The sequence below is a fragment of the Parambassis ranga genome, chromosome 24, assembly GCF_900634625.1.
Source record: "Parambassis ranga chromosome 24, fParRan2.1, whole genome shotgun sequence".
NCBI classification, from domain to species: domain Eukaryota; kingdom Metazoa; phylum Chordata; class Actinopteri; family Ambassidae; genus Parambassis; species Parambassis ranga.
The window spans coordinates 10,546,663-10,662,142 of record NC_041043.1 but is presented as its reverse complement, the minus strand read 5'-3'; the positions used below and the strand labels follow the sequence as shown (position 1 = coordinate 10,662,142).

General features: G+C 40.7%; 5 protein-coding genes across 14 annotated transcripts; 3 read left to right on the top strand and 2 right to left on the bottom strand.

Moving 5' to 3' along the window:
- Nucleotides 1–43,161: 43,161 nt before the first annotated feature.
- Nucleotides 43,162–75,821, top strand: vsnl1a (visinin-like 1a). The gene is made up of 5 exons (XM_028397978.1): nt 43,162–43,205; nt 44,992–45,252; nt 54,847–55,012; nt 72,634–72,849; nt 73,752–75,821. Exons 3-5 carry the CDS (start codon nt 54,851–54,853, stop codon nt 73,947–73,949), a joined length of 576 nt encoding a protein of 191 aa, XP_028253779.1. The 5' UTR covers nt 43,162–43,205; nt 44,992–45,252; nt 54,847–54,850; the 3' UTR covers nt 73,950–75,821.
- A 1,049-nt stretch (nt 75,822–76,870) lies between these two features.
- Nucleotides 76,871–79,175, bottom strand: sf3b6 (splicing factor 3b, subunit 6). The gene is made up of 4 exons (XM_028397338.1): nt 79,025–79,175; nt 78,470–78,588; nt 77,853–77,991; nt 76,871–77,493 (listed from the first exon to the last, which is right to left on the bottom strand). Exons 1-4 carry the CDS (start codon nt 79,052–79,054, stop codon nt 77,404–77,406), a joined length of 378 nt encoding a protein of 125 aa, XP_028253139.1. The 5' UTR covers nt 79,055–79,175; the 3' UTR covers nt 76,871–77,403.
- A 3,061-nt stretch (nt 79,176–82,236) lies between these two features.
- Nucleotides 82,237–93,431, top strand: tdrd6a (tudor domain containing 6a). The gene is made up of 18 exons (XM_028397918.1): nt 82,237–88,126; nt 88,237–88,286; nt 88,578–88,658; nt 88,853–88,907; nt 89,016–89,095; nt 89,187–89,241; nt 89,488–89,549; nt 89,703–89,778; nt 89,870–89,964; nt 90,298–90,408; nt 90,541–90,559; nt 90,787–90,866; nt 90,945–90,999; nt 91,082–91,134; nt 91,219–91,282; nt 91,399–91,472; nt 93,199–93,253; nt 93,358–93,431. Exons 1-18 carry the CDS (start codon nt 82,237–82,239, stop codon nt 93,429–93,431), a joined length of 7,029 nt encoding a protein of 2,342 aa, XP_028253719.1.
- A 304-nt stretch (nt 93,432–93,735) lies between these two features.
- Nucleotides 93,736–99,971, bottom strand: pla2g7 (phospholipase A2, group VII (platelet-activating factor acetylhydrolase, plasma)). 10 transcript variants are annotated; one of them, XM_028397861.1, is made up of 11 exons: nt 99,953–99,971; nt 97,992–98,117; nt 97,518–97,668; nt 97,293–97,386; nt 97,123–97,191; nt 96,006–96,171; nt 95,737–95,850; nt 95,193–95,284; nt 94,937–95,107; nt 94,709–94,857; nt 93,736–94,613 (listed from the first exon to the last, which is right to left on the bottom strand). In XM_028397861.1, exons 2-11 carry the CDS (start codon nt 98,082–98,084, stop codon nt 94,513–94,515), a joined length of 1,200 nt encoding a protein of 399 aa, XP_028253662.1. In that variant the 5' UTR covers nt 98,085–98,117; nt 99,953–99,971; the 3' UTR covers nt 93,736–94,512. The 10 variants fall into 10 exon arrangements, with proteins under 10 accessions (XP_028253662.1, XP_028253668.1, XP_028253660.1 ...); XM_028397867.1 differs by lacking the exon at nt 99,953–99,971 and adding an exon at nt 99,734–99,825; XM_028397859.1 differs by lacking the exon at nt 99,953–99,971 and adding an exon at nt 98,443–98,842 and having other exon boundaries at nt 97,992–98,137.
- LOC114429023 (histidine triad nucleotide-binding protein 3-like) lies at nt 99,633–101,206 on the top strand. The gene is made up of 5 exons (XM_028397869.1): nt 99,633–99,813; nt 99,899–100,016; nt 100,316–100,385; nt 100,495–100,621; nt 100,748–101,206. The coding sequence occupies exons 1-5, from the start codon at nt 99,736–99,738 to the stop codon at nt 100,793–100,795; spliced, it is 441 nt and encodes a 146-aa protein (XP_028253670.1). The 5' UTR covers nt 99,633–99,735; the 3' UTR covers nt 100,796–101,206.
- Nucleotides 101,207–115,480: the final 14,274 nt, after the last annotated feature.

Here is a 115,480-nt window from a genome sequence, read left to right as displayed (position 1 = left end):
TATGTGGACGGTGGTGTCCATCACACATCAAGGGCATGTCAGGTTCCTGTGGATGATGAAAGGGCAGATGCTAATGTAGTTAGTTCACCTACAGATGAAGATGCCAGCTTCCAGCTGCAGTTAAGTTAGTGAATGCAGACTGAAGTGTACACGACATATGACGTAATTTAGAACCTGAACTTCATCTCAGTAATAATTATTCATGTATTTATCATGTGTTATGGTCAGACACTGAGGCTATTATGCAACAAAGACCAATTCAATACCATGTCCGAATGGAGGGCAACTAACTCTATTACATAGATGTAGAGGCAATTTTTAAGACTGAAGTTAGCATGCTGATGTTTCCCTTGTGTGTTACCTCTGTTTAACATACAGTGAGTCAAGCTATGGGCTTCAATTCTTCATCTCTCTGTGCTGTAGTTCTGTAGAGTAATGTATTGATGACAGTTCTTGATGAAATTAACAACCACCTAAGGCTTCGTCAACTGAACCAAGTCCGTGACCTTAATGAGAATTTAGTTTTCTTCCGTTGCGTGACTTATTGTGGGAAACAGTCGAAGTCTGGTAAATTTTAAGATCTTACAAAAACACATTTTGCATTTTTTTTGTACACAGGGAAGTGCATATGTTTGTATCCTGTTGTGTAAGTCTGTTTCACAGAGTTGTCAGTGTTGTTGCTTCAAAGACTGTGCAGTATCTTGCTTTGTGCTGAGTCTCTTTATGTTCAGAGACAAAAGCTTTGTTTGAATTTCACTGATTATTACAACATGTACATCAAGGACAAAATGTACAACAGATACCTCACAAAAGAAGGTATTATGAATTAAATATCTGAGGGTATTCTGCATGATTCGTTTGTGGTTTTCCAGCCTAATGGTCATTATTTACTTATTTTCCTCACCAGAAAAACAATACCGGTGGGCGTCCTGTGACTATGAATTCAGAGCTCTTTGTGAATGCCAACCCTAGATTATACCAGACACGCTTCAACACAGATGCATAGGCTACACAGTGCCAGCACGTTGTTTTCCACCCACATTTCCCTTCAGGTCAGAAATGTCAGCTGTAGGCCAGCACCCAGTGTGACATTTCTTAAAGAACCAAGAGGACCTTCACATTGATAGAACTGATCTGTCATTCAAAGACTTTGGTCATTTGTTGTGCATGCAAATGTCATGTAAATTTAGTGACTAGCATGGCTTAAAATGATACAGTACAATAATGCCTGTTACCTCCTTTGGTGGTAATAATAAATTCATGGTTCGTGTTAACCTTACTGTAAGTATCCTAAGCTAAAGCTACATAATCAGGTCAGGACCTGAGCCCTCCAGCAGAATGAACAATCCTTCCTTCAGCTTGTGTTTGGGCAAAGAGGACACACAAAGACACACTCACACCTACGTACGGCCCAATCAGAGTCCCCAGTTAGCATGCATGTCTTTGGTACTGAGTACCTGGAGGCACAGGGAGGACACACATAGCCAGATTAAAAACAGGCACCTTTCTTGCTGAGGCTATACAGCACAAGTGTAGTCCTTATACCTAATGGTCAAACTGGAGGTATGTGAAAATCCATGCAGAGCCCCTTAGTTGGTTTTTTAAGTAAAGGATGGAAATCTTTCTGAAGAATAAATCTTGGATGCGTGTAAATTTTGATGCAATCAGAAAGCATGACATCAAAGCAAAATGTCAAATCAACTTAGAATCTTTGGTCAGTGGTGTGTGAGAGTTTCAAAACATTAAGAAAAAAAAACATAATTTGTAAAGTGAACCACACTCTTTATTCAAGCCTGGCATCTCTGAGATCAGCAAGCAGAGCGACGCACGGAAACAGCTCTCCACCATCAGCCATGAATTGCTCAAGATACGGCTTTGAATATTTAATGGAGTCTCTTTTGAATGCCTATTTTTATCAGCTTGGCTCAATAATTCAAAGCTCCTGTTCTCATCTGCAACAGTGTGTGTGTTGTCAGTGTAGGTGTGTGTCGTACTGTACATGTAGCCTATGTTTCCCCTCATGTGGGCATCCATGTGTTTTTATTTCCTGAAGTGCCAGAGACCATCACAGAGAGGCAGTTATGAGGAGAAATGAGCAGCTGAAGGAAAACACTTAGTTTTTGTCTGCATCTGTCACTGGGTAATACGTCTGCCCCCACACTGGGCCATCAAAGACGCCCAGGCGAGGAAATCATTTCAAGGTTTGCGTGGTCCTGACCAGCTTGTCATGTTATCAAACTCTGAGGGAGAAAAAACACTTTTTTATTTGGAATCTTTAGAATATTTCCAACAACAACTGAGATAAGGCATTACACAAAAGTGCCAAATGTTTTTTAGAATTCCCATTTCTCATGCTATCACACACCACCCATCGAGTTCTCATCATGTGTTTGAATAATAAAACCTTAATCAGGCTCAGGCGCAGCCAAACGCCCAGGACTTGACCTCCAATCAAACAGCTTCTTTTATAGCAGCGATCCAATCAGGGAAGCTTTGGATCAGAATAGAGCCTAACTGATTTAATTAGCCGCGAATATGAGCACCCTGAGTCCAGTGAAGTGAAACAATACAAGGAGGTGAGCAGTCCTAACTAGGCATGTGGGCTCTGTCAATTGGCAGTGCAATCATTTTAGAGACTGGAAGTGATTCTCTCAGGCATCTGATTGTTAGAGTGTAGATTACAGGCAGGTCCAGTTGTAGCCAAATCATTAGCCTGAAAGAGTCACTGTAGTATGACCACAAGAGAGCTGTTCACATTAAGGCACTATAAAAATATGGTCAAGCTTCGAGTAAAATGCTGTCAGAAAAAAAATTTATATAAGTATAAGTATAAGTATATATATATAAATTTATATAAGGAATCCGTTTTTGCTGTCTATCATTGAAAGCTGAAATCCGAGCAGTCTTTTCCACCAAATGTTACCATACATGGCCGATTCTTTTGTGTTTTCATGCACACAAGTCTGCATCATTTGTAACTGTACATACATATTGGAGGTATATATATATATATATATATATATATATATATAATTATATGCTTCATGCATGAATTTACATGATTTCAGTAATTTTTTGAGCTAGAAATATGTGCTGGTTTGTCACATGGGAGTGTACTCTCCAACAGACAGATGGCTCAGGTGCCCTCCACACCCATGTTTGAGCTCTGCTCCTGCCGGCGTATTGCGTCGCTCACTGCGTGTGTGTTCTGTTGCTGGTGTGTTCCTCCCTGCGTGTGTGTGCCGTGACAGTGTGTTACTCTCCGCAGCCACCGGGATTGGTGCTGCGGCCCCTGATGGCATCAGAGAGAGGAGTGCCAGCAGACTCTGCATTCACATGGGAACACCCCAGACAAGACACACACACACACACACACACATACACTCACACACAGCAGAGGAGAAGAAACTTTTTGCTATTTAGCATTTTTATGCAAGCCTGAGAAGTGAAATGATTCATCGTCTGAGTCACTGCCTCCTAATCAAAAACGCTTTATCTTCCTGAAGGTGAATTACATTATACTCTGTGGGGGTGTGTATGCAATAAAAGCACATTCACTCCTAATTATGACCACAATATACATAAAAAGCACTGAATTCTATTATGTGCACTACATTTGTAAACATATATTTTCCGACATTCACTTCACTAGCATGTGCTCAACATCCTGAGTAATGAATTTATTTGTAATTATAAAAAAAATAAAAAATAAAGCCGGTATAAAGCTGCAAAATCTGCAGTTCCTCAAATGGCGACTTGACGATGGCTCAAAGCCCCTTAGACCTCCATCTTAAAAGTAGGGTAGGAGATTTTTGAAAACTCAGTGAGTCAGTCAGATTTTGAAAGTCAACACATGCCCTTTTCTCTCGAGTTCACCCCAAAGCCACGCCTCCCAACCAGTCTGTGACTTCGGCCATCATGCACGTACCTCTCTGGTGTGCGCAGAACAGGAAGTGAGTGACAACCAGCCAATACTCTGCACAGGTGCGCCTCATAGGATTGGCTGCTGTTTTTAGTGTTTCATAGCTTTTCGTTTTAACGCGAAACTGCCGGACTAATCGGTTGCTATCAGATTGTAAAGAGAGTTACATTTATTTATCAAAAAGTGCATCAGAATGAAATCTCCTACCCTACCTTTAACATGGCTTTAAAGAAGAATTCTACATGTTTGCTGCCTGGTATGTCTGCTTAATTTGTGTTTGTGTGTCCTGTGATGAAAACGTGCACTTATGAGGACAAAAGATTTATTATCTATCTTTTTTTAAGTAAAATAACTAATTTGTTAGTTGTCTCACTTCTTTAATGAGGTTTAAAACAGATGGACCCAAATGAAGTAGTAAATAAAGTGTTAGAACAATATAACCTGTTTATTTATTTGAACACACATAGCACTCATTCCCCCAGGCTTGTTAACACTTCTGTTTTAAATTGTTGTAGTATTTCTTTTTTTAATTTATGTACTGTTCTATCAAACTGGCATCGAGCTCTGCCATCATTTTCCACGTGGTGCCTGAAGGCTGATTGCACTGGGAGGAACATGTGCTCGCTGTCAGTGGGAGTCTTCTGTTTAATGGATCCCTGTTTAAATAATAATAAGTTCTGTATTCCAGGGAAGCTTCTGTTCAGGTTAGAGCCTCTGTGTGCACAAAGGGAAGTGGGACACACACACACACACACACACACACACACACACACACACACACACACACACACACACTCCAGCAGAGTAGCAAATAAAAAGCTGGTTACATAACAACAGACTGGAGGTTGGCAGAGTCAAGCACACGGGACATCTTATCAATGCATGATGTCAGTGAATTTTTCATGTTGGTAGACAATACAGTGTATGACTCAGTGAACAGGCGTGTGCTGAGAACAGTTTACTTGCGTTGTATCACTGTTAGCCTCCTGTAATGCACGTCTATATGTCAAAATTGATTTTTTTTTCTGACGTCATGCTCTCTGGATTGCTTTTCCATCAGGCTTCCTGCAAGCCCTACAAATGTCTGGCTGATGGTGTTCTGATCTTGATACACTTACACGTTGCATTAACATGTGCCTTAATACCAGATATCAGCATATAGATTGCATATTAATACCAGGTGTAAATGAGGATGAGAGGTTGTGATTCTTCATCATCTGTTGGAAGACTGCCGCATCTCCAGCTCTGGATGCACCCACACGCCTACAGTGAACTGTTACGTCTGCATGTTGCTGTGCTGTGCTCCCAGGTACTAACCTTCGCCCCCTGTGGAGCAGGTGATTGAGCATGGCTGTCTCCACTCAGGTCATCAGGGCCCCGAGTACAGAGCTGAGAGAAAGAGAGAGAGAAAGAGAGAGAGAGAAGAAGAAGCAGGCAGTGCCAGTGGGCAACTTGGCAGCATCTGATCTGTGTGTGCTTCTTTCTTTCTCTCTCTCTTCTATGGGAAAGGATGGTGTACTTGTTCGCCTTTGTGTGATCTGTTCTTTAGTGTTGTTTTGTCAATTGTCAGATGAAGCCCTCTCCTCTCTGTAAAAAACACCCACACAGGTGTTGTCTGTTATTCAGACTTCTCCTCGGGACTTTGCGGCTGCTCACAGACTGTGCCTGAGTGATGTCTCCCACACTTTTCTGTCAGGTCTGTTACCTGCATAGCTGCAAACTGAACAGATGTCTAATTAGCAAGAAAAAATATGAACACATTGGATAGGGGACACATCAACACAGGGAAATCACAGAACGGCTGCATTTATACTGTTCATAGCCCAATTTAAAAAACTATTGAATAATTATTTGTTTAAATTTGCATTAAACATGATGTAGATTTGCTAAAATGGCTTCAGAAATCATTTCAAAAATCACTTTGACCATGACAGGACAGTTTGTACATAATAACACACAGATTTAGTGGCTCCCATTAAGTAGTTAATCTTAATCATAAATTTAACCACCTCAAGGCTGCTGCTGTAATAAAATGAAGTTTAAAATATTAAACAGCATTTCATATTAATGCTTGTAATTTATTCTCTTAATTTCTGCTGATTCCAGGTAACTTATGTTACAGTTTAACTGTCTAGAGAAGACAAGCGGGTGGTAAATATCCCTGAAATAATATTTCAATGAACATGAATACAGAGAGAAGAATGTGCTGAAATAATCATATAAATCTAAATGCTAATGTACGAAGAAGCCGGGGAAATGGAAAGGTGGAAAGACTTCAATAAAAATGGGAAACATTTCACCGTGTCAGCCTCAACAGCTCCCCCAGGCTCCATCACATACAGCTCACTGCCACAGTTTACCCTTTGTTAGTGACACAGCAGTACAGATAGATGTTAATCGTTACTGTATTTACATGGGTGGGCCTTTTAGTGAGCAATGAGTGCACACACACACACACTCATGTGTAGTTCAATTGCCGGTTAGGATGGATGGAGATGTGATTGTTCAATGAGCAATTCCACCTCCATCTCCATCCTCCCTCTTCTGCCACCCATCCATCCTTCCAGCCAGCCATCAATCCATTCATCATTCATCACACTTTCATCCCTCCCTCAGCATTTATGTAAGAGATACAGCAGAGTCCAAGCACTAAGAGCCAAATGGAGTGAAGTGGATCTACATCACAGGCCTCTTTTATGAGAGGACTTTAAATGGCAACACCGCTCACTTGGAATTGCATCATGTTCCATCATTTTTATCTTTATGTTGTTGTTTTTCTGCTATAAAACTAAAGCTGGATTTACCTTTCATGATGCTGCAACAGATGTTGTTATAGTAGGAGTCTAGGAGAATAACATAACCCTGTGTACGTTTCAACCTGGCTGGCTGGTGCTAACCTCAGCACAGTGGATATGAGGTATTAACATAAAGAGAGTGCAGAAATATCCGTCTGTCAGTCCAAACAGAAGCATTAATGCTAATTAGCAGATGGTAGCATGCCAGCAAAGGCTAAGTTAGATATAGGAAATAGAATTTATTTCTATAACACAGCACTTAATAACATGAAGTTGACAATATGATCATATGTTCCATTGGTATAAACATAACCATGTTTCATATCCAGCGAATGTAACATGAGGAGGTTGTCCAGTGTGACTACACACACATAAAATGCACAGTAAAATGTGTACTACAATAAGACATGTGATGATGCAATCACATATTTTTATATGATACCTGGCTGTCAAATTGTTATATATGCAAAATATTAGCATATTAGATTTGGTGTTCTTGTTAGCATTATTAGCAATGCTATCAAACAAACAGCAGTAGATTGTGTTCACTCAGGTCAGAAAATCAGCAAGAGCACGTAAGTTTCATCGATACAAATACACACTTAAAATACATGTTAAAAAATAATATTTGCATGCCCAGCTTTAGTTATCATGCACTTACATCATATATTTAATGAATCCAGCTGTGATAAACATGTGCTGTAATTATGAGAACCAACAGCAGGTTGAAGCTGTAATTAAATCTGAGTGATAAGTGTCATTAACATGGAGTACTCACTACTGCTTCCCAAAGGCTTTACTTCATTAAAGTATGATTTGACCAGATGCAGATGTGAGCGCAGACCGCACACGTTCACTGGGGCATCATTTGTAGTAGATATCCCCAGATTCACTGACTAATAACGGGGGAGGGGGGCATCTCATCATTAATATTACCAGATAACCCAAATCACTTCTGAGCCACAGGCAGCTTAAACATGTATACCTTTAAAGGTATAGGGTAGGAGATTTTGAAAACTCAGTAAGAGTCAGCCAGATTTCGAAAGTAAACACACGCCCCTTTCTCTCGGAGCTCACCCCGAAGCCACGCCTCCCAAACACATGGACGCGCATTACCTGAAGACGAGCTGCGGTCTGTGACTTCGGCCATCATGCACGTACCTCTCTGGTGCGCGCAGAGCAGGAAGAGAGTGACAACCAGCCAATACGCCACGCAGGGTCCACCCGGAGGATTGGCTGATGTTTTTAGCTTTTTATTGCTTCCACAGATGTTTAATATTCTTCATATTAATGTGAAACTGCCGAACTAATCGGTTGCGATCGGATTGTAATGAGACGTTACACTAATGAAATCTAAGGAAATCTCCTACCCGACCTTTAATCTTAACAAATTTGGTTTAAAAGTTGAACTATAGGAGTTACAACAATAAAAGATTTGCCACAGTAAAGGAGACAATATCCAACATATTTGTGAGGTGATAGAACTTCATCAATGACACATGATTGAATGGATAACTGCAACCAATCAGACTGCTTTAAGCCTCCGGTACTTCCTTGCTGAGTGCTGATTGGTCTGGTTGTTTGGACACATATGCATAGCTTAAAGGCTGACAAGATGAATCATTATGTGATCTCAGGATACCAGAGATCTGGTGTGTAACTTTCCAGCACTGAATCATCTTAAAGCTAAATGATCACTGTTAGAATCTAAAAAGGTTTCAAGGCAGAATATTGTGCTTTAAACATCAGTAAAAACATATGTATTGTGGATATAACAGGGAAGCGAAGAATGTTAATAAACTGTCTTCATCACAGCAGAATCCTTTTTTTCATCACAGTGCCTGATAATCACATCTGGTGCTCTGGAAGGGAGCTCATGCTTTATCTTAGATAGATGTTTCTTGCTGCAAAGCTAATTGCCTTCTCTGGGATGCTGTAGCCATTTTTCCTTTTGGACAACTACGGGAGACTTGGAGGGTAATTTGCAATTATCTCTTTTGTTTTATATTCCCTTAACCAATAAATCAAAATTTCATTATGCAAATAATATTAAGTGCAGTGTGTTATTGTGCTCATATTTCAAAGCAGACGGGATGCAGCAGAAGTGAAGGCTCTGAGTTGAGTACAGCTTCTTTTTTGTGCATGATAGTTTCATATAAAGTGACTTTTTGAAAAACACTGCTACAAATCAGGCTCTTTAATTATATAACAATGCACGTGCAACCTTAACACTCACTCCAGGTATGGATGTCTGATATATAGTTTCTGATTCATCAAACCTTTTAAGTTAATTTGCCTACGCAAGAAAAGCAGCTCAATCACTACAACTCAAGCAGCTACAGTCAACCATTTGCAGCCATAACTCAAGTGTGTGCACTCTGGGCAAGTGTATGTAAATGTATAAATGAGAAGGCACCATCACACAGAAAAGATGCCAACACAGTCATACAGAGCTTGGTAATCCTGTTCTGGTGGATTTGTAGCTCTGTTTATTTCAGTGCAGCTGGCTGTGGGCCCGACTTCCAGGGCCACCGAAGCCTGCACATGGACCACATGAACCCCAGGGATGCACGACACCAACAGGGATACAGAAAGACGAAAGAGCAGGCCTGTGTGTGCCAGTGCCAGACTTAAATTAAAAACATTAGAGGAGATATTCACATTACAGTACATGAAAAGCAAGCATCAGAGAAATGACAAAAAATTGCCTGCCAAGGTTACCAAGGTGACCAGTTCCCCTGTTATACAACAGGCTCCTTATCACCTACACAATGCATGATAACAAGAGCCCTCTACCTGCCTGTATGTATGGTGTGTGATGATTATTGAATGAATAGCAATATTGGGGTACTTAGCTAGTTAGCCTAACTTGATAGTTTCCACTTTTCTAATACAAGAAAAAGTTAAAGGACCAGTGTGAAGGTGGATCCATGTGTGACTTTAGCTGGTTGCAGTTTGACACTTTACCACTAGATGCTGCTGAATCCTACACACTGGTCCTTTAACAGCACACTGAGTCCTCTCAAATGTTTCCACTTAATAAACATAAACAGGAAAAAATAGGAGCAAAAGCTACACCATCTGCTACAAATAAACAGCCTTGAGCTGTTTCTCTTGGTAACAACAATGGTCTTGGAAAAGTTTGGAAGTTTCTTTCTATCCCTCTGACACCACAACACATATCATCTAGTCACAGCGCACACCACACGTTAGAAAAAAAGCCAATCAATCAGCCTCTGTGTCCACTAAAATGTACCATTGTTGTTGGTTTTTTACTTGTCATCAACACCAAAAGGATTTTATTTGCCTGATATTGATTTTTTTCAGTGTAAATTTGGATCTCTAACATCACCACAGATGGCTTTAAACTGGATGTTCAGCTGCTGCCGCTGCAGGTTTACAGAGAGAGTTGTGTCAGTACGAGACAAGCAGTATTGATTTCACTGTTGGATCTTATTACACGTGTCCTGTTTATCCTGGCTAATATGTTTGTTTGCTTAGCAATATTTTGGTCGTACTGCTGATGACCAGACAAACAGATATCAAGTGTGATAGATGGTGAGGTTTAACAAGACTATGTGTGAGTGAGTGAGTGTGTGTGTGTGTGTGTGTGTGTGTGTGTGTGTGTGTGTGTGTGTGTGTGAGTGTGTGTGTGGGTGGGAGAGAAGGTTTTTCTTTTTAAGAAACTTCTCAGCTTTTTGATTTCTGACATGAAAATACTGATTTGCAGTGTGAGGGAATCTATTGCTCCAGCTTCGTCTCATTAGTGTTACATTACTGCTGTTAAATGCTCTGGACTCGGAGACATGAAGTGAAGCAGAGTCATGTCTTAATTAGCTTTTTTAAGGGTTTTTGTGAAGAAAACATTTCATCAGTTAATAGCAGTGGTAAGAAAAGTTTATCTTGCCCTATCGGAATCAATAATAACACAGAAGAAGAGTCTTTCATCTCAACTTGTTAGAGCAGACGGAGCCTTGAAGCGGAGCTCAGTAACTGGGAGCAGCTACATTCATGTATTATGGATCAATTGGGGTGGCAGAGGAAGAACACAGAGGAGCCAATAACAACGAGCGAGTGAGTGAGTGAGTGAGTGAGTGAGTGAGTGAGTGAGTGAGTGAGTGAGTGAGTGATGGCAAACGTCATGCAGGTGTGAATTCCTGTAAAGAATCAGCCTGCTGCATGTCCTTTCCTGCCAGGTTCCCAGAGGACCCATCCAGCTGTGTCATCCAGCTGTCAACACACCCTGCTTTTGTTGTAGCATCTCTTCTCTTTATGTTTGAGAGGAATCATCTGTCTCTGTCCTTAACATATGATCGTATTACCCAACATAGGACATTATGTTATGTTACACCTACTTGAAGGTACAGTAGGAGATTTCATTCTGATGCACTTTTTCTTAAATTAGTGTAACTTCTCTTTACAATCTGATAGCAACCGATTAGTTCGGCAGTTTCGCTTTAAAACGAAGAATATTAATCATCTGTGGAAGCTATAAAACGCTAAAAACATCAGCTAATCCTGCACAGAGAGTTGGCTGGTTGTCGCTCTCATCCTGCTCTGCCGTACCAGAGAGGTACGTGCATGATGGCCGAAGTCACAGACCGCAGCTCGTCTTCAGGTAATGCGCGTCCATGTGATTGGGAGGCGTGGCTTCGGGGTGAGCTCCGAGAGAAAGGGGCGTGTGTTTACTTTCAAAATCTGGCTGACTCTCACTGAGTTTTCAAAATCTCCTACCCTACCTTTAACATATGTCCACCAACATGTGTCTGATGTCACAGATCATGGGATCATGGAGTTGGGGATGTTAGTGGGGTACATGCAACATGGAGGACCTTCTGTTAGGAGTCTGAAGTGTGAGTCCCCCTGACCCCACGAACTGTTTTGTTTTCACTGAGTGACAAGCCAGCAGTTGAACTTTGTTTTTAATTACAGCTGAATTTAGCATAAAAACAAAGTTTTAGGCATTAAAAACAGGGTAAGGGATTAAGGTAAAGATCACAAACACAATTCATAACATTAAATACATCGTCATCAAGGAAAATGAAGGAAAACTTAATCACATGGTCACTATTTTAGGCATGTGTTTTTCAAAGACTGAAATATCTATCATGCTATGTTTTGTGCTGGGATAGTAAATAGTTCAAGTAGATAGAAAGGATATAGAGGATGAGACTATAAATTAAAGAGTTCAGTAAAATCACAGGAAGAGATACACACTTTTGATTTTTTTAGAGTAGAAGTGACTCCAGTTGAGAGACTGTAGCAGAGAAAAATCATACAGCACTAACGCAGCTGCAGCATTAGTGCAGAGTTATATAAGACCATGTTATAGAACCTTCTACTTTTCCATTCAGGCCAAAGCCTTGAGAAAACAGCCTTCATACGTCTGCTGCCACTCTGAAATGAGTATGAAGGAAACTGTCTGATCCACTCCATTGCTTAGGAATCATTTGGATGTTGCTCCACTTGTAAAACCTGCAGGATTTTCAGACCCTGTCTTGTACAGCACCCAAAAGGATAAACATATTCTGCATATTCACTTTTTTTCTGCTCCAGGGATTCTTCTGACTTGTAAATGAGCTACCTGCATTCAACAGTGAAGCTGGGACTTTCAGCGATGGTTGTTTTGCAAGCAACCAGAGCACAGGAGGTCTGCTGTGCCCTTGGCCATCCCACACACAGTTAAATGCTACCGCATTATCATAATGAAAGAAAAAAACATACAGCAGCTGCAAAATGATTATGACACATACTGTAGAGCTGTTTCTGCACACCAGAAAGAGCTGTAAACATGGTTAGCATGGAGTAAAGTAGTTAAAGTGTTGGCGTACACAGCTAAACTGCAGTCATAGGGTAAAGGCAATGATCTAGATGAGTGAACACTGCTGCCCTATAGTCTATTTGGATTCCTCTGTCAAAATGAAAGCTTTAACTTGGTCATCAAAACAGCCCCCAATGTAAGGCGTATGCATAGGAGCAGCAAAGAGAAAGGCATAGTTACTTGAGTAAAACATACATACTGCTTTCCTGTAGGGTCGTGCTTGTGTGTGATGTGTGATGTAATGTACCAACTTGTCATGGATGGTATGGAGGTCAAGCAATCCAAACAGAATGCTGGTGGGGAATCTCTGCTGTGCTACACTTTCTTTTGTTGCACAGCGTCCACACATGCATGGAGTAATGGATGTATGTGCTTACACACACACACACACAACCTGATGTGAATATAAAATGCTGCACCGGCTCGCAGCCTGAGGGTCTGACATGTTATTGGAGTGACGGGATGAGAAGGTAGGGAGGCTGGGTGGGCTGTAATCCAGCATTATGATGTAGATCTACTGGATCCATCAAAGAATGTAGAACTATGTTTGACTTTCTTTGAGGAGATTCTGTAATGTTTGCATTTTCTAATGATGCCCACAAGGAGGACTTAAAAGAAGATTATCAACAAGTCTGACAATGGAAACATTGTGTTCTAATAGAGCCCAATATATCTGAAAATAAGGTAGGCAACAACAGGCAGAGTTCAACATGTGAGATGAGGAAGCTACCAACTTGGATGTGCTTATTAGACCTTATCTTTCTTAACTTGCTAGTAACATCAGTGGTTAGAGAGGCTATGATCTTAGAAGTTATGGACTGATTAAATAAATTACGACATTTCACCTATATGCAAACGTATATACTTATATACTAGCTGAAAATGGCGACCTTGTGATGGGAACGGTTTTCTTTGTAAAATATATCATAATACTAATTGTTGTACCACATTGTTTCGGAATAACACAATGTGTCCATTTTAAAGAGTTTTAATGAGTTTTAAGGGGTTTTAAGACCCCTTCATGCCTAACCTTAACAGTTTTTATAAAAAACAGTGGGTGAAAACAATACAGCTCACAGTGTCAGGGGGACTTCTCTCTTCAGGCTTCAGGGGGAAATCTCAGACCCCTGGGTAAAAGTTTGCCATGTTGAATGTTCTCCTACCATTCAGACTTCCAGTGTTATATGTCCATATGATCCGTTGGCATAAATGTAACCTTGTGTTGTATCTGGCAAAGACATTTTTAACCAAATTTGACTCATTTTTTATAGAATGTGTTGGTTTATCTACTTTAATGAGAGCTGCTCCACCAAATAATGAACAGCAGAGTTTATATTTTGAAAGAGATATTTTACAGCAGGTCAGGAGAACGATGAGTGCTGAAGGTTTCTTAGCATGTTGCTATAGCACAGAGACAGTTATAAAGCTAAGTTCTGATGGTCCCACTGTGTGTTCATGGTGGAGTAAATTATGCTACTAAAGTTTTATGCATCGTCCCAGTGAGGTTTGTTTCGATGTGAAACACAGATCACTTATAATAATAAAACTTGTCTTCACTCTGAGCTAGATGAGGAGAAATTGCTATCAGGAAACAGAATGATGGATAAATTCCATCTAAATAAAGAGCCGCCTTGTGGCCTTCCCCTCATGAAGTCTACATATCACTCCCCAGCTCCTCTGCTGCTCTTGTTTCTCTTTGTCTGACTATAATTACAGACCTCCACAGCTGCGGTTCCCCTGGCAGACCGACTCTCATGAGAGCCCTCGCTCACATTTCCTCGTCAAATTAGACTGGTGTGTGATTAGATCTGGCAATGTGGCGGTGTGGCACTCCACACACTGGCTGTCAGGATCAATCAGAGTGATGTCTGGCCTTCTCAACATGCACCGCTGTGCTTTCCCATCACAAAGTGTGTGTTTCACATATGTTTGGTAGGTGTTAAACACAAGGATGGGAATGTAGAAGAATGAATCTTTTGTTAAGTGGCAGGTTATAGTTCTTCAGCTAACAGAAGAACTGTGTATAGGTTGTATAGGTAAGAACTTGAAAGGTAGTAGTAAGGCAGCCATTTATCGTAACTGACAGTACAGTTATGGTGGTGTGGAAAAGTATTCATTTCCCACAATTTGGTCTTACAAAAATCCTTTTAAAGGTCTGACGGTACAGTTCTGATTCTGTGCCTCTGCTGTCTCACTGTACTGACAAGCTAATAGCCTTGTTTAGTTACACGGCTAAAGGGCATGCAGATGGTCGGCCAGGCTGTGATTTTCAACAGCCATTTACTAGAACACAAAGCACGTCCTCATTGGTGACTTTTAGATTGAACATTTGAAATTCAAAAAGATAATTGACATACTGCTCCATCCATATTCAGCTTCCCATTAAGAACTGCTTTTATGAAGTATGAAGTTTCTCTGTGGGTTTGATACTCATTAAAACATTTTCTAAAGAAGACATGCTTCAGTTACAATAGGTAATGTTTTCTTGTCTCACTGCCTATATGACACCTTACATTACATATGTTTCATCTGATTCAAGTGAGAAAATAACTGTCCATTCTGCAGCTATCTGAAAGGACAGCACAGAGGTGTTTAATTCCCAAACCAAAAACATCTACAGTACAAAAATAACAATGAAATATTCATAAGTTATTGCAGTTTAAACATTTTACTTGATTTAGAAACAAACAGAGAACCACAGGGAATTATCCTAGACCCTGTCCAATTCAGCTAGCTCTCTAAGATCCCGTTCACACTGGGGAAATGAATCCGGCTAGAGCGGGTTTCGGACAGTATCCGGATAGTTTTCTAACCGATTGGCTAAAATCTGGCCAAAACGCTGGCATGCGGCTAGCAAAGTGAAGTACATACTACTGGGTTCACTGGGACAGTGTCTGGGTCACGTACAAAAGCTGTGTGTAAAAGTTGTAGAACCACAACTTTGCCCGGATTTTTTTTTTCGACATTGCTACAAAGGAATAAACTATGTTTTTAACCGAAAAAAAAAAGCATCCCGCACCGCCCACACTACCACGGCCTGAACAGACTACGAATTTTACCACTGCCACCTAGCAGTTTGAGGGACAACAACGGACATGTGAGTGCGGGCATGTTGTGTGATTTGAAAATAGGTCTGAACGTATATCCAGCATGAAAACTATCTGGATTCAATCCCACTCCAGCTGGATTGACTTTCTCCAGTGTGAACGGGGCCTAAGAAAGTAACTAAGTGGTGCACATTAAAACGATTCCTCATGAAGTGTCTTTGTAGTTTGGCTTTGTAGTGACACTGATTGACAGATAAAGGGACAGCATAACATAAATCCAGTGAATCCTGTTTAGCCACTTTATTCACACAGTAATGTGTCCCTTAGCTTTGCTGGCACAGGAATGATATCAGACCTCACCGTGAAGGCCAGACAAGTTCAAATAACATCCATTGATTTGACCCCTTTAATGATACACTGTTTATGAAAAGTCGCAGACATGCCAGAAGCTGGCCCCCCTGATAAAAGAGCTCTCCAGTGGGTGGCACTTTTATAGCTGATTAATGTTATTTAAATAGATGAGTCAGTGGTGAGCACATTGTTACAGGAGGATTGGGCTTTGTTTTTAGACCCATAGCTCCAGCTCTTAAGGAGAAATAGTGGAAGTGACATTTAACAGAAAAATCCATAATGTGACTCAGTGCTGTTTGTTTGAACAAATGATCCTGTGTGATGCATACTTCTGCTTAGCTGATGTAGCATTAGCTCACCAGAATCAGCTGTAATTAGTTTTGCTGCTTTAAATATTTGTCTTGTTGGTTTTTGGCAACCAAACTGGAGCCCACTGCTTTAAAGTTCTAATAAACCCCCATTAAAAAGCACATTAGTGGAGCTCCAATTGTAACAAGACTTGAAAGTAAAACCTGTGACGCTGTTCGTTATTGTGATTATAAGCACGGCTGTGAACTTGTCAGCAGCTCAGACTAAAAAGAATCATAATCTCTGTGTCCTCATACATTTCAGTCATGTTTCATAACGCTGTGCAAACAGCCAGAAGCAGCTGTGTACCGCTGCCATCACCACCACCCCCCCAACTTCCAGTTTCCCTCCTTGTGTGTCTTCATCATCGTCGCTTCATTTACCCGAGTACGTTCTTAAAATGTCACAGTATCATTCTGAGAAAGCCTGATGGTCCACAGAGGGAAAGTGGTTGGAAACACTGACATTTCCATCTTCTGTCTTCTTATATTTTTTTAGCATGTAATACATCAGAACATCACAACATCTTAAAAAGTAGTTTTTTATAAAATAGATTTTTCGCTCTCAGTAGCTGAACAATGTTACAAAATCATGAATCATCCCACAGTATCTGGAGTTCATTAAAACAGCTGCTATTCCGAGCACAAACTTTTATAATCCTCCACAACACAAGCGGTGAGTATCTTCACGTGGCAGCAGCTGCATTTTGTTCAGATTAACATGAGAAGTGAGAGGTTTTCTCAAACTTTAAACTGCAGGAGAAAAATATCGGCTCACATTATGTGATAACAGCATACTGTGGTTCTAAAACATGACTGAACAAGCCTGTTGAAGGTAATGCTGCTGTGCTATTGCTGGAGAAACTATCCAAAACTATCCCCAGAAGGGAGGACGCTGTGTGCTAGCATGCTGTCGTCTAGTGTCTGAGTGTCCTCGCTAAAATGGGCAAAACAAGAACATTGTATTTGAACAGTATTAAAACTCCAGCATGGATCTATTCCACATGTACTTCATGTGAAATTATGATTGTGATTTTTTTTCTGTAACCACTCCACAGAGTGTTTTGTAGTTCTGTGATGTATTTTTGCTCGATGAATATTAATGCTCTCCTGTAGATCTCAGTGCAGTGTTGCTGTTATGAAAGGTAATTTCCATTCCCTCGCTCACATCAGCAGCTCTCTCATCCACCTCTCTCCGCTGCTGACCGTCTTCACTCCCCCTCACGGCCTTACAAGTAATGAAAACAGAACAGCAGCCCTGTAAATTACATACAAGGGCATCTTGGAGAAAACAAAAGGAGCGACGCATAAACATTGTTTTGTGGTGAGAATGCATTGTACCTCCTAATAGATGCATTTTATTGTCAACCTCTCACACATCACCTCTATTTGTTTTATTGCGGCTGTGATATAAAACCCTGGATTTTAAAGTGTTTTAATCTACAAAAGAATTTGCCTGTTTTATTCGGTCTTAAACGTTCTTCGGCTAAAGGTCCATTAGAAGGTGCTGCAGGGGAATTTCAGTAATCTGAAGGAGTGTGTGTGTATAGGGACTAAGTTCATGCTTCTGACAGCTGTAATGCATCATAATACTGTATAAAGAAAATAGGGCCACACAGGCTACTTCAATGCTACCGAGCTCCTCTGCAAATCCTTCAGCTTTTACTCAGACTTTATTGATATTGTTCAAGCTAAACCTCCACGAAGGAGACCCCCGTGGTGGCTGCAGGAAGAAGTGTTGTCCATTTGTCTGTCTCGATCTCATTAACATAAGATTTTGTCACGAATTACAAGAACTGATAAGAATTTAGTGCCCAAAGATCCTCAAAAAATGTTTTAATATTGACGTTCCAGTGTATTCTCAACTCACAGTGTGTTACACAAAGCAGCTTTGCATCATGATGCTCCATGTCCCACTATCCCTCAGGCTGTCTACTAGCTTTAATGTGTGCTACAATGAGGTCATCAGGCGGTGATGAAAACAAGGTGACTCCACATCTATCAGAGGAGGACATAACATCAACAGGCTCTTTGCTGCTAGGAGTGGCGCTAATGTTAGCTTTCTCCCTCCAGCCATCAAAGTTCTGTTGTGTCATCGTCTGACCGTGCTCCCTGTTTGGCCTTTTGGAGCTCGGCCCTCATTATCATAGAGTTAATGTAACTCTACTCAGACTAGCTGTTGGCAGAGAAGCAGTTACTATAGGGCCATTAAGAATTACTCAACAGCTTGTGCACCAAAGAGTAAACTGTGAAAGTCCTGGTGCTGATGAGATTCAGCCCACTTTGAGCTCTGCTTCTGCTCCCTTCAGTTCTTTCTGCAGTAACTCAAGCAGCTCTATTGGTAGCCTGAGTGATTCCTCACTTCAAAGTCTCGTCTGCTTAGTTCAGCAGTCTAGCACCTGCATGGCTTGGCTGCCTCAAAGAGACTTTACCCCCCTCTGTGAGTATGAGACTTACCATATCACAAAATACCACAGGTTGTCTCTTCTGAGAGGCCTTCGTTCACTGCAGCATAAGGACACAGTCCAGTAACTCTAAACTGCTCCAGACATCCACCATAGCTGGTCGTATATGTTATTCATGTGCTGTAGTGTGAGGAGTAATCACATCGTTGAAGAACCCCTTTTATTTCAATTATGAGTGCTTTTGGCCACAAATTGCACTTCACTTGAGATTCATTGTTTTCATCCCCCATCCATTTAATGCTACTTATGTACTTATCTCACTGGTGTGTGTGTTGGCTGTTAAGGGAGCCAAATCTAAAAATTTGCCTTTCAGTGTAAAAATGAGCAACAAATCTTTTTCATACCAAATTGTTATTGGACTCTAACATGATTTCCCTCAAGAAGGAGAGGCCCCAGCTGACTTTTATGCAGTAATATTCAGCGGAGCAGCTCAGAATATAAATGACTGCTGAATCCATGTAAAGGTATTATGCTAAGCCTGGTCAATACCCCTTTTAGAATAAGACATGAGAAAAGGCTAAAATAATGAAATCAACATTATCACCTAGTGTAACATCGGGTAGCCACGCAGAGGCCTCAACCAGAGCGTCAACCAGAGCGCATCGGACTGAGACACATTTTTAACCCTTCACACATAATCCTGATGCAACAAATTGTATCAAATTAGAACATTTTCATGTTTCTGAGACCAGCACCTTGGTCAAATGCATGCAGCTAGAGCATGATGCCATTCAAATCAAATGCAACATTCTATAAGGCTTATTAGTATTGTATATAAGAAACCAGGATGGAAATTAATGTAATAAGTAAGCAATCAATGTAGACAATTATGTTCCATTTGTCATGGGAATTATGAGACATATTATTATTTTTAAAAGAAATGTTTAATATTGACTCTCAAACTGTTGTATGTAAAGATACAGAAGATATTTGTAATTAGGCTAAATATATCTTAGCATCATCCTTTGGAATCTATACTGTTTGATCTCTTGCAGGAGTTTAGATTAAACTGTGATGTTGGTTTTTCCAACAAGGTGTGTGTGTGGATGTTTGACATCCGCTAGCAGCATAGCCGCTATTACCAACAGCATCATTATTGATCATTAAAAGCTCATTAGAACAAGGATGTGTGCATGTAACAGAAAGTAAATGTACGAGCACGGCAGAGGAGTCTGTTCTTAATGAAGTTTGTCGTAAAGTATGCATGCATTAGCCATTGATGGAAATGGCCTGGGGGGTGGGGGTGTGGTGGGGGGTTGGGGATGGCTCGCTGAATGATTAATTGATTTTTCACACAAATTCCTCCTCTGCTATTGATTACCATCAGAGCACTTTTAGTTTAGTGGTCCCAAAGGCCTTAATTTACATGAGTAATAACAGGGTCAGAGCAGTTTAAAATCCGTGCTTACATTTTAACCAGATTAGTGATATTTCCAGGAACATCACATCTAATTTGCCTACAGTGCTTGTATAAGGAGAGACGACTTAAGCCTAGCATTAAGGCTGAGAGCATATCTCTTAAGTCGGAATACACAATTGTGTCTTTGTTGGAAATGCAAGATGTGCAGCTAGGAAGAGTCTTACTGTACCAATTTAAATTCTGTCAACCTCCATCCTGCATGTTTGGCACTCTAACTGACAGAGGATGCTAAGACTAGAAGCCTAGCAAACTGCCACCCACAGCACCCGACGACTTTCTGCACGATCTGATGAAATGCTGGCCAGGGCAAACGCACCTGCTGCCAGAAACTGTTGAACAAGGACCGGAGGGAGTTGATGCTTTGAAAAGAAAACAGCAGGCAGCAGAGACATTTACCTCCTCTACTCTCATAAATCTTCACTGTGCAGTGTGAACACCAGCTGACTCATAATCTGCTCTGGGGCCATCCTGTCTCTGCAGCCAAATCTATACATTCAAACCATATGGGTGTCAGTAAGTGTGTGTGTCTGTGTGAGTGAGAAATACACTTCAGTGGAAGCTACTTCTCTCATTGTCTGTCTGTTTGTCTGTCTGTCTGTCTGTCTGTCTGTCTGTCGGTCGGGGCACGCAAATGTGGTTTGCTCCACTGAACGTTGCAAAGCTTATATGGGATTATTGAATTATGTTGCTGTTCCCAAAACAATGAGGCACAGTGTCCCTGAATATTTGACTGGGAGGCATGTTCATTCTATGCTGTAAACAAATCCAAAGTTAGAGGGAAATTTCAACTTGGATTTTCTTTTGGCACGAAACACTGTATTCACAGAAGTACCGGTAAGTGTTGAAATCTGGCAGCACCTTTACAACTCACAGACAGAGTGTAAACAAACCAACAGTTTAACAGGATTATTTAAACTCTTTTAAATGGAAAATTGGGAATGAGCTCAGGAGAATTACATAAGTGATGACTCAATTTTCACTTTTACTTAGTATATGTATGTCTCACATTGTTTATGTTCACAATGTTGCTGCATACTCAGTGGTATTCATTTAAGCAGGAGTGATGTTCAGCAGCTCACTATAACATCAGTTGAAAAAAGTTCCCAATAATCACTCTACTGTCGCAAAATCACAAAAGGGTGCACAGCTACCTGAGCAGTGGTCGCTACAATTTGTTAACAAACTATTTCTTGTGACAGTTGGCACTTATAACATGAAAGCATCAAGTACCCCCAAGGACTGAGGCGGCCCTCTGAATAAGTCTGTTGAAACTTTTGAGTAAATTTGCCTCAAAGATAGACGCAAAAAACACGACGCAATTACACTAATTTCAAAGCATTTCTGACAATTAAGAAACAATATATATACCCCCCTCGCCTGTAGCTAACAAAACAGCAGACTCAGTGCTGCTGTGAGTGAGAGAGTGTCGTCCCCCAAGTGATGCTGTGAGGTGAGAACTTAATGAATGCTGCATCACTTATAACTGAATCAACTAATGTTTAGAGGAGTGGAAGTTAGTAATTAGTTTTACACACATGCAAAAGTAATGTGACTGGAGGGGATGAAACAATGAAACATGGACTCATGGGGCTTTGTTGACTGATTGCAGGTCAGGAGGTGTAGTGGCTAGTGCTGTCTCACTCTTTATTTTCTTCCTCTGGAGAAAAAAAAAGATGCCTGAGAAAGAAGGAACATTGTACCTGAAGGTAAGAAGATGTGTCAGTATTTACACAGCTAAATCGCTGCCTCTCTCCGCCCACTTAGGTGTTGTCCAGTTCACTGTGAGTCATCACAACATCAACTGACGCAGGCAGGAGAGGAAAGAAAATGTGTGGCAGACAAAAAAAATGCCACTTTGCCGGCGCAAAGCCATGCCATTTAATTGTGCGTCATCGAAAGACAAAAAAAGCAACAGCAAAGATGTGATGCTGGAGATAAGGTTACAAATATAACTTACTAACTTCACAGGTTAGAATCAAAACAGCATTTGTTGGAAAGACAAATGTGACGCACACAGCAAGGAGGATGGAGCTGTACCTTGACCCTTTACAGGTTGTTGTGATTCAACATTTTCTTTTCAGAGAATAAATATTTCTCCAATCTAGTTCTTGCTGATACAAACCAACACACAACTCAAAAAGTTTTTACTTTTACAAGTGTTTGACCAGCAGGACCAATTTTTCATGAAGCATCTCAGTAAGCTAAGAGTGTGTACAATGTGAGGCTGAGATCAATCCATGACTAGCACCCATCCATCTTTACTATCACTCTCAAGCATACACCGAGTCAAAAAATACAACACAGATAACAACCCCCAAGAACAAAAGCCTACACGATCACAAACACAGCCACACTGCACATTTGTAAATTGTTTGTGCTTCTACTAGGCTTCTCTAACAGCCGTAGGAATAAATTAACTGTCAGCCATCCAAGATGAATGGCTGCTTTTCCCTGATGGGGTGTGGGATCCATGGCAACAGCTCCACCACCTTTTAAAATGTTGTTTTGTTTTTGTGTGTGTATGATTTACTCATCTGGGCTCTGTCTTCCTGTACTTATGCTCTAATTAGACTTTAAAAAAAGCATCAGAATGCTTCCTGTCCAGCCACACTGCTGCCAACCTCAGATTAAAACGGTGTTTTGAGAAGACTGCCTTTGATTTGTAGATGTTTTGTTGGTCTGATGGGAGCAAGTGTAGTTTTTGTTGTATTTTCTTTGTTGAAATATTTTTTCTAAGGGTGGTGCAAGTCTTAAGAGTAGCCGTGAGTGTTCATAAAGTTGAGAGAAAGAAGATAAAGCTGAGAGGAGGGCAGGATGTAGGTGCAATATGAAGGCACACTACCAATCTGTCCTTTACTTCAGCACCACGGACAGCGTCATAGATTTACAGTTAGGTGCTTCAGAGCCAGGGTAATTGCTTGTCTCTCTGTAGACTGGTAACTGGTCCAGGGTGTACCCCGGCTCTGTTTCATTGACAGATTAGGTAGGCCCCAGGTCTCCTCCTATGTCCCTGTACAGGATAAAGTGGCTTAAGAAAATGGATGGATGGATGGCTGGGTGGACCATCCATCCATCTGTGGCCTAATCATGGCTTTAGAGCCATGATTAGGCCACAGATTTTTCTTTGCACAAACCTTTTCTAGGTAAAGGAAAAGTGAGCCAGGCAGACATTTTCAACTAAAAGAATCCTTCTCTCTTTCCCCTACAGACTGGAAACCCGGAGTGGCACAGGAACAAGAGGGATGCATTTTGGCAATTTCACGCACAAAGTAGAAGGCACCATATCCTTACCCCCCTCACTTTGCTTCTTGTACAACAAATAAAAGACTGAAATCATGAACAAGAAGCACTTTATTATATGCTGTAGACACAGATGCATTGTAGGAAGTGCTTACATAGAAAGTTAAGCTCTGAAGATCTGAAGAGCAGATGGGCTGTTAGATTAAAATATAAATATGATGTATGTGTAAATTCTGATGGTACTGATTATTATACATGAAGAACATGAAGAAACAGTTAATTTAGCTTAGATTAAAAACAGTTGACCTTTGACCCTGTCACAATTGCAGCAATAAATGCTTTGTCCTATGACAAAAATGGTTAGAGGGGTAGCAGCTGCTGGTGACTCTGCGAAGCCATCCAAGTGTCACAGGTGGACTGGACCCAATTCCAGCTGGCATGGACAAGAAGCGAGGTACACCCTGGACAGGTCGCCAGTGTATCAGAGGGCAAACATAAAGTCTTTAGTATGTGGGAAGAAGCTGCGGAACCATGCTGCCCTACCCATTTTGGTCCTCCAACCACTTTTCCAATGCAAAAATAGAAATGATAAGTGGGTTATAGGGGGAATTACTTACAGGAACATTAAACACAGTGTGGGGTCACATTGACATTATTTTTAGATGATGAGTCAAGCTGGTGTGAGGAAAAGAAAATCAATGTTAATTTTCCTATTTCTCAAATAGCTGAATCAAACTAGGAGAGACAGGATTACATTCACACATGCAGAGAACGATTTTCTGTCAATATCAGCACCTTTCCTGCCAAATACTTACCTCTGTTAGGTAGGAGAAGCTCCTTTGCCGAGACTTTAGGCTGAAGATTCAAAAGGATTGTGCTACTTTAGCGCACGGTGTGAGTGGACTGACAATTTTTGTAAGCCCAGAGGAATTGATGGAAGCGAGAGGAAGGATGGGAGGGGACAGATCGATGGTTAGTCGACCCTAACAAACAGATCAAGAGGTGACCTCTGAGTACACTGCCTCCGCAGACAGAAATGAGCAACGGACAGAACCGGTGGAGGCAAAGAAAAGCTAAGACAAAAGTGGAGGAGTAATGGAGAGGAGAAAAAAGCTGACAAAGACCTTTAGGAACTACAATCAGTCTTCACATCCTTTCAAGCACAGGTTAAGGTACAGGTGAAAAGCTTTGGACAAGATTTTCCATCTCAGCTATAAGAAGGATGTTCACAGAGTTCCCCTGAATGTCCCCTGAATGTTTATCATGAAGTCATGGCGAGTGTCTTTCACCTGTTACATAACACTGCCAACAAATGATTGTTCAATAACACACATTTGCAAGCTCAGTTCAGCAGCATTGTCTTTGAGCTCCATAACGTGATCCACATTATCATCACATTAACGTTTACTGAGTCGTCCCTGCAACTCAGGTTCAGATTGTCTGCGACTTCTCTTTGTAGGAGGAGGCAGAGATGCTGCAGGTTATGATGGGTTCCTGTATAATGTTTACAATTTGACACTGCATAAATTAAACTTTAATTAAATGTATATGACTCATGAAATAAACAGTTGTATCGGCTGCTACACAAGCTGCTGCTCAGAAGGAAGGAAGCCCTGAAGGTCAGGATGAAATGATCAGCTTAAAATGTTGGATATCTCCTGAAATGTCACTCTTTTTTCTGCGACACTGTCTCTCCAGGCCTCTTCTTTTCCTTCTTCTCTGTTTGCCCATCTGACACTCTGTTACATGTTTGGCTCACTGCTCCAGGAGCTTTACAGAAGACAGAGAGGTTGACAGAGTGCTGACCTTCCTCTTCCTAACTCACTTAATTATTTACAGTATGCAACAACTGACAAGCTCATCGGTTAAGGCCAGGTAGGGGGTTGAATCTGACATGACACAACTTCTCATCTATGGCACAAATCTGTGGACCAAACATGGACTACATGGGAAACACTTTTAAACTGTGTATCTGGGGTTTACTTCTTTGCTGCTGCTCCCTGTTAGCTGAGTGACAGCTGAAATGTGCACCTCGGGGTATGCTCCAGCCAATCCCTATCTCAAAGGCTCCCGAGACTGTGCATTACCATGCTGCTGCAGCATAACTTCATTAAAGTTTCATTGTGTCTTGGAGCAAGCTTGACGGGAGCTCTAAGGCTGCAAGCCTGTGCACCACCACTGACTGAAAGTACAAACGGTCCACTCTCTCTTTTCTTCCTCAGACACTTGTGATCCGTCCTTCCTCCCTTCATCACAAGTCAAGGCAAGCACTTGTTAAATAACATGGAGGCCCCCTGAGATTTTCCTATAAGCCAGTTGTTGAGCAGATGGACTCTGTTACTCACTTATAGCTGCCTCTTCTGGTATTTGAGCTGCCATTACAACTCAGGAGAGAAATGGTAGGAATACTTGAACCTGTCAGGTATCTTAATACTGACCAAAAAACTGTTCTGTTTTTGTCTTTAGACACATTTCATACTTGAGGATTTGATCCTCAGGTGCAGCTTTTGCATTTTATATTACCCTCTCTGCAGCTTTTCTCTCTGGAGCTCACCCTGGGTGAGCTCCGGAGAGGGAGGGTGTGTGCATGCTCGTCAGCCTGTCAATAGGCTTAAAAAGAATCCTTCGGTAACTGCAATCTGGAATCAATTGGGCTTGCTTGCGGCTGAATTTGTAGACCAGGATTTATGAGGCTGCATTTGCTCCAAATGGGGTCTTTGTTTCAGCCAATGAATATCATCTGAGTCAACAGCCGGCAGATTTTCAGCCAAAGCAGAAGGGCAAACTAGTCAAGCCATATTTCAGCAAACATTTTTGTGAGTTCACATAATTGTTTGGTGTGATTCTAAAGCAGGTGTCAACCTTTTGTTCCGTGTTGATTCTTTTTTTTATTATTTGGCACTGAGAGTACTTTATTTGTTTATTAGTTAACTGATGTGTTGCTGCTGTTTAACCTTGAATGAGATGTTACACTACATTACCACTGATGAAGTACAAGGCCTCTCTCTAAATCAAATTACAGTGTAGGTCCTACAGAGATTAAAGGGAGCCTTCATTTTTTCTTTTTGCTCAGCAGCTCACATGACCATGGCACGATGGTAACACAATCATTTTTGGCATTTCTCAGGATGCCTGCGATAACAGTAAATTACCTTCACTGACACAAGTGCTGAAAACTTTACTTCCTCCAAAGCGGAACACATCATTTCTCCTATAGGGACAAGTTCACAGATTTTATGCATTAGCCAATTCTCCAGGTCATTACACACCAGGCTGTGTAAACATCTCTGGATAGAAAATATTCAGGCTTATTTTTCCCTCTTAATCTGTAAAACACTGGAGGTTTAAGGTTTAAACAATACAATTAAATTACAAGAATATAAATAATCCAATTAAATTACCATAGAAAGGTACCTTAGAAGGTAATTAGTCTAGTTTAAAAGAAATGCTGCTACCTGTCAATAAAAACATACATATTTTTCTTATATATATATATATATATATATATATATATATATATATATATATATATATATATATATTTATAGAACATGTTTCTTATAATTTCATCTATTTCACTTTGATGCGTGTGGTAAGCGCCCAAACTGTATGAAAGTGTTTCTGAAATGCTGGAATGCGCCTTTAAGCTGCCTACTATGTCCATCTTTCATCTTTTCCATGTATATAATAAGCTTTGTACTTGCACACTGTTTCTGAACTGAATTGCATATAAACAAATGTAGAACCTCATGCTCATTAACGTCTACCACAAATGTCAGCAGGCTGCTGGTTATAAACAGATTTTACGTTTCCTAAAGAAGCCCCTGAGCGGAACGCCTCACAGCTTTCAAAGGTCCTATAGCTTAAAAGTCAGTACATGAAACTGTGTGAATACTGATCACACAACAAGGTTGTATTTCATGCCTTGTTTACACAGGTCATCAGGGATAAAATATGAAAATAATCATAATTACCAGCAACTACCCTGAGCCCACATTAACCACACATCATCTCATACAGTTGAAATTACAAACCATGTTAGCAGCTTCAGAGACAAACAGGCCAAATAATCAACAAACCACACAATGATTATTCAACTGTTCTGTGGGGAAATAAGGATCCAGCACAGGGCTGCAGTTCATCCCGACCTCTTTTTCTTCTCTGTGTCAACACCTTGTTTGTTTTTACTGACAGAGGGTGAGGAAGAGCATGGCTTCCTTGCAAATAACAATGAGAGACAGACAGAAAGTGAGACAAATAGAGAGACAAAGGCACTGTTAATTAGAGGGTGTGTTGAGGCTCCTGGATGTGGTGGTGGTGGTGGTGGGTGGATTGAGCGAGTCTGTCACCTTGTGAATGTTCAGCTTCTAATGATGCTAATTCTCAGACAGCAGCACCCTGACACAGAGAAGAAACCAGTGTCATCTTTTTTAGATGAGTGATGGCTGTGGGAGGCGAGGGAAGAAAAGAAGGAGAAGGTGGAAACAGGAGGTGGTGTGGTGCATGGCCTGTTACCATGGTGACGGGGCCCATGTCAACCTGAAGAACATAAATTAATTCCAGTTTTTTTTTTCTTAGGGTTTGACAGGAAAATCCTCTCTCTTTCTAGCTCCCTTCAATTGCTGAACTTTGTCATCTCCCACCTCTCGACCGCCCTACGAGGTGGATTTCTGCTGCCAAACAATAACAACAGCATGTTGAGATCTGCTGTTTACTGTATGCTGACAGTGAGATAACGCTTAGTCATAGCGCTCATTTATATTCATGCTGCTCTAACGTATGCTCACAGACACAAAGAAGGATCCTGTACTGTTGTTTTGATGCCGTTAAAAAGACGCTTTCCACCGGATAACGCGCCTTGATATGTCTGACACATCGGTAGCTGTGATTTATGGCAGTGAAAAATTGATGCTGATGTTTAGGAGATGAAAGACCTCTGCAGGTGGCGGGGAACAGAGGAAAGAGAGAAGATGAGGGGGCAGTGAGGCAGACCATAAAACAAATCTGAAAAGAAAGACAGTCTGAAATCCGTCAGATTTCTTTTTTGGTAAGACTGCTTTAAAGCAAACAAATCAACAGCCGACTTATTGTACATAAGAGTGAGCAACACACAGGACAATTCTAGATTCTTGTTTGCACATCTTTCATTAAAAATAATATACTTCTACACATGAAATGACATCCAAGCCAAGAGCCACACAAATTGTGGAGTGGCTTAAAGACTTGAGAATTTCACCTGGTAACGTGTTTATTGTTGTAAAACATGAACAGAAAGAAACTATGGACGAACCTTCTGTGACATCACTAAAGCTCTGTTTTAAGTCTCTGTGGGAAGCTCAGACTGTCGCCATGTTGGCAGAATCATAGACTGTCTAAACTAAAAAAACAGACAAAGAAGGTGAGGCGTGAGTGGAGCTGAGGAAGGCGGGCAGTGGCGTACACAGGCATTAAAACGAGTGATAAAAAAACCTCACCCCATGTCACTAAAAGGGAATTAAAATTGTTTGGACTAGGCTGTAAACATGTTTAGTTCTGCTGTGATGTTGACCCAGGGGATTGACTCGCTTTTGGAGCAGGCCCCTAGTGGCTGCAGTGTGAACTGCAATTTTTAACACGTCCATATTGGCTTCAGTTTGTCAGCCCAGGAGGGGGAAACAAAGGACTTTCAACAAAAGGCTGGAGGTTTTTTTTTTTTTTTTTTAATTATTTCATTTTAAGTCACTACTTTTCTGGCTAAGTTTTGTTTTGCAGTTTATTTTGATTTCATCTGATTCTTGGTTACTGCAGTAATAAGTCTAAGCTTAAATTCTGGGGCCTTTTTTATATCATACGTCACCATTAATTGGCCTTAACAGTGGTTTAGGTGGTATTGATGAAGCAATATGTAGAGATTTTTTGTCCCAGTAATTGTTAAACTTTCAATTCAGAAATATTTTAATGTAAAAGAAAGAGGGTTAGTGTTACACTATGCATCACAGGACTTTGCTAGTAAACACAGTGGGCCAATCATCAGCTAATGATTTCTGGAATTCAAACCTTGCTATATCCTCAAAACCTGCACATCCTTCCAGATTTAGTTTCAGGATGGCTCTTGTGTGTCTTGGTGTAGGCTGAGGACAAGAACAAAAATCTCCCACATGGTAATAGGCAAGGATTACAGGGAAGATTACAGAATGACTGGCTGCAGCCTTGCCCTGGAAGAAGCTGATGTACGTATACTGTAAAATCCCTTCTGCAGAGGTGGGTCTACACTCTGCGCTGCTAAAGCTGTGTGTTTTTTGTCTGTGCTTTTTATCATCGTGTGTACTGTTGCAGCAGGGAGCGCTGGGTCTGGGGAGAAATATTGACTATCACTATGTGGCACGTGTAGGTGCAGCAGCCTCAGCTGACTGGGGTCAAGGAAAGAGCAACTGATTTTCACATGCAGCCTGAAAATCCTACTCTGCTAACAGCTGGAAATGTCAGCCTAGTTTGCACAGGAATTATATTTTGGGGGACCACGGCATGGGAAAAATGATATATGAGCCTGAAACGGCCGCTTGAGGAGCCACAGGTTTAGGCTCTTTTGTTAAAGTGGACCTTTTCACAATATCCAACACATTTTAAAGCAAACATTTCACATCTAGCAAGCTTCTCTAGCATTTTTGCATACCATGACCACAAGTCTAGCAGTGGGTGGAACATGTCATAAGCCATATTTCACACATCTGGGTGTACAAAGCAGACTGAGCACGGATGGAAAATATGCATTTTTGAATAAATTCTTTGCACAGTATGTTTGAAAGCTCTAGAGAAATGTGCTTGTACAAGTGAATGCTGTAGATGGGTGTTGTAAAGATGCTTTATCGCACAAAATCCTTGAAGGGAACAAAGCACAGCCTTCCTGCACAGAGCAACCAAGTGCAGTGATGTTGCATGCAATGTGTGACCACAGTGAATCAGTTGAATAGGGACCAGAGGGGGCAAAGTGAGAATGAAACAGAGAAACAAGGGAGAGGCTAGCTCTCACAATCACAAACACTTAATAGATTCCCGCAATTTGTTTTGCTGCATTGCAGCAGTGGTTCCCTCATGGACCTCACACTGAAAAGGAGGGAGAGTTGGAAAAAAATGCAGCAGTGGAAGCCCTCAGTTGAACTTCTTGAAATGAGATACCCCCATTCCAGCCCAGTGCTTTCTTGAATGAACTGACCTGTTGTCATTCTTCTCATCTTTTAACTCTTATGTCCTTGCACCTTTAATCCGTAACAATCCCTCCAATCAGTTCCATTTTATTAGAAGCTGTAATGCCCCTATTTTCTCTGGCATTTCATTTTTCTGACCTGATTATTATCCTCTGTGCACACACACAGACATCAACTCCAAAAAATATCAATATTACTCTGTGTGAAATGTGTTGCCGGCTTCTGATGATTTGGACAGATTTGCCAATCCTCTATTTTTCTCTGTGGTGAATCTGCTAATCCCTGCAGAAACGTGTGAGACAGCTGATGGAGGAGGTGTGATCCTGGGTCAAAGTATTGATAAACTCTCCTGCAGAGGTCAAACCTTTTCACACTGTAGTACAGCCCTCAGTACTGAACTGTTTGCAGGGGACAATGGTAAATACAACACAAGGACTGTGTCAGACCATTTAGAGCAGCTTTGGGGTTTAAGTGAAAAAGCTTGATTAAGAGATTCAGCAGCAGCCAGAGATAACGGCTCAGTTATAAATTGTACGGGTGCAAATGTTAAATCATCTTGCATAACACTGATGCAATGACATCATCATTGTCATTCCCACTACTTCACACTGTGTTTGTGTGCTAACACCAACCACCAACCTGACAGTGTGCATTTTAAGTGTGCTGTGTATCCATCATCACATGTACAGCTGCAGTATCCTGCACTGTTTGGTCATGACTGTTGTGGAGCAGCACCCAGGAGATCAATGATCAGCGTAGTGGAGCAGTGAATCAGAGTGGTTCGCGTGGAATTAAAATGAGTCTGCAAGATCAATGTACTATAAACAATTTCACTGATGACACTCACAGCCCCCCCCCACCCCTTCTTCCTTCCCCAACAGCTGTAATATATACACCTAATTAAGTACCAGAAGGAATGCTGACTCCAAGTCCTCCAGCTCGACCAATTAAAACAGAGCAAGGGATAATGTTTAATGTAGCTCTGAACAGATCAAACATCACTGATCAGGATCAATACTGTGTATGGCTCTTATTTGCCACAGCAGCAACTCTGGGTAGGTCTTGATATGACTAAAAAGGGAAGCCAACTTTCCTTCAATGTGACTCAAACAATAAAGCTGATGTAAAAAATGTTGTCGGCCTCTGCTGCTAACAGCATGGCCTGTCAGACTATCAGCAGAGGAGCCATTAAAAACACTTTTACACTCACCCCACTTATACCTGTTAAATGTCTGTCTCGGAGGTGTTCTATTTTTACATGCATCTACACATTAACTCAAATAACAGTACATTAGCTATATTTTCACTGCAGGCATGTTTTCATTTTGCACAGCAAACATTAATAACAGCTCTTTTGTATGCTTGTGTGACAACATGCACAGTATAATACAAGCCACTACTGATGTTATTACTTTATTGTTGTCACTGCTCGTACATGTCTCTCTGTGTATGTTGGCTTTGCAGTAACCTATACCACCATTTGATACAAACCCACTATTTAATCCCTGACTTTGATGACTATAAAATGCCATGTAAAAAGCATGGTTAATCTCATGTTTGCATATAAGCAGCTCTGTGAGGCAGGTACTCAGCACTTCTTAATGGATCCATAATACATGTAGGAAAGGTTGCCATCCAAGCTTTCATATAATCAATTACCAGTGTATGATTGGAGGGTAGGATTCAATTAAAATAAAGCATTACATTGTACAATACAGAACTTTTTTCAGATTTTCAATTTTCAGGTTTTTTTGACAAATAATTCAATTTTCAATGTTTTTTCTGTCAAATATTTTTTGTCAAATATATTCTAGGATTTCCTCCATTATAGATTCCATACTGGCACACAACTTTCCTCCAGAAATCAGTTGTGTGCCTGGCATATTAATGACAACAGTACAAGCCCATTTCACTCCACTTCACAGTGTGAGGAGACAAATCATAAATCTGATTAAAAGCTGAGAAGAAAAGAACATGTCTTCTGTCTTTGCCTGAACCCATAAGCCTCTGCTCAGCAGCTTCCTCTCACTGGTGAACCGAACCACTCGACTACAACAACAGAATAATTGTCACTTGACATGTATAGTAAAATGGCAGCCATGAAATTGGATAATACTATCTTGGAAATGTTCACAGCTACAGTGTGTGAGGTTCAGAAAGCTGGCACATCTGCTTAGAAAAAGCATCCATTTGTGCTCAATCCTGTCACAGTCATGCTGAATGTTCAAGCTTTATCCAGCAGTTTTTCCAAGAAACTGCAAAGCTCATTTCATTTGAAACAAAATGTCTCCGGCAGTCTGTCCAAAGACTGACTCTCTAAGATGTGCCCTGACTGTTTTACCTCTGACTCCTCCATGAATATCATTTAATATTAGCACCTCATTAAAGTAGTTTCTGTTTTTAAACAGATTAACGCCACAAGCTGCAGTCATCCAAGATGAGGGAACAAATTCCCTAGCTAGTCCTCTGCAGATTAATGCCCTCACTCCCATCATGCCTGCAGGGTTAGCTAAGAGGCAGACAACGATTAGTCATTGGGTGAATTTATGACAGCCCCTCATTTTCATGTCAGCTCAGTGACTGTGCTTTAGCGCTAACACACACTTTGAATATCTCCTTATTTAATCAACCCGAAGTGAATATGTTATAAAATCTGCATTGATTTTTAAAACCCTGTATGCCAATCAGAGGCTCGGCTTCCTCAGAAACTCTAACATACAACAGCATCAACATTTCTACATTTGCATCTCTGAATAGCAATGTATGGCATTTGGCTTCAAACCTGAACAGCAGAGACAGCTGGGATACAAAAGGCCAATGTTCAGAGTGTGGGTGGATTAAAATGGTGCAGCAGTGTGTATGTAATGAAGTACCATAATGGAATTATGAGAGATTTTGGCACTTGTTAATTCAGGCCATTACTAAATGGCCCCACCTACGTTCTTTTGGCTGATGGGGCCTGGCCTTGATTCAGGCACCACACACTCATCTGGACTTCACTTCACTAAAATAACCATCCGCCTCATCGCTCAGCAGCAGATTTTACTGATGCCCACAACAGCACTTGATGTTATGGACCTTAATGATGATTTACTGGACAATTTACTGAGGCTCTCCTGTTGTGACCTTAAAAGACAAAATACTGTAAAAAAAAATGCACCACAGTTTAACACTACCGGTCAAAAACTATATATAGCTATATATGGCTGTATGACTCAGTAGCTATGCCGGGCCAATGGGTAATTGTCTTCATTGTGTACTTGGACCACAAACTGGACTGGAGTAAGAACGTGGACACTGTTTACAGGAAGGGCCAGAGTCGCCTCTACTTTCTGAGGCAGCTGAGGTCCTTCAACATCTGCAGGACGATGCTGAGGATGTTCTATGAGTCTGTGGTGGCCATGTATACTGTTGTCTGCTGGGGCAGCAGTCTGAGGGTGAGGGACATAAATAGACTCAACAGAATCATCAGGAAGGCCGGCCATGTTGTGGGTGAGGACCTGGACTCTCTGACAGAGGTGTCTGAGAGGAGGATGTTGTCCAAAGTAAAGACCATACTGGACTGTCCCTCTCACCCGCGCCACACTGTGTTGACCAGCTACAGGAGCTCGTTCAGCAACAGACTCCGACTCCCACGATGCACCACTGAGAGACACAGGAAGTCATTCCTGCCCGTCTCAATCAAACTACTGAACTCTGAACTGTAGCAGTCACTCAGACACTGTACACTCATACTGGTACATTCATGTCATGCTCTTTACTATGTAAAGGTTTTTATACAGTAGCAAATATGTTCTTTAGATACAACTCAGGGATTTAAATGCTATCTAGGTATTTAGATATTTATTATATATTTCAATTTCATACTTCAATTTATCTTTAATTTTTATTGTCTGTAACAAAAAAGAATTTCCCATCGGGGATAAATAAAGTAATTCTGATTCTAATTGTAGCAGCAGAATAAAGAAATACAGTATATGATCTATATATTCCAGGAGGAGTCCTAAAACTAAAGAAACTGCATCGTATATGTTCTTTATCAAATGCATTCATGGACTCACTCTGCATGTAAACCTTGAATAAAACCTCGAGACAGCTGTCCTACTCTACACCTTCATCATGAGTCAGCAAGAAACACAAACAACGCTGCTGTTTTTCGAACTCATCCAGACCTCCTGTCCAGTCAACACCAATTTAATTAGAGCTTTTCAGGGACAGGCTAAAAACAATGCAACGTTGTGTCATAACACTAGACTGTGAAATCCTCTTATTGTCCTTCCTTTCATGCTGCTACCTTTCATTCCACTCAGTACCAAAAGCAAAGAGATTACTGTGCAGGCAGCATGAACAGCACTGGAATATATTTTGAGTTTCCAGAACTGGCCCACTTTCAAGTGTGATTCAACAACTCCAAATTTATATATATATATATATATATAAAGAAAACAGTTTAAGCCCTGGTCCACTCCTCTACTAGGCTCTCTGCCAGAGCTCCTTCTCAGTGATATCCACATAGAGTTTTGATAACATTAGCTATTACATGTTATCAAAAAAGTTAAGTTCTGGTCACTTTCATGGCACGTTACACAGTCCAGCAGTGAGCTGCAGCAGTGTGTGTATTATTAGTTCCTGAGTCGATCCATCTGATCCTGCTACTGTGGCCCAGTGATTGCTATTGATCTGAAAAAGGCAACAAATAGATGCAGGCTTAGCTTGCGTGAGTGAGTGTGAGTATATATGTATACAGGGCTACAGGAAAACTGTTAAATTAGGCCCTGCTTGTTTGCTTTGGAACCATGCTGCAACGAGGTCAGACAGCAGAGCTCCACTGTATGAATGCAAAGATACTACTACCAAGAATGTAAACACCCTTTGATACAAATGAACCCTAAGGCACCAGAAGATGAAGAAGATGTTGTACTTTGCTTGCACCAAAAAAAACATTGCTATATTACATTGGTTAAGACATATTTTGTTCACATTCTTGTTATATTCTCTACTTCCAAGTGGCACTTGCTAGAAGTAGAAATTCAAGGCTGTACAATAACTGCTCCGCTAACTGTTCAAATAATGAAGGCATATTTGGCTGATGCCCATTAATTATCCTCCAGCTTTCCAGTAATAAGCTTTCTAAGTATAGACCTTGGTGGTCCTTCCTACACAGTGGAACCATGCAGACAATTCAAATGGCATAAAGGGAGGAGGGAATGTGTGTGTGCGTGTTCAACATCTTCAAGGTTTCACCACGAGCATAATAATGTTACTCGGGCTCTCGTGCTGAGATAATGGCCGTCTTACATTCTGCCTAATGAAAATAAACAAATGTGTGCATGTCTAATTCCTTTAACTTGGGTCATGAGGATGTAAATCACTGCCAGGTTTCATTGCTGCTATTGTTTTACATCTTGGATCCCTGGGTTATGCTAGGAGCTCATAAATTGTGGAAAGTCAATTATACAGTGAGGCTTTTGTGTGAAGAGGGAGGAGTAATTTTGTAAGAACTTGAAAAAAAAGGGAATAACTTCTGGCTTCCCTGGAGCCTTTGAAGTGCCTCCAAAACGGTAATATCTCTTTTATGTTAGACAGAAATGAAGCAGTGAAGTCTAAAGAACAACTGTGGTAACATCTGACATAAAAAGGAAAGAAAAATGAACTCTACTGTGTTATCTTCTATGAAGGAAAAGACTCCATGTGTGGAAACATGGGGTATATTAATAATGTTTCAATAAGAAAACACTGGATCAGGTTCCATTATCTTTCTCTCTCCATAGAGAATCTACCACATGGTCATGGGCAGAGTTGGACTTCTCATTCCCAGGTAGATGATCTAGTCACATCAGATGGCTAACAACATTTAGCAGCTGTGGCTTTCAATGTTTACAGCTGATTTAGTTGTATTTAACTGTATTGAAAGCAATTAAAAACAGAGCATAAAACAACTGTAAACAGTAAGTGAAAAACAAAACTGTAAAAATAAATCCAGACTCTCATAATAATATGCTTGTTTCATCAACTGTAAAACTATGTGCAATTAATTTCCTCACCTTCATTGCAATGCATGAGGCGACGGCTCATCATTCTCTAATTCTGAAGTGTGACCAGTGTGCATGGGTAACACACTCCACTGCACTTCAAGTGAAGTGCTTCTAAAACTATAGGAAACAACTGGCCTTTGTGCAATCAATAAAAATAACATGTACAAAAATGCTGCAGCAACTAGAGAAAAAAAATGTTCATTAAAGACAATACAGGGATGATTAAGTTGTTAGAAAACTATGAAATATTTATATCTAAGTAAAGATTACGCCCTGCCACAAATCAGCAAACAAACTGAGCACTCAGACACAACCAGCACTGACAAAGTCATTATCGACAAAAAATCTAATTCAACTCCCCCAGTCTTCACAGACTGTGCCTGATTAAAAAGGCAGATTGAATATGTAGAGTCTGAATCCAATTATTTTTGGAAAGCCATACCATGGCATTGTTTCTTTTTGATTTGCACTTGCCTGCCTGCCAGCTGAGGCACCTTGCTTATTGAAACAAAATGCTCCCAAAATCCCTACTGGAAGAAAAGTCTTGGTATTTTATAAAATGTGATAAGGACATGAAATCAGTGACAACAACTGCTTATACAAAATAGACTAAGGGGAACACAAAAAGACCAATTAGAGCTAATTTTGAGATAAACGTCCTGATTACACTTGACAAAACAACATCTGTGATGTTACAGTATGTTTATTATTCTTCATTTTTCCCCTTTTATAAAGAAGACTTCAAGGCAATGAAGCCATTTAAGCTTCAGATTATGAAAATGTACTGTGGGACGGTTAAGCAACCAGGCAACTGGCAAATGAGGCCAAGGGTAAGCAGTTCCTAATTCTATCATGAAGAACAATGGTGAAATAAATTGGACATGACAAGGAGGATTAAGCACTGATAATATGGAGGGTTGGGGGTGCTTTTAATTCGAAGTAATAGTGCAGTCAAGTCAACTATTTTTTTTAATGTCACACCTTCATGTTCCAAAAAAAAAACCAGCCTCAAATAAACCCATTCACCTGACATTTGGGGAGTTGTGTGGAAGAAAGTAAACAAACCTAAACTCACTGTTGATGCTCTTGTTCTAAGGTGTTATTTCCACTGCCGACAGCCAATACAACCAAACCCTTAAATCTATTTAGAGTCCCTCTACCTGCTGAAAACAAGTTACACTGTTATTAAGGTGTATTTCATTTCTCTAATACTTTTAAAGGCCTCAGGTAAGGAGTGGGTAGGGGGGTGGGGGGTAGTATTGTGTTTTTCTTAAACATGTATTTGTAGAAATGATAAACACATTTTGGATGAAAAGTGATATGATTTAATTCTTGGTTGAAACAAGCCCTTCAAAAGTCAGCTCCAGCTATCTCTCGACAACAATGCTCAAGCATGTTTTACATACATGTAAAATGGTCAAGAGCAAGAACACAGAAATAACAGACCATACTCAGCTCATATATGCTCACTGTGCCCGCCTACACAACAGGAGCACTTAGCATACTGTAGCAATGCCACCTACAGAACAACAAAGGAGGGCCTACAATTATAAATAACAAACCTGAGTAAGAACTGCAACACAACGCAATCAAGTGTCAAGTGTATAATCAACAGAAATATATAAACATTTGTGCCGCCACGGCTGGAATAGATGCTACATATAAATAAATACATAAATAAGATAAATAGATATCGGCACATGTGGAAACAGCTTGCACTCGAACAACATGTACTTTCAAGGTGTCCTTTAGCAAGGCACTTATTCCCTAACTGCTGCTGCTGAGCTGCTCAGTGGGGAAAGTGCAGCAGACAGCTGAAGGAACAGTAGAACTGTGTAGAGACCGGTAGGGGCACCATATAAATCAGAAAAGAACATTTCTGCTACTGAAAAAAACACCAACAAAAAGCAGTGAAGCTGATCATCTCGACTGCATATTCATTTATAAGGGTGGGGGCAGTGCAGGCGTTTGGTCTTGGCTCTCTTTGAAAGTCCGACCCGGATTGGCCGTGCGCATGTTTTCAGTGGCTCCAGTCTCCTGGGCTGCTCTGGTGGTCCTGCACACACAGCAGCACATGAATACAATGGTCCCGTTAGTCGCCCAAGGCCTCTACAATCAGGCTTTAGTTTTCCATTTACTGTTGCAAGGAGAGGCACTAAGGTACACAACAACATACATATAATGCCTTTCCTGAAGTTTGTAGTTTATTATTTTAACCAAAGATGACCAGATTAACAACAGGATGAGGAGGAGTGAAGAAAAGGCGAGACTGGAAGTTGACAGTCTCACACTGAGCACGCCTATGCTTATGCTGTTTACACTACTGTCCAAAGGTTTGTGGTCACCCAGGCCAGTTCTATAGCTTCTCTGATCAGCAGAACACTTTTCAGCTGTGCTAACATAACTGCACAAGGGTTTTCTAATCATCAATTAGCCTTTTAACACGATTAGCTAACACAGTGTACCAGAACACAGGAGTGATGGTTGCTGGAAATGGGCCTCTGTACACCTATGTGAAGATATTCCATTAAAAATCAGCTGTTTGCAGCTAGAGTCATTTACCACATTAACAATGTCTGGACTGTGTGTCTGATTACTTTAATGTTATCTTAGTTTTTTAAAATAAGGACATTTCTAAGTGACTCCCATCTGAAACAAACCCTCCATTTTATCTATACAACGCTCACAGGTTAAGTCCTTTGTCATTATCACATGAAACTCACTGTGACTTAGTAGTTCCAGGGGAGGCAGACACATGAAGGACGGCGACCACATCTTCCCTTTCTGCTCTGTCTCCTGGGGCTCTGAAGACGACAAATTGACAGTGAGCGATATCAAAGAAGAACTGGCTACTTCTGTCTGATTTGTTGCTGTGTTTACCCGTAAACAACGTTTCCGCATTCATGAAGGGTGCTATTGTTCCGCCGCAGGTTATTTAGGGATGGAAATGAATATTTCAACATTCATGAGAGTAAGCTGCATCAATTTGAAAAGACAAATCAATAAAAGTAATTGTATTTCCACTCTGAATTAACCCAGCTGGCCTTTTAAAGTCTATCAGCCATGACTTTGTAAAAACAATGCAAACCATGCACTGGAAACAATGGAAGAAAAGAGCAATTACTGAAATAAATCTGAAGAAAAACTAATTTTCATGAAATATTTTTCAGTCAAATAAAATGGTTTCTGCTTCTGATGTGTTCCTTATTTTCTTTAAATATAGTTTCACCTTTGTTGTGACTGCTACCTACTGAGACACTTTGCTGATGGTTCTTTTTTTTATAAATACTTGTTGTTTTCTTCTCTTTACTGAACAAAATATTGAGTTATAAAAAAGTTTACTCTGAACCTCCATGCTTCTTTGCAGTGTCCATGGAGGGTTCCTGGCACATACATTTGAGAAGGGGCACTTCCTGCTCGCCGTCACCTCTGAGATCAGTGCGAGAACCTACCGGATCACCTTTGCACATTTCCAGGCTGCGGTCTTCATCAGCATCATCTATAAATAGGCAGGAGAGGATATATTTTTACCCACTGCAGTCAGAAATTCAGAGAAAAGAAAAAGAGCAGTGGCTGGTCCTTTGTGATTTGCTGGCAGCATTATCAGAGCAGTGAGAAGAATATAGAAACAGTCTGTTCTAGCTAAGTGCTTTGACTCGATTCAACCAATGTCTGTACAAAAAGTGCTGTAAAGTTTATAAAAACAGGAAGTTTTTGTTAAAATTGGGAAGGGATGCAGTTAAAGGATGCCGTATTTATGACTGTGGTTAAAGAATAGTTATCATATTTAACAGGCATCGATGGATTTTCCTGTTTTTAAGGGGCATTTCATAAACAAAAATAAAAATCTTATTGAATTTGAAGTGCACTTTAAATAATAATACCAAAATAATAGATTTTAATGGTTAATGTCAGTTTACTGCTGTGCTGCCACTGTACCTCATGTCAAGGTTTTGTGTATCTAACCCATGTGTACTGTTCATAAATGATATGGTATAGCTACCTGATGATGTGCCTCTGCTGAGCTCCACCTCCGGACTGCTGAGCTGCTCTAGGCATTTGGACGCTTTGCATTCTGAGGCTTCACTTCTGTCTTTACGCTGCTCAGGTGAGGGTGGTCTACTTGCAACGTCGCTTCCAAAATCATGTCGACTAATGTCAAAAAACATGTTCAGTTCTTTCAAGACCACATCGAACTGCTTTTTCATTTCAAATTCAGAGTTGTGGTTGAAATCAGAAGTGGAACTGTCGCTCTCTGTGGATACAGTAGAAGGCGCCGACTGAGGGTTTAACTCAGTCGGAATGTGCACAGAGGAATAGCAGGCTGATTCAGAGATAAGCTCTTGCTCTGACAGCGCAATGACATCTGTTGCTGAGATAAAGTTCGGGACATCAAATGCAAATTCATTGCCCATGTTCTCAGTGTGACTCTCAAATCTTTCCACCACCTCCTCAGCCTCTTCCTCCTCCATCTCTTCCTCTGCTGGCATCTCCTTGTCACTTTCTGACATGCTGTGGTGAAGTTGCTGCCCGGGTGTTTTCAGCAGCTGGGCGGGTAAGCTGGTGAGGACAGGGATGTCGGCCAGCCCAGCAGCATCGTCATCATCTGGTGAAAGTTGAATCTTTTCGAAAGTGTCAAACCCCCCGAGCAAACGGTTGTAGGAAGGGATGGCAGATGGCAACAGGGAAAATTTGTCACAACAGTTCAGTGCTGTGGGGTTTATGTGAGCATTATGTGAATGACTTAAATCATGCTGATACGGCACAACGGCATCACTTGCTGAAGACAAACCGTAGGCCAAAAGGTCTGGTTTATTTTTAGCTATGGAAATTTCAGTGCTGAGTTGGTCATCAGGGAAACAACTGAGCTTGTATTCTTCTTGATCTCCACTGCATAGGCTGAATGTGGTCCCCTCTGTCCACTCACTAGTGTGTTCACCACATAACACAGTCACGTCGAACATGCATTCATTGTGTAGCTGAACATCATCCAGTCTCTCTGAGTTTTCAGGCACATCAGTTTTGATTTCTTCTCTAACATTTGTCTCTTGTCTTTCTCCCTTTTTGTCAGGTGTCACATCCATCATGGAAATATCAGCACTGAACAGGAAATCAGGCAAACACTCAGGCATGTTTGCTGGTTCACCTTCAATGAATGATAATGTTCTGTCTAGTCTCCACTCACTGATAAATTCACCTGTCGATGTTTCAGTTGTGTCATCTCCTTGTTGTTCTTTTTGTGGCTTTCTCTCTGACTTTCTTGCTTCCTCATAGTTTCCAGTTTCTGTTATCTCAGCTCTCTTGTCCATTCTTGCCATTTCGCACTGTGAATATTCAGCCTCCTGTGTCTTCAGGTGGTCAGAGCTGACAGAAAAGCAGCTGGATTGACGCTGCTCTTGTAACTGATGTGCCACAGTATCACAGCTTGCTTGTAGTCCGTCATCCCTAGCAGGAGGAGGCTTTGCGGGACTTCTGCGGGGACCGCAGTCGCATCGACAGTTGCCTTCACTGCCAGGCTTGTCGTGAGTTCCGTTGGCAATGACAGAAAAAGCCTGTGATCCTATGTATGACTGACACAAGTCCCTATTTTCATCTTGGCACGGCTTTGTTCTGTTTTGATGATTAAACTGGTCAGGATATGAAACATGCTGTGGTGGCGTGACATCAGAGCAGAGTGTAAGAGGTGTTTCCCATTCACAGACTTTTACTGGTGGAGATAATTCTACACCTGCAGTCCTCTCTGTGGTACAGCGCTTCTCTTCAGTCTCCCTGTCAGTTTCACTCCAGATTGCAGGGTCAATTACACTGAAAGGCCCTGCACCATTATCTCTGTCCACAAGCCCTTGGCTGATTCCAGCAGGCATCGGAGTCTCTGTCGTGTGATCAGCTGCTTCATTGCAAGCTTTGGTTATTATCTTGCCAGCAGCATGCTGTGCTTTTGCCCCACAGAGGTCATCAACTTTGAGACTCTCAACTGCCGACTTTCTGTCTAATATAACATCATAAGTAAGAGTTGATCCGTCATCACATCCAACAGCAGAGGGCATGACAGTTGTGCTCATGCCATCCTCTTTGACTTGGCCTTTTGTTTCTCCATCACAGAGAGAAACATTTTCATTCTCACAAAACTGCAGTTCTAATTTACTTCCACCTTCTGCAAAGTTCCCAGAGGGGTCCTTCATGGGTTTAGAGTATGTGTTATCACTAGCAGACATTAGAGTTTCCTCCTTACTGAAAGGAAGGATAGTCTCATTAAACTTAAGCTTCTGATTAGTCTCTACAACTTCTGCAAATTGGCTCAATGTATTACAGTCGCCTGTGTCAAGGCCTGCATATTTATCAGTGTGATCAGATTGATATCTAATCTCCTCATTTCTTGAGCTAAAAGTAACTGCCTGGATTGGACTGGAATCATTTTCCTTTTTTTCCTCTTCCTCTTTTCCAGCTGACAGACTGCAGCCACCAGGGGTCCCATCTTCAAGAGATTTCCCCAGCTGTTTGCCATCAGGATGACTGGGTGTGTCACTGCCGGCTGAAGAGGGAGACTCTGCTAAAGATCCGCGTGTGACATCTCCCAGGTATGAGCTGTGCTTGTCGGTTTCAGTAGCTGGATGCTGCTCATCTTGACCCCTGAGCAGTAGTTGTCTCTCAGATAAACCTGCATTGTAATCGTCTTCTGGTTTTATAGCTTGGAAATTACTACATTCTCCAGTGCTAATCAGGCCCTCATTCTTCAGCAGGATACTTGTTGATGATGTGGAACTAATGCTTTCCTGAAAAGTTAGAGGTTTTGGAAAGTCAAACTTGCTTTTCCCACAGTGGTTGTTGATCATTGTACAATCTGTCTTCTGTCGTTTTAGGGAGAGTAGTGACGCAGTAGTCTCAGATTGTGGACTGATGTCGCTCAGTGTGACTTTATCCATTTTCTTCAGTTTACAAAACCTGAAATAGAAACAGCTTGAGAGTGTGAATGCTGCATCTAAAAGCCACACTGTTTAAATCAATAAGTGTTACTTATCAGAAAAAGCAATCATATAAACAATGCATAGTTTATTTTTGGCAAATCCATTTTTTTGTATATCAGATTTAAGACTTGAATGCTGTCAAAAAAATACTAGAAAATGGTCTAAAGTATAGTGCATATTTCAGGTGTATGTGTTTTGTTGTAGTATCTCACCTTACACCAAAGTTTAGACTCCAAACAGAAAGGATGTATCTTAAAAGCAAATCTTTAAAGAGAAAAACATAAACATTCAGTGCTGGCATTCCTCTGCTGTCATTGTTCTTTGAAATCTCAAAGAACTATTTAGTTGTGACAATGCTAGCTTTGTTTGCAATGACCACAAAAGGTCTTTCTCACAAGACCTTTTTACTCATCAAAACTGTGACACCAGTGGCACTAATCTTGGTCATGACTTAATTGACCACTATGCCAGCAACAATTAACATTATGTAGTTTGGGGATTTTGTCAAAGGTACGCTTTGTACTTAGTGATTTAACATTAGTTCAACATCAGTGTCAAATTGATTTGTGTCTACTCTGTGTTTTGTTTGCTAACTGCTAGAATTAGCTATCTATCTAGCATATTATAGAGTTAGAAAATTTTGGGTTAGGTCTTACTTAAGCTTACCTAATTCTTACTTATTCATAGTCATATCAGTAAACCCTACAAGCTAGTAATATAATTCACTTATCTATCACCATATTACTTATGAGTAACATGCTAGCTAGGTGGCTAGGTAGCTTACTGAACTCTGATGTAGTGTTTGAAATAATGAAAACAGTCAAATATTGCTATATTTAACTTCAAACTAGTAATATAATTAACTTTTTGTTCATGTAATAATGGAACGTAATAGATAAGAAAAGTGTAGCATTTTTTGTAGCATAATTGAAGCTAGCTTAGTGAACCGGAAATAGATTCTAATGCATGAAAAGAGTAAAACTCACTTAACGCTGACTTAAAAGTCAGTCTTTCACTGTGACATTTGACAATAAGCTACAAGTATTCAGCTATTATCAGCGAACATCACTCCCAAGGTACTTACCTTCTAAATAAAGGTTGCTTTGGGTAACTTAGCATCAGTCTGTCCTACTTGGATTAGCTAGCTAGCTAATGTGCCGATCTCCTGTGGCGCGAAAAAGAGTGACGTAATTTTCACAACTATTCGACAATCATATGACTTGTTAACTGTTGTTTTTTGGCACGTTATGGAATACATAGGAAGACTTTTCATTAACATACATTACGTGTTTGACGTTTGTGAGTGAGAAACAGAGAGAACCACACCGCGCTGTCTCGCTCTCTCTCTCCCCCCCTCTCTCTCTCTCTCCCCCTCTCTGTATCTGTCTCCTCCTCTCAGTACATCAGCAGCAGTTTGCGTCCAGCAGCATCTTCCTACGGACCTGCTCCGCTCACTTTCTGTCGAGGCTGACTTTTCTCCCGCAGAACAACACAATAACAACACGACAGAACAAACACAGCAGCGCACAGCTAACCTTAAACTACCAGCGGCTCGACAGAAGCTCGTTTCAGACCGCTCAGCGCTTATTTAAGGTTTTTGTTTTGACCACTCCAAGACAGCAGACCCGGACTTCTCTCGTTGACTCCTCACTCTCTCAAGGTAGGATGGATGCTTCGTGTAAATATGTTGAGTTGATGCATGAAAACATGTTTTTCTGTGCTTTATCATCTCAATTTATATGTATACGAGTGTGATGCAACCTGGTGCGTCATCCTTCTGATTTTATAAGACTAATTTATTGATTTATTGGCGTTTAAGTCTATATTAACGAGACACACATCACAAACCATGACAAACATGTTCTAAATGCAGCGTTTACCTCTGTAACATTAAAGTCTGATGACAATTTGGACGCATTAGATAAACATGGCTGTGGGTTTACTCTGCTGCCTACACACACACACACACACACACACACACACACACACCAATTCATCAACAAAAGTGTAGACAGCGATGCTGTTTTATGCAATCCTCGTGATGCATTCAGTGTGATAATCACTGTGACCTGCGTGGGGGTGAGTTTTGTATGACACAGTGTGTGATGAATCCTGGTGTAGTTTGGCACTGGTGGTGCTGATGTTGCAAGGGTGTGTGTGTGTGTGTGTGCAGGGAGACGGTGGGGGCTGTGATGGTGTGTCTCCTTAACCCACATGGGATTTTTTTTTTCAAATCAATGCAGACATGAGCACATCCCCACACACACACACACACTCACACACACACACACACACCTCCTTCCTTCCTTTCTCCCTTCCATGTTGTACCCACACCTCACCTGCACACACACAGTCACACACATTTCCAAACAATACAGGCGACAGGATTACTCCGAAATCTCAGCTTTGCCTGATTTAAACCCTTTACACTGCTTTGTTTCTGTCTGCTGTTGCCACTCTGGGCTGGGGCTCTGCTTCCCTCTCAAGGTCATCCCCCTGATGGCAAATGATGGCAAAAGGATAGTGTTATGTAATAGCCAGGGGCAGATCTTTTAGCTGTTGTAAAATAGTGACAAATATATATTTCTTGGTGTCACTTGTACCTGCCTGCTGATGTGTCACTACACCTCTGCTGGTTTTTTTTTTTTTTGGCTCTGATAAGGCCCCTGGTGAGACAAAAAGGGCTGTGACTCAGGTTTGGAGTCAGCACAGTGCTCTGCTCTGCATTGCACTGCAGAGTGACCCAGTGTGTGTCTTGTCCCAGACTCGGCCCCGCTCATCTCTGTCACTAAAACAAAGCACTGACGTTTGCTGATTATGCACCAGCTGTCTGTATTTTTTATTAGGGCCCGAGCACCGAATGGTGCAAGAGCCCTATTGAAACCCTTAGGATTATTATTTTTTTTTAGGGCCCGAGCACCGAATGGTGCAAGAGCCCTATTGAAACCCTTAGGATTATTATTTTTTTTTTTTTTTTTTTTTTTCCCCCTCCGAGATCGCATTTTTGGAGGCCTTAACATGCCCAAAAACTCACCAAACTTGGTAGAAAAATTCATTCGCCCGAAAAATTTTGAAATTTGCTGACTTTTGAAATGCACATATAAAAATGGCTCTATAGCGCCCCCAACGCGTAGCCCCTCTGGCCGGTTTGACACAGGATTATGAAAATTGGCACACATATGTATCACCTCAAGACGCACAAAAAAGTCTCTTGGACCCCCCCTCCAAACCCAACAGGAAGTCCGCCATTTGAAGGTTTGTGGCCATTTTTGGCGATGTGTGACCCTGCTGCCAAACTTTTCACGCCTCGCATACTTCAACGGATTGAGCTGAAATTCGCCGTGTCCACTCAGGACACCATAGGGAATAGACGCATTCCAAAACTCTTACAAAAGTCTTACGGTGTGGCCGGGGCGTGGCCTCAAAGTTTGACCATTTCTGAGGACACAGAAAGTCTCTATAACTTCTTCGTTTTCTGTCCGATCTGTACGAAATGTCACATGTATGATCAGAGTCTGACCCTAAACACATCTATACAACAATATTGAGGCTTTGACAGAGCGCCACCTACTGGCTACACAAAATGTTGTGTTTTCATAGGTTTTTCTGCCTGCCCCCCTGGCCTGTTTTGAGTAGGGTCATGAAAATTGGCACACATGTGTATCACCCCAAGATGCACAAAAAAGTCTCTTGGACCCCCCCTCCAAACCCAACAGGAAGTCCGCAATTTTGAAATTTCTGTTAATTTTTGGCGATTTGTGACCCTCCTACAAAACTTTTCATGCCTCGCATACTTCCTCCAAATGAGCTAAAACTCACTGTGTCCACTCAGGACACCATAGGGAATAGACGCATTCAAAAACTCTTACAAAAGTCTGATGGTGTGGCGGGGGCGTGGCCTCAAACTTGACCATTCGCCATTACAAAGGAACTCACTGTATTTATTGCCCTAATGCGTAGCCCCGCTGGCCAGTTTGACACAGGATCATGAGAATTAGCACACATGTGTATCACCCCAAGACGCACAAAAAACTCTCTTGGACCCCCCCTCCAAACCCAACAGGAAGTCCACCATTTTGACTTTTGTGGCCATTTTTTGCCTATTTGTGACCCTGCTTCAAAACTTTTCACGCCTCACATACTTCATGCAATTGAGCTGAAATTCACTGTGTCCACTCAGGACACCATAGGGAATAGACGCATTCCAAAACTCTTTCAAAAGTATTACCGTGTGGCGGGGGAGTGGCCTCAAAGTTGACCATTCGCCATTACAAAGGAACTCGCTGTGTTTTATGCAGTACTACCCATATACTTTATGCAATGTGGACAAAATCTTACAGTACTGCCATGGAGCCGAGTCTAAACAGATATATATGCTAATAGGATGATACGGTCATAGCGCCACCTACTGGTAGCAGGAAAGTTTGGTTGTAAACATGTGTTTGTTGTATATCTGTGGAAATGAGAGGAGGAGAGCATAGCACAGGAGAGTATAGGAGACGCGAGCATAGGAGAGAAGACTGCGATGACCCCACGGATCGCAAGGTGCGCGAGGGCCCGCAATGCTGCTTGCAGCTTTAATTTTTTTTTTTTTTTTTTCCCCCTCCGAGATCGCATTTTTGGAGGCCTTAACATGCCCAAAAACTCACCAAACTTGGTAGAAAAATTCATTCGCCCGAAAAATTTTGAAATTTGCTGACTTTTGAAATGCACATATAAAAATGGCTCTATAGCGCCCCCAACGCGTAGCCCCTCTGGCCGGTTTGACACAGGATTATGAAAATTGGCACACATATGTATCACCTCAAGACGCACAAAAAAGTCTCTTGGACCCCCCCTCCAAACCCAACAGGAAGTCCGCCATTTGAAGGTTTGTGGCCATTTTTGGCGATGTGTGACCCTGCTGCCAAACTTTTCACGCCTCGCATACTTCAACGGATTGAGCTGAAATTCGCCGTGTCCACTCAGGACACCATAGGGAATAGACGCATTCCAAAACTCTTACAAAAGTCTGACGGTGTGGCCGGGGCGTGGCCTCAAAGTTTGACCATTTCTGAGGACACAGAAAGTCTCTATAACTTCTTCGTTTTCTGTCCGATCTGTACGAAATGTCACATGTATGATCAGAGTCTGACCCTAAACACATCTATACAACAATATTGAGGCTTTGATAGAGCGCCACCTACTGGCTACACAAAATGTTGTGTTTTCATAGGTTTTTCTGCCTGCCCCCCTGGCCTGTTTTGAGTAGGGTCATGAAAATTGGTACACATGTGTATCACCCCAAGATGCACAAAAAAGTCTCTTGGACCCCCCCTCCAAACCCATCAGGAAGTCCGCAATTTTGAAATTTCTGTTAATTTTTGGCGATTTGTGACCCTCCTACAAAACTTTTCACGCCTCGCATACTTCATCCAAATGAGCTAAAACTCACTGTGTCCACTCAGGACACCATAGGGAATAGACGCATTCAAAAACTCTTACAAAAGTCTGACGGTGTGGCGGGGGCGTGGCCTCAAAGTTGACCATTCGCCATTACAAAGGAACTCACTGTATTTATTGCCCTAATGCGTAGCCCCGCTGGCCAGTTTGACACAGGATCATGAGAATTAGCACACATGTGTATCACCCCAAGACGCACAAAAAAGTCTCTTGGACCCCCCCTCCAAACCCAACAGGAAGTCCACCATTTTGACTTTTGTGGCCATTTTTTGCCTATTTGTGACCCTGCTTCAAAACTTTTCACGCCTCACATACTTCATGCAATTGAGCTGAAATTCACTGTGTCCACTCAGGACACCACAGGGAATAGACGCATTCCAAAACTCTTACAAAAGTCTTACGGTGTGGTGGGGGCGTGGCCTCAAAGTTGACCATTCGCCATTACAAAGGAACTCCCTGTATTTTTTGCCCTAATGTGTAGCCCCGCTGGCCAGTTTGACACAGGTTCATGAAAATTAGCACACATGTGTATCACCCCAAGACGCACAAAAAAGTCTCTTGGACCCCGCCTCCAAACCCAACAGGAAGTCCGCCATTTTGACTTTTGTGGCAATTGTTTGCCTATTTTTGACCCTGCTTCAAAACTTTTCACGCCTCACATACTTCATGCAATTGAGCTGAAATTCACTGTGTCTACTCAGGACACCATAGGGAATAGATGCATTCCAAAACTCTTTCAAAAGTATTACCGTGTGGCGGGGGAGTGGCCTCAAAGTTGACCGTTCGCCATTACAAAGGAACTCGCTGTGTTTTATGCAGTACTACCCATATACTTTATGCAATGTGGACAAAATCTTACAGTACTGCTATGGACCCGACTCTGAACAGATATATATGCTAATAGGATGATACGGTCATAGCGCCACCTACTGGTAGCAGGAAAGTTTGGTTGTAAACATGTGTTCGTTGTATCTCTGTGGAAATAAGAGGAGAGCATAGGACAGGAGAGTATAGGAGACAAGAGCATAGGAGAGAAGACTGCGATGACCCCGCGGATCGCAAGGTGCGCGAGGGCCCGCAATGCTGCTTGCAGCTTTAATTTATTTTTGTTCTTGTGGTGGACGTGAATAAGTGGTGCAAATCATTATGATGCATTAAATTAGGAGAGAAGAGGCAGGCGGGGTGTGTTCACTGTTATGTGTTAACAACAGTGCGATGCCTCTGCATTCATCTCCAACCATTACTTTCCCTGCATGGATTAATCTGGTGTGGAGATGGCAGAATTTGAATAAGCTGGAAATTGTCAGTCATTTTTTTTTACATTCGTAAGCACAGCGACATTTAAAGATGGTTTTCTTACCATTCTTCATTTATAGCATCAAACACTACTGGAAAAAGTTGATGGGGGTGACAAGGCTCAGGAAAAGGACAGGTAGTGGAGGTGTGTTGATATTTAAGGTGATTTGATGCAGCCAATCAAAGCCAAATAAATGACCACAGACGTTTCAAAGTGCTGCCGCTCATGTCATTTTGCAGCGTTTTAAGGTTTAAGTAAGGTGAGTGTGTGGCATTAAAAATGGGTTGATTTTCAATTTAGACCCAGATTGAATAATAATAATATGGAAAAACAGCTCAGGTTGTGACGTAAAGCGGAGCCTCCAGAAGTCACACTGACACACGTAGATGCAGATTCAGCTCTGCCGCTTGGTGAGTGAATGACGAGGGCAACATGGTGAGTAACACCACATAATGAGGCGGCGTGAGCACATTGTGTTCGATCTGTAGTACACCATGTATTCATGACATGTAACACACAGAGTACATAATGTGCTTTGAGAAGTTGCAGTAAAGTTTAATTCTTTATGGTTCTCTCTCTCTCTCTCTCTCTCACACACACACACAGACACACACACTCTTCTGCCTGCACACACACCTACACAGTGACATAATGGCAAAGCTGTCATGCTCACATCTCTCCCAGGACACATCTGTCTCCTGCTGAAGCTGCTGTCTTCAGCCTCAGCCCGTCTTGTAACAGAAAAGTGTTGCTGTCAGTTTCACTGCAGTGCTGAGATTTGTTTTTGTGTGTGTGTATGTGTGTGTGTGTGTGATGGGATGTCATAGATCACCAAGCAGGGGAAGGCTAATTTTCACTTACTTCAGCCTCGTTTAACCCATAAATGCTCCTCATGTCTTCAGCGATGCTGCATAATGTCACCCTAAAACCCACTGTGCTCCAGCCTGTGTTCAAGCTGTAAGCAGATGAAAATTAGGATAATTTATTTGCTTTGTTTTAAATAAAACACATGAAATCTCTTTAAGACTTTTAGGCATCATAATATATTGGAGACCCTAAATCGTGGAGGGTTTCATAAAAGATCTGGGTGTAGTTTTAGGTAAAAGGGGCAATCTGTGATCATACGTCTTTAACACTAACCTGCGGCTTTTTCTGCAGTGGGTTCAGTCAATAATACTGTTCGTCAAGATATGTATTGGCTCCAGCTTCAAAAGGCAACGATGTAAACACTACACACACACTGATCTCTCCCTTATTTTGCGAGGAAGCAGGATTATGGCAGGAATTACACACTCACAAATCTAAAAGGCTTCAAGCTATGTGACCAATAAATGTGTCATATCAGGAAGAGCTGGCATTCACAGGAGTGTTTTAGGTGAGATGACGTCCTCAGCAACAAGCCCACCTACCGACATGCTAAGTATTATCTGCGAGCTTACAGTGATCCTCTGTGGCTCGTTAAGTTTTCTATTCAACACAATCATTGATTGATTGGTTAAAGTTATGATAGATAGATGGTTCATCTGCTCGTCTGATGCCTGTCTGTCTGTCTGCATTTGTTTTATTAATGTTACTAAAGTAAAGGATAAAAAAATGGTGTACTATAATGTAATATGTGGTTTAGGAGGAGGAGCTTTGTAGGATGCTTCATTTTTATGTCTGCAGTGACAAGTTAGCCACTGATGCTACATGACTGGTAGTTACTGCTAAACATTCAAAATCCACATTTATTTAATTTTCACATTGAAACCACAGTTTAAGAAGCACAGGGTCAGAGATGAATAAAAAAATAGAGCAGTCTTTCTCTCCTCTTCTTTTTTAGTAGCTACATGAATGCACTTGGGTCAGATTAAACACAAGGCTGTAGCTTTGGGAAACTCATATTTTAAAGATGAAGAACCCCTTTGTGTTCAGATTAAACAGATTACTACACCCTCACACACATATGACGTCGCCTGGTGGAATCTATAGGGGTAAGTGTAGATTAAAATGATACTGTGTGGTTTCTTACAAAGTCATTTTTTTAGCACAGCAACTTATAACAGTGTGAATGCCCCCCTCACAAAGTGGCGCCTGCACCACCACTATGTGACCTGTGCTGAAAGAGGAAAGGCAATGCTTGACCAATAGCAATGTGACTTTGTTGCTGCTGGATTAACAAATCATTAATCGTTTGCTTATGCTTTAAGAAGTCCTATGTAGCTGCAGATTGTTGAATCTGAAGGTACACGTTTGGCTGTGTTAGTGAAGTTGTTTACTCCTCAGTTTATGTCTGCAAGCCAAGATGTCAAAGTTAGACAGTGGTTTATTGGTGGACATCGTTGTTTCCAAAACAGGCTAGTTCCTTTTCCATCAGCATGTACATAAGCACACATGTATATAGCCTTTTAAGAGGTTCTACAGCAGCAAGTATTGGTGCTGTGCATCAGCAGAACTGAAGAAGCCACTTGGGGGAGTGGCGAAACATCTTCAAAAAACAATCCTTGAGTCCAGTTGCCTCGATTTAAACTCTTGGAAATGACTATGACCTGGATGAATGAGAGCATCCACAGATATACTGTGCATCCAAACATAGGTGGAGCCTGAGCAAGCATACCATTAGACCTCATTGTGTTGCTTAAATGGAGTGTCATAGTGCTGTTGCTGTTTGTAGTAAAGCATTTTACCTCAATAAATGAGTCTTTGATTGGCTTCTGTGAAATCTATGCAAGCCAGTGAACGAGCCACAGATAAGAATGTGTGTGTGCAGTAAGTGAGTGAGTGAGCGCCAGGTATAAATGTATGGAGATGAACTAAGTGAGGCGGTGCGAGATATGCATTAGTACTTTAAATGAGGGTTTAAAATAGGAGCAGAAATAGTGCATCTTGATGTTTAAACAACATCAGACACACGACAGCCAGGTGAAGTGAATATCATTGATTACTTCATTATACTGACCTGTCACACTCACACCTGTCAATGGCAGAGCGTAATAAGGCTGCAGGTGGTTAGTTAGAATTTTTAGCCACTTTGAACTGTAATGGATTGCATGTAGACGCTAGAAGAAGTGGGCAGTTAATGCAGCAACAACAGGCCTGATTAGTCATTACACAACTTAAATCAAAGGTTTGCACATCATTAACCTGAGGTTCCTGATGTCAAGCTGAGCCTGGCTTAAAAAAAAGTTTTTTTTAATCCAGATTATAGTGCAAAGACTGTCTGACCTGCTTTAAAAAGGTACTTTGTCTAATTTTTCCTATTTACTAAGAATAACTTTTCAGATCTGATGTGTCACTCGCTCACTACATGCTCTCTATCAACACTGCAGACACACACACACTAACCTTTTCTTCCATTTCACTACTTCTAAAATAACCCGATCCCGGTGGTTTTATGAAAAAAGATACGCACAGCTTGTATAAAAAAACAGTACAGACCCTAGTTTGAACTCATTCCTATTCAGATAGAAGCCTGAAAAATGATTTTCTTTTAAAATATCATGCCTGGTATTTTGGTGTTCTTTATTTTATATTGGATAACATCACAAAAGAGCTACTGACTACTCTAATCAATAAGAAACAATTTTAAAACTGTGGGAAATGTTAGTATTTTCAGGTCAGTTGGTGGAAAATTATTTTTACACTGTTTCTCTGTGTTGTGGGTAAAATTTCCACAATAAAACATCTGCAACAAAAACAACACACACAAAAATACACCCTTATGAACACAACATAAAATCACAAATACAATGTCATACCACACACACGCCACGTACTGCTTCCCAAGCTGAAGACTTCTAATAAAATGTCTCAGCAGAGAGCAAGAGCAGACATGTTCCAAAACTCTTTTGCAAATGATGATAATTATGGTTTGGTTAATGAACTAATCAAGGCCATAAAGGGGCAGCATCAGCAGCATGAAGATGCAAACAGCTAGTTACAGAGGCAGCTGGATGCTAACAGCAGCAGTGGGGAAATTAAAGGACATTAAATTGAAACATACTTGAGAGTTTTTAAAAAGTCACAGTGGGCAGACTGCTTTACGACATCATTACTACTGATTCCAAGACATAAATCCTACCTCAAGTTAGTTTGTGAATTTGCTTGATATTTTTTTTAATGCACAAAATTCAAGATTTCAAAGGTTTAGAAAACAACAAAAACAAAATTAGGCTGAGCATCTGCTCAAAGACAGAAAAAGAAAGTTGCATGTCTTAGTCAATGACCCTATTACCCAAGATGGAAAATACCAGAAGAGGACTAATTTCTAACATCTGACACTATTGCTGTGCTTCGTATTACAGTCCATTTGTTTTAAGGCGTATTTTTAGATACAGCTTTGGTTTGCACATTTCACAGCTCTCTAGAAATCTCTGGTTTCAGCCACGATGAATCACTCCTCCCAGACGTTTTTTACAGATCCACAACATTTAGATGTACTTATTCATGCTTTCTTTATTCATTCAAAGATGTCGAAACATCATTAATTTTGAATGTGTGTGTGTCTGCTTTGCTTATATTTCTGTATTTCTGTAGAAAAATGGGGAAACAGAACAGCAAGCTGACCCCTGAAGTGATGGAGGATCTGGTGAAGAACACAGAGTTTAATGAACACGAGCTGAAGCAGTGGTACAAGGGATTCCTGAAGGACTGTCCCAGTGGTCGGCTCAACCTGGAGGAGTTCCAGCAGCTCTACGTCAAGGTGAGGCTCCACTGACTCACTGTCATTTGATGGATTACACAAATATTGTATGCTACACACAACACAACACGGATGCTCATTTGTATGAGCTCGCCACACACAGAGCTGAGCTGAGTAGAGTCCGACAAAGCAGTAGATGTTTAGCCAATAACAATTGGGTTAGATAGATTGATACATTGGGCCTTGTGGTTTCTAAAGGGTTTGCATGGTCTAGTGATTCTCAGAGCCATGTTGTCTGGAGCCAAATGCTCCATGGCAAACAGGCCTCAGCTGTCGATCCAGACAAACACAATCCGGAAAGAACTTTATGTTAAAAGGTGATGTGAGGAACTACACTAGCAGTTGCAAGGAGGTTTCAGGTTTGATAGCATGAAGCAATCTGATTGGTGGCATTCAGCCCATGATAAAAGAGACAGGTAGCTTCATTTAGTCCATTTCTAAGTGAAACAGCCAGGGTCCTTCCACTGTTCAGTGTAGCAGACCATCCAGAGGAGGCTAAAGGGTTCAAACAAAACACCTCTAGACTACAACCGATCTGTGCAATCAAAACATGTGACATTTGCCTTTTGGCGACTCGTCTGTACAGTCATCATATCGCCCCTGCCTCGTATTTGATCCAGCATGGGTTAAATCCCAAATGCAAAACTGTTTAAATGAGAGTAGGGCCAGATATGTTGCTGCCAGAGCAAATAAAAAGGAGATCCGTCTGCTTCCCAGGCTGCACTCCAACACTTCCTGGGGGAAATATACGGCTCTGTAGGTGCAAGATGCTCCTCCATGTGTTTACTGAAAATAAAGCAAAGTTGAGGGTGAAATTACAGTTGATCATTCGGCACCTCTTACACCACATATACCACGTTGCGTAATAGATCTAGTAACAGGGCTGTTAAAGTAATGTGATCTTAATAATACATAGTGCAGAGGTGTCAGTGCCAATTATTTGCTATTTGTTGGGTTTAACAATAACCAGAGCAGTGCATTGTTAGTTGTTTTTTTCCCACAGTTGGTATTAGCAGGGTTGGTCGGGGGGGTCACATGACTACACTCTGAATCACCACATAAACCACTGAGGAAAAGTGCATCTGCAGTATAATAAAGCCTGCTCGATTTTAGCAGGCTTCCTGCCATGTTCTCATTCAGCCCTCCTGTATCTGGGCAGAAAACCAACCCACAGGCTGATTATCGTGTCATACTAATACATATCCCACCGTATCTCATTACCTCTAGCTGAGCAGTTTGAAATTATACCATCATTTATTTATTTAGCCTTATAAAGCTGTGAAACGGGGATGATCTAGAAATCAAACACATGTTGTGAGAAGTGGCTGATTATAAAGACTTGATGAAATGTTATCCAGCCTACTGCTTAAAATAAACATTAATGATCATCCATTTATGAAGATTAACATGTGTTTGGTACACTTGAAGGCAGCCACCTTCAAACTGTCTGAACTTAATATACTGTACATGCTCTTAGTACTCTAAGTAATAAACTCTGACGTCAGATTGTGCTGGTACATTAAGCTTATCGCAGCATCCTCTTGTACTGTATGTTTGAAGCTCCTAAGATTTCTCCTGGAAGAAAGCACTCTGACTAGTGTAAGAATAGGCATTAATCTTTTATCAGTGGTGCCAGGAAATGCTTCATAACCAGAGGGGGCCGTTGTTACATAAGACACGCCTGGGCTTTCAGGTCATGGGTGTACTTCCTTTTAAATGCCATCGGAGCCCGTGCATCATCATCTGAGACCAGATCTGGCAAAAAAATAAAATAAAATGAAAAATAAAAAATGCTGGAAAACAGCAGAAATAAGTGAAGTGAAGGTTTTTTTTGCCACAAAGAAGAAAAAAATCTCAGCAGCAGAAATGACATTGTTAAATTTGAGCTGCTTCTGGGAAATAAAGAGGAAGCTGGCAGCTCTGATGGATGGATATATCTCTTCTAAAATCTCTTTACTGTGCAATACACACCAGGAACAGTGGCAACAACAAAAAAAGGGCAGCACAGCTCACATATAAAGGGGTCTTGTAGGCTTCGGGGTGAATCCTATTATTGATGTATCCTATTGTGTTTCTAGGCAACAGTGTATCAGTGATAGGGCTTTATTTAAATCCAGAGAGGGCTGATAAGTGGAAAAACGGTCTGCTGCGACCTCGCATTAACGAGACAGATTGTTCCTGTGAAGAATGACTCTGTGGGTGTTTCTGATTGTGTGTGTGTGTGTTTGTGCGGTTGGGGGGGGGGGGGGTCATATGTTTAGTGGGAGGGTGATGGAGACAGAACAGCGTGTCTACATTGGCTGAAAGCAGGAGATGAGAAGAGCAGTAAAAGAAAGTGTGTATACATTATTTATCAGTCATTAGCTCGATTGGAGTCCTGCAGCATTGTGATGAGAAATGTACACGTGTGAGTGTGTGTGTGTGTGGGTTTGGACTCAGACCACTGTGCGTTTGTACAGACCTGCACCTGCTACAATTGTCCAGCAGTCCTCTCTGTCAGGGTGCTAAAAGCAGCATTACCTTCACTCGGCTGCCAGCCATTCAGTCAGTGTTCTCTCCTGGTTGGACATAGATGCTGTTTTTTTCTCATGCTGTTCCTTCTACAGCTCTGCTTCTCCCCCTGTTAGGGTGTTCTCTGTAAATTATAGCACTGTATCTAAACTGAAATATAAAGGTTTTAAGGCATCTTGTTCTTGTTCAGTTAGAGGTTATGAATTTCTTTGTATAATATTATAGAAGGACTTGATAAACGTGATGAATCTCAGGTCTTTGAATCTAAATTAAATCGCTTTTATACTGTATGTTCCAAAGATTACTTTTCGTGGCGTGATGGATTCAGAATTAAAAAGACACATTAAGATTTTAGATTGTAAAATTAAATGAAACTGAGACGCTCTCTAAATGATACTATCCAAATGACCATTAGTAAGGAAATTACATTGAAATTGCTCATTTAAATGCATATTTTGTGCTAAAGAGTTCAGATGGATGACCCTAGTCACCAAGGCTTCTGTGATTAGTGATTTGGGGACCAAAAAAAAAATTTAAAAGTTTTAGTCTTATTAATTTATACATGGAAAGAAAGTTCCCATAGCTTCTTCAAAAGATCTGGACCAAGGACTCATGACTCATAACTGCCTGTGAGGAACGGTTTCTGTTCAGGCAGCTGAGATAAAATAAAAGTGAAGCAACACAGCTAATGAGCTGCAAAAGCTTCCTCCATATTGGAGGCACTCTGAATGTACCACATAATGCATGTTTGTTTGATCTCAAGGCGTCATATGATGGAGCTGAGGCAGCAATCATGTCACTTTTCAGTGTGATAGCTGATGATCATGATAAACAAGGGACACATCATGGTGGACATCATGGATCATGACTCAGCATCACAGTCTGCCTAAACTCCAAATACAGACAAAGACAAAGACACTACCCAACCCAGTCACTGAGACGGAAACCCCGATCTTTTTCTAAACCAAACCAAGTAGCGTATTCTATAAATAGAAAGCACGTCATAGAAAGTCTTGTGATCATCTGTGTTGATGAAACCTCAGCTGTCATACATCACAAAAAGAGTTTCATCCAATTTATCCATAAAATGTCAGTTAAATTACACGAAGACATTCTGTCTTGTTGTGTGTTTCCAATAGGAGTCACTCACTATTCACAGACAGTCCAGGATCGTTAAAAGGTGACCTGCTGCAGCTTTTGTTTCCCAGGTGGATTTTTCTCGTTTAGCTGTGTTGCCAATGCCAGACAGGACTATAAAAATGGAAAAAGAGACTACGTGCCAATTCACACTGAAGCGCTTGCATGCCACGGCGTGTGAAATTTCTCATCCTTGACACACCAGCCGCTCTGTGAGCCATTTGTAACAGGATAACGACACTCCCTCAAAATGTTAAGGTGATAGATTTTGTCACTTGATGTATGCAGAGATGATCACACGTGCATGTGACTGCGACTCATACACTCGTTTGCATCCTGTTTGTGTTATTCTGTCTGTATGTTAATGTGTTGGTTGGCGATAACATGGAAAATCAGTATTGATGTTGGTCTACTGCCAGCAGGTGTTATTGTGACAAGGCAGCATTTTAACATCACTATAAGAACCTGTTCAGAATTGTGTAGAAGATGGATCTAGCAGGATCTGGCTATGGTCTGAATACAAATAAGCTGTGTGTAAACATCGGTCAAACTCTGAAAGCTTTGCCCAGAGTTTATTTTCGACACGGCTACAAATGAAAAAACTAAGTTCTGGACTGAAATACAAAAAAAAACAAAAACAGAAAGAATGAACAAAATGAAAGAAACCGCACGATGCATGTGCGTACCCTGTCCTACCTCGGGGTCTGAGTTTTACAATGCGACACCTAGCAGTTTCGAAGACAGCAGACGCCGAAATGAGCTGGATTGAGCATGAACGTGTGTGTGCGCAATAGCCGGATTTAAAAATAGGTCTGAACGTATCCGGCTTAAAAGCAATATGAATTCGATCCCTATCTAGCTGGATTGACTTTCCCCTGAACGGGGTCTAATTGACTTCATAAGGGTCTACAACAGCAACAGTCTTTTACACTCGTGTTGCTGGTGCTGTAGAAAAGCATGGTGGACGCCCATAAAGGCGCTGGAAAGGCCTTGGATATGATCACATATACATATACTTACATAAGCAAGCTGATTTAACTGTTTGGTTGCTTTAGGTGAGAGGCAATAGGACGGGGATTGAGAAATCTGTGCTGAAGATTGAAAGCATTGTTATGACACAGGCCCACACTCAGACAAACACACACAGAGACCCTGACCTGAATATAGATGTATGGATGGTTTCCGCTCTGTTGCACCTCACTTGCATGGCCTCGAGCCTTTCACTGTTGACGGGTGTGGCGTCGAGTGCGGTTGACCATTCAGTAGTGCTTACTGTGAAACTCCCTGTAGCCTCCCCGCACTGACAGACAGACAGACAGACAGATCGCCAGGCAGAATGATGAGGAAGGTAAATGAAGTGACAGAGGGACACTGACATCATCTGGCCAACAGCCTGTTTCTGGGAGGAAACATATGTCGCCTAATCACAGGAGACAAAAGGCAGACAGAAAAGATAGAGATGCCTGGGCTGACATGGAAAATTAGCTACAAAAGCCTGCCATTTTCCAGGAAGATCTATTCGGAAACTTCTTTTGTGACGCATGCCTTGTTGTAGCTAGCCCTCAGGTGATACTAATATATACTCCGTTATTGTAGTCACCCCTAGTGTAACATAACATCGACCATGACAGTGAAAGGAAAAAAGCCCAGTGACAATGTGTATATGATGATTGATGGATGTGGTGCACACTGTCACACAGATACACTCTCAGGTACTGAAATTTGTATGGACGAAGTGCCTGTGATGTCAATACCCATCCGTCACACCCAAAAGTCATTTTAGAAATTAAACTAGTAGATTTAAAAAAAAAATTAACCCTTTTACAGGTGTCACACAAAAGGATTTTTACCAATAGAAACCAAGTACCAGGCTGTGAGCAGGTATGTTTCTGCTGTAAAGTTGGATGTCACTTTTGGAGCTGGCCCCTAGAGGCTGTGGAGTGAACTGCAACTTTTAAAGATGGGTTTTGTTTTCCAGCCCCGGAGGTTGCTGTTTGATTTTAACATAATGTGGCACTTTAAAAAGATACTCAGCAGGTGGTTGGATGAGCCATCTGTCAGTCACTGTCTGTCACCTTCAATCGATCAGATCAATCCATGCTGAAGAGTAAACAATCAGCTGAAGATCAGTATCAGTTATAGCATGTTGGTTGACAGTAGATACTTTATGAAGAAAATATTGTCACTTTTTTTTTTGCTGTCACACCCATAGGATGTTGTCACATCTGAAACATACCAATAACTCTTGGTATCTTGGGTGGATGGTTGAAAACAACAGCGCCATCTACACATCAGAGAGGTGCACTCCACAGATCATATGGTCTTTCTGTCCTCTCCCTTTTCTTATGCTTTTTTTTTCTCCATCTCTCTCTCTCTCTTTACCCACTTCCTTCTCCCTCCCTCCCCCCTTTCTCTCCGTCCAAGTAGGCTTGTGGCTGCCACACACTAAAAATAGCTTTTGTCATCTCAGAGGCTCTTATGCCATTCTCCACTGTTGTCACAACTCACACACAGAGCTGAATGTCGCTCATAATGGCAACTCAAAGGCATGAATTTCTGTTAACAACATAAAACACTTGACTACAAGAAAATTTCTATTTACGAGTTGAACAAATATAGAAACAATCCAGATTCATTTCTGTTTGAAAATTAGTTGTTTTTTTTGAGAAGTTGAGGCAATAAAATGCGGACAAATGACTCACTCAGCATGAGAGTGAGTAGTTTACAATGTTTTGAAAGCACACAGGGAGGAGAATCTGACACTAAATTAGAAGACTGTAATTTCCATGAAGGCAAACAGTGGTTGTTCTATTGTGAATTTTCTCCACTCCTTCAGAATGGAAAATTGGTGTTAATTGCTGAGAGTGTCTGTGTCAGTGTTTGCAGAGGAGATGGAATGAGCTGTAACAGAGATTAGGGATGCATAAATGTGCTGAGATGGTGGCAGAACAGAGAGAGAGGAGGAAACAGATGGACAGATGGTTGGATTTTTTTTTTTTTATAATGAATTCATTTTGACCTATCAGCTGCTGTGTGGTCTATTTGCAGTGTCTCACTTCGGACTGTGAAGATGTAATTGAATTATTCAGCAACTTAGGGCAAGTCTCACCTCTGCTGCTGAGGTGTGAGAGCTGGGAGAAGGAAGCTATAAGTACCTTTAGATGCACAACGTAAGATAATAGGATCTGCTCTGGGGGGAAATCGTGTTCTGGTCGAGATGTGTATGACCATCCTCTTATCATAGCTGACTGGTGAACAAGGCTATTAGTCTCACTGTGCAGATTTTAAGTCCCCACAGTGCAGTGGGGTGGCAGTGAGGATGACCTTTAGTTGGTTAACAAGGATCAGTAAGCATCCACCCATGAGAGAGAGAGAGGGACACTGAATTCTTATCTGACCTTTGACCTTCATGTGGAGAAAGACAAGCTTTTCGTTTTACTACATGTAGAAATAGAACAATCATAACACGATGTGGTCTTAATGAGGCTACACAGGCCAGGAAATAATGAAATTAGGTGTGTTTTAATGTATTGATGTACTGAGGTAAAATCTGCACATGAGCAAATTCTTCCAACGTGTTGATATATGAATCGACCCCCCCCCCACAAGGTCACGTCGGGTCATCTTGCATCTATCAGAGCACTCTGTAAATAAAATGGGACTCGTTAATCATTGGAGCAGCCTTCCTCTCCCCTGCTTGTTGTGCTTTGAAGAAGGACATTATTAGTTTAAGAGCCCAGCTGGCATTTTCTTTATCTCATGCTCTCCTTGTGCCTCATTTTTATTCTCTTATTCTTTGTTTTGGTTATTTTTCTCTGCTGTTCTTGTTGTTTAGACATTTTTTTGCTAAACATGCTTTCTGTTGGGGAGAGATAGATGACAGGACTGATACTAGTCTTGTGTCTATTTTGGAGTTACAAGCTGCTTTTTATGGACTTCCTAAAGATAAAGATAAAAAAAAAAAAGATATAACTTGTTAGATATAGTAAAAGTGCTTGTATGCAGATTTTCTTTTTTTTGGCTGTTGGTTCTAGCTTAATATTTTATCTAAGCTGTGAATGGAAATAAGCACATTTTATAACATTTACAATTGTAAGTACCTTAAAGGGAATACGAACAAGACTTGTCGCTTATAAGCAATAATCATCCACCTATTTTTACTTTAGGTGTTCCACAGGGCTCAATACAAGATCCAATCTTTCTTTTTTTTTTTTTTTTTTACTTTCTAGACCTAGACTTCGGATTAGCTAGCTAAAGGTAAATTTTAGCAACTAGTTTGGGACAATTGATTATTATTATTGATTTCCACATTAAGGTACCTCAAACCTGGTGAACATACTACACACTTGTTGGTGTATCTGTGATGGTGTGATGGATTAGCATTAGACGCCCGGATTCTTCTGCTGTTTCATTTTTTGATGCTTTAACTCTAAATGATCTTTTTTTCATGTATGTTATTATTCTTTTGCTTTTTTTAAGAGACTTGAAGCTGAAAGCAGCTGTGCCACTGCCAGACCGTGAACAGGATTATGTTCATACATTTGTTTTCTTTGCAGTCTTGTTATCTGTTCTCATTGAGCCAGCTGTCCAATCAGCTCCTCAGTCTCTGTAGGCCAAGAAAATAGAGACAGTATAGAAGTGAAACCATTAGAGCGACGAAAGCCCAAGGCTTTGTTCTACCACAAAATGATGCTAACAACATTACAGCTCGTGTCACGCCTCAGCTTGTGTTCTAATTGCATCTATATGATTTGAAGAGTTAGATAAACACAGTTAGATAAAGTTCCATTTGTTGTTAGCAGTGAGTGTCTCAGCGACATCTAAATTTCATTCCCCATGGGTGCAATGAGTGTTAGATAATATAACTGCTGGATTCCAAAAACTAAGTTATACAGGGAGCTTGCTTTTTCTAATACAGTTGATTAAAACATTTAATTATACAAGCTAATACAAACAGCTGTGACCAAAAGCAAAATGAAATACCCATAGACACACACACCACCAGGCACTATTAGTTTTGTACACATGTAACAGAAACTGCATATATATCTGCTTAAAGGTGAGGTTGTCCTTAACATCCTCACGAAAAAAGGACAGAAATACTGCACTTTGGAGACTTCATACTGATCATTCACCTGTTTTTTCTTCCAGTGTATTCTTCACATTTCTCTGTAATGTAATCCTAATTTCTAAATTACCTTTAACGAGTTTGGCATTTTTGTTCTTGTTAGTTGCCGGCTGACACACAAGGTGGTAAAAATAGGGAAAAGAGAAACACATTAAACACAGATGCTCCCACACAGGTGCACTGTCGGGTACAATTAAACAATTATAAGCCAATCACAGTCTGTGACATGTATTAGTATGCTGAACAGGTCCGTGCTGATTCTGATCTTCATCATTAATATATTAGCAACCAGCTAATATCAGCAGCAGCTGCTGACACTGTAAAAGGATTCTAATTTAAAACAGGAGATGAAACATACTCAGTCACACTGAGAGAACAAGATAGAAAGACAAGATAAAACACTCTTTTTTGTTTTACCTTGAGTAGGTTTTAATATGATGAGAAAACTATCAATAGGGACTAAAACTGCTTTTGTACCAGGCTGTAAACATGTTTATTTCTGCTGTAAGGATTTCAACATAAGAGTCTATAGGTGGTGGCCTCTTTTAGAGTCTGCCCCTAGAGGCTGTTGGGGTGAACTGCAGTTTTTGTCACCACCACAGAGGCTGCAGCTTAGTTTGTCAATATACATGATTAGTTCCTGAGGGAATCCTGCAGACCTGCATCAACTGAATGAAAGTGAAAACGATTATATTTAATAAGAGGCTCATGAATCAAATAGCTGTTATGTGGGTAATAAAATGTGTCTGATTTGACTCCGTAGGTGATTGATTGATTGTGGTTTATATTATATTCATTTTTAATGCTGGAGAAAGAAAGACCTGTGTTACATTTGCTAGAGTTTAAGAGAGGTAATTACTTTATATTATTTTATCTTTTAGAATTTTAGTATTGGAGCAAACCAAATATTGATGACCCTGGTAGATTAGCCTGTAGGCTGCGTCCTTACTGCAGTGGCTTCCTTACAGAGAGAAGATGTCAGGTGAGGATGTGCAAACACCCACTCCACAATCACCAGAAAGCAGAGATGTCCGTGCCTGTGAGAAGTAGATGCAGTGAAAGATAGCTGCTGTTCAAAAAAATAAAAAATAGAGCATTGCTAATTACTTACAGCACTCAGCTGGCACTGTGTGTGCAGTGCAGGTGCTCTTAAAATAGGTCACAGACTCGTCTGTTACTCCTGGGTCCCTGTGTCATGAGAATACAGCCAGCTCTATATTTGCCTTCACCTCCAGGTTAGAATAAACACACATTAAATTCAGGTCCATGACTTTTATCGGTGGATTTAAATGTCGGGGAGATGGCGTCAGACCTTCAGACATCTTGTAGGTGTTTTAGCTGCCTGCTATACGTCAGAGCGGCAGAACATAATGGCAGAAAGGAGTGCAAACACAGGAGCTTTATCAGGCATGCACAGACTCAAGCAGTCAGGAATGATAAATATATGCCTGAAGAGATAAAGTCATGGAAAATGGAGGCACAATGTAAGTAATGAGCCATAGACATCTACAGACAACTCAAAAAGGGTGTGCTGGGGTGTTGTGTTTCGTCATGTGGTGTTTCCTCACCATCTCACACATTCACACACTGCTCTATCTCACTCCTCTCTCCACCCTCACCTCTTGCTTCCGCTCTCTCTCCAGCTCAGCAGGAGAAGCTTGCAGGCTGATTATTTGCTTTTTTTTCTACCTTTAAAAATGGATTTATCTGCCATCTTAAAGAGTCTAGCCATTCTGGACACAGTGCTGGCATGGAAAGATAAAGCAAGCTTGTCCTTCCCTTTCTCTGCTGTCCCGCCTCATCTTGAGGAGTGGGGAAAAAAAGCCCTCAGGTGTAGCTGCCAGTCAGTCCGTCTCTGTTTCCTGCAGGCGTTGTCAGCTTTTATTGTATCTGATTTAGATCACAGTCAGAATTGGAAAAAAAATGCCACTGTGGGAATGCGGCCAACGTGACATTTTCAAGGCGAATATATTGATAAATACATTTTCAGGCATGCTATTTTCAGATCAGAGGCAGCCGTTTTTATCTGGAGTATTGATTTGTAATTTTTCAATGGAGGCAGTCAGATACATTGAAACCTCTTTCAGTCATGTTTTTCCCCTCAGGAGTAAAATATGCTTCAACAACACTCAACAGTGCCATCTGGTGTTGAGTCGGTATTTACTACACTCCTCATGTGGAGTTAAGTCAGGTTGTCTGTGTGCAGTACAGAGGCATCAGTGCTTCAGGCTGGGGTTTCTGCTGCTGTTCAGTTGGTGTTTATAACCAGACCTGTGGTCATCTTAGGGCTGTTGCACAAAGATCCTGTGTGTGTGTGTGTCAGTGCAGCACAGCAGGCGGTGATTGATGCTTGTGATTTTTTTATTGTGTCAAAGGCTGAGCTGCTGTTTTGAATATACGAAGCAAACAAAATCAAGCTTCTATTCTATAATATATAAAGAAACAAAGTTCTCTCCTTGTAATCAGCGCAGTTTGATTTGGCAACCCTTGTGGTTACCATGGTAACAGTAAGTGTGATTTATTCCTACAGCTAGAACTACATTGTTTAATATGCAGCAGAGGCGCAACAGCATCGTGTTTACTCTCAGGTTACTGTATGGAGGAAAGTCAGTTGACAATAACTGCAGGCAGTGCACACAGTGTGACTGTAAACCATGTAGGTACTCAGCATGGGATCTACAGACTCTTCCACAACAACTAATATTTCCTTATTAGCCAATAATGGCTGTATAAATGAAATATTGATGGTCATTGAGAGGCAGATAGGTTGAAATGGACTAATGCTCGTTATTAATTCCACTTCTAAAGAGGCTGATCAGTCTCTGCAATTAGGTGAACAAAATATTTGAATATATCACTATTGGCATCATTATTGGTCAAAGTGATTTACTGACAATATTGCCAAAGAATCTTGCATAAAAAGAATTCCTTAGATTCAATGAAAAACTTTATCAGAGTAGTTATTTATGCTGTTTAATAGGATCAGGTGTGAAGATTGTTCAACAAAGAAAATATTGTGGTAACTTGGTTAGCTTTCGTGAGACTAATTTTACTGCAGAGAACCAAGAGGATGATTAAAAATGTGATTAATAAAGTGGAGGGGATTGTGCGTGTTTGTTGTGTATCTGCAGACCCTGGAGGCTTGGAAGCGGCAGCAGCTACAGATTTGCGCTGGCTGATTTTCTGTAGCTTCCTTGGCATGTCACTGAGTGTTTATGTAAGAGCACACACAGACGCCATCTCACGCAGACACACACACACACTGTAAATACCCCTGCGATGGATTATGCATGTATCTCCTCTCTTTCCTCCTCTGAAGCCTTTGCATTCTGCTCGATGGAGCAGCATCTAAGCAGTGCTTTGCTAAGAAATGTAAACAGCCATATGCAGCGACAGCCAGTCCTGACAAGCCAAGGTCCTGCCAGTGCATTTCTCACTAAATAGGCTCCACTGCATCTGACAATATTAGCACAGGGGATGCATGAAACATAAGGCGTTATTTACGTAGCCCTCTGGTGCCACAACACAAATGATGGAAACCGTAAGAAACAAATCAAAGCTAAAGCTTGAGAATGGGGCAATACAGACCTCGAGTGCAGTCTGAGGCTGATTTCTACAACCTGCGCTTGTATGCTGAATGCTGGGGAGATGAATAGCCAATAGGAAATCTGCTTCTTATTGTTGATAACAATAGAGGCTGAACAGAGTGTCCCGGGGGGCTGTTAAGCGAGGAGAGATGACCTTGGCTTTGTGCAAGCTGTGTCAAAATATTAATAGTATTATACCATCAGTTCTTATTGCATGTATAACAAAGATTTATTGCATTGTTTCCTATTGTGTTCTATTCTCTGATGTTCACTGAACACTAGTCCTGCACAAAATGATAACATTTATCTAAGGGGCAAACAATGTTGCTTAAGTCCAATGCTCCCATAAGTGTGTGTGTTCTGTGTGTAAGATGCACTCATGTGTTTAGCATGTGTAGAACAACACAAGGAGGCGATCGATTCAGAATCAGACTCCCATCAGTTAAACATTAAAGAGCAAACGGCAGAGCATGACATCAACATGGCAGCAGTCCAGAACAGGCATTAAGGGTCAGAGAGTGGGTGACTGATCACATGTAATCTTTTCATCTTCTGAGAGTGAGTGCGCGTGTGTGTGTGTGTGTGTGTGTGTGAGGCTTTTGTTCAAATCTTCAGCTTGTCTTGGCTTCAGGCTTTGTGAGGTGTGATGGATTATAAAATTCATACAGCAGAATGCAAACATTTAAGCAAACAACACGTTTGATTGATTATTGTGAAGTAGAATATAAAAAAAGTACATTTCTAATGCAGGAAATGCATGTTGCACTATAAGCAATATAATAATTATTAAATTTTGCACATTGTATTTTTCTATTTTTAGGTTTATAAATAAGTTCTTTCCCTGATTTCTTATTTAATTCATGGTATTTTCTTGTCGTTTTGGTCAAATGCTGACTTTTTAAACTCTTTGGTTATCAGTAAAAGCTAAGTAGGCCGTGCACACAAACCTTATGACTCGATAACAAAATTTGCTAATTTTATTAACCTATTAACAGAAACGAAGAGTAATTCTTAGTTAATCCTACAGGTAATGTATGATTTTGTGATTTTAGATAGCTTTATGACAGCAGGATGTCTCAGTGGGTGAGGAGCTGCCCTCTAACCACATCCATCAGGAAGCCAGAAAGATCCTAAAAGTAGTTACTGTAGGCTGCTTAAGATCATTTTTGTTTATTTTTTTTTTTAGTTCTTAGATAACAGTAATGCTGTTACACACTGCTCGCTCCCAAACTGCAACAAAATATGTGTACAGTTAATATATCTTTTATCGAGTTTAAATCCTGACCCTGGCAAACTCATCACTAGAAGCTTTTAAGCTGCCAGATGTCTGTCCAGCTTAACTGTTATCTGAAGAGCTGGCAGCGCGAGCAGTCGAACTAAAGAGCAGCGTGGATCGAACACATCCAGGCACCTAAGTCTGAAGTTATTTTTTAAATCAAGCAGAAGTCATTTGCTGCTTGTTACTGACGAGCTGTTGAATCACTTCTGTTTCGCGCTGTAATATTCATCTGCTCCATGATCCGGTTACTGTTCTGTCAGTGTGAAATGGCCTTCATTTAATCAGGGAAGTGTCTTTCCTTCTCATGTTGTCAGTTCCTCTCCCAGACTTTCTATTTTCTCTGATCCCACCCTCCCTCCCTCAGTTTTTGGATCGGCACCAGTGCCAGCTTGCAGGCTGATTATGAAGGCTTTAATGTTCCATTTATGTGTGTGTGTGTGTAGAAGCTGTTTGACAGAGTAGGCCTTGCCACTCTCACTGACACACACAAATATGGCAACATTAGCCTTTATTAAGCCAGCTGTGCCTCTTCCCTGAGTGGGCCCAAGTGATCTGGCGCTCGGTCTGCTGCAAAAAGCATCATCAGGAGAGGAGTGAGACTTAATGTCAGCAGCTATAAAGTCAAGGCAACAGTCGCTTCAAGTCTTGACTCGGTTATTCTGGTTGTTAAATGGTGATTGTGTTTTTTGTTGTCTGTGACACTCTGTTCTGTTTTCCATGTGCTGCTCTGACGTCTTTCCTTCTTGTCTCCATTTTTACATAACAAAAGTGTTTCATAACTTGGCTGATTGTTGAGGAGCCGCAGTGGCTTTCTCTCTCTCCCCCCTCCCACCTCTTAAGCATCTCTCCCTGACACCTTTCCTCCTCTTCCTCCTCCTCCTCCTCCTCCTCCTCCTCCTCCTCCCTTCCCTCAACTCTTCACACGTTGTCCCATCCATGCACGTGCTGCTTTTACTGTTCCTCCAGGGCTGGGCAAATGAGACAGGGCAGGAGCATACGGGGGCAGAAGGCAGCGCTCGTAGGATGGAAGCCACATCGCATTTATGCGAATAAAAAAAACAAAAAAACTAATTGTCCCATGAACCCCGGGCTTTCTTCATCAAATTAGTTTGTGTAGAGGGGCTGATAGCTACCTGGATCGGGGGTCTATCTCAGTCACGCTCCACCCTAACACTTCATCTGTCACTCCTCCTCCATCTTTTCTTTGCTGTGTTCACTCTCACTGTCTCTCCTCATTTCTTTGCTCACTGACACCCCTCCCCCACATCTTCCTGTCTGTTTTAACTTCTCATAACTTCTCACTGCAGTCTGATCCGTTTGCTACTGCAGCAGAATTTACATGGGTGGGTCCCTGATTGCAGATGGGCAGTTTTGAGTTTTTCTTTTTTTTTTTTTCTTTCTTTTCCTGCCTTCCCCACTTATTTCGTTATTATCTCCCATCCATTACATTCTCCCTTCCCATTAGGATTCACTGCCTCGACTCCTCCTTTGTGACTCCAGACAATTTATGCTTGCTGGTGCTTTACTGCTTGGAGAGGCGAGGCCGGCACCCTCGCCTGTTTCTGGGTATGACGAGACTACTGTCTGCTACGCACATGAACAAGGACAAGAGCAGTCTTGCATCGCCTGAAACAAAAGCACACGTGCATCTCACTACTGTAGATATTCACCAACAAAGTTTTGCATGTTGCTATAATGAATATTTTATAGTTACAATGGATTTAATTATTCATTTTTGTGAATTTGGTTGCAAACAGACCATTTTGGCAGGTAGCTGATGAATATAGTGAAACGTGAAGCATCTATAGAGATAATAATGTTTTATTTCTTGAGATGTTCTTTACATCTTAAAGGCGAAAAAATAACATGAGCTCCGGAAAAGTGCTGAATAAGATGCATCACCCGGAGCTGTTGTAATCCTGTAAAATTAAACACTGCCGGCAGAGCTGCAAGCCAATGATTGGTTAGCGTCCATGACCAATAAATGGCCCGCCTTCTTATCAGCCTTAGCTTCTCCTCAGATATCTGTTGCTGGTAACACAGCGAAGAAGTAGGAGTGTTTGATAAACATTTTTTTAAATTACATTTTTTTTTTACTGCTGAATGAGGAATCGTTGAATAAAACTGGATTGGATTTGGACAGAGCCTCCGAGAGATGCTACTTTTAGATTTTTAGAAATACCATCCCTGGGTTTACTTGGTAATTGCCTGATGGATGTGAAAATTAGCAGCTGAATATTAGCACTGTGTGTACATACAGTCTCACACAGACATGGAAATGGCCAAACCTTTAAAAAGTGACTTTTAGCTCAGACAGTCCTGCAAATTAGTACAAGCAGCATGTCTTGACATTTGAAATATTAAATAATAAGGGTGTTTGTTCCATTTCTTCCATTTTGACTTGCTTAACAGAGATAACCTCAAAGATTAAAAGCCTCTGACTCTCCTTCCTTCCCTCTGATTATAAGGCACCGTAGAATATCTATATCAGTTTGTTCCATTTCCTTGATGAAGGCTGAATCACCCTGCCTTGCATTGTTTACAGAAGCCCCCAGAGAGCAGGCTCGCTCAGCTTACATTACCCATCAGCTCAAAGAGTTTTTCGACCGAGAGAGGTCAAGTGGAAGGTTATGTCCAATGAATCGCTCGGCTTCTCGTGGCCACTCACAGGGTTCGTGCTTTGCAGTAGAATGGCGAGTCAAGCAGGGGTTCCGCGGCCATCTGCAAAGTTACTGCATTAACCTCTGACCCTGTGAGGATGCAGTGCTGCCAGGCAGCGATAACTTGGATGGCCGGCACACAAAAGGGGCACCCATAGCATTAACTAAATTGTACAGAGTAGGGAAAAACAATTTAAGGTAGAGTCCATTGAATTTTTGCAATAAGCTAAACCCGTAGAGAACAAAGATTTAAATGCACACATTACATTGTCTAACATCTCTTACAGTTATTGCATAGTCGTGGTTCGATTTAGTTACACTCTGGTTGTCTATGGCCATGCTAGAGGCTTTGTTCTATAGAACAAAAGTGTATTCAGTTCAATCAGCATCAGAATCAGGAGCCTTTATTGTCATTGTATGAGGAATACGACGAAACTGAAGCAGCCTTGGAGTGGTGTTACTTTAAATCTAAATCTAGGTATGTACAAATAGACAGGATAAAAACAATATAATACAATAACAATAGAATAAAATCGAGTAAAAAAGGTGCAAGTACGTAGAAAAAAAAGAGCATTATAGAAATAGAAATATTGTGTTATTATGGATTCAAAGCTGTATTGCAGATTGCAGTTATGCGCACAGAAGTGATCCATTTGGTGTAGAATGAGTCCAGCAGCATGGTGCAGTATGCAGAGGTGTGTGCATGTCGAGTCAGAGTGGGGTGTGGTTAGTGTACGTGTGTGTTCGGGATGGTGACTATACTAACATGATGATGTTTATGCTACTGTCATTTACTAATACACAAACGTACCAGTTGAAAGTCATGTTGTGCTGCTAAAGGGATCATATTACAAAACAATTCAATTTGATAGTACAACAGTGAGAATATGAGCTCCACCAGCTGAATTTCATCTGAGTCTCTTTTTCCTCAAGGTGACATCTACATGTCCAAGTTTCAGAAATCACTTAATCCAGTTTGTGCGGGATATAAAATTATCGGACGTCAGACGCAGCAGGGAGGGACTGCAAAGTGAAGTTGTGAGGGAGAAGGTCATGTAACTGGAGGATCCATATCAAAGTCACATGTGTCAGCCCATGTGTGTCAGATTGTCTGAGCCAATAAAAAAGGCTTTTCCTGTCGCGTGTTAGCGAGCTGCACCATCCTGTGTGGCCATCAGGGATTAATACAGCACACACAACACACACAACATGCTTGCTACTGCCTAATATCGAAACAACAATGTATGTATGCCTCTCTAAGTAACGTGTGAAGTGAAAGAATTAAAAAAACATTTTCACCCCTTTCTCTATCCTCCTAGTTCTTCCCTTATGGTGATGCATCCAAGTTTGCCCAGCATGCCTTCAGGACCTTCGACAAGAACGGCGACGGCACCATCGACTTCAGAGAGTTCATCTGTGCACTGTCCATCACATCACGAGGCAGCTTCGAACAGAAACTCAACTGGGCCTTCAACATGTACGACCTGGACGGAGACGGCAAGATCACACGAGTGGAGATGCTGGAGATCATCGAGGTATCACAGCAAAGACTTATGTTGTTAGAATCATTCTGAAGGGCGTTAAATGTATTTAACTATTATATGAAACTGATACCACTCACAGCTGTGCACTTACTGTGAAGCTAAACCCTGTAGCAGCTGCTCCTGCAAGCAGCTCCATCAGTTTAGAACTCTTATGCATTTTGGGGGATGAAGATGCAGCTCTATAGATATTTTTAAGGTAATGCTGCAAGGCCTGCAGGTTCTCATAAACTTAAATAGATACATATTAAGTCAAACAAGGTTTGCAGGCCAGCAAGGTACATTTGAAGCTGTAAAAAATGGAAAAAAAGACAATCTGGAGATCTATTAAGAAAGAAATGTCTTTGAAATGCATGTCTACTTTAATTTGCATCAATAATAACCAGATATTGAGTACATATTTATGAGTTGTGCATTAATTTATATTTCTGTGTAAGGACACTGAACATGTTACTTATTAAATACCTTATCACACATAGATCTCAAAGATGATCTGAGAAATCAACTGAGGATTCTGGAAAGTTTATTCTGGAAGAATATGGGATTTTGAACTAGAAAATTCAAAAGGAAGCCCACTGGAACCCTGTAAATTATGTGTACGGTAGATATAAACTGGAATTTGATGTGTGGAGGCATACGTAAACCATGCAGTGAGTCCGAGTTGGACAGTTCATCTCATTATAGCTGCATAAACTCCAAGGCACCAAACACATCAGAGACCGACAGCTGTGTCAGTGCTTCCAATGACAGTCCAGGGAAAAGGAAGTCTCATTTCATGTTTTCCTAATTCCTCCTTTCTTGCATCTCTCAGGAAAAGCAAAGAGAACTTGGGGAATTGAGCTGCATCCTCAAAAAAAAAAAAAAAACAATCTGCTGCTCTCTCTCTCCCCCTGCAGGCGATCTACAAGATGGTGGGCACAGTGATCATGATGAAAATGAATGAGGACGGCCTGACGCCTGAGCAGAGGGTGGACAAGATCTTCTCCAAGATGGATAAGAACAACGACGACCAGATCTCGCTGGAGGAGTTCAAAGAGGCGGCCAAGAGTGACCCGTCCATCGTATTACTGCTGCAGTGTGACCTCCAGAAATAGGGCGGAGCGGAGTCCTCCACCAGCCGCCACGGACTGCACAGAAAGAATTTCATGTTCCATTCAGTTTGCAGCTATTTCCACTGAAAAAATATATGCTTGGACTACCTTTCAATGGATCTGCTTCTTGTGTTTGAAACACTCGTGTGCATGAGAATGTTATTTGCTATAAAAAAAAAAAGATCTATACACAACACACAAACAGTGTGCGGGTGCAACAGTGCGAGTGCACACCACAACACACCATCGCAGTACATACACACACACACACACAGACAAACACACACACACACCTCTCGCTACAGATGAACACCTTGCACAAATATTATATATATAGATATATAAATAGAAATATATATTGAAATTATTTAAAGATCAACTGCCAAAATGTGAAGTGTGCAAAGTATTTTCCATACACTTTCATTCTACTGGAGCTTGCGCATCAGTGATGTGCTACGTTGAATTTGCCGCTATCTCTATTTATTGTTCGAGTTTACCAAACGCTAGCTGTATGTGTTTCATAATACCGAGTAATGTCAAACGAACCAAATTCCTATGATAATGTATCTGCCTCCAATAAGACACTCTATCCATCGCCTCAAAATATTAACTCTAGAAGAGATGGATTAGCGTTTGTCCAACCTTTTCCTTCCAAAACATGCTTGTACTGTCAGTAAATACTGTAAATGTAGTTAATTTGCATGCCTTTAGGTTCTGCCTTAAAACTAAATAAATCTCCTCATTTTGCATCCTGTAATTGAAGACAGAAAGCCTTATCAAAGCAGTGTGGGGGAAAAACATGACAAAGCATTATACTGCAGTAGGTCCTTCTACAAGTATCATCGTATGGGATGTAAATTTTTGTGATTTGTCGAGACGTTTCCGTTTGACTGCTTTAACTGTGGGAGCATGTTTCCTTGTAGATTAGCTGTGGTATATGTTGCTAAAAAAACTAAATCCCTGCCCCATGTGCATTTAAACACACACACTGTCTCATTTCAAATTAGCAGATGTTGAATGTGGAGTTATCCATCGGAGGCAAAATCAGGTTTCCCTGGAGAATTAAGATGGACTTAGATTAGAAATACGCATCGTTATATGTTACCATCACATCCATTTTTTTTCAATTAGGGTTGCATATCATCACAATGAAGGAGCTTAACAGAAGAGTAGACATCAGGCCCGTGCAACATCTTAATTTTCTCATTTGTCTTTTTCAGTGGAAGTAAACGAATGATTAAGTAGAGAGAGGAGCAGTGGATGCTGTTTCATTACAACTAGCAGAGGACAGCCCTTACTGTAAAGCCATGTGTTTTAGTAGATTGGACAGCTCATCATCCTCAAACCCCTCAAAGTATTTCTCTCTTAACCAATCAGTCAAGTCTTTTTGTACTTTTTTACTCCGGTCTCTCACATATTGTACATGTACTGATGCATACTAAATGTAGAGAAGTTCAGTGAAGTGCAGTCCCCAATGAGAATGATTTGACAAAAAGCCTTTAGAAAGACTGGCCCTGACACTTTCCCAACCTGCATCAGTACTTGCTGGTGTTTTATGAGCTAATGGAGGAGATGTGACATGTCATCATATACGGTACTGCAATAAAGATACACCACACCAGTCCATCATCATTCCTCTGCAGTGTGGCTCATCCCCGTCAAGTTTGTAATCTGAACTTCTTTACATGAACATCTTTGGCCAGATAATGTTTCTAATTACAACTCTGTTGTTACTATTATTGCTATCAAGATACCAAATGTAAGCAATGGCAACCGTGTACAAGGATTCTTTTGTAGCATGTATTGTGTCCCTGACGACATGGCTGCACTACTCCCTGTGTTGTGATTTAATCTAATAAAAGGAACTCTATGGGCTGTTGTTTGGTCTGATGACTCAGAAAATCATCTTTTTAAGCAAAGTCACATTTACCTGAATAGGCCCTGTGATATTATTTTATCCGAGTTTAAACGATGTTAACTGCAAACCGATGGGATTTAATCAATAGCCTACTTTTAGATAATTGTTTACCCATAGTTTTAAACTATCCTGACTTTCCATATGTTTACCTATGCTATAAGCTGACAAATTCAATGTTATCCATGCTATTAGCTCACTATTTTAGGTTTACCAACACATTTTTCAGCCTTTTACTTTGGCTAAATATCAAATAACATGCAAAAACATGCAACTGAGGTTAGTATGTTTAGTAACAGCGTACTGTATTTATCAGTGATCTGTAACACACACGTTTCTTAACCCTTCAGACATTGAAATGCTTTGCGTATAATAAAATCATTTAATTTTTGGATAATTCGTTGAGCTGCTGTAGTATGATAACCTACCTACAAAAAAATCGTATAACAATAAAATAAACATGACAACAACATTGAAACAAATGAGTGCATTTGATGTCAGCATCCTAAGCACTCATTAGCAGAAAACACTTTAGTAATGCCTCTGTAAAACCACTAGATGTCAGACTTAAGACATTTTTCCTTTTCATTTTAAAAAGAGTGACAGTGTTATTTGTTCAACATATTTCTGTTAAGAGTTCTGATTTTGTAGTTGCATTTTAACTGGAAAGAATCTTTGTATGTGGAGCCACAGAAACTCAGCCGATGAAATGAAAAGACTACACAAGCCTGCCGTGTTTACCCAGGAGTCTTTTGCACAAAACCACCAGATGCACAAAGGATTCTCAGAGGCTTCCATCCTCACACACACATATCATTTATCCCAATAAAACCACAGAGACTGTGTCATAAGCTTTTTCAAGCTTCAGGCAGAGTAAGAATTGGGCGACCCCTAAAACCCTGTGCGAAATGTGGAAAACGCTCAGTCTATTGATGTAAAAGGGTTCACACAGAGGACAGCACATCCACTACATTACAGCTACAGCGTGTAAACAGTAGAAGACAGACGCTTTTTAAAAAAGGAACATTTATTTTAGAGAAAGGATATTTTACGTCGGCACTGCAATTCATATCACATATTACAAACCATGGTTGGCTTTAAATTAAAATGTCGTGGGAAAAAAAAAACAATAAAGCAATTTACTGTGGTAGATTTCAACATATCCAAGTACAACAAGGCCGCTACACTACTGTTTTCTGATGACGTTTGCCCTGCCCTTCAATCAACTTGACAGGAACGCAACAAAAGTTTCTAGTCTGAAAAAAATCAAACTGACAAGCATGCTGCCTGTATACAAAACAGCTCTCCCACGACTGAATACTGCCTGTCTAAACAGAGGCCTTGTGTATCTGATAATAGAAGTAAAAAAAAAAAGAAACAAAAGAAATTTCAATTAAACAAAAATATTGAAAAGAATGTATTCAATCACTCTCTTGGTGAACCAGTGAATCACCAGCATAAACAGAGCTTCATGTGAAATATGTACAGGCAGACTGTACAGAGATTATGGGTGAAAGTAAAAAAGTAGGGGTTTCAGGAACACTACTTTGGAGGGTCTGTGTTGATACCATATTTCTCTTTTAGCAGCTTCAGCTGTTCCTCTTTCTTCTTTGTGTCCATTTTCTGGAAAGCCTGAAAAAGAGATGACAGAAAAAGGAAACTAAATTAGGTTTGAAAATACTGCAGCAAAATAAGTTTTGATGGCATTTTGTTTGCCTGATATATGTGGACATACAGAGATTAAACATGTGGATGGCTAATAAGAGCAAACCTGGGGATTCACATAAATCAATAAACTAGACTATAATGGGATTACTTTTGATATATTCATCGTACTATATTATTTTTGATATATTTTTACTGTTACTCTACTGCACCACCACCCCAAATACACCTAAATTTCAGGGGATAGCGTCTTTTCTTGTCTTATAGCTTGCTCCATGTGTGCCCTACCTAAAAATGTCTGCATGTGTTGTAATGCTCATACTTACTCTGTTTGCATTGTAGTAGAGGACCACCAGGTAACGGTTGCAGACATTGAAACCTGATAGATGGTCACAGGCGTTCTTGGCATCAAAGATATCTTCATATACCACATAGGCTGTTCCTCTCGTTTCAGGTGTGTTCCCTCTGAAATAAGTAAACAAATGACACGCAGGATGTAATTACAAGACCAGACTATGTAGTCTTACAGATGAGTATGACAAATAAGTATGATAATAAAGATAGTATAGGTCATTTGTAATTTATTGTTCTAACCACCTATTTGAAGTGATATTTCCATTATATGATAATACAAATTTGAAGAAAACAAAGCCCTTTGAGTCCTTCTTATCCACCAGGATCATCAATGTGAGAACAGCACGTTAACTTGCACCTTCAGGTCATGATTAAGGGGAATTTCATCGATAATGTTACATCTAAATATTAATCAAATAAATCACGTGTTATCGTTTGACACCATGTTTTCTGGGAATCTGTTTGGTGGTAATCCACTGAGACCAAAAACAAGAGCTGTATAAATAATCTCCCATCACAGTCCACTACTAATATTGATCCCTCCCTACATGTTAATCTTCTAGCAATCAACAATAAAGGCAACACTCACGTTCTGATTTGACGTATGGGTCCATACTTTCCAAAGATATCATACATTTCTTCAGCAGTAATCTTATAAGGAAGGTTCCTGACGTAAAGTATTCTGTTTACCTCAGGAGGCAGTCTTATCTGTAACACATGGTGAGAAAAACAGGAACATGAAATTATTAAACGCATTTACTCTGAGTGCTTATAAGAACATATTTCGTACACTAGTGCTTGTTAAACCGTGGGAAACAAAAATACATAATTATAATACTTTATATGGCATAATATGGCATGATATGGCATTCACGTAAGCGAAAAGAAATTACGTAGAACTAGTGTAGCAATATGCCTTCATGTACATTTCTAAAGTGGAATTTCAAATGAAACAACACACCACCTCTAGCAGAGTTACTGACTGCTGAAAATAAATCAAACAAGTTTCGGTTCTGGCAATGTGGTTGTTTTTCGTTACTATGCTAACAGTGTGCTAACGCTACGTAACGCTAGCTTTGATCCAAACTGACATTTTAAAGTTATATTAATCAAATAACACGCCAGTCGACTGGCTCAAACTTACGTTCGCGCGTTTTGCTGCTTGCATAGCCATGATGAATGTTTATTCGGTGTAAATAAGGCCCAACAACAACAAATACGCAGCTTCAAAGCCCACCACTCTTTCCGTCAAAATGGCACCGGTCGTAGGCTAGTGACGAACTTCCGGTTTCCGTCTTGGAGAGTCCGGATGCAAATCCGATGTGATGCTGCCTCCTGCAGGATGATGATATACATAGCTCACTAAACTTAACACACAAACAGTGGTTCTCAGGTTATTATTAAATCTTCTCTATCGACCAACAACTGTAATCTCGCTCCTCTTAGACAGCCAAGCTTTGGTAGATATATATTCTGCACTCAGTGGCCTACTTACTTTTGCCCTGTTTGTGTAGAGGAGGAACTGCATCTTATGAAATAAACTCCTGAGGCAACACTTTCCACATCTTCAAAAGTGTGTCCATAACCTATGGTCCACATCCACTTCATCAAGTTGTTAGTTATTACAGTTCTAGAGAAAGAAGTGTTTCTTTTGTCTGTTTGATCATTGGTCTAATTTGTGTGTCATTCAAAATATGTTTTAATAAATGTGTTTGTACAGCATCCTCTGTGTGCTACAGGTGTTTAATTAAAACCTCGGAACTAGTTAAATATAAATTAACATCATCAACATCTGTTGATTTAGTCCCACCCATACTTTTATCTGGCCTGGTCTGTTAGCGCTTTTTTTTGTTTGTGTAGTGGACGGATCACTTTTTGGCAGGTCACGGTTAAAAAAAAAAAGTGCGTAGGTGGAGACGACATTTGGCCTGCACGTGGGACGGGCTGACTTTGGCTAATTAACGGTAACCAACAGTTTCTAACGCATGTTTGCTGTGAAGATTGATTTTGTAGCCACGCTAAATACTTAATGATCGATTGAAAACGCATCATCTTATATAACAGCGTCGCTGGACTAACATTAGCTAACTGGTTCCTTTCTTTTTTGAGAAGTTTAGGCGGTTGGGATAAGCTAAGCACCGTGGTGACTCCGTGTGGATTAGCTGGGCTAACGTTTGTAAACCACCATCACCCCGAGTTGATCCAGACTCGACGGCACAGGCAGGAGTTAAAACGGTGAGTTTATGTGTGTGTGCGTGTGTGCGTGTGTGTATTAGCTTCTGTTGGGCTAGTTACTGCTAAGTCTGCGCATATTGAAATTACGGCACAATCATCATGCTAATCAGTCCGTAGGTATAGAAACACCTGTCTTCATTTGTAGGCTAAAAGGCCGCCACGCCCTTCGCGTTCGAAGTGGGCTAGTTAACGATTAGCATCAAGCATTAGCTAACATTGTCTGAATTGCAAAAGTCTTATTCACGTTAAACGTCGGTGTATAGTTTCGTAGAAAAGTTGAAAGTATAACCGTTTATGATGGTGTAAAAAGCGAAGGTTTGTGAGTTACTGGTGTTTGGTATCAAAACGTAGATACACTGACCAAGTTAAGCTGTTTTCACTTAGTATTAGTTTTACTTACTTGTTTAAATCAAGCAAAGTTTTGACTCGATATATGCACAGTGTTGCTGTCTTGTCGTTGCCTTATCAAAGAAATATATTTATATCAGTCTACAGTTAGAAAAATTATAATTTCATTCTATCATAATGGTGGAGTATACACGTGTCTGACTCACTAAGGAGTACTTCTTTGCTTATATGAAGTTTACTATGGCAAATTATTTAGCGCTAAAACAAGGATGATGATGCATATTAGGAAACAGAAACTATATTTGATATATGTATATATTACAGCATATTTACAACAGAGACTGGTGGGATTCTTAAGGGGCAGGAGGATGAAATATCCATGCAGTGTTCATGATTCACTCAGTATCTTGACAGACTTGTTGTGTACAATACACAGAAATGTATGAAAGTGGATTATGTGGTTTACATTACTTCTATACAAATTAGAATGTCAGATTAATGGGATATTGAAGGTATCCATTTGGGCTGTCACTGATTAGGTAGTCGACTAGTCAAATTATAATTTTTTTGTTGTCTAAGTGCTTACAGGACCTTGGGTTGCTGTGCCTATTAACTCATCTTCACAAGCTGACCACTTTCCAGATGACTCCTGCAAGTTAAATGGTAGCCTGGATGCAGTGTGTTTACTATTTTTTAAAAAAAACCTTTATCTCCCACCATAGACAAAGGCCTCATGTCTTTGACAAACATGTTCAAGATGCTTTTAGTTAGTACACTAGCCATTTCAGGGGTGCACAGTCTTTTTATTTTGTTCAAATGAACTCATCCACCCATCTTTGCTTTGGGCTGTGTTGCAAAACAGAGGAAAAAAGAAACAAAATAAATTAGTCCACTGACATATTTTTGCAATATGTATGCTCTATGCTAGGCTTGAGTTTTTTTTTATACCCTCAATATATAAATTATTTTAATTAATTAATAAAATAAGCATTATATGAGCTTAAACCAGCATTGACAATCCTCAAATGTACTTATCAAAGCAGTTTTGTCGGTGAGAGGAAGAACAACTTGCATGCTCTTTGTGACTTCTATGGTTAGAATCGGTTAAAATTGCAAATCAGGTTTCATGTGAAAAAATCAATTTGATTTTAAGCCAAATCGCCCAGCCGTACTCCGTCAATTATACTTTTTTTTTTTTTTTTTTTTATAGTCGACTTCCTTAATTATGTCGACTAACCGTTGCAGCCCTTCCTACCAGCTGGTTGGAACTGTTATTAGATTGTCTTTCTTTTTGCCTTGTCCTTCCAGATTGCCACAGCCATTGGTCTGATCAAGATTTGTACAGCACCATTATCTCCAGCAAACATCAAAAAGCAAGTATTGGCATGAGGTGAGTATATTCATAAAGAACTATTCTTAAACAACCCCACATCATTTAGTGTAATTTAATTTGGTCATTTTGTGCTATTTTAGGCTAGGATGTCCTGGTTACATCTTTTTGCCCTTATCTGTGTCATTTAAGTCTAATCAAAATATACTATTGACACATTGATTAACTCCATGATCCAGATGTACAAGAACCTGGTTAAGATTTTTTTATCTGTTTTGTTCTCTAAACTGCATCTAATCAAATTCTAGTTCTGAATGGAAATGTTGTATTGATTTTTTGTATGTGTGCATGTGTTGTGTGGTTTTTTTTTTCCCAGATAAAATCCAACACATACGCAGCTGTATTGATTATCATGAATTACTTGAATTCATGAAACTGCAAAAATGTCATCAATCCTAGGACTACCTGCACAAGGAACAGATGTAACCATTCTCATAACCAGAGTCCACACACATCCCCTGTGCATGCTTGTGGAATTCTGGGGAAAATTTTCTCTAGAGAGAACAGCAGAGTATGAGAGCCTAGCCAAGGACATTCAATCTCCTGGAAACACATTTCAAGACTTGGAAGGATCTCCTGGTGATCAGTGCTTGGCTGACATAGATGGCACTTGGTACAGATCCCGTATACTCTCAAAAAATGGCTTGAAATACAGCGTGTACCTCATTGACAGAGGATTGACATGCAGTGTCACCACAAGCAATCTGGCATGGGGTAAGAAAGAGCACTTCCAACTACCTCCTGAGGTGGAGTTTTGTGTGCTAGCTAATGTGCTACCAGTGTCATCTGTAAACAGATGGTCTTCAATTGCTCTTGAGTTTTTGAAATCTCTCTCTGGGAAGTCTGTAAGTGCACATGTGCAAGCTGAACTTGTGCCATACAGAACATTTGTCCTAAACATCCCACACATATCCAAACAAATGTATGAGATGGGATTTGCCAGGAAGCTATCTCCAGATGTATTTCAGGACTTCGTACTCATGTCACTACAATCCAAGAGTCAAGCTGAAGTGTCACCAGAGGTCCAGCAGCACTTGAATGTAACAGGAGAAAAACTGCACAAGCAAGAGGTATTCTTATACCCAGAGCTTCCAGGAGGAACTGTAGAGACTGTCATTGTCACAGAAGTGACAAATCCCCAGAGGATCTTTTGCCAGCTAAAGGTCTTCTCAAAAGAGCTAAAGAAACTCTCAGACCAAATCACGCAGAGCTGTGAGGGCAGTATGACCACTTGCATTATAGGCCCTGAAATGATTGGATTTCCGTGTGCTGCAAGAGGAAGTGATGGCAAATGGCACCGCTCTGTTCTACAACAGGTATTACCAACCAATAAAGTGGTGGAAGTACTGAATGTTGACTATGGAACAAAACGGTTTGTGCAAATGGATAAAGTAAGACCGTTGGCTGCAGAGTTTTTCAGGATGCCAGTTGTCACTTACATCTGCTCTCTCCATGGAGTCATTGACAAAGGGGTGGGGTGGACAACCAGCCAGATTGACTATCTGAGGTACCTCCTCCTGTACAAGACACTGATTGCCAAGTTTGAGTACCAAAGCGTCTCAGAAGGTGTTCACTATGTAACTCTCTATGGGGATGACAACATAAACATGAACAACTTGTTTGGTTCCAAGGAAAGCTCCTTCCTGGGTTGTGAGAAAACACTTTCTGATTATGCCATTCATAGCACTGCATACAGCCATCAGCAGCTTGCCCAAAAACAGACAAAGACATTAACTCTTGGACGGACTGTCAAAGAACAGAAAGTGGTCGCAGAGCAGTTGCCTGCTGAAGAACTGTCTCTAAACTCCACATATGTGGCAGTTGTTCAGCATGTATCGAACCCATCAGAGTTTTGGATTCAAACGCAGAACTACATAAAGGAGTTGGACGAACTGATGGATAGTATCTACCATTATTGCAAAGATTCGCTGGATAAAGATGCTGTGAGAAATCCAGCTGTTGGACTCTATTGTGTTGCCAAGGCAGAAGATGGTGACTTCTACAGAGCAACTGTGGCTGAAGTTAATGAGACAAAAATCAAGGTGTTCTTTGTTGATTATGGAAACACTGAAGTAGTTGACAGGAGTAACATCAGAACCCTTCCTACCAAGTTCAAAAAGCTTCCACAACTGGCATTGAAATGCACCCTGGCTGGTGTTAGACCAGAAGGTAAGAGATGGACTGCAGGTGCCTCTGAGTTTTTTGCCGGCACAGTCTCAGACAAAGTGCTAAATGTACATGTTACAGCAAAATATGATGACAAGTACATTGTTCAACTAACGGATTCAGAAGCACAAGGAGAACAAGATGTCAGCACACTGATGTGTTGTTCAGGCTTTGCTAAAAGGTCTGAGATGCAGAGGGTTGGGTCTTCTACACAACTTCACAGACGTTCAGGTGTTTATTCGAACAATGAAATGTCCTTGCTGGCTCAAAACACAGTTGGCATTGCCGACAATGAAAAAAGCGCTGCTTCCTTTAAGGAACAGATGTTTCAGATTGGAAGTGTCCTTGATGTCAGTGTGTCTCACATCGAAAGCCCAAATGACTTCTGGTGTCACCTGGTACAAAATACAAGGAACTTGAATTTCCTCATGCATGATATACAAGTTCATTATGCAGTCTGCGAGTTTGAGCCACATGTAGAAAATGCATGTGTTGCTCGTCACCCTGACAATAAAATGTGGTACAGAGCCCTTGTGATTCACAAACATGAAACCCCTCATGTGGATGTTTTGTTTGTTGACTATGGACAGACAGAGACGGTCTCCCTCTATGATCTGAGAAGGATCTGCCCAAAATTCCTCACTCTGCCTGGTCAAGCATTTCGATGCAGTCTGTTAAACCCAACTAACCCCACATCTGCCATAAATGAGTGGAATGAAGGAGCAATAGCAAGGTTCCAAAACTTTGTGAAAAATGCTGCATCGGAGTTTGTGATCTTGAAGTGCACCATATATGCTGTCATGCACAGTGAAAAGAAGATTGTCTTCAACATTGTAGATCTAGAAACTCCTTTTGAGAGCATCTGCACCACTCTGGTTAGTCTTGTCAAAAGTGCACCTCCCAAGAAAGCAGCCAGGCCATCTTTCCGTCTGGACACATACTACTACTCAACACACAATGTCAAAACTGGAACAGAGGAACAGGCCACTGTAACTTGTGTAAACAATGTTGGTGAGTTCTACTGCCAGCTTCAGAGGAATTCTGATGTGCTTGAGGATCTCAGATCGAAAGTGAACAATCTCTGCCATCAGCTTGAGAATGTCAAGCTCCCATCAGTCTTTGGCACTTTGTGCTTTGCAAAATACACTGATGGGCAGTGGTACAGGGGTCAGATCAAGGCTACAAAGCCAGCACTACTTGTACAGTTTGTGGATTACGGTGATACTATCAAGGTGGACAAATCTGACTTGCTCCCAGTTCCATTGGAGGCAAATGACATCATGTCTGTGCCTGTGCAAGCAGTTGTATGCAGTCTTTCTGATCTCCCTGCTGATGTTCCCAGTAAGGTCAACAGCTGGTTTAAAACATCTGCCACAGAATGCTCATTCAGAGCATTAGTAGTAGCTAGAAAACCTGATGGGAAATTGCTGGTTGAGTTGTATGACGGAAACACTCAGATCAATGCAAAGATCAAGAAAATGTTCCAGATTGAGAGGCATACAGATGAGCGGGTTGTCCACCAGTGCTGGAAACCTGTTGAGGCTTCAGGAAGGCACGCACTAAAGACTCCAAATGCTGTCCCAAAGCAAACCACAGACAAGGATCATAATCAAGCCCTAAAGAGAATGAATTCATCCGCTTCTTCGTCTCTGCATCAAACAGAGGATGATAAGAAATCCAATGTATATCCACATTCTGCACAGAAGCCCACTCACCATGTTGGTAAGAATGGTCAGAAGGTCAAAACTGCTCCACTAGAGCTGTACAAACCACCACACCAAAGGCTGTCTACTGAAAGTACATCAATTGATGGTTCTGAGCCAGCTAATGTGCCTGTCAAAGCAAGAAAAGAAAAGCTTCCCACAGTTACCATCTCAAAATCACCTGAATTCTTGAAGATAAGCAATGCAGGGAAACTCCCTAAACTTGCAGACCTGCCCTCAACCTCTGTTGCGCCTGGTATGGCAGCCAATGTATATGTCTCGCACTGCAATGGCCCATCAAGTTTCTTTGTGCAGCTTGTAAGAGAAGTGGATGCATTATCTTCCCTGGTAGAAAAGCTCAATGATCCTAGTTTAGTCACAAAGATGAATGATATCAAAGATTTGCATCCAGGTGATCTTGTTCAGGCAGAGTATTCAGAAGATTCCTCATGGTACAGAGCAGTTGTAAGAGAAATCCACATCCATGCAATGGTTCTTGTTGAGTTTGTGGATTTTGGAAATGCTGCAACGGTGCCAATGTCTAAGATAAGAAGACTTGATCAGTCCTGCTTGCAGTTACCAATTTACAGCACACATTGTATGCTGAGTGATGCTGCAGGTGTTGTAAATGAGGGACTGCTCAATCCAGAAGTGCTGTCAGCTTTCAGAGAAGACATTGGTAGCAGTGGAGAAAGGGTGTTTATGTGTCACTTTATCAGGCAGGTGGGATCTGTGTGGGAAGTTGCTCTTGAAGACAATGGCGTGAAGGTTGAGTGTAAAGGAACTTCTAGAGGTCCTGAAATCACCACAGAGAAACTTGAACAAGTCACAGAAAAGCCCACCAACATTTCTGACATCAACAGAGAGAACACAGAAAATCTGCTACCAAATCCCTGCCCCCTGCATTACCATCAGCAGGAGTTTTTAGAAGGTCAGCAGTTAGAAGTCTACATCACGTCCATCAATGATGCTCTGACCTTCTGGTGTCAATCTGCAAACTCAGAAAATCTTGATAAGATAATATTAAGTGTGTCAAAAGTCAGTGATGCAACGGATCACAAAGAAAATGACTTTGGTGCTCTCTTGCCTGGTAGCCCATGCATTGCTCTATTTTCAGATGATCAGTTTTGGTATCGTGCAGAGGTTATTGACAGAGATGGAGATGAGCTGTCTGTTCTCTTTGTGGACTATGGAAACATGTCCAGAGTCAATGTTAAAAGTGTGAGAGAAGTTGACCCTTCTCTGCTGGAAATTACGTCACAGGCATTTTTGTGTGAGCTTGAAGGGTTTGATACTTCACATGGATCTTGGAAGAGTGGTGCAGCAGATCACCTGTCCATGCTTACAGCAGACAAAACCTTACAGCTCACTGTCACTAAAGTAACAAGAGCACAAGGAAAAAGCAAATGTCTTGTGTGGATGGAATGTGAAGGCCAGGTGATCAACAAGGCAATGAAAACCTGGTGGAAGGGCTTCATGCCAGAAGATGAATCTGGGAAAGAGGTAGTAACCTTTTCAAATAAATTGCAGTGTGACACAACTGTGGATGAGGCTGTAGTACCTGAGGATCAACTACAGCAATCTGACATTCAAGAAGTAAATATTGCTCTCACTTACACCAACCCCGAGACAGACCACATTGAAGAGCACAGCACATTTGCCCCTGCTAACCTTCAAAAAGAAGATGAGGTCCAAAAAATGGGAAGAAGTCCAAAGGATAGTGAGTGCTCCGAAGACTCTGCTCAGACTGCATCTGACTTTAACTTTGAAACAGCAGATGAGCTCCAAAAACTGGGAAGAAGTTCAAAGAACAGCGAGTGCTCTGAAGACTTTGTTCAGACTGGGTCTGACTTAAACCTTGTAGAGGTCATAGATGATTCAGAGTCTACAGGAGCTGACAAGAAATCTCTTCCTGCAGAGATAAATACTGCTCAGACTGCATCTGACTTAAACCTTGTAGACGCCATAGATGATTCAGAGTCTATAGGAGCTGACAAGAAATCTCTTCCTGCAGAGATGAATACTGCTCAGACTGCATCTGAATTAAACCTTGAAACAGCAGATGAGGTCCAAAAACTGGGAAGAAGTCCAATGACCAGTGAGTGCTCTGAAGACTTTGTTCAGACTGGGTCTGACTTAAACCTTGTAGAGGCCATAGATGATTCAGAGTCTACAGGAGCTGACAAGAAATCTCTTCCTGCAGAGATGAATACTGCTCAGACTGCATCTGAATTAAACCTTGAAACAGCAGATGAGGTCCAAAAACTGGGAAGAAGTCCAATGACCAGTGAGTGCTCTGAAGACTATGCTCAGACTGGGTCTGACTTAAACCTTGTAGAGGCCATAGATGACAAGAAATCTCTTCCTGCAGAGATGAATACCTCTACTATCACATTTTTTTCTGGTAAGCAACAGAAGCTGCCCAAAGTACAATGGAAACTATTTTACTCTGATGCTGACAATTGCCTGTTATGTGTCAAGATAATGTGTTTTGTTTTTTCTTTCAATTTCCAGCAAAGGCAAAGGAAAGAGATGGCAGTGAAGCAATGACAGCAGCTAAAATGGTAAATTGTGATTGTCACATGTTGTAGGTGTTAAAGACAAAGCAGTAAAACATTAACTCCCCAGGGCAAAGGAAAATAGAGATTGCACTTGTTCGTATTATGCTAGAGATTTATAAGACACTTTTGGAGCCAAGTGTATTCAACACTGCAAACACAAAGGCAGAAGTAGTTGATTAGGGGAATCCATCATGAGTTTCTGCAGTTTATATTAGACTTGAAATCATTGCAGGATTTAAAATGTGTATTTTTGGTAGTACTGTTGAAAACCAAGGTGTGTCTCATTTTCTCAAGGTTCCTCGAAAATCTGTGAGTCCCATGAAGAGCGCTGATCTACATGAGACAACTGATACAGTTTTGGAAGTTTCAGAACAGGTACATGAAATGACAACTACAAGGACAGAAATCAAAAGGTTTCTCTTAGGTCATGTACTTAATCGTATAATATGATTCATGGATATTGAACAGAGCAGCTGTATCAACCTCATACACATTCAAATCATGTATTTTGTTGTTATTTTCCAAGAATGTGATGTTATTCCTTAACTGTCTTTATTCTCCTTTCATAGATTCAGGCTGAATTGGTGCTACACTCGCTTATGCTTCCTGGGCAACACATGTGTGGTTAGTGGTTTCTTTACTGTCACGCCCTACATTTTTTAATCCAAGCTAAAGAAAAGAAAAAGTGAGTTACTGTTTTTCGCTAAAAGAGTGTGACTTTTATCTACACAGATGCTCCCACAGAGCAGGAAATTGAGGGTGGAGATGGCACCACACAGGAAGAGATTCCTTGTATAATCACACACATCAAGGTAATGTAACACAGAAATATTTTACTAGTAAGGGGAGAAACATGTCAGACTCAGCCCACAGGTCAGAGGTTAATTATGTGTTATCTTCCAGAGTGACTCCACAGATGAAGATGAGGCTTCAGCACATTGTGACGATACACAGTCATGTTAGTATACATAATTATATGCCACATTGGACACACACTATCAATTTTCCCACTCTTGTATGCATCTACATTTTGCATGTTGTTAGCCCTATCTGGAACAAGCAAATAGTATAAAAGACAAAGGTAAAACAGAGTGTTCTGAGTATAGATAAATCTGATATTTTAATCCCATCCATGTTAGTTAACAGGGCTCTTTTCATAGGCACAGCTGTAGTTGTTTATTGAATTGTGTGTTTGTATCTGCAGCCCTGCTGGCGGACACAGTCACAGACCCCATTGAGCCACACACAGCTCCCCCTCCAGAAATGGTAAATAATTTGCTTTGCTTGATGCACAGTAAGCTATACTGTCTGAAAAACATGTTGCTTTGGGTTTGAAATGACTGCTAAAATAGTTTTACACAGTATATTTGTAAACAAACAACAATGGAAATGTTAATGTGGTTTTTTTTTGCTGCTCAGGATGATAAAATGGCTGAGGTGCTCTATTGTTTTGAAGAGGGGTTATTGGAGACATGTCCAACAAATGCCGGCACAGGTATCAGAATATCAGTAAATTGCCACTAAATGTCACTGTTTGACTCAGATTGTACTGTTTTTACAGTAATTTGGCTTTTTTATCACTGCAGATTTGGAAGAGCTAAGAGATGAGGAAGAAGCAACGAGTGCAGGAGGAGACTGTCTGAACAATGTGGCAGCAGAAGAAATGAACATGTCCATCACTGTGAGTTTCCCCTAGGGCATTTATATGTAGCTACAGGGGTGAGCCACATTTTCTGGCCTCCAGGGAATCAGGTCTGAATATTATTGTCCCCGTGCTCTATTTAAACATTAGTTTTATATATATATATATCTAATGTGATATTACACAGTCTTTGTACTAAGGAGCGTGCAGTACTAAGACTGTGTGATGTCCAGTCCAAATGAAATAGACATTCACATTCTCATATAAAAACGTAATGTATTTTATGCATTTGTGGAAGGGCACCAGACTTAACATAAACTGGAAGAAGACTTCATGTGAATTGTTTTAATTGACGCCATCTTTTGTGTACAGCGAGCCAAGGATAATGTTGGTCCTCATGCTGATTTTGGTGCTCAGGTCGATGTTGGTCCTCTGGAAGAAAAAGAGGATCTTCCTGACACTTTCGCTGAAAAAGCAAATGAGGTATATGATAGTTAAACTAACAATTGTTCTCTGTATGCTTCAAAATATATAGAATGCATCTGAATAGTAATCCATTAGGATGGTAATCCAAGATTTTCTTGCTTAAGTTGTTCCAATTTTTTTAAATTACAGGTCCAGAATGAATCACTCGGTGAGTCATGTGTAATGCCAAACACATAAGCAACAACATGTACTATAAGTGTAATGTTAAATCATTAATATGGCTAAATATCACAGTAAATTTTGACAAGCTGCAAACTTTCCTTATATTTTGCTTTACCTGTAGACACAGACCCGATTTCACAGTCCTAGACCTTTTTTCTCAAATTACACAGTGTAAGGATGTGCAGTAAATATGAAGTGTGTGTATCTTTACAGAAATTCCTTTAAGGAGCACCGTGATGGTTAAAGATACTGACCTAGACCCTGAGGTGCCCTGTGTTTCTAGTCCCAACGTGGTATAAAATGCGCTCACCTAATGTTGCTGATGTGTATGCTGGAAGTGTCTGGATAATCAGTGTGAGCTTGTGTTACAGGATAACTTGATGACAGAGGATGAGACCGTGGCTCTTCATCAGGATAAACTCCCTGGTGTGTAACATTGACCTTTGTGTATGATAAATTGGTTTGTTGAACACATTTTGAACTTTAACCTCTTCATGTCTTTATGCAGCCTTTTCACTTGATACAGAGTCAGAAATCTGCAGAGCTCAGTCTCCAGATTTGGTAATGTGTATTTAGTTATGGGTTAAATCTAAGCTCCGAAACATATTGTTCCTGAAGAGTAAATGCTTTTTTATTGCTACTTAGAGTACTTTGGTTGAAGAGGTGACCTGCCTGGTTGGAGAGATCACTTTGACTGACACCTGGCCAGGTATCACACTCAGTCAGAAACTCAGTTTTATTGTTTTTGGAATATGTTTGTGTGACAAGAACACACACATTTGATGTTAAATATTTGATCTTGATTATATCTTCTTGTGCTGTCAGACTCCCAGTATGAAACTGAAACTGTGTCCGATGACAGCGAGCAGTGGGTGAATGCACCCTCCCAACAAAGCAAGGTAAAAATGGTTTACTTCATTTTAAGTCCGTGGGCCAATATTCAAATGAGGATTGAGTAGCTGTACATTTTATTTGCTTCATTTCAAGCTTTGCATTATGTTTGCAGTGCACATTGCTCAGATATGCACTTACAGGTCCAGGCGGACCAGACGTGTTTACAGCAGATTTCAAACAAGTAATAACTAGGGATGTCCCGATCAGGTTTTTTTTGCCTTTGAGTCCGAGTCCGAGTCATTTGATTTTGAGTATCTGCCGATACCGAGTCCCGATCCGATACTTTCAAGATTCTCTATAAAGCCGGTAAATAGGATTTCAGACATGCAGCAGCTCATCGAGACCTCGCACCAAATGCAACTGTCATACCTAGGCCTGTCATGATAACAGATTCTGCTGGGTGATTCATTGCCAAGAGAAATTATTGCGATAATCGATAATATTGTCGTTTTGAGACCATGTTCAACTAATATAATGATAACAACATATAATGCAAGTACACCCTTTCAAAGATCAATAAACTTTAATTTCTTAAGAACATTTAACACTGGAAAGGCCCCAATCATCAACATTATTATTATTATTGTTATTATTAATGATATTAATATTAATGTTGATATTATTATTATGAGTAGTGGTAGACCTTTTACCATAGCTTATCTGAGCATAGTCAATGGAGTTAAGTCAAACCAACTAGCACGTCATGAGCAACAGAGAGCCAAACAACACGCACTCTCTGGGAGTGGGCTCACCTGTATGCACATGTGCTTGTGTGCGCACGCGTTTGCATGTGTGTGCGCGCATCAGGCCGGTGCAGACAGCTGCAGTAAATTTTACAAATGCCACCATATAGACAGAAACACATAGAAACTGATAGCAGAGCTGGCACCAGAGGACTGGGCAAGAGAACTAGAATGGGTGGCGCTGCAGCGAGTGCCGCCAGTGAGAAGGCAGAGAACTTCACTCGTACAACGCGGACTCTCTCTGATAGCACGTTGTGTACATGAGCATGTTTAGTGTCGTGGTGAATTGTGGAAAAGTGTTGAGCAGCTTCACAGCTCTCTGTGTTGCTGTAACTTCCAAGCCCTGCAGCGCTGTGACGCACCGTGGCGACGCAGACAGCGAGCTGACCGTGGTCTGCTCAGAACATCCACAATGAGTTAAAAAATAAGAACTACCTGTTGATTTGACACATTTTAAGACAGAAGCCGCGGGCCATATAAAGTCTGATGGCCTTTATACTCTACGACGCACCGGAGTGACGCCTTTTGTCATCCAGTCTCTTTGGCAGCGAGAGAGAGATAAAGAGAGGAAAACAAACCAGCATGCAAATGTAATTTATCGTGCAATTAATTGATTTATTGTTTATCGCGACAGGCCTAGTCATACCCCTACACTACAGGACACAGAGCCACCCTGCACAGAAGGCGTTAACTTTGAGAGTCCTAATAAATATATATCCGAGTCCTGATCGGGAGGTAACATCCGATTCCGATCGAGTCTGAAATCACGTGATTGGATCGGGACATCCCTAGTAATAACCAACAAATGCCCCTCTTAGTCCCCTAACTATGTGCTTCACTCCACCACAAGTCTTTCCACAGCTGATTATTAGCATTAATAATAAGCAAACTTTATATTGTTAGTTATTAAGAACAAAGGTAGAAATGCTGAAACCAAAATGTGCAGGATCCAGTGGACTGTTATGGTTTAAACATCATATATTTACAGGAGTTAGATGACAGTGTGCTGTTAGAAGAGATGTCTTCTGCTGAGGACAGCTTTGGTAAGTCTAGCTCTAGCTCTCACAATCTCTGCATTTATAAGGTAAATATGAGTCATTTAAATATAAATATATCATTTAAACCATGTTTCTTCCTTCCTTTTTAGAGGCCCAGCTGTCAATGGTAACTCATCTATCTCTGATTGTCAACAATTTTGCTGAGAAGCAGTCAGAGGAATAACTGCTTATTTTTTCTTTTGCATGATCTCAAAGTTAACTAAAATGTGTTTTGACACTGTTCTACATTTTCAGTTCTTTGTTGTGTTAATTTTCTGAATGCTCAAAGCCAATTCTGGAGTTGTTGAGTTTTGGTCTTCTGTTTGACTGATTTTAAGTTCTGGTGAAGTGCAGTGAGGTTTTCAGTGTTTGCTGTGGAGATTTGATATGTTTATGTTACAAAATAAATAGCAGTATAAGTCTGAGGAGTTGTGGGTTTTCTTCCTCACTATTTTGAGCAGTAAAAACCATAAAAGATTGCAGAATGCGTTTGTATACAAACCAGATTTATTTGATTTCTGTTCTTTCTGTGTACAAATGCAGATATTTCAGACAGTAAGTGTATAAAAGTGTCACATGTCATTGACCCAGGATCAACTGTACTGTTAAGGCACATGTTTTCTTAATGCAGCTTTGTAGTGTTTATAATATCTTCTGGTTAATCAGGAAGGACGCCATCTTGGCTGGATTAATAATTAAGGTCATATGAGTCTTTAACCATATCTTTGGTATGATTCTCATTATGGTCTCCTCACATAGTCACACAGCAATCATAGAGTAGGTCGTCTCTGCAGGTAGGTTTCATATCTGAAGAGATGTACAGTATTTGCCTAAATAAATTTCTCTCATACTCATTATAAAAATGATTACAAGTATTTCTCTAAAAAAAAACTGCTACTTATGGTAAAAGATTTCACCAACAGTGAAAAGAAGTAGTATTGGGCTGGTTATACACAACATGCAGGCCTCATGAAACAAAACATCACTACATTGACTGCTTCATCTGTCATGAAAAACAAATCCTCCCTGCTGAATGATGTGGAGATTAGCTTTCCTCTCCGCTACAACTCCAAACTGTTACCCTCGGTCCATTCTGGGAAAAAAAAAAAAAAACAAAAGGCAGGAAATGCCAAGGAGGCCTGGCTTGACATTTAGGGACTGATGCACGGACCCCTGAGCATGTGGCAAGATTGTCTGTTTGATGGACGTCAGGCAAAGTTAGGAGGTCATTAGGGCTTCTGTGGTATATGAGGCATGGTAGCAGTTCAGATGGCAGACTGAAGGATAGTGATATTTGTCCCCTGAATGAGGTTTTCATCTTCTCCATCAATCAGAGGGTCCCACTGGTTAAAGTTCTTCTCCAGACCTGGACAGTTTAGAATTAAAAAAAAAATGTGGATTACACCTTTAACAAAAGACTTAATATGACAGGCAGGGATTTTTCTTGTTTTTTTTTTTTACCAAGATGGCGCTGCAGAAAGGCTAATGTTGCTTTGTTGCAGAGGTCTATGGCAAGCTCCGGGTCAATCTCGCCCTTCAGCTTCATCATCTTCCCAATCCAGTTGCCCGTCAGGAAGGTGAAATCAGGAAAACTCTGATGAACAGTTCCTCTGAAGGAAGAAAAACATACATCAACAGAAAGCCAAAAGGGATCGACAGTAACATTTCTGCTAAATGTGTCAGCTGTACCTGATAGTAATCATTTTCCTCTGTATGAGACTGGACTCCAGCTTCTTCATGCGAATGATGTTCCCAGCCCACTGGAATTTCTCGGAGTTTATGAAGAAGATCGGCTGCTTCACACGAGGAAAGATCTCGTCATCTAAAGGAAACATCCAGGCGTCCAGGGCTACTCCACACCTGAAGGCAGAGGTTAAAGGGCATAGTGAGAAAACCTGAAGGTGAATGAGACAACAATGGATGCACATTTAAAAACCACACATACTTGAATTTAACCTCTTTGCACAGAGCTTCAATCACTGTTGCTCCTCCAAATGAATGCCCCATTACTGCTGTCCTACACAGATCCATGGAGTTCTATTGATGACAGGAAAGGAATGATGAGTGACTTGACAGCGGAAATGAGACGTACACAGTTACTTTTTGGTTCTTAAGAATCACTGATCGACAAAAATGCAGCGCGGTGCATGACAGATCAAGAAATGTGACTCAATTCTGGGGCTGCATCCTTCACAGTGTTTGTGAAGCTGTAGTCAACGCAAGTGAACATTTGTCAACTGTCATTGTTGTGCAATAATCTGTGTGGTAAGTTCGGTTTCAGTGCAGAGGGTGCTTGCTCAGAGGTGTCTGGAGAATATTGAAAACACACTGAAAAATGTGACACTGGCTTTACTGATTTAATCTCTTAATTCAAGACAATGTCTTCTTGTGACTTGTTTGTTTTGGACATCTTTTTTTATTAAGACTACGGTAGTTCACAGTCATAACCTTTTTAAAGCTGAACCCAAAGCAGATGAAAGGTTTGTTACCTCCAGCGTCGTCCAGTCGAACTGCGTCTGCAGAACATTTTGCACAGCTATTCCTGAGTTGATTTCAATGAGTTTATCCAGCGCCAGGATGCATTCATCTGCTCTTTGTTTCACCTATGATAAAACGATATTGTCACTGTTGCCATTAATTCTTTGAAATACAACACAATGACAGTAAGCTGCTGGGTTAAAAGAGGAACAGAAACAGTGGTTTGTTTTAGAGCAACTACTTTAAAGTAGGTTTTTTTTTTTTAAATGAGCACTTTCACCTGTTTGTTTCTGAGGGGGAACTCGCTCTCTCCATGCTGCAGAGTTCTGTAATACATCCACTCCGTCACCAAGTTGTTTTGGGCAGAGGCTGATGTGTTTTTCGCACTCGCCCTCTCTGACTCTGACTTCTCACGAAAATAATATGTAGCTGATGCTGACTGGTCTCTGTGGAAGATAAAATAATGGATGATGCTGTTTTTTTATAATCACTTAATTAGAAAAAATGTGAGATGAATACAGCTGCCATGATAAGTCACTGCAAACATCAGCCTGCATCTCATATTATTCAATGTGTTTGTCAAACATGAAGAAAAATAGACAAATTATATCACATTGCTGCTCTGACAAACTACACAACACACTGTATCATGACAGAAACTGCATAATTAACAGCAAATCATCAGCAGATTATCATTAAGAATGTAATGTTATGTGCAGCTGTGGAGATGAATATGCTTCCCTTATGATAACAAGTGTATAATAACATCCTGTTTCATAACATCCTGCCCTCAGACATGTGTTATCTGACATGTGTTACCAGCTAAAGCTCATAGTTATATTTAAACTAAAAACTGCAGAGAAATTCTGTGACTGTTGGTTTTGTTTTTGAATCGGGAACTAAGCAAACTGATGTGCAGCAGCACCACTGTCTGCGCAGCTGGGCTGACTGCCACCACAGACATGAACAACAGAGTCTGACTCACATCACCGCTCTAATGTGACAGCCACATGATCTTTTTGTGGTTTTTAAGCATTTAACCAGCTGCTAAAATTCTGTGAAATACCACTGCAATCGACGTGAGTGACAGACTGTGACTGTGGCCATTATGTTCTTCTCCATATGGTCCTCTTGTCTCTATACTGAAAAGAAATGTGATGACCTGGTTCGTACCATTGTCTGCACACCCTTTCCACTATTACTCCACAGATAAACAGACAGCCGCTTGCAGGAGAGACTGTTATTGTTTGCTTGGCAAACGTTCAACTAGAATTTCCTCCAACACACATGTGGCCTTAGTTTCTAACTTTCAGCATCCATATTGTCTGTCTAAACTTTGAATAGAGTTTGAATATATAAAGACATCTATAAAATTATGTGCTTAGAAAAAACTTTACCTGTGTTCCACGGACGCCACAATGAAGCCCTGAGAGGCCAATTCTGCACATATAGCTGAATACAAAGTCCTAGGAAATACAAAAATAACACAGAAGCTGATGAGAGAGCAGAACGTAACATTTATGTTGACTGAATACTGTTGCATTGAGGGGAAAATAAATGTGTATACCTAAAAGCTCCCAGGCCGTGGGAAAAGATTACTACAGGACATTTTCCATTTGATTTAAATGGAGCATCCAAATATGCTGGGATCTTAAAGGACCCTGAAAACAAAAGCAAAACAAATCAAAGATTTTTGTACAGTTTTCCTTAAGTGTTAGACATAGAAATAAATCTGATCTGTGGTTTATTACAGAATATATCAGAAGATACATTATTAATTTAAGTTGTTTACCAAAGAGGAAGTTGAAAATCCTTTCACTCAGAGTCCTGTTGATCTTCATAAAATCAGCCAGGCCGTTGTAATATTCCCTACATGGCACCCAGTCAGGTTTCTCTGCTTTGTCTGTCTCATGACATGGGTAATAAAGCCGGAAGAAGGTGCCCTGATGGCCAAAAAAGACATTTACATCATTCTACACTGCCTGATTACATTCATGCCATCATTTGTACATGCTTTATAACAGCAAGATGCACGATAAGTGTAATCAATCATCACAGGATATTACTTTTTCATGTACGGTGGCTCTAAACATTGCTAAAATTCACTAGTAATTCAGACATAAATTATTTCTGATGAACAATAAATGTGTTTATTACTATAATAGATCATGTCTCATGTCCATTCTTTTACCAGAGGAAGAAAAGCATGCTAGCTACTCAGTATTTAAAGTACACAATCATGGATAATGCTTGTTTTTGTGTATACCTTCGCAGTGTGGTCCATCATGAAGTCAGTGCAGCCCACAGCATTGGGGCCCTTGGCTGGAGGGATCCCCAGATTACTGCAGGAGTTCCCCATGGTAAAGAAACCCAAGCCAGTACCTCCTCTGGTCTGCCAACAAAGACACATGTCTGAGACAGAGAAGACAGGCTGCAGTGACAAGGACCACAGTCATAATATAGATAACATTACTGGATAAAAAAGGCACTAGTTCTGCACAGCTGCCAGTGGATTTTAAATGCCAGCAGGTCTGATCACTTCAAAATGTTCAATAATCACCATATTAGTGATATCGATTAGTAATGTCTGAGTGACAAATACAGTTTAGACAGTAAGTGTTTCCAGCTGAATGAACAGATGTTTGGTTAACTAGACAGACAGACTAAAGAAAGTAAGATTACACAAGTTACACAAATGGTGTCATTTTAACCCCTACCTGTCCTTACCCGGTCGTAAATCCTCTTGACTAATAACTGTACAAATCCTCCATGAGAAAACATCGACCTCAGTAGTTTCAAAAGTGAACTAACCTACCTACGGTGAGGTATCTCCTCTTTTGCTGCTGTGTCCACAAAAACACTCATATGAACGACGTTGACAAGGCCTACCGGCGATACAGGCGTGTTTTTGGGTCTCAGTGTTACTTCATCAGTTTCGCAACATTTCCACGTAGTTATTTAATTTTTAACGAGATAAAGTATCGGCGTGAGTCACTTGGGAGTGGTTTAGCAGATCGCTACCGCTGGTATGAGCTAGCTACTAGCATAGGAAGGCGCTAGCACGGAACAGTGGATGAATGGGGTTCAGTTACGGTACAGATCTGTAGTAGTCGCACCGACTCTTACTGCCCAAAACAATCCGCCAGCTTATTACGGTATCACATCCATGCGTATTGACGTTAAGTCATGGACATACTCTGAGTCTATAGCAACACTCAAGCCACCCGCTACTTCTGTTTGCGTGGTCTATAAGCCGATTTCTATGTTTTCAGTGCGCACTTGAACTCATAATTACGGTACGCAGAAAACAACAAAACGTGCTGTACTTCCGCATTTCAAAGTAAAGGATAAAGTTTTGTCTCCAGATGTGCTGCTGTTGGTTGAGAAGTGATGCAGACCCTGGTCAGGTCACCAATCCATCACAAAGTCACACAGAGACACAGTAATACTCAGACCTGCAACTTTTTAACAATCTTTGTAGCAGCCAGATATAAGTATGGCTGCTTTTCAATCACTGTCTGTAAACTGTGCATCTCTTTTACTGTAGTACTTGGTGCTTCATGTCACATTTTCTTGTGGACATAATATTAATAAAGCACAGTACACTGAATCAATTGAACAGCTACCTTTACATCAATTAACCGCTGAATCAAAACAAGCAGCATGTGGTTCCAGTGTGGCCAAACAGCTTGTCAGTCATTCGAGGACAGACCTGTCAGTCATAAAAAGCCACGCCCCCTTTTTATATACCGATTTGATTTTTAAGCTTAATGTTTTTTTTATGTAAAAGCATAATATTAGATGCACCACCAGTACATTGTTAAGTAAACAACACATAACAAATAATAAAGTCGCTTTTATTGGAGTATTTAATATGAGAAATAGGCCGACGTCAGTTTTAAAGTCACTTCCGCAGTCAGGAATGACACTTCAACGATAAATAAGTCTTATATATTTCAGACATACAGTTTACAGCTTTTCTTATCAAAGACGCAACTTTAATTTTACCAATGGAGTCTTCCGGGAGTGAAGCCTGTCCTTTCTGCCAAATAGTGAGCAACCACACTGACACAGGAATCCTGCTGAGCGTACGTAGAAACTTGTTATTCGTGTTGTTTAAAAAAAAAAACATTACAACTCCCTGACTCTCCCTGTCTGTGTCTCTTCTTACAGGATGATGAGTTGGTGTGTTTCCGTGACACGAAGCCTGGCGCCACGCACCATTACCTTATTATTCCCAGGACTCATATCGCCACCTGCAAGAGTCTCCACAGGGATCACATACCTCTAGGTCAGGCAGACCAGAGCTTACATTGTGAATATGGGCCTTTGGTTTCTCTTATGTTGAACAAAGCTGACATCTTGTTCGGTAGAGAAATAATGAGTCAGCAGTCCCTGATTGATTAAAAGACACGTGATCCACCATGATCAGTGTTTGACTGAAGTTGGATGTTTTATCAGTCCTGTGTGTAAAAGAATGGGTTAACAAAGGTGTCCCAATGAGAAGAATGTCAAACATAAATATCAATATTATAACCATGAATATGTTGTGTAGTATCTCTTTATAATGTGTGATCTCTTTGTTGATAGTGGAGCAGATGGAAGAAATGGGAAGGAGAATACTGGAGAAGAACCAAGTGTGTGACTTTGGTGATGTCAGGTAAATAAAAATAAATCATTCCCTGTGATGAGATGTGATTTATGACATTTAAATAATACATTGATTCACATATATTGTTTTAGTGATTTTTCCTTCTGTTTGGTTCTAGGATGGAGTTTCATGTGCCCCTGTTCTCATCTGTCCCTCACCTCCACCTTCACGCTCTGGCTCCAGCCAGCGAGATGAACATCAGGTCGCAGCTTCGCTACGGGCAGCGGTCTCACTGGTTCATCACAGTGAGTCATGAGTGGTTCATTGTTTAGTGTGATATTATTTCCTCTGTGTTAGCGTTTCCTTCTTTAAATACACAGAAATATAAGCTTTTTAAATCACTAATCTACAACAAGTGTTGTCTGTTGCAGGTAGACCAGGTGCTTTCCCAGCTGAAGACTAATGGCCGGGTCAAATGAACACATGCAGGTTCACAGGTCATTTATTGTCATTCTACATCACTGAGTGCAATTTTAGCTCTTAACTGGGCCGGACATGTTTACGTTTAAAAATTAGAATAATGAATATTACCTTTATGCCTTTATGCTGATTCTGCTGATGTGAACTTTTCAAAAACATTCAGATTTAAGTTAAAACTTCACAGAGAATTTGTTTTAATGTTCATGCACAGGCATATGATATTTCTATGCTATTACCTGTGTGATCATTATTATTAATGGTAATATAAATATACATAAATGATCATTAAAAATATATATATATCTTAAGCTTCAAATTCACAGGTCATCTCATGACATTAGGTTCTTGCTCAGGCTCTGTGCAGCTGTATATAAAACCTCTTCACTACTTCTCTTTACTTTTATACTCACAAGAGGCAATCGCTCCTAATTGTCATGTTGGAGTAGACATAAATGTATATTGTAATATTTAAAATAAACTGTTAAACATGTTCATTAACTGTGACTCAGAATGCTAACGTCAGTTCTTTCTTTGAGCCACTAGATGTCAGTATTGTAGCAACTATGACACTATTGGGTTTTATAGAGGGCCCTGGTACACTGCTCACAAAAATAAAGGGAACACTAAAACACTACATGCTAGATCTCATTAAATGAAATATTCCAGTTGAAAATCTTCATTCATTACATAGTGACACATGTCGAGAACAGAATAACACAAAAATGATCAATGTAAATCAAAATTATTAACCCATGGAGGTCTGGATTTGGAACCATACTCAAAATAAAAGTGGAAAGTCACAGGCTGATCCAACCCAAGTCACAGGCTGATCCAACCCAAGTCAAAATCAGTAGTGTGGTGTGGCCTCCACGTGCCTGTATGACCTCACTACAACACCATGAGGCGGTGGGTGTTCTCCTGAGGAACTCCTCCCAGACCTGAATTAAAGCATCAGTCAGCTCCTGGACAGTCTGTGGTGCAACGTGGTGGATGGAACGAGACATGATGTCCTAGATGTGCTGGATTGGATTCAGGTCTGGGCCAGCACCAGCATATGGTCTCACAATGAGACTCTCCTGGTGTGGTGTGCAGTACAGCGTCAGGGCGATGGCATCATCTGTAGACCTGTTTGTCCTGTAAACAAACTCGCAAGAGTCCAGGAAGTCAGAGAGGAGCAGATGTGTGTCCTGACTGGGCGCTCAAAGCACTTCATGACAGTGGACACAGATCAATGTCCTCTCATATATCATAGGCATCATCATAGATAGTTAATGGGTGGATTACATCAATTATTGGATCAATATGAAAAACTGAACAGAAACACAATGTTGCTTTTGTACTTGTAGGAAATAAAGACCACATGCAATGTGAATAATCTGCGTTTGACTGCTCCTGGTGGTTTAATATAATTAAATTTACAGAACCGTTAGCTTCTGGTGTGAATCCGGGGTACCGGCGCACTAATGTGCTTCAGCGGTGGTTGGAAATCGCGCCATGCTGCCCCCACAGTTACAGTCGGTAGGAGCAGAGCACCACCGAGGCCATTACACTTTTGTTACATCAGATTAAAGATGAATCTGAATTACCATTATATCTAGGAGCAGGCATGGGTTGACCTGTAAGAATTTTGTGCTGTTTTAGGACCCTAAAACGTCTATGGACCCTGTCTTTATAGGCTATTAGGATTAAAGCATCTACCTGCTCTCTCAGTTTGAAGATGTGACCGAGCAAACAACTAACAATAAGCACAGGAGAGAGAAGGTTCATGTCTGCAAAGTTTAGTAGAACACATGAAGTCTTACAGAGACACTTTAAATGCACAATCTCCTCATCCAGTGGCAGCAGAGTCTGTTCCATGTGGTTCTAAATCTGGCTGTGCTATTACAAAAGGTTTCCCCAAACATCACAGACCATTAACATAACACACGTCCCTGTGTAGAGTTCAAAGGTCAATGATTATAAACTTCTGAGCAGTTATCTTCAACTCTTCATGTTTCAAAAACAATCAAGACTAAACAAGGAACTGACACTATTAACCATGAAGTTATATATACACAAAATATAATTAAAATGATAAGAGTCAGTGTGAAAGTGTAAGCATAACTAATAAATGAAATTATGTACAGTAGGATTAAATGAAATAAAGATAACAGATGAATTAAAAAAAGATGGAATGTAAAATAGACTAAATGAATTTAATCTGTGCTGTCAGCTGCAGCAGCACAAACATGCAAGTGAGGGCAAAAAACCCGATGTCAGCTTGTTCTGGGAAAATTCCCTCACGACCCCCGTACATAGGCGATCACGGTGTTCCGCTTGCAGTAAACAAAAAAAAGCAATAAAATAAAAGGAAAACTAAACAATGTCAGCATGAATTTAAAAAAAAAAAGTAAAACGTGGGGAAACCACTACATCTAATCTACACCTAGGCGTCGCTCCAATGATGATCTGACGGTGGCGACACAAGCCTTCAGCTTGCACGTCACTGGATCCCTGATGCTCCTTCAAAAAGTCAGACCCTCCTCTTCCTCTTGGCTTCTTTTATGAACAGGGGCAGCGTTCGGCGTACACCCCAGGCGATTCCTCTTATTCTAATCAGCCAGCAGTCAGTGTCGACCTCCAGGTCAGATCTCTGGTCCTCAGCCACACCACGCAATCTTCATGAGAACGAGGTTGTCAGGCCCGACCCTCTGAGCAGCCATCCTGGAGGTCATCATGGACCTGAAGACAGAAAAACAGCCAGCAAAGATCCCAGAATAATCATATAAACAGCCACAATGACTCCTCCTTTAAGGACCTGCATCAAAAAAAGCTATTAGCAACACAACTGGAGAGAAAAAAAGGTTAGAGTCAACAGCTTCCTTTACACTGTTGAGTTAGTACAGGAGGAAATAGCTGCTTCCTCACATGCAACAACTGTGGAGGGAGAAAAAACCCTTCTGTTCAACACAAACATCAGATCACTTTGTCCAGAATTTATGGACTAGCCTCCTTTCAGTCCTGGAGACTCTTATGGATGATACACAGCTGTTAACACTTCAGTCAGCAGTTCAGGTCCCTTTGAATCAGCCTGAGAGCTGCAGGCAGGTCACAAGCACTTCAGGCTGTTTTAGTTTAGGATTCCCTTTTTTTATTGTGCATTTGAATAAAGCACATATATAACTCTTTGACTGTTAAGAAGACATTGAGGTCAAAGGTCAACATCCACCCAATTCATTCCAGTACTCGAGTAGAGTTTCACCAGGTGATTCGCTTGACATGCTAATCACCACCCAGTCCAAGACACAAGTTAAGGAGGCAGACCTGATAATAAAGAGACAAAGATTGAACATTAGGAAAACAAACACAATACATTTAATGAAACCCTTAACAGGACTGACTGCCCGCAGGGACAGAGCAGGCGGAAGAAAAGACAGAGACAGTTTGGCAGAACCAATACAACTTTACAAAGGCATCAACAATCACAGACATAAGAATGAGCCATCAGCCACAGCATGACAAGGGAAGCTCCGCTGGCACCATCTTTAGGAATTCTGGGCCTCCTGTGGATTGTTCATTGGCAGAGCCGAGCCTATCGCTGCACACCACGCACTGAGCCTGTGATGTAAAATCTGTGAGGGAGAAGGAGAGAAGAGCGAAAGGGAGAGACAAAAGGAGATAAAAATGGACCCACGGCCACGGGCTGTAACATCCATCTTGAACTTGAATAAAACAGAATCCACACGGAGCAGACCTTCCAGATCTAGCACTGTGGCTTGTTGATCTTCTGGAAACGAACTACAGCAGGAGTAATACATATTTTTTCCCAATGCAAAGGCAGCTCTTTCACAAAGAGCCCACGAATACTGAATGGCCATAAGAATTTCCTGACAGCTTGAACTTTTTCCAGCAGAAAGATCCAAGCTGCCGTCAACTGTGGTTCTCCTCGGCACAACTGGCGGATGAAACAGCTCCAAATAGGTGCACGGTTGTTCTGTACTCCTCAGGCCAGTCTCTCATTGGCCAATGCAGAAAGCAAAGGAAACCTCTGTCCTCTTCCTCCACAAAACATTTGCATGCAGTACACTGTATCCTCAAGAAATCCAGGACCTTGAATTCCAAGTTTGATTCTTTAAACACTCAAACCTTCAGACATCTGAATACAACATCAGCTGGATCATTTATGCAGCCAATGCGTTGCCATTGAGAAGAGCTTGAGGTCTCTGATGGCAGATCGTGGCAAAAGACACTCGTCCTCATTTCATAATTTCAGAAGAGAAAGGAGCGGATAAAATCATTTCCATCCAAACTGCCCACTTCCAACCCAGATATTGAGTATGTGAGTTCAAAATGAAATGTTTCCAGGAACATTTGCATGAGGCTTTCTGAACAGAAAGTAGCCAAATTATCAGATCCAAGAACGCATGTCTGTCACTTTGTTTCCTTTGACTTGAGTCCAGTGATCGTCCCACACCCAGACTGCAAGCAAAAAAAAAACAAAAAAAAACCTCTGTAAACCTTGTTGCTGATGAGAGCCAACTGTGCTTCCAATAAAGCGGTAGTTGAGAGATTGTGATTGCAGAAAGTCTTCAACATCTGATGACTGAGCGCCATCAAAAATGTTTTCAGGCTTAGAAAACGGCAGCAGACACCTCAAGTCTCCTCAAACCTAAAAAACAAATCGACTTCAGAGAAACATCCCTTTTCACCTCCAGGTCATTTCCATGCACTGTATCTTCACCAAGGTGGTTTTCTGGCCAATCCTTCCAAACCATCAAAAGCAATCCGGGACATTCCAACATTGTTTCTTTAAAAACTCAGACTTTCGGTCCTCTGAAAACAACATTAGCTGGATTATCTTTGGAGCCGATGTGTCGCCACTGAGAAGGGCTCGTTACATCTGACAAGGTGAGAGGCTGCTGGCAACAAATGTTTGAAGGTGCTCGTCCTTGTTGTTAATGTATTTCAGAACAGATGTCCTGTGTGTCCAAAACATGAAACGTCACACAAGCTGTAGCTCTTCCTCAAGCTAAGACAACATTCCACATCCGGTTAGAGACTGATGTTTCAGCTCCATCCTGAATAAATCAGATTCCACACATCAGAGCGAGCCTAAATCATGCTCAAGAGGTGTTGTCACCAGAGAAGGAAACTTCTGTCCTCCTCCGCATTCACCTGGTGAAACGGCCTGTATTTCATCCACAAAGGCCACAGGCTGCTCTCTGAACAGAACAGGACTCCAGAGGACTGGTGAGGTTTGGATCAACAATGCACCTTGAATTGTAGCGAGACAAACAGTACTTGCAGTGAGTCCTTTCTGGGATGGTAGACGCCACGGTGTGGCATGTACCAGAGCTTTCCATCGGCACACTAGCAGCTGTTCCTCAGAAATAAGTTGCAGTGTTTGTTCAACACACGAATCGAGCTCCAATTGTGACAGAGCGGCTATAAATCAATTCCTGGACACGTGGGATGTGTTAAAGGCCATTCTGGCTCCTCGTTTTCAAAAGAAAACACCTTTCAGTAACATCCAACCTTAGCATGTGGCTTTCTGAGCACTACGAAGCCGAGCTACCAAGAAGAGGTATCACTTTGTCCTTTGTTTGACACAGAAATAAAGGCCTGCACCTCTCTGGTCCCTCTGTGTCCACATGTGAGAGAGATGTTTTAACACACTAGAAACGCTGCCATCATGAACACCCTCATTCTCAGACATACCTTTTCATTGTCAATAACCACCTCTTAGTATTTTCCATTCAGTAAGCCATTAACCATCATTTTTGTTTTAAACCATATTTCATCAACACCATGATTTTCAGACACTTTCATTTGGTATAAACCACTTATTTGCATTTCCAGCAACTCTTCATTAAGCATTTGAACCATATTTCATGAAAAAACCCAACACAATCATGCAAACGCCTGATTTCATTACACTCACTGAACCCATCGTGACTCGTTTGTACCTCTGAACATTAAAACTTTGTTGTTTTCCTTGAATGAGCAGTCGTTAAAGTTCATCTTTCAACCATTTTGCACTGCTCATATTTTCAACAAGCACCTGTGTAGTGTTTTACCACACATTTATTCACCTGTGTGTCACTCACAGCAGTTGTATGATGCTCCATCACTGCTGAAGATTAAAACGGTTTGGAAAACCTCACAGATGGCAGGTACAACTCCTGCACAAATAACCACCTTTTTGTTTTGAGCACCCTGATTTCAGACACATTTTCATTTGTTAAAACCACCTAATGGTATTTCCAGCAGACTCTCCATGTTTGATTTGAACCATATATAATGATTGGTATGATACAGAAACCATTACACACTTCAGTGAACCCATTTGTACCATTGACCATCTTGCATTACACGTGTAGATGTTTCTTGAATTACCAGCCTTTTAAGATTCATCTTTCAACCAGTCTGCAACCTGTTCAAAGTTTCAAACACCTTTTGCAGAGTTTCATTTGTGTCACCTTGATGTTGCAGCATCACACTCGGACACCTTCAATAACCACTTATTTGTATTGTAAATTCACCGTTAAACATTTTTGCTTTGAACCATGTTTCATGCTTCTCTTTGTTTCCTCTTGTGGCAACAAACCCAACACAGAATCACCTGATTTCATTACACAATTCAGTGAACCCATCCACACCTGTTCGTACCTTGAGGTTTTCTTGAATTACCAGGATTTTGTCATTTTTTTTTTCAAATTCACACTTCAAACATTCTGCAAGTTTCAACAAGCAGTTTCACTGTGTTTGTTCATTTGAGTGTCACTGTTACTCACCGTCTGACGTCAGCAGCCGACACTCACACCGGTCACAGCGTCCTCGTCGTCTCTTCCATGACAGCCGGTCTGCAATAAATTCACTAGTGATCAATGCATTGTTATGTCATAATGTGTACATACAAACCCTGATGGCCATCTGACGCTGGTAGCTCTACTCACCTCCACAAGAGCAGGACGATCACTGTCCGACATCAACAGCAAGAAGCTCCTCCTACTTTTTTTAAATTTGTAAATCTATTATTAAAATACAAGTTTATGCTTTTACATTTATTTTTGGTACTTTTTCCAGAGTGTTTGATAGAACGCACCAGGATTCACAGACAAAGAAGCAGAAACCCCACAATTTGACAGACAGGATATCAACTCCAACTTGAAGACACCAGTGCTTTTAGAGGTCTGATGATACTGGAGACATAAAATCATCTAACAGGATAAAAACATGCACGTTCAGACAGAACACTTTGTGTCCATGAGACAGTTACAGAAGCATGCAGCCACTTACTCACCGTCTGACATCAGCAGCCGTCACTCACCCGTCACAGCATCCTTGTTCATCTCTTCCATGATGGTCAGTCTGAAATCAGTTCTTTCAAACACTAGTGATCAATGCATCGTTATGTCATGTGTGCATACAAACCTTGATGGTCATCTGAAGCTGGTTGCTCTACTCACCCCCACAGGATGACCATGATCACTGTCTGACATCCACAGCGAGAAGCTCCTCAATAATAGACCCAGACTGTGTTGTTTTAGTCATTACCTTGTATAAGACTACTGCATGTTGTATTCTCGTTATTGTGTTGCATGTTACAGAAACATTAAAATGAACATTTCAGCTCTTGACCTAATGTTTTGAGTCACATTTTACATTCAACAAACTCTTGATTACAACATTACATACATTTAAAAGTTTACACAGTTACACAAACATTTTAACATGCTATTACAAATCTAGCAGCAACTTTGAAGTAGATGACTCCTCCACAGTCAGCATCCAAGTTGTTGTTGTTGTTTGGAGAACCAGCTCATCTGTAACAAAGAATGGCAAAGAAGGTCTTTAGTGAAAGCACAGACAGATGAACCTAAACTGCCTGCTCTGTTGAAGGTCAACTCTCAGAACTTTTTGCTACATTCAACAATAAATCACACCGTTACATTCTTTGTTCCGTTCTGTATGAATAAAAATGTTCTGTACACCATTTCTCCAGACTTCCCAAGTGCATACATTCAGTGCCTTTGTAGGTCTAAGACAAATATAGTCAGGGACACTGCCACCAAATGTAAATATTACAGTGCAACTGCAACTTTATTATAATGCACTTTACAAACAACTAAGCTGATCAAAGTGCTACAACCTTTAAAACAAATTTAACACTAATACAGTCAAGGAGGCCTGTTTAATGTGCAAAGGCAGGTCATTCCACAGTTTGTGCTGCCCTCTGGTGGCCTGGGGGCAACACTGGGAAGAAATACACTGCTTATTTGAAGCAACTGTTCGAAACGGCGTTAAACTCACTCTAATAAGTCACTCCTCCAGCAGTCTGAACAGGTGTCCATCGTTGGAGCTGAATGTGACTGAAAAACAAAGAAGGGACAACATACAAACATCAGGTTTATCTGGCAAGTTAGTACATGAGTAATTCAGCCAATCTTAGCTTACTCACCAGTTCTTCATCCCCCTCTGAAAGCAGAAAGACTCCAACAGATCCAGACGTCACGGCCTCATCTCAGACACAAGATTCACATGTTACCAGGTACTTTGAACTGAATACATTGAAGTTCTAAGTTTCACATAATTTACAAACCTTTTTGGATCTTAAAAGCCATCTTCTCTTCTTCACGCCTTCATCCCCAGTCAAATTCGTTAAATGTTTAAAATAAAATGTCGCTTCAAATTCGTCCAGTCAAATTTGTCAGAGACTAAATATAAGAGTTATTCTTTAAAACAGATCAGTTGCATTACTTCAAGGGAGTGGCCGACACGGCAGCCATGGAAAAACCAGCAGAAAAAAAAAAACTTGGTCTTACCTTTCGGAGATTTCCCTACAAGGAATACATGTCATTATGTTAGACAATGTGGATGTGAGAGTGTGTGTGTTTGTAGGAGGAGCTTCTTGTGTAGCTATCGATGACAACCAATTTGGGTAGCTTAGTTTTCATAGAGGTTTAAACTACACAACATGGTGCTCTCAAAGATAACTTTAGAAGGTTTGTATGAGTATGTGAGCTTGAAAAGCGAGGGGGAAAAAAGGCAGAAACGGGCACAGAGGCCATGACAGACAGGACAGCAAGAGCTCAGAGCCCATTTCATGAAGAAGGTTCAGCAAGCCGCAGTTATGTGTGAGGAGGCCGAGTGTGGTTATACTGAACCTAAAAACTACCAAACCAGCTTTGTGAAATGGGCCCCAAGTAACACATCAACATCACAGTCACATTAATGAACATTTGTTTAGAGCTCCTCACCTTTAAGAACACTAATGGGTTATGTCCCAGCTCTGCTAGGGAACTACACTGAGGTTTAAAATAAAAAGTGCACATGTGGGCGCGCATGATGACGAACGCGCAAATGTGACCACAGGTGATCAGAGGTTTTTGTTTTGTTTTTCACTTTGTACAGTTGACAGTCATGGTGGGGGTATCTCTTGGTGTTGGCCCCCCAACACCAAGAGATGAGTGTCATGTGTGACACTCACCTTTTGGTGGAAATGAGAATTCCTTCGCGCAAAAGTACAATGGACTATACTAAAAATATATAATATAAATCGGACGGACTAATGACCTATCACAATGGGAGAGGGAGAGATGGAGATAGAAAAAGGGATAGAGGCGAATGGCACGGCGGCCGAAAGCTTAGGAGTGGCACACGGGCCGAAAGCACAAGAATGGCACGGCGGCCATAACACCCCCCCCCCAAAAAAAAAAAAAAAACCACTTACTGGTTTACTTACTGGTTGAAGATCTTCAGGCAGATAAATGTACACCTACACTTGACCTAGTCGACGCAATAACGTACACGATTGGTGACAACGCTGGACTGATGGATGAAGGCAGGATGGATCTCAAAATGGCATCATCTTCTGTAGGTCACCAAAATAATCTTCTACTTGAATTGAATGACGCAAAGGATTAAACATCTAATACTTAAATTGCCACTATAAGTTAACACAGTCAAAGAATTGACACATTTTAGGATGATTTTATTCACATTTAAGACAATCAAGATCATCAATGAGAAAATTAGAGAAAAGTTGTTGAAAAGAAAAGATTTGGCACAGCTGCCAAGAAAAACCAAGAGTTGGATAATATAGAACACCTGTCTTACTGGTTGTTGATTTGCTTGCTTGTAGATCAGCCTAAAAACAAAGCACAAAACAAAAAAGCCGTTAATATCTACAGAAATATGAAGCACCACAGAAAATCTGGTCAAGCAGATGATTAAATTAACCTTAAACCTCCTGATGCAGAGCAATAATATTTAAAGTGTAAGTAAAAGCCATTTAAGTTTGCTTTAATTTAATAAATCAGTACAAATCAGAATATGTAGCCCCAGTTTTAGAGTCAGTGTGTGACACACAGCTGCTCCCTTTTACCATCAGCTCTGCATGTATTAGTAAACCAAACACAAGTGTGCAAGCCTGAAGCAGAGATGCAGAAACTAACAAAATATTACTTGCATTCATCACTAGCTGGATTTAGACTTTTTTAATTGCCAAAACCTACATCAATTTATTTTAAATTAAAATTCTACCTGGGGCTTTTTTCTAATGAGAGCAGCTGCTGCAGCCGTCTCGTTTAAGAAGTCTGACAGTAGCATTAAGCTAACCTGCATTAAGCAGCTGCTCTGAAGACACAGATAAAAGCATATGCTTATTCCAAAATTATTTATAGAAAATTACTTTCCATAACTCAGCATGAAGCCGTTTTAACTTGATGGAAACATGCTTTGTGAGCCTTCCCAGCATCATCCAACAGCACATTAACAGAACATTAGGCTGTTACTTTATAAAGCAGGATTAATGCAAAGACATTTCAATATGTGCAATTATAAAATTTGTGTTAAAATCAAAACTCAGAAGTCCCTTGTTTGTACAACTAACTAACTTGTGCAACTAATGTTGCTATTTATACACATTAAAGTAAATGGGTATGTTTTCACTTGCATTTATCCTTTGTAAAGATCATGTTTTACAAATGTTTGTCATTTTGACTAAAAGCAGGGACAGGGCACGTCACACGACAGGTTAATTTTGCTTTACTCTACTTTAAACTTCAAACATTCCAGGAAAAGCACACTTTTATGGGGTAAAACAGTGAAGAGGAAATTAAGACCAAAAATAAACATAGCATAGAAACATTTGTATTGGAATTAGACTGGCATTGAAACAGGCATTAGCACTTAACCGTCATTTAAAAATAAGACACTTGCATTTTAAAAAAATATATTATCTTATAATCTATTTTAAATTATGTCTTTCAGTGGCACTTGGGACAGGAGAGACATTACAAGGCAGGTTGTTGTATTAACTGTATGCAGATTATAAGTGAGGTTCTCTGAAGCCCCCGCTCTAAAACAATGACTGAAAAGAAATCACAGCTTAAAAACTGTCAAAAAATAAAGAATGACATGAAGAAATCTGAAGATGGTCATTTAATGGATATTTTAATATTTTTTTAATGCAAGTGTTTTATTAGACAACATTTATTAGCATTAGTGGCTAATGTAGCTTGCAATTAGTGCATGACTAACCTTTAGGTGAGAGCGTCCCTTCAGGGTTTGGACAGTGTCCAAACGTCTCGAGCACTGTGGAGCTCCCGCGTCTGATGTCCTCACCTGTGGTAGAGAGAAAAGCCTGTTAAGATGTCTGAAGCTCATGAAAACCAAAACAACTTCCTACTAGTTAAATGTAAAGTATCAGAGAGTCTTAAACTGGGGACACACTACACAATTTTACCCACAATTCCCTGCCAGACAAAGTCTGCACTAGTTGTGGACAGTCGCCATGTGTAGTCGGGCACCACAATCTGTTAGTGTGAGGGGAAACGGACCTAACCTCAGTTGCATTCAAACATGTTTCAATTTATCGGGCTGAGTCTAGATCAAGTTGATCTAGTCAAGTTGTGTGAACTGATCACCACCCAACTGCTAATGTGTAGTCAACAGCCAATGACAAGAGTGTGAGAAGATGACTATAAGTAGTAGGAATATCAAAATGGCTGTGTTCGAAATCACTCTCCAATCACTATATAGGGCCCTATATAGGGCTTCAGCCATTTTGTAGTGCTGTCTGAAATCTTAGTGAGAAATTAGAGACCCCATATAGGGCCCTCAATGTATCTTGACAAGTAGCGTCCATCCGATGGTCACCAACAATGGGCTCGTTTAATTTGTGACAGCAATGACATTAATGGCAAGACAAAATAAGGGAGGTAGTGTCCGAAATGTCTGAAAATGCTTTCACAATGAGTTCACTATATGGTATATATACACTATATGTAACTCCCCATATGGGCAGTAGGGAGTCAGTGAGTGATTTCTAACACAGCTAATCGAGTCCTCCACTACTTGATCCAAACTTTTTTCTCTACCCGTTTTCTTCTACTGTGAGTTTGTTGGCAGTTGGCAAACACATTGACACATTACTGCCACCAGCTGGTGTGTTTGTAAACTGTCAGCAGTTTGCTGTGTGTGCTGTGTTGTGTCACAAATCCTGTAGTCTGTGATCCCTCATCAGGAGCAGATCTTAAATCTGTGACCCCTCATCATAAAAAAAAATAATCAGCTCATGCCAGTCTGTTAGTGTCCTAGTCTTTTCAAAACCTGTGAAGACTGGGAAAGTCGTGTAATGCGTCCCCACACTGCCAGCTCCACTTTGAAAGACACTAACATGCAAACAGTGGGCACAATTAAACAGCTTGAAATGAGACTTATGCACCAACAAAGCAGCCAGCTCCTGTGAGAGGAGCACAGTTTTAACCCTGTAAATATTCAAGGTTTTATCAATTTTAAATTCTCAAAATGGAAAAAAAAAAAAAACTTATATTACCCCTAACCAGTGGATCAGAGTTTCAGTGTTGTGGCTTAAATCCCATATTCTTTAATTACCAGACATTCATTTAAAAATAAAAACTAGAATATGGGATTAATAACTGTGCTGAACCTGTGCAGCTTCACCCGTTTTAATGCATTTGGAACTGGCCAACTTAAAGGATGGCTTTATATCGCGGTATAAAAGCCAAGAACAGGCCAACACCAATGGCACGTGGTTAAAATTAGCCTAACAAGCTAACACACCTGACAACAATTAAGCAGCGCTGATTAGCATTAGTGGCTAACATAGCTAACAATTCAAGGCAATAACTGAGGTGTCTGTGAGGTTCAGCTCCTCTATGGAGTTTGGACTGAATCATTGTGTTGGTGGAAACCACACAAACTGTAATATTAAGTGAATATGAACCCACCTTCATGTACCTTCACCCTGTTTATGTAACTTTAGTTTGCCAACTTAATTAAAACACTGCAGTGTATAAAGGTATCACCAGGAACAGGCCAACACGCATGGCACGCGGTTAAAATTAGCCTAACAAGCTAATACACCTGACAACAATTAACTAACTTAGCTCACAGTGTCACTACTAACCTTTAAGTGAGTTCCAGCTTCCAGAGTTTGGACCGAGTCATTAATGCCGTGTCCAAACGGGTCTTATGTCCCCACCTGTGGTAGAGAAACCCCGAGATGTGTGAAGCTCCTGAAAACCAAACCTCTTCGTCCCAGTTAAATGTCAAACTTCAGAGAGACTCACCCTGAACATCAGAGAATGCTGCCAGCTCCACTTAAAAAGCCGCGAACGAACTGTGAGCACGTTTAAAGGCCTGAACTGAAACAGCTTCTGTCCACACTGACAGAACGCCACAGCTCCCGTGAGGGAGGAGCAATTAAATGCTAATTACTTATTAGCATCTGATCGGCACTTGACGTAACCAACGGGATGACGTCACCTACGTTTATTAGCGCCGTTTCATACGCAACGCAAGGGTATTGCGACGCATGTAATACTATACGTCTCCGGCAGGGGCAATAACGCAAGCGATGTATTTACATTTAACACGTTGTTGTATTTATAGAAGAAGAAAAGAAATACAGAAGAAGAAATAAAATACAAACAAAATAATAAAATAACATTCAATCAGATAAAATGAAAACCTAACATTTTACTATTAATTTTTAATTTAATATAATTAAATTAAAAATCAATGTAAGATAAGTATAAAGATTAACAAAAATATAATATATATATAAAATAATATTATATCAACAGTAATACACTATAATATACTGCTTCCCAGTGGCAAACAAAAATACGATGTCTGTCAAACGAAGTTCTAAGTTTTTCAGCAATGCAATACTAATACTATCAGTAATCGCTGTGACCAGCAGGAGGCGCTGCAGCTTCATGTTCTTCCTGGCTTTTGATAACAACTTTGTGTCATTTCACAGCATTTATGTCAGTTGGCGGTTTGTGGGGAAGTGCAGTGCTGTGGATGAATGCACCGTTAGTAGTGTAGTGTCCATGGGTTTGTTATGAATGGAGGCAACAACACAAAAGTTACCAGCACACACAAACACAGGTTTTTATTCACATGTCTTTAAATAAATACGTATCATTGTATGTTACTACTGCGCAGGATCAGGTCACACAGCTGATCTGTTCACATTTTCCAAACGTTTGTTTTGTTTTTCTCTTCTTCTTCTTTCTGTCATATCTCACCAACACACGTGGCTGAACGTCCAACACTGTGATGATCAGCCTAAAAATACAACTAATACAAGCATTGTTCATTATTTTCAGTACAATCTGAGATCAAAGTGGAGCAACCGGATCATTCACACAATTCAGAAAATGCAAGTT

What these genes read in the sequence shown, in the direction of transcription:
- vsnl1a (XM_028397978.1), top strand. Translation starts at nt 54,851, where the DNA reads ATGGGGAAACAGAACAGCAAGCTGACCCCTGAAGTGATGGAGGATCTG. An exon ending in TCCAGCAGCTCTACGTCAAG is followed by an intron (nt 55,013 to 72,633) that starts GTGAGGCTCCAC and finishes CTATCCTCCTAG; the next exon opens with TTCTTCCCTTATGGTGATGC. An exon ending in AGATGCTGGAGATCATCGAG is followed by an intron (nt 72,850 to 73,751) that starts GTATCACAGCAA and finishes CTCCCCCTGCAG; the next exon opens with GCGATCTACAAGATGGTGGG.
- sf3b6 (XM_028397338.1), bottom strand. Translation starts at nt 79,054, where the DNA reads ATGGCTATGCAAGCAGCAAAACGCGCGAAC. An exon ending in CCCATACGTCAAATCAGAAC is followed by an intron (nt 77,992 to 78,469) that starts GTGAGTGTTGCC and finishes TACTTATTTCAG; the next exon opens with AGGGAACACACCTGAAACGA. An exon ending in TCTACTACAATGCAAACAGA is followed by an intron (nt 77,494 to 77,852) that starts GTAAGTATGAGC and finishes TCTCTTTTTCAG; the next exon opens with GCTTTCCAGAAAATGGACAC.
- tdrd6a (XM_028397918.1), top strand. Translation starts at nt 82,237, where the DNA reads ATGTCATCAATCCTAGGACTACCTGCACAAGGAACAGATGTAACCATT. An exon ending in TACTATCACATTTTTTTCTG is followed by an intron (nt 88,127 to 88,236) that starts GTAAGCAACAGA and finishes TTCAATTTCCAG; the next exon opens with CAAAGGCAAAGGAAAGAGAT. An exon ending in CAATGACAGCAGCTAAAATG is followed by an intron (nt 88,287 to 88,577) that starts GTAAATTGTGAT and finishes CATTTTCTCAAG; the next exon opens with GTTCCTCGAAAATCTGTGAG.
- pla2g7 (XM_028397859.1), bottom strand. Translation starts at nt 98,506, where the DNA reads ATGTTTTCTCATGGAGGATTTGTACAGTTATTAGTCAAGAGGATTTAC. An exon ending in CACGGCCTGGGAGCTTTTAG is followed by an intron (nt 97,192 to 97,292) that starts GTATACACATTT and finishes TGTATTTCCTAG; the next exon opens with GACTTTGTATTCAGCTATAT. An exon ending in TCCCCCTCAGAAACAAACAG is followed by an intron (nt 95,851 to 96,005) that starts GTGAAAGTGCTC and finishes GTTTTATCATAG; the next exon opens with GTGAAACAAAGAGCAGATGA.
- LOC114429023 (XM_028397869.1), top strand. Translation starts at nt 99,736, where the DNA reads ATGGAGTCTTCCGGGAGTGAAGCCTGTCCTTTCTGCCAAATAGTGAGC. An exon ending in ACACAGGAATCCTGCTGAGC is followed by an intron (nt 99,814 to 99,898) that starts GTACGTAGAAAC and finishes CTCTTCTTACAG; the next exon opens with GATGATGAGTTGGTGTGTTT. An exon ending in TGTGACTTTGGTGATGTCAG is followed by an intron (nt 100,386 to 100,494) that starts GTAAATAAAAAT and finishes GTTTGGTTCTAG; the next exon opens with GATGGAGTTTCATGTGCCCC.